At 42.0% G+C, this 144,179-nt stretch overlaps 4 protein-coding genes across 9 annotated transcripts; 2 read left to right on the plus strand and 2 right to left on the minus strand.

Annotated features, from left to right (window-relative positions):
- Nucleotides 1-63,866: 63,866 nt before the first annotated feature.
- LOC135648615 (amino-acid permease BAT1 homolog) lies at nucleotides 63,867-66,916 on the minus strand. The gene is made up of 8 exons (XM_065166455.1): nucleotides 66,591-66,916; nucleotides 66,248-66,508; nucleotides 65,746-65,764; nucleotides 65,457-65,676; nucleotides 65,203-65,384; nucleotides 64,778-65,067; nucleotides 64,569-64,698; nucleotides 63,867-64,492 (listed from the first exon to the last, which is right to left on the minus strand). Exons 1-8 carry the CDS (start codon nucleotides 66,731-66,733, stop codon nucleotides 64,145-64,147), a joined length of 1,593 nt encoding a protein of 530 aa, XP_065022527.1. The 5' UTR covers nucleotides 66,734-66,916; the 3' UTR covers nucleotides 63,867-64,144.
- A 12,501-nt stretch (nucleotides 66,917-79,417) lies between these two features.
- LOC135650018 (cyclin-H1-1-like) lies at nucleotides 79,418-87,166 on the plus strand. 3 transcript variants are annotated; one of them, XM_065169070.1, is made up of 15 exons: nucleotides 79,418-79,655; nucleotides 79,739-79,810; nucleotides 80,059-80,109; nucleotides 80,416-80,494; nucleotides 80,616-80,731; nucleotides 80,806-80,879; nucleotides 81,182-81,302; nucleotides 81,395-81,463; nucleotides 81,645-81,686; nucleotides 83,743-83,820; nucleotides 84,518-84,576; nucleotides 84,682-84,766; nucleotides 86,487-86,575; nucleotides 86,667-86,744; nucleotides 86,871-87,166. In XM_065169070.1, exons 2-14 carry the CDS (start codon nucleotides 79,751-79,753, stop codon nucleotides 86,740-86,742), a joined length of 999 nt encoding a protein of 332 aa, XP_065025142.1. In that variant the 5' UTR covers nucleotides 79,418-79,655; nucleotides 79,739-79,750; the 3' UTR covers nucleotides 86,743-86,744; nucleotides 86,871-87,166. The 3 variants fall into 3 exon arrangements, with proteins under 3 accessions (XP_065025142.1, XP_065025143.1, XP_065025144.1); XM_065169071.1 differs by having other exon boundaries at nucleotides 79,435-79,641; XM_065169072.1 differs by having other exon boundaries at nucleotides 79,516-79,655; nucleotides 79,725-79,810.
- A 2,218-nt stretch (nucleotides 87,167-89,384) lies between these two features.
- On the plus strand, nucleotides 89,385-94,149 carry LOC103998403 (heat shock 70 kDa protein 8). Of its 4 annotated transcripts, none has more exons than XM_018818236.2 (3): nucleotides 89,386-89,624; nucleotides 90,460-90,532; nucleotides 92,149-94,149. In XM_018818236.2, the coding sequence occupies exons 2-3, from the start codon at nucleotides 90,525-90,527 to the stop codon at nucleotides 93,914-93,916; spliced, it is 1,776 nt and encodes a 591-aa protein (XP_018673781.2). In that variant the 5' UTR covers nucleotides 89,386-89,624; nucleotides 90,460-90,524; the 3' UTR covers nucleotides 93,917-94,149. The 4 variants fall into 4 exon arrangements, with proteins under 4 accessions (XP_009418147.2, XP_018673781.2, XP_018673780.2 ...); XM_018818235.2 differs by having other exon boundaries at nucleotides 89,386-89,619; XM_009419872.3 differs by lacking the exon at nucleotides 90,460-90,532 and having other exon boundaries at nucleotides 89,385-89,619.
- Nucleotides 94,150-94,242: 93 nt separating this feature from the next.
- LOC135650182 (probable linoleate 9S-lipoxygenase 5) lies at nucleotides 94,243-97,969 on the minus strand. The gene is made up of 8 exons (XM_065169383.1): nucleotides 97,500-97,969; nucleotides 97,138-97,427; nucleotides 96,630-96,873; nucleotides 96,221-96,562; nucleotides 95,945-96,138; nucleotides 95,559-95,863; nucleotides 95,225-95,488; nucleotides 94,243-95,150 (listed from the first exon to the last, which is right to left on the minus strand). Exons 1-8 carry the CDS (start codon nucleotides 97,678-97,680, stop codon nucleotides 94,403-94,405), a joined length of 2,568 nt encoding a protein of 855 aa, XP_065025455.1. The 5' UTR covers nucleotides 97,681-97,969; the 3' UTR covers nucleotides 94,243-94,402.
- Between the last annotated feature and the right edge of the window lie 46,210 nt (nucleotides 97,970-144,179).

Consider the following 144,179-nt stretch of genomic DNA (forward strand, 5'->3'; position numbering starts at 1 on the left):
CGAGATGTCCATAAGCTTGCCAAAGAAGCTCATCGGAACTCGCCAAGTGTATCGTCGCAAGTCCAGGAGTTTGCCGGAACTCCGCAAGAGAATCACCGAGGGTTCATCGGATGATCGACGGAAGTTCGCCGGAAACTCGTCGGAAGAAGCGATTGACGCACCGGAGCAAGCTGCAGAAATTGTCTTAGAATTTATCGTAGTTAGCACAATGATTAAGTTGGAAATGGGAGGTGATCCCATTAGCTTAATCTTGGGGCAATTGGGCCCCTGAAAGACCCAATTTGGGCCGAATGGATCTACCCATTCGGACCTTGATTGCTGTGGGAGGTGCAACCGTCCAAGCCAGGAGGTAGCACCGCCTGGGCTAAGTCTCCCAGGGAGACTGGGCGGTGCAACCGCCCCAACCAGGAGGTGCAACCGCCTGGGCTCAGTCTCCAAGCGAGACTGGGCGGTGCAACCTCTCCTGACAGGAGGTAGCACCGCCTGAGCTCGGTCTTCGAGCTCTAGCAGGCGGTGCAACCGCCTGAGCTCGGTCTTCGAGCTCTGGCAGAGAGGTGCAACCGCCCCTGACAGAGGTGGCACCGCCCAGAGGCTCAGTCTTCGAGCTCTGCCAGGCGGTGCAACCGCTTCAGTCAGGAGGTGCAACCGCCTGATCCCGAAATTTCGGGAATTGACAGTTTTGAGCTCCAAATTTGAACTGGGTTGGGGCCTATAAATACCCCACCCATTCAACACTGAAAGGAAGAACTATCACTCGAAATCTTGACATCTTTCTGTGATTCTTAGAGCTCAAAATTGTTGTAAAGGCCAAAAGTTCTCCTCCCTCTATTCTTCAAGTTTTGAGTTGTAAAGAGAGGGGAGAAAATTTCTGTAAGGGTTGTCTCCTAAGCCCGTCAAAAGGAGTGAAACTGTAAAAGGGTGGTTGGCCTTCGTATATTGAAGGAAGGCCTCTAGTTGACGTCGGTGACCTCGTTGGTGGAGGAAGCTAAAAGTGGAGTAGGTCAAGATTGACCGAACCACTCTAAATCTCGGTTTGCATTTACTTTGAGCATATTATCTTTACTGCAAACCTCCTCTGAAGCTTACTGCCTTCTACGCTTTTACGATCGGGTTTCAAGCCTTTTACTTTCCGAATCAACGTTTAGACATAAATCTGCCTTTTTCGTACGATCATCATATTTCAGATTGCGTTTATGTTTTGAGCTTTACCATAACTACAAACTGCCTTCATACTCTTGCTTAAACTGCATCTTGCCTAATCAAGTGATTTACGAATCAGCATTTAGACGTAAATCAATTTCTTCGTACGAACGTCGGATTTCAGTTTGCGCCTATATTCTAGTTTTCATCATAGCTGCAAACTGCCTAGATTAACTTTAATATCATCTTTCTTAGAATCGGATTTTACATAGAAATCGTTTTTATCATTCGAACGCAGTTTCGTTTTAATCGCAGAAAGTTTACCGCTGCACTAATTCACCCCCCCTCTTAGTGCTCTCGATCCTAACATACTATTCTATCTTTTGACAAACCCTAGGAGGCCGATCCCCTCGAAACGATCAAGGAGGGCCGATCCCCTCGAAGTGATCAAGGAGGGTCGATCCCCTCGAAGCGATCAAGGAGGCCGATCCCCTCGAAGCGATCATCCCCTTTCTCTTCTTCTTTTTTACGATAAGACTTTAGGGTCTTATCATTTGGTATCAGAGCAACTCACGGATTGCTCAAAGGGGCCATAAGGATGGGGCAGTGAGAAGGTCAAGTGGTGGTCGAAGGTCGCTGGCCGGGGAAACAGCGACAATGGTGATGGTGGGGAAGAAGGGAAGCAAGACTGCGGCGGGCTGCGCCAAGGATCGTTGCTCTGATACCAAATGGTATCATAGGCTCTGATACCAAATGATAAGACCCTAAAGTCTTATCATAGGCTCTGATACCAAATGATAAGATCCTAAAGTCTTATTGTCGCTCTGATACCAAATGATAAGACCCTAAAGTCTTATCATAAAAAAAGAAGAGAAAGGGGAGAAATGGGGATGATAATGATCGCTTCGAGGGGATCGGCCCTCCTAGATAACTTCGAGGGGATCGGCCCTCCTTGATCACTTCGAGGGGATCGGCCTCCTAGGGTTGTCCAAAGATAGAATAATATTTTTCATAGATAATTGAAAAGAAGCAGTTACATCCCTATTTATAGAGTTCCACCCAGAGTTCATCAGGACTTGAACTCTAATAATAAATAAATATTAAAAAACCTCTACTTGACTCTAACTGAACCAAACCGACTCAATAGACAACTAGACCAAACAGACTCAATAAACATTATTCAAAAGCATAGAAAAAGGGTCCTAACAGTTCCTCCCTCTTCAAATCAGCCTTGTCCTCAAGGCTGAGCAACATCAATCTCGGGGAGCTTCTCTTTCAGAACTTCTCATAGGCTATCTGCAACACATCATAACCTATTGATCAAGTAAGTATGGTCTCCACTTTTTGATAGTGTAAGGAACAGGTCAGTCTTTCAATATAGTAATCGTTGCAAGAAACTCCTAGCCTTTGCTATCACAAGTTAAAATCCATTCATCAGTGATCTTTACTTCGAATATGTCACAGCCTTCAATGTGGTGGACTAATTGGGCTGTAACTTTCCTGTCCATAAAATTATTAGTGCTACTTGTATCAATCAAAATAGTCACAGGCTGATGCTTCAAAGTTCCTCCGATTTTCATAGTTTGTGGGTTAATATAGCTAGCCAATGCATGCACTGTATGTTTGATGACTTCAATATCTTCATTAGTTTCCACACCTTCATGATCGGAGTCTAACACTTCTGCTTTCGGTTCCTCTCTAATTGGCTGAATCATTAGATGTTGCCCTTGTTTACATTGGTGCTCCATACTCCACTTTTCATCATAGTGCAAACCCCTTGCTGATATTTCCTTGCTAATTTTTTTCTCATGTAGATTTACAAATGAGATCGCAGCTATCATAGTGCGGGGTTGATGAGCCTTAACTTCACACTGGATCTCTATAATAAGCCCTTCAATAAATGTATCCAGAAGTTGTCAGTCCGACCAATCTTTAACTTGATTTGATAATCTTTCAAACCTACTCTGATATTCTAACACTGTAGAAGTCTGACGAATTTGGGCGAGCTGGTAATCAACATTCTCATATTCGGATGGGCTAAAGCGAACAAGAAGCCCTCTTTTGAACTGTTCCCATGAAGGAACTCCGTGGAAAGTTTCATACCAATCATACCACTGGAGTGTATCTCCCTTGAGCTGGATTGAAGCCACTTCTACCTTGGATTCTTCTGGGGTTCTGTGAAAATGAAAAATTTTTTTTGCCTTTTTGATCCAACTGGTCAGATCCCTATCTTTCCATCTCGGAAATTCCACCTTCATGTGTAAGTAGTTTGTATCATAATCTTGGAGCCTTTTTCCTATATTTTCATATCTGTGCAACATAGAACTTGAGCTCCCACCTTGTTGAAATTTACTAAGGCTCCCTAGTAAGTCCTTTTTGAAATCATTAAGTACTTCTTGTAAACGGTTCTCAATTCTAATTTCCAATGCTTCTATTTGTGCTTTCACTGAGTTATCGGTGGCCATTTCGTAAGACTGCAAATCTTTAATCGCAACTCCTATTTTTGGTGTTGGTCAAGGGCATCAATCACTACTCTATTCGGTGTTGTTGTTGTGCCGCAGTTGGTGGCAACACTATGGGAATGAAGGGTTGCTGTGAGGATGCGGGGATGTAGCTGCGGTCGTCGCGTGGGAGGCAGCGATGCTTGTTGCGGTCGCTGCATAGAGGGATTGCTGTTTCTGAGGGCTTGGAGGCAGCGATGGTGGTGCGGCTGGGGCAGCACCGCCAAAGGCTCACCGCTGCAATGGCTGTGACGGCACAGATGGAAGGCAGCGTTGCTCTATTTCTATCACACTGCGGAAGGAGGCGTTGGTGAGAGGCAACGATACTTGTTGTAGTCGCTGCATGGAGGGATCACTGCTGCTAAGGGCTGGGAGGCAGTGATGGTGGTGTGGTTGGGGGCAGCGCCGGCAAGGACTCACCGTTGCGGTGGCTGTGATGGAGGAAGAGTTGCTGCCCTATATTTTTGTCACTGTGTAAGATGAGAGCACCGAGGCTAAAAGGCGACGGTTGTGACTGCTGTGACCCAAGGAAGCAATCGCCGAGCAGCCGGGTTGAAGCTGCGGTGATGGTGAGCGGCGTCGTCGTTGGCTGGGCAGCAGTGGCGACAGCGGTGGCAACCGGCGTTCGCAGCAGCAAGAGGATTACCTTGTTTCTCTATCACAAGGGGGCAGAGCAAGGGGGAGTGGCGGCGGTCGTTCTCACCCGAGCCAGGGGGAGCTACGGTTGGGAGGCGAGCAGCGGTCGCCGCATGGTGGCTGGCAGTGGTGGTGGGTCGGTTGGAAGGTGACGGCGCTCGAGGCGTGGCGGCGATCGACGAGAGGCTACGGTAACAGAGAAACTCTGTTTCTGCAACCGTTGCAACGAGGGGCTGCGGCAACCGACTAGGGTTGCGGTTGGACGCTGGCAGCATCATCTCCTAGCCGGGGAACAGCGTCGGCGGTGGTCGCCGGCCGGGAAGCAGGGCGATGGTAGGTGCTGGCCGGAGAGCAGCAGCGGCGGGTGGGCTGGCCGGAAGCAGGGGACGCAGGGGTGGCTATGGCTTCTTCTTCCTATTGTGTTTCTTCTTTTCTTTTTTCTTTTTTTTTTTTATTGAACGAGATGGGGCAGCGAGGATGTCGAGCGGTGGTCGAAGGTTGCTGGCCGGGGAAACAGCAACAACGGTGAAGAAAGAGTTGCCTTGTAGTGGTGGTAGGGAAGAAGAGAAGCAAGGCTGCAGCGGGCTGCGCCAAGCATCGTTGCTCTGATACCAAATGATAAGACCCTAAAGTCTTATCGTAGGCTCTGATACCAAATGATAAGACCCTAAAATCTTATCATAGGTTCTGATTCCAAATGATAAGACTCTAAAGTCTTATCGTCGCTTTGATACCAAATGATAAGACCCTAAAGTCTTATCGTAAAAAAAGAAGAAGAGAAAGGGGAGAAATGGGGATGATAATGATCGCTTCGAAGGGATCGGCCTCCTTGATCGCTTCGAGGGGATCGGCCCTCCTTGATCACTTCGAGGTGAGTTGGCCATCAACATTCTCATATTCGGATGGGCCAAAGCGAACAAGAAGTCCTCTTTTAAATTGCTCCTACGATGGAATTCCATGGCAAGATTCAGACCAATCATACCACTGGATTGCATCTCCATCGAGCTGGATTGAGGCCACTTCTACCTTGGATTCTTTTGGGGTTCTATGAAAACGAAAAAAATTTTCCGCCCTAGAGATCCAACTGGTCGGATCCCCATCTTCCCATCGTGCAAATTCTACCCTGATACATGGGTAGTGTATGTCACCATCCTGAGGCCCTTTTCCTATATCTCCCGATCTGTTCAGTGTAGAACTTGAGCTCCCATCTTGTTGAAACCCGCTAAAGTGCTCCAATAAGCTCTTTTTGAAATCATGAAGAGTTTCTTGTAGCCGATTTTCAATTCTGGATTCCAACGCTTCCATTTGTGCCTTCATTGAGTTATCGGTAGCCATTGCGTACGATTGCAAGTCGGTAATCCCCAGTTCTTGTTTCTGATGTCTGGTCAAGGGCATCTGCACAGTAGCTGGCAGTAGCAACGATGATGGCGACAGCTAGCAGCAGCAAGGGACCCCACGCGGCTATGGTGCGGCTGAAAACTAGGGCAGAGCAAGTGTGCTCTGTTTCGATTAGATGCAGAGCAAGGTGGAGCGGCAGCGGCTGGGAGGCGAGCGGCGGTCATCGCACGTGTTGGGAAATCTTGGGGGCGACATCACATGCGTAGCGGAAGAACAAGAAAACAAAATCCCCGATTCCCAAAGAGATGTTCGTCGTCGTGCGAAGATTGGTGCGCAAAATCTGCGAAACTTAAAAACTGCGTATAGAGTAGGTTGTGTTACCTAGGGAGATCGTATATCCATGTTTCCTTGCAGATCCTTAGGAGAGGGTGAAGGAGGTCAAGCGTCCTCCTCTCTAGCGGTGATCCACACAGTAGGGTTGCGACGACGCTCCTCAAAACTCCAGGCCTGCTCTGAGGTGGAGAGGAAGAGGAGAATAGGAAAGGCAAGCAAAGGCTCTATCCTATGAGGCTCTGAATCCCTCCTATTTATAGAGATCCCTGTCAAACCCTAATGGGTCCTCCCCTAGTGGGTATTGGATCTGCATCCAATAAGACAAGGGCTCCGTCGGACATCTCATATCTGAACCTCTACTCATCGCAATGCCTACCATATGTGTGTGACCCTCTAGGCCCAATATCAAGTTGGCCGTGAGTCATACCTGTCAGAACTCCTTCTAACTCAGTGAATTATTATCTCTGTAATAATTCACTTGACTCATCGACTACGGAAGTACTAGGCCACTACGCCGTAGTCCCCAGACGATACAGGGGAATCTAATCCATTGGACCTATTTGTCCTCAGTTACCGTGTACCTATAGACTCTCATCCATCTAATATCCCAGAGACCGTATATCGAGCATGGTATTGTCAGACCTATACGGTTTCTACTCGAGTCTCGCTCTAATTGGATTCTCCTAGAGAACTCTTTCTCTCTCAACCCGAATAACCCTGGCCAGGGATTTGTCTGAGCAAGAACACATGGGATATTCCTCTCATGACGCCGAGAGTGGATGATCCTCTATCGACACTCAATAGCCCTCGTAAGGTCGACTACCACTCCCAATGACCAGTGTACTAGATCTGGGACAGCCAAACCTATAAGTATAGTATCAAAGAGTGGAGCACTCATACAGGACATCCTTGGTGTCTCAAGTCTAAGGACCAGATACACCACTAGGACTACGGAATCGCTGTCTGACAATAAGGCATCATCAACCATCCAGCATTCCGTAAGCGGATCAATCAGTGAACTTATTATCCAATGAGCACCTGTACTGTATCCCTAGTATCCCTACACGAGCAGCTATGAGACCAGCTGCATCCATCATATGGACGGGTATACAGCACACCAGTCTATCCGGTTATCACGATGTCCCTCTCGAGTAACCTATGACCGGGATTATTTAGGATATGTGTTTAAAGGTGAATCGATCTCATTATCGTGATCTCATCACGATCCGATTCCCATTGCACAAATCCAAGGACATCACAATATATATATGCACATATGCAATAGTTATAAAGTGATATACGCCAAAATATAATAAGCAAAAAGATTCTATATCAAGTCACACGTGCCATCACTCACGTGATTGACTTGCTGGGCACCTATGACTAGCAATCTCCCACTTGACCTAATGCCAATCACCTATGTGTCTGATCCCCATCAAACCCCTGTGACGCTCAAAGATAATCTGAGACAATGGCTTTGTCAGTGGATCTGCAATGTTATCTTCGGGTGGAACTCTTTCCACTTCTACATCTCCTCGGGCTACGATCTCTCTGATATGGTGGAACCTCCTCAGAACATGCTTAGATTTCTGATGAGACCTAGGTTCCTTTGCTTGAGCAATCGCCCCGTTGTTGTCGCAATATAGGGAGATCGGCTCCTCGCTACCTGGCACGACTCCCAAATCTGTAATGAACTTCTTCAACCAGACTCCCTCCTTTGCTGCATCTGATGCAGTAATGTACTCCGCCTTTGTGGTCGAGTCAGCAGTGGTATTTTGCTTGGAACTCTTCCAGCACACTACTCCTCCATTCAAGGTCTACACATACCCTGAATTCGACTTGCTATCATCTACATCAGACTGAAAACTTGAGTCAGTGTAGCCTTCAACCTTAAGGCTATTACCTCCATATACTAGTAAAAGATCCTTAGTCCTTCTCAAGTACTTAAGGATACACTTTACTACTTTCCAATGCTCCAAGCCTGGATCCGCTTGATACCTGCTCGTGACACTCAGAGCATGCGCTATATCAGGCCTAGTACATAGCATGGCATACATGATAGACCCTATTGCTGAGGCATAAGGTATCATATTCATGTTTGCCCTTTCTTCTGGAGTCTTTGGGGACATACTCGTAGCAAGCGATATCCCATGTCTCATCGGTATGAGACCTCTCTTGGAATTTTCCATGCCAAACCTTTTGACAATGGTTTCTATGTACTTGGACTGGGACAAGCCAAGCATCCTCTTGGATCTATCTCTATAGATTCTAACCCCCAAGATATAGGATGCTTCCCCTAAGTCCTTCATGGAGAAGTGTCTAGATAACCAAGCCTTTACTGTGGATAGCATTCCTACGTCGTTCCCAATGATGAGGATGTCATCCACATATAACACCAAAAAGGTGATAGCGCTCCCACTTACCTTCCTATACACACAAGGCTCATCTTCGTTCTTAACGAAGTCATAAGATCTGATTGCCTCATCAAATCTTATGTTCCAACTTCGGGAAGCTTGCTTTAGTCCATAAATGGATCTAAGCAACCTACACACCTTATCTGGGTAGTTCTTAGACACGAATCCCTCAGGTTGCATCATATACACCTCCTCCTTGAGGTTCCCATTAAGGAATGCGGTTTTCACATCCATCTGCCAGATCTCATAATCATAGTGTGCTGCAATAGCCAATAGAATTTTGATGGATTTTAGCATTGCTACGGGTGAGAAGGTTTCGTCGTAGTCAACACCTTGCCTTTGACGATACCCCTTAGCCACTAGCCTTGCTTTATAGGTCTCTACCTTTCCATCTACTCTGATCTTTTTCTTAAAGATCCACTTACAACCGATGGGTACAATACCTTCGGGTGCATCAACTAGGTTCCAAACCTTATTGGAGTACATATAATCAATCTCAGAATTCATGACTTCTTGCCACTTCCCGGAGTCTATACTCATAATAGCCTCCTCGTAGGTCTGAGGATCAATATCCTCAACATCCTCTCCTATAATATGTCCCACATATCTCTCAGGAGGATAGGATACTCTATTAGACCTGCGTAAAGTTGAAACTTGTGTATTAGGTACCTGAACAGACTCGAGCTGTAGAGTGGTGCTTGAGCTTGGTTCTCCAACCTCACTCAACTCTATCATTCTCCAACTGTCTCCGCCAAAAATGTGTTCCTTCTCAAGGAACATTGCTCTCTTAGCTACAAAGACCTTTTGGTCCTCAAGATGATAGAAATAATACCCACAAGTTTCCTTGGGGTATCCCACAAATTTGCATCGCTCTGTCCTTGATTCTAACTTATCGGGGTTGTGTCTTTTAACATGGGCAGGGCAGCCCCAAATCTTAACAACCTTAAGATCAGGCTTCTTCCCTTTCCATATCTCATATGGTGTAGACACTACCGACTTAGTTGGAACTCTGTTCAGAAGGTAAGCTGCGGTTTCTAGGGCATATCCCCAGAATGAGATGAGTAGGTCAACGAAACTCATCATGGACCGTACCATATCTAATAACGTACGATTTCTCTTTTTAGAGACACCATTGAGCTGAGGTGTATAAGGAGGTGTCCATTGGGATAATATCCCATGGTCCTTGAGGAACTGAGTAAACTCTGTACTTAAGTACTCACCTCCTCGATCTGATCGAAGAGTTTTGATACTCTTTCCAGTCTGGTTCTCCACCTCATTCTTATACTTTCTGAATTTCTCAAAGGCCTCGGACTTGTACTTCATTAAGTACATATATCCATACCTTGAGAAATCATCAGTAAAGGTGATGAAGTAGGAGTAACCACCAATGGCATGAGTTGACATGGGTCCACATACATCACTATGTATGAGTTCCAACAGCTCAGTGGCTCTCTCTCCAGTTCCACTAAATAGAGAGTTGGTCAGTTTTTCACGAAGGCAAGGCTCGCAAGTTGCATATGACACATAGTCGAATGGATCTAGATATCCATCATTTAGCAACTTTTGAATCATTCCCTCATGGATATGACCTAGCCGACAATGCCATAGGTATGCACTGTTCACCTCATCTCGTTTCCTCTTAGACACTTACATTCATGATATGTGGAGTAGTGTCTTGTATAAACAAACCTTTATGCAATATTCCTCTCGTCAATCTCCCCTCGGCTTTGCTAGAATTTACAATAAATTGTAGATGTGATAAGCAATACTGGTATCCAATACCAATGCACTATCACAAAAATCTGACAATTGGAGATTGATCATGAATGTACCTGAAGCTTCTCCAAGCTTCTATTTCGCCCTCTCTGCAAGGTACTCTTTGCAGTTCCTCTTCCAGTGCCCATCTTTACCACAGTTGATGCACTGGCCTTTGTCCTTTACTGGGTCTTTCTTAGCAACCTTTGCTTTACCTGGTTTGCCCTTGCCCTTTCCCTTCTTAAGGGACCTTTCTGCTTTCCTTTTCTTTCTAGTCTCACCAGTGTAGAGAACTGGCTTCTCTTTCTTAATAGTACTCTTTGCCTCCCTCAACAAATTGAGGAGCTCTGGGAGAGTCACCTCAAGCTTGTTCATATTAAAATTCATTATGAACTGTGAAAAAGAATCTGGTAGGGACTGAAGCACAATGTCCACACACAAGTTATCCTCTAGGACCATTCCTAGACCTGTGAGTTTCTCTATCCACTCAATCATCTTTAGGACATGGTTTTGAACCGGTGTCCCCTCAGTCATCCTAGCGCTGAAGAGGCTCTTGGATATATCATATCGCTGAGTCCTTCCCTGTTCCTCAAACAATTTGCGAACATGTAGGAGAATGGATCTGGCATCCATCTTTTCATGTTGTCTCTGTAACTCAGGAGTCATAGAGCCCAACATATAGCACTGAGCAAGAGTGGAGTCATCAATGTACTTCACGTAGCGAGCGATCTTATCCTCGTTTGCCCCTTCTACGGGTGTAGGCATCACTGTATCAAGGACGTACACGATTTTCTCCGCTGTGAGAACAATTCTCAAGTTATGGAGTCAATCCGTATAATTTGGACCAGTGAGGCGGTTGACATCAAGTATGTCACGTAAAGGGATTTGAAAGCGGCATTTTCTGAAAATAAAGATACAGCAGAAATGAATAACATGCAGATTTTGCAAGAAATAAACTATCAAGATATGGACTTCTATCTTAATATGCTCCCACTATTTTACTAACGAGTCATGCGACACCCTCAGCACGTGAAACGGAAGTCTCCGGCAGACTTCTAGTGGGGATCAGGATCCAATCAGCATCTTAGTGTAACCTCGAGGGACTCGACCAATCACACTAAGCCTAAAAGGTAGGCAACTCTTGTCGATCACAACTCCTTGTGATTCCCATCCTGTTCGGCCTCCGAATCACCATAGCCTCGAGGGACTCGACCAACCATGATGCTCGGTTAAGTCAACACCTTCGTTACAAGATGAGTCTGATTTGATGATATACCCTCGAGGGACTCGACCAAGCATATCACGCCCTCAGGTCACCAGTGACATCTCAATGTCGTAAACAAGATAGCGAATCGTGATATAGGTGAGTCTCGAGGGACTCGACCAACTCAACCTACACCGGGAATCAGTTCCTACTTATAACGATGGAAGACCACGTGGGTCAATCTAATTGCCTCACGTTTACCGACTTAATATTATCGAGAGATGTTTCTATGATTTGGTCTCCTAATATGACATGTCACACATATACATATTTAATATATATCTACATCGTATGTAAATATATATACATATCTAGTATGTGTATAAGCAATCACACCAGATGATCATGGACCACAACCTAATATGATTAGGCCCGAGCCAGTAGGCCTAATCACTCACATCAAGATCTATGTGTGCAACGGTGCATCTCCATGCCCTGTGATCGTCCATCTCATCCTCGTCGGTTCCGTCGACATCTTGATGCATCTTCATGCATCACGATCGTCCGTCTCGTGGGTCCTGCTATCGCATCCACGCTCCCGCTACGCCTCCTCATGTGATTACAACTTAATCATAGGCACGCAGGCCCGACAATAAATGAGAAATATAATGGAGGCTCGGAGACCTCCATAATAATAATCACAAGTACACACATCACACGGTCCATGATCATCCGTCCACACATCATACATCATATGTATAAATAATCATCATCATGTAGGACTACTAGATAATAATAAAAATAATAAGCAACTAAACCTTTTAATTAATTAATATTTTCTGAAATCAGGGACATATAGGGAATTTCTGAATTTATAGGGGTATTTTCATAATTTGGACAAAAGATAGAAACTGAAATTTCTCAAATTCCGAGGGGCAAAATTGTCTTTTGCCTAGAAAACGGCAAGAAAAGCGCCGCTGCCCTGTGGTGCCTCAACCCGCGTTGCTGCCCCACGGTGCCTCTACCCGCGGGCTCAGCGGTCGGAGGCGCCTCTACCCGCGGGCTGCTAGCCCCGTCGGCCGCAAGCCTGCTGCAAGCAGACCGCCGGTCGGCTGCTGCAGGCACAACGCTTGTGCATGCGCCGGCGCTGTGCTGCCTGGCTGCGGTTGCGGTTGCCGCTGCAGGTGGCTGCAGGCATGCAGATCGAGGGCAGCAACTGTTGCTGCCCTTCCTCGCTTTTGCGTCAACGATTTTGATGTCAAAATTCTTCCTAAACACAACACATGCAGTTCAAAACCAATCATTCGCACGAACAACCTGGCTCCAATACCACTGTTGGGAAATCTTGGGGGCGACATCACATGCGTAGTGGAAGAAGAAGAAAACAAAATCTCCGATTCCCAAAGATATGTTCGTCGTCGTGCGAAGATTGGTGCACAAAATCCGCGAAACTTAAAAACTGCATATAGAGTAGATTGTGTTACCTAGGGAGATCATATATCCCTGTTTCCTTGCAGATCCATAGGAGAGGGTGAAGGAGGTCAAGCGTCCTCCTCTCTAGCGGTGATCCACACAGCAGGGTTGCAACGACGCTCCTCAAAATTCCAGGCCTGCTCTGAGGTGGAGAGGAAGAGGAGAATAGGAAAGGCAAGCAAAGGCTCTAGCCTATGAGGCTCGGAATCCCTCCTATTTATAGAGATCCCCTGTCAAACCCTAATGGGTCCTCCCCTAGTGGGTATTGGATCTACATCCAATAAGACAAGGGCTCCGTTGGACATCTCATATCTGAACCTCTACTCATCGTAATACCTACCATATGTGTGTGACCCTCTAGGCCCAATATCGAGCTGACCGTGAGTCAAACCTGTCAGAACTCCTTCTAACTCAGTGAATTATTATCTCTGTAATAATTCACTTGACTCATCGACTACGGAAGTACTAGGCCAATACGTCGTAGTCCACAGACGATACAGGGGAATCCAATCCATTGGACCTATCTGTCCTCAGTTACCGTGTACCTATAGTCCCTCATCCATCTAATATCCCAGAGATCGTATATCGAGCATGGTATTGTCAGACCCATACGGTTTCTACTCGAGTCTCGCTCTAATCGGATTCTCCCGGAGAACTCTTTCTCTCTCAACCCGAATGACCCTAGCCAGGGATTTGTCTGAGCAAGAACACATGGGATATTCCTCTCATGACGCCGAGAGTGGATGATCCTCTATCGACACTCAATAGCCCTCGTAAGGTCGACTACCACTCCCAATGACCAGCTGTACTAGATCTGGGACAGCCAAACCTATAAGTCTGGTATCAAAGAGTGGAGCACTCCTACAGGACATCCTTGGTGTCTCAAGTCTAAGGACCAGATACACCACTAGGACTACGAAATCGCTGTCTGACAATAAGGCATCATCAACCATCCAACATTCGGTAAGCGGATCAATCAGTGAACTTATTCTCCAATGAGCACCTGTACTGTATCCCTAGTGTCCCTATACGAGCAGCTATGAGACCAGCTACATCCATCATATGGACGGGTATACAGCACACCAGTCTATCCGGTTATCACGATGTCCCTCTCGAGTAACCTATGACCGGTATTATTTAGAATATGTGTTTAAAGGTGAATCGATCTCATTATTGTGATCTCATCACGATCCGATTCCCATTGCACAAATCCAAGGACATCACAATATATATATGCACATATGCAATAGTTATAAAGTGATATATGCCAAAATATAATAAGCAAAAAGATTCTATATCAAGTCACATGTGCCATCACTCACGTGATTGGCTTGCTGGGCACCTATGACTAGCAGCATGGTGGGTCACAGCGGTGATGGGTCGGTTGGGCGGCGACGACGCTTGAGGGGAAGAGGAGTGCTGGAGGAGGCGCGGCTAGTGGAGGCGCGACTTGAAACAAGGGCAGCAGTAGTGAGTTGCCCTATTTCGGTCGCCGTGAGGAGGGGGGCAACCGGCGGCTTCAGCTGCGACCCGATGGGGGCACGGTGGTAGAGAAGTTAGGGCAGCATCGCCGAGAGTATCAATGACGAAGGGGTGGTCCGTTGGTAGGGAGACGGCGCCAGTGATCCTTCTCACTCGAGCGAGATGGGAAAGCAAGGAGGAGAGGTCGCCAGCTGGGGGGGCAGCGGCAACATTGGTCGATCGATCGAGAAGCAGCACCGGTGGTGGAAAGGAGGCAGCAAGGGAGGGCGCGGCCTGCCGGAGAGCAGGGGCGGTGGTGGGGAAGAAGGGAAGCAGGGAATTCTCGGTGGTCGCCGGGTAACAACCCTTTTCTCCCTTTTTTTTGTTTTTTTTTTGTTTTTGTTATGTTGCAGCGAGAACGCCAAGGATCACCGCTCTGATACCAAATGATAAGACCCTAAAGTCTTATCGTAAAACAGAAGAAGAGAAAGGGGATGATCACTTCGAGGGGATCGGCCTCCTTGATTGCTTCGAGGGGATCGACCCTCCTTGATCGCTTCGAGGGGATCGGCCTCCTAGGGTTTGTCAAAAGACAGAATAATATTTTTCATAGATGATCGAAAAGAAGCAGTTACATCCCTATTTATAGAGTTCCGACTTTAGCTAAACTAAATAGACTTAATAAATACGCAGAAAATAAACTAAAGTCTTATCATTTGGTATCAGAGCGACGATAAGACTTTAGGGTCTTATCATTTGGTATCAGAGCCTACGATAAGACTTTAGGGTCTTATCATTTGGTATCAGAGTGACGATAAGACCTTTAGGGTCATATCATTTGGTATCAGAGCGACGATCCTTGGCGTTCTCGCTGTGTTGCCATAGCTATCATTCAAAAAAAAAAAAATATTTGTGAGAAAGGGTGAAGCCAGCAGCCTCGCACGCTGTTCCTTCTCAACCGAGAAGGAACGTTTGCTTCCCTGCGTCGACCACCATTGCATCTTCTCCACCACCGGCGCTGCTTTTCGGCCAGTGACCTTCGACCACCGCTCGACCTCCTCGCTGCCCCATCTCGTTCAAAAAAAAAAAAAAAAAAAAAAAAAAGAAAAGAAGAAACACAAGAGGAAGAAGAAGCCGCAGCCACCCCTACGTCCCCTGCTTCCGACCAGCCCACCCACCGCAGCTTCTCTCCGGCCAGCGCCCACCATCGCCCCGCTTCCCGGCTAGTGACCATCGCCGCAGCTATTCCCCAGCTAGGAGACGACGCTGCCAGCGTCCATCCCAGCTCTACTGCCACCGCCCGCCTCCCCTTGCGTCGCAGCGCAGCCGCTCGACCTCTCCTCCTCGGCGATCATTGGTGATGCTGCTCCCAGCCGCGCCACCATCGCTGCCTCTCCACCGCCGCCCGCCTCCCCTTGGGTCACAGCCGTAGCCGCCAATTGTCGCCCTCCTCGCGACGACCGAAACAAGGCAACTCATGGATTGCCCTTGTTCCCAGCTGCGTCACCACCACTTTTCCCAACCGCATTGCTGCCGCTCGATCACCTGGCCGGCGACCTCTTCTCCTCGCATCCCCATCTCGCTCGAGCGAGAAGGACTACTGGCACCACAGCCGAAGCCGCCGGTTGCCGCAGCCCCTCCTTGCAGCGGTTGCAGAAATAGAGTTTCCTCAGTTGTCGCAGCCCCTCGTCGATCGCAGCCACGCCTCGAGCGTCGTCACCTTCCAGCCGACCCACCACCACTGCCAGCCACCGTGCGGCGACCGCTGCTCGCCTCCCAACTGCTGCTCCCCCTGGCTCGGGTGAGAATGACCGCCGCCACTCCCCCTTGCTCTGCCCCCTTGTGACCGAGAAACAGGGCAATCCTCTTGCTGCTGCGAACGTCGGTTGCCACCACCGTCGCCGCTGTTGCCCAGCCAGCGACGACGTCGCTCGCCGCCCAGCCTGCCTCCTTCTCCACCGCCGCCGCTGCACTCCAGCCAGTAACGACTACTGCTGCCAGCCACCGCAGCCTTCACCTCAACCCCCTCAATCTGCACCGTTGCTGCAGCCCCCTTGCTATGCATCTTTGCCATTGCCGCCGGTTGCCACTGTAGCCTCAACCCCGGCCGCTTCAACGCCACCTCCCTCTTGTTTTGCCTCCGTTGCTATAGTTGTTGGTTGCCATCACTGCAGCCTCAACCCGGCTGCTCGGCTATTGCTTCCTTGGGTCACAGCAGTCACAACCGTTGCCTTTCAGCCTCGGCGCTCTCATCTCACATAGTGACAAAAACACAGGGCAGCAACTCTTCCTCCATCGCAGCCACCGCAGCGGCGAGTCCTTGCCAGCGCTGCCCCCAACCACACTACCATCGCTGCCTCCCAACCCTTAGCAGCAGCGATCCCTCCACGCAGCGACTACAACAAGCATCGTTGCCTCTCACTAGCGCCTCCTTCCGTAGTATGACAAAAACAGAGCAACGTTGCCTTCCATCCGCGCCGTCATAGCCATCGCAGCGGTGAGCCCTTGGCGGTGCTGCCCCAGCCGCACCACCATTGTTGCCTCCAAGCCCTCAGCAACAACGATCCCTCTACGCAGCGACCGCAAAAAGCATCGCTGCCTCCCACGCGGCAACCGCGGCTACATCCCCGCATCCTCGCAGCAACCCTTCATTCCCATAGTGTTGCTACCGACTAGTCACAACAGTAGCACCGAATAGGGCAATGATTGATGCCCTTGACCAACACCAAAAATAGGAGTTGAGATTACAAATTTGCAGTCTTACGAAATGGCCACCGATAACTCAGTGAAAGCACAAATGGAAGCATTGGAAATTAGAATTGAGAACCGGTTACAAGAAGTACTTAATGATTTTAAAAAGGACTTACTGAGGAGCCTTAGTAAATTTCAATAATGTGGGAGCTCAAGTTCTACATTGCACAGATTTGAAAATACTAGAAAAGGGCCCCAAGATTGTGACACAATCTACTCATACATGAAGGTGGATGGACAGCTCTCAAAAATTTGTCAGACTTCTACAGTGTTGGAATATCAGAGTAGGTTTGAAAGATTATCAAATCAAGCTAAAGCTTGGTCGGAACGACAACTTCTGGATACATTTATTTGAGGTCTTATTCCCGAGATCCAGTGTGAAGTTAAGGCTCGTCAACCTCGCACTATGATAGCTGCGATCTCATTTGCACATCTACATGAGAAAAAAATCGACAGGGAAAATCATGGAAACAGAAGTGACAATAACCATATGATCAGTAAGCCACCAGCCCTATCTATTCCCAACCAAAGCCTTGACACCCGAAGACTAACCCATGAATAACTTAAGGAAAGATCAACAAAGGGTTTGTATTATGATGAAAAATGGAGTATGGAGCATCGATGTAAACAAGGGCAACTTTTGATGATTGAACCAATTGGAGAGGAACCGAAAGCTAAGAATGTGGACTCCGATCATGAAGGTATAAATTCTAATGAAGAGGTTGGACCTACCAAACATACAATGCATGCATTAACCGATTACTCTAACCCGCAAACTATGGAAGTTTACGAAACTCTGGAACATCAGCCTATTATAGTTTTGATTGATACTAGTAGCACTAACAATTCTATGGATAGTGAGACTGTTGACCGATTAGCCCATCACATTGAAAACTATGACAGATTCGAAGTAAAGATCATTGATTGACGGATTTTCACTTGTGATAGCAAATGTTTAAAGATAAAATTGATTATACAGGGCCAGAAGTTTCATGCAATGATTACTACACTGAAAGATCGACCTATTGCTTACACTCTCAAAAAGTGGAGACCATACTTACTTGATCAATGGATTGTGATGCGTTGCAGATAGTCTATGGCTAAAGTGCTAAAAGAGAAGCTCCCTAAGATTGATGCTACTCAGCCTTGAGGACAAGGCTGATTTGACGAGGGAGGAACTGTTAGGACCCTTTTTCTAAGCTTTTGAATAATGTTTATTGAGTCTGTTTAGTCCAGTTGTTTATTGAGTTGGTTTGGTTCAGTTAGAGTCAAGTAGAGGTTTATTTAATATTTACTTATTATTAGAGTTTAAGTCCTGATGGACTCTGGGTGGAACTCTATAAATAGGGAAGTAACTGCTTCTTTTTAGTAATATATGAAAAATACTATTCTGTTTTTGGACAACCCTAAGAGGCCGATCCCCTCGAAGCGATCAAGGAGGCCGATCCCCTCGAAGCGATCATTATCATTCCCTTTCCTCCTCTTCTTCCACGATAAGACTTTAGGATCTTATCAATTAGTATCAGAGAGACGATAAGACTTTTAGGGTCTTATCATTTGGTATCAGAACCTACGATAAGACTTTAGGGTCTTATCATTTGGTATCAGAGCGACGATAAGACCTTTAGGGTCTTATCAATTGGTATCAGAGCAACGATAAGACTTTAAGGTCTTATCATTTGGTATCAGAGCAACGATCCTTGGCGTAGCCCGTCGCAGCCTTGATTACCTTCTTCCCCACCACCACTACAAGGCAACTCTTTCTTCACCGTTGTCGCTGTTTCCCCGGCCAGCGACCTTCGACCACCGCCGCCGCTGTTCCCCGACCAGGAGACGACGCTGCCAGCATCTATCCCAGCCCTACTACCGTCGCCCGCCTCCCCTTGTGTCGCATCGCAGTCGCTCGGCCTCTCCTCCTCGGCGATCGTTGGTGACGCTGCTCCCAGTCGCGCCACCACCGCTGCCTCTCCATCGCCGCCGCTCCCCCTTGCTGTTCATCTTTTGTAACCGAAACAGGGCAATCACGAGCAACTCACATTGTAGGCTCAGTTACCAAATGATAAGACCCTAAAGTCTTATCGTCGCTTTGATACCAATTGATAAGACCCTAAAGGTCTTATCGTCGCTCTGATACCAAATGATAAGACCCTAAAGTCTTATCATAGGCTCTGATACCAAATGATAAGACCCTAAAGGTCTTATCGTCACTCTGATACCAATTGATAAGATCCTAAAGTCTTATCGTGGAAGAAAGAGGAGAAAAGGGAATGATAATGATCGCTTCGAGAGGATCGGCCTCCTTGATCGCTTCGAGGCTCTGCCTCCCCTTGGGTATAAAAGGGTATTATACCACCACTCTACCCAGGGAAGCCATTTGACCCATTCCTTCGACTTGTCGCTAGTAAAGCATTAGAGGAAATTTTCTAGGCACCTGTTTACCACTTCAGTTTGGCCATCTGTTTGCGGATGATAAGCAGTGCTCATATTCAACTGAGTACCTTGTAAACGAAAAAGTTCTATCTATAAGGAGCTAGTAAATATCTTTTCTCTATCACTAACAATGGAACGGGGGCTCCCATGTAATTTAGCTATGTTTTCTACAAAATTACGAGCAACACTTGCAGTAGTATAAGGATGTCGTAAAGCACAGAAATGAGCATATTTTGTAAGTCTAACCATGACTACAAGTATAGTACTCTTTCTTTGAGATGATGGGAGACTATCAATGAAATCCATAGATATGTCGGTCCAAGTAGCATCAGGAATAGGGAGGGGTTGTAGTAAGCCTAGGGTGGCTACTGTCTCACTTTTATGACGTTGGCAAACATCACATTCAGTAACAAATTTCTTGATAAAATTTTTCATACCTTTCCAGTAAAAAAGTTGTCGAACTCGCTTATAAGTGCAGAGAAATCCCGAGTGACCAGCAACTTGTGATGAATGGAACTCCTTCAGAATTATTGCCTGGCGAGAAGAATGTGGGGCAACCACTATTTGGCCTTTATAGCGTAAGTCCACCAAATCCCAACTATAATTTAAGACAGAACCTAGGGCTTCTTCTAATCTTTTAATGATGTTTTGGATCTCAGGATTATTTGTCCATTCCCTTCTGATAACTTTCAAAGTCTCGCAAATAGGAATAGAAATGGCTACTAGTTCAGCTTGTTCTGGAAGGCGTGAGAGGGCATCTGCTACTAAATTCTCACTCCCCTTTTTATAAATGATCTCATAATCGAATCCCAGTAGCTTTGTGACCCATTTCTGTTGCTCTAGAGAAGAAATCTTTTGCTCTAGAAAATATTTGAGGCTTTTATGATCAGTGCATATTTGTAACCGTCGACCAATTAGGTAGGGTCTCCATTTTGTGACTGCATGTATTATAGCTAGCATCTCCTTGTTATAAATAGATAAACTCAAATGAGAAGGGGAAAGAGCCTTACTTGCATAAGCGATAAGCCAACCGTCCTGCATTAATACAGCCCCTATTGCAGCTCCAGAAGCATCAGATTCAATCATAAACATCTTATTAAAATCGGATAAAGCTAGCATGGATGTAGTAGTCATTGCAGTTTTCAAGAATTGAAATGCTTGAGTTGCCTCTTTGACCATCTGAATGCATTTTTCTTTAGAAGTGACATCAAGGGGGTACTAATTTTGCCATAATTCTTCACAAACTTTCGATAATAGCCTGTTAGTCCCAAGAACCCCCTTAAAGCTTTGATTGACTTTGGAATTGGCTAGTCTGTCATCACTTGGATTTTTGAAGGATCAACTGCAACACCCTTTTGAGATATGATATGGCCGAGGTACTCAACCTCAGGTTGCCCAAAACTGCACTTGGATTTCTTGACAAAAAGACCATGCTCACAAAAAATATTAAAGACAATTCATAAATGTAATAAATGACTTTCTAGAGAATGACTGTATATTAAAATATCATCAAAGAAAACCAAAATAAACTTATGGAGATGAGCCCGAAATATATCATTCATTAAATTCTGGAAGGTAGAGGGCGCATTGGTTAACCCAAAAGGCATTACTAGAAACTCATAATGGCCGTTATGTGTCCTGAAGGCAGTTTTCTGAACATCCCTTTCATGTACTCTGATTTGATGATAGCCCGATCGTATGTCCAATTTAGTGAAGACCTGAGCTCCTCCCAATTCATCCAACAGTTCATCCACTATTGGAATAGGATATTTATCTTTCACTGTAATGTTGTTAAGTGCTCGATAGTCGACACACATCTGCCATGAGCCATCCTTCTTTCTGACTAGTAAGACTGGGGAAGAATATGGGCTAACACTAGCTCGTATAACTTCTGTTTTGAGCATCTCTGTGACAATCCTTTCTATCTCTGCCTTTTGAAAATGTGGATATCTATAGGGTTGGACATTAGTTGGTGCCTTCTCGGGTAATAGTGGGATCCGATGATCATGACATCTAAGAGGTGGAAGTCCGTGTGGCTCTGCAAATATATCTACAAACTCTGTTAGCAATGATTCAATATTTCCAATGGGAATGTTCACTGTCATTTCCTTTTCAATGTTATGCAATTGCACCAAAAATCCGGTGTGTGTCTTCCGAAGGACCCGCTCCATCCGATGGCTAGTGATAGTTGTAACCTTACCTCCACGTCTTCCTTTGAGAGTCACCTGTCTTCCATTAATAAAGAACTTCATAGTCAGTTTAGAAAAATTCTAGGAGACATCACCTAGGGTTGATAGCCATTCAATTCCAAGCACCACTTCATAGTCTTCCAAGGGTAATAAAAATAAATCCACAAATAATTCTTGACCTTGCAAAATTAGTTTTATTTTTGAGCACTTGTTGTCACAAGTTAAAATCCGTCCATCAGCGACCTTGACTTCAAATTTGTCACAACATTCGATGTGGTAAGCTAATCGGGCTGCAACTTTTCTATCCATAAAATTATTAGTGCTACCCATATCAATCAAAACAGTGACAGATTGGTGTTTCAGAGTTCCCCCAATTTTCATAGTTTGTGGATTAGAGTAGCCAGCCAATGCATGCACTGTATGTGTGACGGCTTCAACATCATCATTAGTTTCCACTTCTTCATGATCGAAATCTGATACTTCTACTTCTGGTTCATCCTCGATCGGTTCAATCATCAAAAGTCTTCCTTGTTTGCATCGATGCTCCTTACTCCACTTTTCATCGCAATGCCAGCACAAACCCTTCGCTAACCTTTCTTTGAGTTCCTCTCGAGTTAGTCTGCTAGTGTTGTGGTTTCGACTAGGAGTAGATGAGGTAGGTTGCCTGCTAATCACCTGTTTATTGGCACCTCTATTTCGACGATATTCCACACTGATTTTTTCTTTATGTAGGCGTGCAAATGAAATCACAGCCATCATAGTGCGGGGTTGATGAGCCTTAACCTCGCATTGGATCTCAGGAATAAGCCCTTCAATAAATGTACCCAGAAGTTATCATTCTGACCAATCTCTAGCTTGGTTGGACAATCTTTCAAATCTACTCTGATACTCCAACATTGTAGAAGTCTGACAAATTTTAGCAAGTTGGCCATCAACATTCTCATATTCGGATGGGCCAAAGCGAACAAGAAGTCCTCTTTTAAATTGCTCCCACGACGGAATTCCATGGCAAGTTTCGTACCAATCATACCACTGGATTGCATCTCCATCGAGCTGGATTGAGGCCACTTCTACCTTGGATTCTTCTGGGGTTCTATGAAAACAAAAAAAAATTTCCGCCCTAGAGATCCAACTGGTCGGATCCCCATCTTCCCATCGTGGAAATTCTACCCTGATACATGGGTAGTGTGTGTCACCATCCTGGGGCCCTTTTCCTATATCTCCCGATCTGTTCAGCGTAGAACTTGAGCTCCCATCTTGTTGAAACTCGCTAAAATGCTCCAATAAGCTCTTTTTGAAATCATGAAGAGTTTCTTGTAGCCGATTTTCAATTCTGGTTTCCAACGCTTCCATTTGTGCCTTCACTGAGTTATTGGTAGCCATTGCGTACGATTGCAAGTCGGTAATCCCCAGTTCTTGTTTCTGATGTCTAGTCAAGGGCATCTGCATAGTAGCTGGTAGTAGCAGTGACGGTGGCGACAGCTGGTAGCAGCAAGGGACCCCACACGGCTGTGGCGCGACTGAAAACTAGGGCAGAGCAAGTGTGCTCTGTTTCGGTTAGATGCAGAGCAAGGTGGAGCAGCGACGGCTGGGAGGCGAGCAGCGGTCGTCGCACGATGGCCCACAACGGTGATGGGTCAGCTGGGGGGCGACAGCGCTCGAGGGGAAGAGGAGTGATGGAGGAGGCGCGGTTGGTGGAGGCGCAACTGGAAACAAGGGCAGCAACAATGAGTTGCCCTGTTTCGGTCGCCGTGAGGAGGGGGCCAACCTGTCACGAACGGTCGTCGCGCACCCGCAACAACTCCGTTCAACGAATCGTTCGTCGCTCACACCTGCATGTACAGCTACTTGACAACATGTTTTCTCTTAGTTTTGGGTCATTTTGCTTGTAAATATGTAAGTTCGGACAAGCTGCAGCGTTACAAAGCGATCGCTCACCGAACCGAGCAAAACAACCCCAAAACAGCCCAAAACAGCTCCGTTTTCGCGTGTCGCGGGAGGGTTACGGGGAACTGCCTCCGCTCACCAAAACATCAGCCATCTCAGACCCCAGGAATCCCCCGGGTGGCACAGGGCTGGATGGGGCTTCAGTTATATATCGGCCATTGAGATCTCTTTCGTAAGTTCGCACGTGACCTTTACGGGAACTTATCTTCGCGCCCAGGAACAGGTGAGCAGCTGTTTGTAGGCTTGCAGCTGTTCATTCATCCTTGAAAGCCTTGTTTTTCTCCCTCTCCCTCTTTTCTCTTGTGCACAGAGGGTGTTCGTTGAATTGCTTGTAAAGCTTCCCTTTTCGCGAGACTTCGGGACTTGTCCGTTGCTCGTTCTTTCGAACTAACTCTCTTTCTCTTTTATAGGTCCTTCGGGACCTGCGAGAGGTTACAAAGTGGGCTGATCCTTGTGGAGCAATATCGCAAGGGCGAAGCGCGACTTAGGCAACACAAGCTAAGTTCGCGTCTTTGGCCGCAAGGGTGCCTCACGCCTTAGGAAATTCCAGCTAAGGTCATGACATTGTGGTATCAGAGCAGGCAAGCTCTTCGATCGAACAGCCAACGAACTTTGCAACTTCGCCATGGCAAAGCATCGTGGCGAATCAAGCAAGACAGGGCAAGCCGGAACCTTGCCCCAAGCAGCCACAGGTGGGCTGCATGTGCACACTCGCTCTCATGCTATTGGAGCCGCTCAAGAGGAGCGCGGCAGCAAACAGGAAGAGCGAGAAGTTGGCTACTCTCCGCGAGCGGAGGAAGCGCAATCTGGTGCGCTAACTGGGAAAAAGAGTCATAAGGAGAGACTCACGATGGTGGAAACCCGCCTGGATGTTCTGGAAGCGAGCTGGAGCCAGGAGTGAAGCCTCCAGCGAGACCACCCTACCGCCTGCCCCCGCCAGAGTTGGCAGAACTCCGGAAGTAGTTAGGTGAACTGCTAAGCAATGGTCTCATCCGCAGCTCTAAAGTACCTTTCGGAGCTCCAGTTCTCTTCTAGAAGAAACAAGATGGGAGTCTACGATTATGCGTCGACTACTGAGCCCTAAACAAAGTAATAGTGAAGAACAAGTATCCCATCCCGCTCATTGCGGACTTGTTCGACCAATTGGGCAAAGCAAAGTATTTCTCAAAACTCGACCTTCGGTCGGGGTATTGGCAGGTGCGCATTGCTGAAGGCGACGAAGCAAAGACTACCTGTGTGACCAGGTACGGAGCGTTTGAGTTCTTGGTGATGCCTTTCGGCTTAACCAACGCTCTGGCCATATTCTGCACTCTAATGAACCAGCTATTCAAGGAGTATTTGGATAAGTTCGTGGTTGTCTACTTGGACGATATCGTTGTCTATAGCCAAACGCTCGATGAGCACGTCAAGCACCTTCGGACGATTTTCAAGGTTCTCAGGGAGAACACTTTATTCGTAAAAAGGGAGAAATGCTACTTTGCTCAAACTGAGATCCTATTCTTGGGACATCGAATCGGTGATGGCTCCATTCGGATGGATAAGTCGAAGGTGCAAGCAGTTGCGGAATGGCGAACTCCAAAGAAGGTGCCAGAGTTGAGATCCTTCCTTGGTTTCGTCAACTACTATCGACGCTTCATTGCGGGATATTCGAAGCGGGCAACCCCACTGACGGAGTTGCTGAAGAAGGAGCAGCCTTGGAAGTGGTCTGACAAATGTGAGATAGCATTCCAAGATTTGAAGGCTACTGTTCTAGAAGAGCCAGTGCTCAAATTTCCAAACTATGGAGAGCCCTTTGAAGTCCATACAGATGCTTCGAACTTCGCTATTGGGGGAGTACTCATGCAGGAAGGTCATCCGGTGGCCTACGAGAGCCGCAAACTCAATGAGACCGAGAGGCGATATCCAGTGCATGAGAAGGAGATGACAGCAGTGATCCACTGCCTACAAGTTTGGCAACACTACCTCCTCGGATCGCGATTTGTGCTGAGGATAGACAACATCGCCCTGAGCTATTTCCAAACTCAGAAGAAGTTCCCCCCAAAGCAGGCACGGTGGCAGGACTTCCTAGCTGAATTTGATATGGCAATGGAGTACAAGCCGGGGAAGGCGAATGTCGTGGCCGATGCGCTGAGTCGGAAAGTGGAATGCATGAATGCTGTACAACTGGAGGGCAGAGGCCAAGCAAGTCAGTTGCACTCCAACTTCCTTACCCGAATCAGGGATGGACTGTATAGTGATCCCCAGGCAGTTATCCTGATGCAGCTCATCAAAGAAGGTAAGGCACGACGATTTTGAGTCCAGGAGGGACTTGTTTACACAAAGGGGAATAGGGTTTATGTTCCCCGAGTGGACAATTTAAGGCGTGAACTCTTAAAAGAGTGTCACAATTCCCTTTGGGCTGGACACCCAGGCATTCACAGAACGTTGGCTCTCGTGGAGAGGGCCTTCTACTGGCCGAAGATGGGGATTGATGTGGAGGAATATGTTCGAACATGCCTTACTTGCCAACAAGACAAGGTGGAGCAGCGGAAGCCGGTGGGACTTTTGGAGCCGTTGCCCGTACCAGAAAGGCCATGGGAGAGCATTTCCTTAGACTTCATATCAAGCTTACCACCTGTAGGGGGACTCGGATCGATACTCGTGGTGGTCGATCGATTTTCAAAGTATGCAACTTTCATTGCTGCTCCCCTACACTGTTCAGCAGAAGAGGCGGCCAGACTGATGATGAAGGATGTAGTGAAGTATTGGGGAGTCCCGCACAATATCATTAGTGATCGAGACGCTCGGTTCTTGGGATGATTCTGGACCGAGTTATTCAAATTGTTGGGGTCAAAGTTATACTTCTCTACAAGCCTCCACCCCTAGACGGATGGCCAGACTGAAAGAATAAACTCACTCTTGGAGCAATATCTTCGGCACTACGTGAGTGCCAATCAGCGAGATTGGGTGAAGCTATTGGACATTGCCCAATTCTCCTATAACTTGCAGCGGAGCTCTGCATCCAACAAGAGCCCCTTCGAAATTATCATAGGACAACAACCATCGACTCCCCACACCATGGCAATTGGGTATACTGGGAGTAGTCCATCAACCTATCATTTCGCAAAAGAGTGACATCAAAATGCAGATATTGCGCGGGCTTACTTGGAGAAGGCGGCAAAGAGGATGAAGAAGTGGGCCGACTTAGGAAGGCGACCGCAAGAGTTCAAAGTTGGCGATTTGGTGTTGGTAAAGCTCCAACCAGCATCACTCCAATTCTTTAGGAACAGAGTCCACAAAGGATTGGTGCGCAAGTATGAAGGGTCCTTCCCAATTATCAGCAGGGTAGGCAACGTCTCTTACAAGTTGCAGCTGCCGGCATGGTTCAAAATTCACAACGTTCTTCACGCCAGCAACGTAAAAGCCTACCACTCGGATCCGCAAGATGCTTCCCGAAGTATTCCAACTCGGCTACCTCCCATCACAGCCTCCTACGAGAAGCGAGTGGAAACCATTCTGGCGGACCGCAAGATAAAGCTACCCAACGGAGCCGAGCAGACAGAGTACTTGGTGAAATGGCGAAAGCTTCCCCGAACTGAAGCCAGTTGGGAGCCTGAAGACGCCCTGCGACATGAAGAAGAAGTCATCAACAACTACCAACAAGCGTCGATGAGGGCGTCGACAGTTTAAGTGGGGGAGAATGTCACGAACGGTCGTCGCGCACCCGCAACAACTCCGTTCAACGAACCGTTCGTCGCTCACACCTGCATGTACAGCTGCTTGACAGCATGTTTTCTCTTGGTTTTGGGTCATTTTGCTTGTAAATATGTAAGTTCGGACAAGCTGCAGTGTTACAAAGCGATCGCTCACCGAACCGAGCAAAACAGCCCCAAAACAGCCCAAAGCTGCTCCATTTTCGCGTGTCGCGGGAGGGTTGCGGAGAACTGCCTCCGCTCACCAAAACATCAGCCATCTCAGACCCCAGGAACTCCCTGGGTGGCAAATGGCTGGATGGGGCTTCGGTTATATACCGGGCGTTGAGATCTCTTTCGCAAGTTCGCACGTGACCTTTACGGGAACTTGTCTTCGCGCCCGGGACCAGGTGAGCGGATGTTTGTGGGCTTGCAGCTGTTCGTTCATCCTTGAAAGCCTTGTTTTTCTCCCTCTCCCTCTTTTCTCTTGTGCACACAGGGTGTTCGTCGAATTGCTTGTAAAGCTTCCCTTTTCGCGAGACTTCGGGACTTGTCCGTTGCTCGTTCTTTCGAACTAACTCTCTTTCTCTTTTACAGGTCCTTCGGGACCTGCGAGAGGTTACAAAGTGGGCTGATCCTTGCGGAGCAATATCGCAAGGGCGAAGCATGACTTAGGCAACGCAAGCTAAGTTCGCGTCTTTGCCACAAGGGTAACTCGCGACTTAGGCAATGCAAGCTAAGTTCGCGTCTTTGGCCGCAAGGGTGCCTCACGCCTTAGGCAATTCCAGCTAAGGTCATGACAAACCGGCGACGAGGAGTCGCAAGGACCCTGAATGGGAGCAATGCGTTTGTTGAACGCTATGCGGGGTCAAGTGGGGGAGAACATAAAGACGAAGGTACAAAAAGCAGGAAGTAGTGAGCTGATGTATGTAGACATCAAGCTGAATGGCCAAACAACCCGTGCAATGGTGGACATGGGCGCTACCCACAACTTCATAGCCGATCGCGAAGCGCAACGATTTAGGTTGACCTTGGAGAGCCCAAGCTGAATGAAGGCAGTGAACTCAGAGGCCAGGCGAATCTCCGGGTTGGCGAAGGGAGTCCCTATCAAAATCGGGACTTGGAGCGGAAACACCAACATGATGGCCGTGCCACTGGACGACTTCCAAGAGATTCTTGGAATGGAGTTTATGCACGCGGCAAAGTTGGTGCCGATGCCATTCTTGAACTCCCTATGTATGATGGGAGGCGATGACCCCTGCGTGGTTCCCGTCTCTCGGAGAAGAACTAAGGAGCCCCAACACATTTCGGCATTACAATTGAAGAAAGGGGTGCGAAAAGGCGAGTTGACATTCATGGCTGCTATAAAGCTAGAGCCACTCAACGAGGAGGCCATTCAAGAACCTGCAGTAGTGGCGAACGTCCTAAAAGAGTTCAAAGACGTTATACCACCCGAGTTGCCGAAGACCCTTCCACCACGCAGAGGAGTGGATCACAGCATCGAGCTGGAGCCAGGAGTGAAGCCTCCAGCGAGACCACCCTACTGCATGCCCCCGCCAGAGTTGGCAGAACTCTGGAAGCAGTTAGGTGAACTGCTAAGCGGTGGTCTCATCCGCAGCTCTAAAGTACCTTTCGGAGCTCCAGTTCTCTTTCAGAAGAAACAAGATGGGAGTCTATGATTATGCGTCGACTACCGAGCCCTAAACAAAGTAATAGTGAAGAACAAGTATCCCATCCCGCTCATTGCGGACTTGTTCGACCAATTGGGCAAAGCAAAGTATTTCTCAAAACTCGACCTTCGGTCGGGGTATTAGCAGGTGCGCATTGCTAAAGGCGACGAAGCAAAGACTACCTGTGTGACCAGGTATGGAGCGTTTGAGTTCTTGGTGATGCCTTTCGGCTTAACCAACGCTCTGGCCATGTTCTGCACTCTAATGAACCAGCTATTCAAGGAGTATTTGGATAAGTTCGTGGTTGTCTACTTGGACGATATCGTTGTCTATAGCCAAATGCTCGATGAGCACGTCAAGCACCTTCGGACGATTTTCAAGGTTCTCAGGGAGAACACTTTATTCGTAAAAAGGGAGAAATGCTACTTTGCTCAAATTGAGATCCTATTCTTGGGACATCGAATCGGTGATGGCTCCATTCGGATGGATAAGTCGAAGGTGCAAGCAGTTGCGGAATGGCGAACTCCAAAGAAGGTGCCAGAGTTGAGATCCTTCCTTGGTTTCGTCAACTACTATCGACGCTTCATTGCGGGATATTCGAAGCGGGCAACCCCACTGACGGAGTTGCTGAAGAAGGAGCAGCCTTGGAAGTGGTCTGACAAATGTGAGATAGCATTCCAAGATTTGAAGGCTGCTGTTCTAGAAGAGCCAGTGCTCAAATTGCCAAACTATGGAGAGCCCTTTGAAGTCCATACAGATGCTTCGAACTTCGCTATTGGGGGAGTACTCATGCAGGAAGGTCATCCGGTGGCCTACGAGAGCCGCAAACTCAATGAGACCGAGAGGCGGTATCCAGTGCATGAGAAGGAGATGATAGCAGTGATCCACTGCCTACAAGTTTGGCGACACTACCTCCTCGGATCGCGATTTGTGCTGAGGATAGACAACATCGCCCTGAGCTATTTCCAAACTCAGAAGAAGTTCTCCCCAAAGCAAGCACGGTGGCAGGACTTCCTGGCTGAATTTGATATGGCAATGGAGTACAAGCCTGGGAAGGCGAATGTCGTGGCCGATGCGCTGAGTCGGAAAGTGGAATGCGTGAATGCTGCACAACTGGAGGGCAGAGGCCAAGCAAGTCAATTTCACTCCAACTTCCTTTCCTGAATCAGGGATGGACTGTATAGTGATCCCTAGGCAGTTATCCTGATGCAGCTCATCAAAGAAGGCAAGGCACAACGATTTTGGGTCCAGGAGGGACTTGTTTACACAAAGGGGAATAGGGTTTATGTTCCCTGAGTGGACAATTTAAGGCATGAACTCTTAAAAGAGTGTCACGATTCCCTTTGGGCTGGACACCCAGGCATTCACAGAACGTTGGCTCTCATGAAGAGGGCCTTCTACTGGCCGAAGATGGGGATTGATGTGGAGGAATATGTTCGAACATGCCTTACTTGCCAACAAGACAAGGTGGAGCAGCGGAAGCCGGTGGGACTTTTGGAGCCATTGCCCGTACCAGAAAGGCCATGGGAGAGCATTTCCTTAGACTTCATATCAAGCTTGCCACCTGTAGGGGGACTCGGATCGATACTCGTGGTGGTCGATCGATTTTCAAAGTATGCAACTTTCATTGCTGCTCCCCTACACTGTTTAGCAGAAGAGGCGGCCAGACTGATGATGAAGGATGTAGTGAAGTATTGGGGAGTCCCGCACAATATCATTAGTGATCTAGACGCTCGGTTCCTGGGACGATTCTGGACCGAGTTATTCAAATTGTTGGGGTCAAAGTTATACTTCTCTACAAGCCTCCACCCCCAAACGGATGGCCAGACTGAAAGAATAAACTCGCTCTTGGAGCAATATCTTCGGCACTACGTGAGTGCCAATCAGCGAGATTGGGTGAAGCTGTTGGACATTGCCCAATTCTCCTATAACTTGCAGCGGAGCTCTGCATCCAACAAGAGCCCCTTCGAAATTATCATAGGACAACAACCATCGACTCCCCACACCATGGCAATTGGGTATACTGGGAGTAGTCCATCAACCTATCATTTCGCAAAAGAGTGACATCAAAATGCAGATATTGCGCGGGCTTACTTGGAGAAGGCGGCAAAGAGGATGAAGAAGTGGGCCGACTTGGGAAGGCGACCGCAAGAGTTCAAAGTTGGTGATTTGGTGTTGGTAAAGCTCCAACCAGCATCACTCCAATTCTTTAGGAACAGAGTCTATAAAGGATTGGTGCGCAAGTATGAAGGGCCCTTCCCAATTATCAGCAAGGTAGGCAACGTCTCTTACAAGTTGCAGCTGCTGGCGTGGTTCAAAATTCACAACGTTCTTCACGCCAACAACCTAAAAGCCTACCACTTGGATCCGCAAGATTCTTCCCGAAGTGTTCCAACTCGGCTACCTCCCATCACAGCCTCCTACGAGAAGCGAGTGGAAACCATTCTGGCGGACCGCAAGATAAAGCTACCCAACGGAGCCGAGCAAACAGAGTACTTGGTGAAGTGGCGAAAGCTTCCCCGAACTGAAGCCAGTTGGGAGCCTGAAGATGCCCTGCGACATGAAGAAGAAGTCATCAATAACTACCAACAAGCGTCGACGAGGGCGTCGACAGTTTAAGTGGGGTAGAATGTCACGAACGGTCGTCGCGCACCCGCAACAACTCCGTTCAACGAACCGTTCGTCGCTCACACTTGCATGTACAGCTGCTTGACAGCATGTTTTCTCTTGGTTTTGGGTCATTTTGCTTGTAAATATGTAAGTTCGGACAAGCTGCAGTGTTACAAAGTGATCGCTCACCGAACCGAGCAAAACAGCCCCAAAACAGCCCAAAGCTGCTCCGTTTTCGCGTGCCGCGGGAGGGTTGCGGAGAACTGCCTCCGCTCACCAAAACATCAGCCATCTCAGACCTCAGGAACTCCCCGGGTGGCATAGGGCTGGATGGGGCTTCGGTTATATACCGGGCGTTGAGATCTCTTTCGCAAGTTCGCACGTGACCTTTACGGGAACTTGTCTTCGCGCCCGGGACCAGGTGAGTGGATGTTTGTGGGCTTGTAGTTGTTCGTTCATCCTTGAAAGCCTTGTTTTTCTCCCTCTCCCTCTTTTCTCTTGTGCACACAGGGTGTTCGTCGAATTGCTTGTAAAGCTTCCCTTTTCGCGAGACTTCGGGACTTGTCCGTTATTCGTTCTTTCGAACTAACTCTCTCTCTCTTTTACAGGTCCTTCGGGACCTGCGAGAGGTTACAAAGTGGGCTGATCCTTGCGGAGCAATATTGCAAGGGCGAAGCACGACTTAGGCAACGCAAGCTAAGTTCGCATCTTTGCCACAAGGGTAACTGTTGAATCTCAGATTTTGATGATATAATCAATTGGTGGGTTAATTGATCTAATCCATATTATTGAGTTAAGTGTGCAGGATTAACTACGATAACCAGAAAACATAAAGCAAGGATACCGGAGTCGAGCTCGATGGACGTTTAAGAGACCGAAGAATCATCGGAGATGCTGCCGGAACCATCCGAGAAGAAATCGGGCACGTGTCGGAAGTTCGCCGAAGAAATCGTCGGAGGCTCGCGGAGATCGCCAAGAAGGCTCGGCTACTCGTTAAAGTCATCACAAAGATTGGGAGCTTGCAGGGAGTCCGTCGGAAGAAGTTCGTCGGAAAGCTCGCCGGAACAAGACTCGACGTTCGCGGTTAAAAAACTTGCTTAGGATGTTTTTTTTGTGTTATGTAGTTCACCTGTAATTAGGATTAGGATTAAGAGATAATCCTATATCCTGGTTAGGGGCCAACTGGGCCCAGAGTCAGATTTGGTTTGGGCTAAAATTAAGCCAAACAAATGAATTGGAGAGCCAGGCGGTGGCACCGCCTAGCTGGGCGGTGACACCTCCTTGGCTGGGCGGTTGCACCGTCCAGCACCCGAGCGCTGGGCGGTGGCACCGCCTGGCTGGGCGGTGGAACCTCCAGCACCGGGAACCCTAAGAGAATTCAAATTTTGGAGCCCAAAATTTGAATCCTCTTGAGGCCTATAAATACCCCTCAAATCTCAGCTGAGGTTACAACTTTTGAGAAGCATTTTGATTGAGAGAAAAGTCTTAGAAAGTCTTAGCAAGTCTTGTTTTCAATTTGCTAGAGAGTTCTCCTCCTTCTTTCTTATTGAAAATTTGTAAGAGGTTGAGCTGCTTGTAAAAGGTTGTAAGAGGGGTGTTTACCCTTCCATTTCAAGAGACTTGCTAGTGGAAGGTGGGAGCCTCATCGAAGAGGGGCCTCGCAAGTGGAGTAAGTCATTTGATCGAACCACTCTAAAAATCGGCGTAATCTCTGGTTTGCTTTTTATTATTGTCATTTACATTACTGCAAATCTTCTTACTGCTTTAGTTCCTTATTACTCTTGCTGCGCAACTTTAAGAATACGCCTTCAAGTTAAATTTCTCAAGTTTCGTTCTTAACGTATGAAAGATTTTGTTAAAATCGAAGTTTTAATCCGCTGCACTAATTCACCCCCCCCCCCCCCCCCCCTCTTAGTGCCGCTCTGATCCTAACAAGTGGTATCAGAGCAAGGTTATCTCTCATATTTGGTTTAATACCCAAGAGAGATGGCTTACTCCAGCATGCAAGAGGGCCATTCTATTGCACGACCACCTTTGTTTAATGGGTCGGATTACACATATTGGAAGACTCGCATGAGAATCTTCCTCATTTCTATGGACTTTGAGCTTTGGTCTATTGTCGAGAATGGATTTCAAAAATCTTCTCTTCCGATGAGCGAATGGGATGAATCGGAGAAGAAGGTTTTTGCTTTAAATGCAAAGGCTATGAATGCCTTGTTTTGTGCACTAGACAAAAACGAATTTAATCGTGTTTCAATGTGTGATTCGGCTTTTGATATTTGGAGAACTCTTGAGGTCACTCATGAAGGCACTAGCCGAGTGAAAGAGTCCAAAATCAACATCCTTGTGCACTCTTACGAACTTTTCCGAATGAAACCAAGTGAGTCCATCGGAGACATGTACACCCGGTTTACGGATGTCATCAATGGACTCAAAGCTCTTGGTAAAGATTTTACTAACTTTGAACTAGTAACTAAAATCTTAAGATCCCTCCCTAAAAGTTGGGATCCAAAAGTTACGGCCATTCAAGAGGCCAAAGACCTTAAAGCATTCCCTCTTGAAGAACTCATTGGGTCTCTAATGACCTACGAAATGACATGTCAAGCTCATGACGAGCTCGAGAACTCCCTTCCAAAGAACAGGAAGGATATGGCACTCAAATCACAAGAAGACCACTTGAAAGGAACATCAAGTGATGAGGACAGTGACAATGACATTGCACTTTTGACTCAAAAATTTAAAAAATATTTAAGAAAGAACAGATTTAAAAATAATACAAAAAATAAATTTGAACAAAAGAAGGACCAAGTGATTTGCTATGAATGCAAAAAACCGGGACACTATAAGAACGATTGTCCTCAAGCCAAAAAGAGAACATCAAAGAAGAAGGCATTCAAGGCAACGTGGGATGATTCAAGCGCATCCGAAGAAGAGGAGTCCAACACCGAGCAAGTTGCTCATTACGTGCTAATGGCGTTAGGAGAAGAGGTATGTGATTTATTTAATGAAGATTTATCTTTTGAAGAACTATCTATCGCTTTTCATGAATTATTTGATGAATGTAGAACTGTTAGCAAGAAGTTAAGTATCTTAAAGAAAGAGCATGCTTTGCTACAAGATAAGTTTGATAGTCTTCAAACTCCTCCATGCTCTAAGTGTGAGCACTTAGAAGCAATAAAAAATGAAAATTTGCTTCTTAAGGAAACCTTAAACAAGTTTAAGGTTGGTAGCAAAGGATTAGATATGATCCTTGCACACAAGGGTCACATCGCAAATAGAAATGGAATTGGATTTGTAAAAGGATTACATCAAAATCCTACCACTTTCATAAAAGGACCTACATTACATGTTTCCTCTTATATGAAATGCAACTTTTGTTGCAAATCCGGACATATTGCCTACAAATGCTCATTTAGGAAAATTAGTTCACAAAAATTAATATGGGTTCCTAAAGGAACTATAAAGAATTCAATCATAAATAACAAAGTTAGTGGGTCAATTTTTGAGGCACCCAAAATCAAATGGGTACCTAAAAATCATCCTCTTTTGTAGACAAACCCACAAGCTAGGAGCAAGAGATGGTATCTCGATAGTGGATGCTCAAGACATATGACTAGAGATCCATCTCATTTCTCTATGCTCACTAGCAAAGAAGAAGGGTACGTTACCTTCGGAGACAACAACAAGGGCAAAATCATTGGCAAGGGAACTATTGGTAACAAATTTAATTTTTCCATTGATGATGTCTTACTAGTTGATGGATTGAAACATAATCTCTTGAGTATTAGTCAACTATGCGATAAAGGTTACATCGTTAGATTTGAATCAAATATGTGCATTATTGAAAAACCAAATCATAACATGACTATGATTGCTTTAAAACAAAATAATGTCTATACCATCAATCTTGATGAACTAAGTAATGAAATGTGCTTCTCCGCCGTAAATGATGATGCTTGGCTTTGGCATAGGAGATTAGGCCATGCAAGCATGAAAACAATATCTAAGATCTCATCTCAAGAATTAGTACGAGGAATTCCAAATATAAAGTTTATTAAGAATAAAGTATGCGATGCATGTCAACTAGGCAAACAAATAAAAACAAGCTTCAAACCAAAAAATCAAATTAGCACTACTAGACCATTACAATTGATCCATTTGGACTTATTTGGACCAATTGATACAACAAGTCTAGGTGGAAGCAAATATGCTTTTGTGATTGTGGATGACTACTCTAGATACACTTGGACCTATTTCTTAGCTCACAAAAGTGATTGCTTCAAGTGTTTCTCTAAATTTTGTAAACTCACTCAAAACGAAAAAGGCTTCATGATTTCATCAATTCGGAGTGATCACGGTGGTGAATTCCAAAACCATGACTTTCAAAATTTTTGCGAAAGTAATGGGTACAATCACAACTTCTCAACTCCAAGAAATCCTCAACAAAATGGAGTAGTTGAAAGGAAAAATAGAAACCTACAAGAAATGGCAAGAACTATGTTGAATGAACATAGTTTACCTAAGTACTTTTGGGCCGAAGCCGTAAATACGGCTTGCTACATCATGAATAGAGTCCTAATAAGACCATCCTTATCCAAAACTCCCTATGAATTATGGAATAACAAAAAACCAAACATCTCCTATTTTAAAGTTTTTGGTTGTAAATGCTTTATTTTAAATGAAAGGGATGCTTTAGAAAAATTTGATGCTAAATCCGATGAAGGCATCTTTCTTGGTTACTCTTCCGTTTCTAAAGCTTTTCGGGTTTTTAATAAAAGAACTTTAGTAATTGAAGAGTCTATTCATGTAGTTTTTAATAAAATTTCCGATTTAAAAAAAAATGATTTTGATGATGATCTTGGTTTTGATAATTTGAATTTAAATGAACCCTCTCCTCAAAATAGCCATTTGAATGCATCTTCTTCCGAAATTTCTTTACCAAAAGAATGGAAGTATGTAGATGCTCATCCAAAAGAGCAAATTATAGGAGATACATCAAAAGGGGTTCAAACTCGTTCTTCTTTCAAAAATTTCTGTGCTAACGCCGCTTTCCTTTCTCAAATTGAACCTAAATGCATTAACGAAGCCTTAAAAGATGATTTTTGGATCATTGCAATGCAAGAAGAATTGAACCAATTTGAGAGGAATGAGGTATGGAAGCTTGTTCCTAGACCAAGTGACCACTTAGTCATAGGTACTAAGTGGGTCTTTAGAAACAAGCAAGATGAAAATGGTATCGTGGTTAGAAACAAGGCTAGATTAGTGGCCAAAGGTTTCAACCAAGAAGAAGGTATCGATTACGAAGAAACCTTCGCTCCCGTGGCTCGATTAGAAGCCATAAGGATGCTCCTTGCCTATGCTAGTAGTAATAATTTTAAACTATTTCAAATGGATGTTAAAAGTGCTTTCTTGAATGGTTTTATTTCCGAAGAAGTATTTGTCGAACAACCTCCCGGATTTGAAAATTCTCTTCTTCCTAATCATGTATTCAAATTGACTAAAGCTCTCTATGGCTTAAAACAAGCTCCTAGAGCTTGGTATGAAAGGCTTAGTTCCTTTCTTATTTTAAATAATTTTACCAAAGGCAAGGTTGATACTACATTATTTATTAAACATTTTGAAAATAATTTTTTTATTGTGCATATTTATGTTGACAATATTGTGTTTGGCTCTTCGGATGAATCACTATGTGAATCATTTGCCAAATGTATGAGTCTTGAATTTGAAATGAGTTTAATGGGTGAATTAACTTTCTTTTTGGGATTACAAATCAAACAACTTAGTGATGGTATATTTCTTAACCAATCTAAATATACATTAGAATTGTTAAAACGATTTAACATGGATAATTCAAAAGCAATAAACACCCCTATGAGTACTGCGACTAAGTTAGATATGGATGAAAATGGTGAAAGTTTCGATCAAAAAACATATAGGGGAATGATAGGTAGTCTACTCTACCTCACTGCGACTAGACCGGATATTATGTTTAGTGTAGGACTTTGCGCTAGGTTTCAATCTAATCCTAAATTATCTCATCTTAAGAGTGTTAAAAGAATATTTAGGTATCTTAAAGGAACTCCAAATTTAGGATTGTGGTATCCAAAATCTGAAAAATTCGATCTAATAGCTTATGCAGATGCCGATTTTGGCGGATGCAGGATAGATAGAAAAAGTACATCCGGAACATGCCAATTTTTAGGACATGCACTTGTTTCTTGGACTTCCAAGAAACAAAATTCAGTTGCACTATCTACGGCGGAAGCCGAATACATTGCTGCAAGTGCATGTTGTGCACAAGTAATTTGGATAAAAAATACATTAGAAGACTATGGAATTCACCTTGAAAATATTCCCATAAAATGCGATAATACTAGTGCCATATGCCTTACTAAAAATCCAATTCAGCACTCTAGAACTAAGCACATCGACGTTAGGCATCATTTCATACGCAATCATGTTCTTAACAATGATGTTATTCTAGAATTCATTGACACAAAGCATCAATTAGCAGATATATTTACAAAAGCTTTGAATGAAGACCAATTTGAATTCATCCGAAGGGAATTAGGCATGCTAAACTGTCTCTAAAATGAACTTCACAAAAAGGACTCGTTCTTTTCCTTTCGTTTATGAATTTGAATTCTTCCTTCTTCTTCAATTCAAAATGATCCATTAAAGTATAAATTATGATCTTGAGGGAAGAAGCTAAACAAAAGGAAGGAAGAAAATTTTTTTTCTTTCCTCCGCGTGATGCCAGCAGTGGCACCGCCAAATCCGGCGGTTGCACCGACTGGCGCTCGGGCGCCAGGCGGTGACACCGACCGAGTCACCCTTTTAACCCGAGGGGTTAGGGCCGGCGGTGACACCGCCCCCAACCCGAAGAAAGACCTCTCCCATTCCCTCTAACTCTTAGAAACATTGGAGAAGGATTCTTGGTGGTCCAAGCTTTCCATCTCTCAACATAATCTCCACAAGGTAACACTTGAAATCCCTCTTTTCTTTTCTCTTTCTCTTGCTTATTTTTCACAATTTCATCACCATGATTGTCTAGAAAATGGCTCCTAAGAGATCAAAAGGAATAAGGATTGAAGGAGATTCATATAACCATGACCTTTTTAGATCAAAAGAGGTAGCCCTTAGCTTTCCAAAATTTGAAACACGATGTGTCCATAAGGGAAAATACGTTGATTTGGATGAACTAGAGGACTTAGAACCCATTAGGTGGTTTGCACACCTAGAAGCTCTACCTCTACTACAAATAGATGAATCAATCTATCCACGGTTAGTGAGATTGTTCTATGCCAACCTATATGAAGACAATGATAGCCTAAGCACTTACATTCTAGGAACACCCATTAGAATATTTGACAGCACCATTTGTGAGCTAATTGGCATAACTGAAAAAGATAGGGGATGCTATTTTAAAGGTAAATGGGACGTCAAAAAAATAGGAGCAACCTATGCCGAAGCCGTGAAAACAATTTTTGCAAATCCAAACCTTGACTTCCTACCCAAGAGCTGTGAACACTTACTGCCTTTCAACTCTAAAATTCTTCATCACATTATCACAAGCATCATATTCCCCAAACAATTTCATCTTGATGAAATAAGTCAACTAGAGATAGGAACCATGTATTGGATTATGACCGGTCAGCATAATTGTTTTGGGTACTTGATTCGCCAACACATGCAGGATATTATGACTAAAGATACTATATTGCCATATGAGAGGTTAATCACTAGAATTCTTCATGCCTATGACATTTGCATTCCACCCGATGAAGAATCTATTCAAAATGATCGATATAACATAATAAATAAAAACCTGCTGAAAAAACTTAGGTGCACTTTTAGCAATGGCATATGGGTCAGGCAGCCTAGAAGGACGGATCCAATTCCTCCACCAATAGAACAACCCGAAACACCAATTCTTATAGGAAATGAATCTCCTCCTCCTAGTCCCTTTGGCGAAGCACCTTCAGCTCCTGTTTCCTCCTCTGAAGATATCATTATGACGGAGCTATCTCAGATCAAATCACAGCAAGAACAAATTCAGAATCAACAAGTTGAAATTTTGAAGACACTATGACAGATGAATGAAAAAATAGATATCATGTATCAGCACTGTGGATTACCTCCTAAGGATTAAATTGATGTATCTTTTTATTCTGTTATGTTTGCTTTTAAAAACAAGTTCAAGTTTGTCATCGATTGAACGATAGCTGATCTTTCCTTTTAGATAACTACTGTCTTAATCTGCATAGATGATGATGTCTTTTGGATAAACTATTTCTGGCAAATTTGAATGATGAACTTTGATAAATGCTAAACCTTTTTCTATGATCATCAATTAGTTGGCTTGTCTCTTTTTGTTGATGACAAAGGGGGAGAAGTGATGACTTACACCAGAACGATAGCATGACTAATATGAATTACAAAAACTTGTGTGATATGAATGTCTTATATGACTTGCAAATCCTTGAAAATATCACAAGATTGATATCATGAAATTTATATTGAAAATCTTTATCTTCTGTGTGATATGAATGTCTTATATGACTTGCAAATCCTTGAAAATATCACAAGATTGATATCATGAAATTTATATTGAAAATCTTTATCTTCTGTCGTAGCAAAATTCGTCCCGTATCATTTAACTTATGATTTTCATCGAAGTTTCGTACTTACTATTGTTTAATGAGGATAACGATAAGTTCTACGATTAGAACTTATCAGGTTATGCTTGAATCCAATGGGATGGAATTCAAGTATTTTTTATCTTCTCATAATATGGCATATAGATAGGGGGAATTATGTTTAACTCCGTCATCAATTGATTGTCATCATCAAAAAGGGGGAGATTGTTGAATCTCGGATTTTGATGATATAATCAATTGGTGGGTTAATTGATCTAATCCATATTATTGAGTTAAGTGTGCAGGATTAACTACGATAACCAGAAAACATAAAGCAAGGATACCGGAGTCGAGCTCGATGGACGTTTAAGAGACCGAAGAATCATCGGAGATGCTGCCGGAACCATCCAAGAAGAAATCGGGAACGTGTCGGAAGTTCGCCGAAGAAATCGTCGGAGACTCACGGAGATCGCCAAGAAGGCTCGGCTACTCGTTAAAGTCATCACAAAGATTGGGAGCTTGTAGGGAGTCCGTCGGAAGAAGTTCGTCGGAAAGCTCACCGGAACAAGACTCGACGTTCGCGGTTAAAAAACTTGCTTAGGATGTTTTTTTTGTGTTATGTAGTTCACCTGTAATTAGGATTAGGATTAAGAGATAATCCTATATCCTGGTTAGGGGCCAACTGGGCCCAGAGTCAGATTTGGTTTGGGCTAAAATTAAGCCAAACAAATGAATTGGAGAGCCAGGCGGTGGCACCGCCTGGCTAGGCGGTGACACCTCCTTGGCTGGGCGGTTGCACCGTCCAGCACCCGAGCGCTGGGCGGTGGCACCGCCTGGCTAGGCGGTGACACCTCCTTGGCTGGGCGGTTGCACCGTCCAGCACCCGAGCGCTGGGCGGTGGCACCGCCTGGCTAGGCGGTGGAACCTCCAGCACCGAGAACCCTAAGAGAATTCAAATTTTGGAGCCCAAAATTTGAATCCTCTTGAGGTCTATAAATACCCCTCAAATCTCAGCTGAGGTTACAACTTTTGAGAAGCATTTTGATTGAGAGAAAAGTCTTAGAAAGTCTTAGCAAGTCTTGTTTTCAATTTGCTAGAGAGTTCTCCTCCTTCTTTCTTATTGAAAATTTGTAAGAGGTTGAGCTGCTTGTAAAAGGTTGTAAGAGGGGTGTTTACCCTTCCATTTCAAGAGACTTGCTAGTGGAAGGTGGGAGCCTCATCGAAGAGGGGCCTCGCAAGTGGAGTAGGTCATTTGACCGAACCACTCTAAAAATCGGCGTAATCTCTGGTTTGCTTTTTATTATTGTCATTTACATTACTGCAAATCTTCTTACTGCTTTAGTTCCTTATTACTCTTGCTGCACAACTTTAAGAATACGCCTTCAAGTTAAATTTCTCAAGTTTCGTTCTTAACGTACGAAAGATTTTGTTAAAATCGAAGTTTTAATCCGCTGCACTAATTCACCCCCCCCCCCCCCCCTCTTAGTGCCACTCCGATCCTAACAGTAACTCGCGACTTAGGCAACGCAAACTAAGTTCGCGTCTTTGGCCGCAAGGGTGCCTCACACCATAGGCAATTCCAACTAAGGTCGTGACAAATCGGTGACTACAGCTGCGACCCGGCGGGTTCATGGTGGTAGAGAAGTTAGGGCAGCGTCGTCGGGAGTATCAACGACGAAGGGGTGGTCCGTTGGCATGGAGACGGCGCCAGTGATCCTTCTCGCTCGAGCGAGATGGGAAAGCGAGGAGGAGAGGTCGTCGGCTGGGGGGGCAGCGGTGATGTTGGTCGATCGATCGGGAAGCAGCGACAGTGGTGGAAAGGAGGCAGCAAGGGAGGGCGCGGCCTGCCGGAGAGCAGGGACGGCAGTAGGGAAGAAGGGAAGCAAGGAATTCTCGGTGGTCGCCGGGTAACAACCCTTTTCTCCCTTTTTTTTGTTTTGTTTTTTTTTTATTTTTTGTTACATTGCAGCGAGAACGCCAAGGATCATCGCTCTGATACCAAATGATAAGACTTATCGTAAAATAGAAGAAGAGAAAGGGGATGATCACTTCGAGGGGATCGGCCTACTTGATCGCTTCGAAGGGATCGGCCCTCCTTGATCGCTTCGAGGGAATCGGCCTCCTAGGGTTTGTCAAAAGACAGAATAATATTTTTCATAGATGATCGAAAAGAAGCAGTTACATCCTTATTTATATAGTTCCGACTTTAGCTAAACTAAACAGACTTAATAAATACGTAGAAAATAAAAGAAAAAATAAAAGGATCCTAACAATATCAGAGCGACGTCATGATGGGAAAGCGAGAACGCCAAGGATCGCTAATGATAAGACCCTAAAGTCTTATCGTAAAAAAAAAAAAGAGAAAGGGGAGAAATAAGGATGATAATGATCGCTTCGAGGGGATTGGCCTCCTTGATCTCTTCGAGGGGATCGGCCCTCCTTGATCTCTTCGAGGGGATCGGCCCTCCTTGATCACTTCGAGGGGATCGGCTTCCTAGGGTTGTCCAAAGACAGAATAGTATTTTTCATAGATAACTGAAAAGAAGCAGTTACATCCCTATTTATAGAGTTCCACCCAAAGTTCATCAGGACTTGAACTCTAATAATAAATAAATATTAAATAAACCTCTACTTGACTCTAACTAAACCAAACCGACTCAATAAACAACTGGACCAAATAGACTCAATAAACATTATTCAAAAGCTTAGAAAAAGGGTCCTAACAGTTCCTCCCTCTTCAAATCAGCCTTGTCCTCAAGGCTGAGTAGCATCAATCTCGGGGAGCTTCTCTTTCAGAACTTCAGTCATAGGCTATCTGCAATGCATCACAACCCGTTGATCAAGTAAGTATGGTCTCTGCTTTTTGATAGTGTAAGCAACAGGTCAGTCTTTTAGTAGTGTAGTAATCATTGCAAGAAACTCCTGGCCTTTGCTATCACAAGTTCAAATCCGTTCATTAGTGATCTTTACTTTGAATATATCACAGCCTTCAATGTGATGGACTAATTGGGCTGTAACTTTCCTGTCCATAAAATTATTAGTGCTACCTATATCAATAAAAATAGTCACAGGTTGATGCTTCAAAGTTCCTCCAATTTTCATAGTTTGTGGGTTAATATAGCTAGCCAATGCATGCACTGTATGTGTGATGGCTTCAATATCTTCATCAGTTTCCACACCTTCATGATCGGAGTCTAACTCTTTGGCTTTCGGTTCCTCTCTAATTGGCTAAATCATTAGATGTTGCCCTTGTTTACATTGGTGCTCCATACTCCACTTTTCATTATAATGCAAACCCCTTGCTGATCTTTCCTTGCTAATTTTTTTCTCATGTAGATTTGCAAATGAGATTGCAGCTATCATAGTGCGGGGTTGACGAGCCTTAACTTCACACCGGATCTCTGGAATAAGCCCTTCAATAAATGTATCCAGAAGTTATCGGTCCGACCAATTTTTAACTTGATTTGATAATCTTTCAAACCTACTCTGATATTCTAACACTATAGAAGTCTGACGAATTTTGGCGAGCTAGTAATCAACATTCTCATATTCGGATGGGCCAAAGCGAACAAGAAGCCCTCTTTTGAACTGCTCCCATGAAGAAACTCCGTGGAAAGTTTCATACCAATCATACCACTGGAGTGTATCTCCCTCGAGCTGGATTGAGGCCACTTCTACCTTGGATTCTTCTGGGGTTCTGTGAAAATGGAAAAAATTTTCTGCCTTAGAGATCCAACTGGTCGGATCCCCATCTTTCCATCTCGGAAATTTCACCTTCATGTGTAAGTAGTTTGTGTCACAATCTTGGAGCCTTTTTCTTGTATTTTCATATCTGTGCAACGTAGAACTTGAGCTCCCACCTTGTTGAAATTTACTAAGGCTCCCCAGTAAGTCCTTTTTGAAATCATTAAGTACTTCTTGTAAACGGTTCTCAATTCTAATTTTCAATGCTTCTATTTTTGCTTTCACTGAGTTATCAGTGGCCATTTCGTAAGACTGGAAATCTTTAATCTCAACTCCTATTTTTGGTGTTGGTCAAGGGCATCAATCACTACCCTATTCGGTGCTGCTGTTGTGATGCAGTCGGTGGCAACACTATGGGAATGAAGGGTTGCTGCGAGGATGCAGGGATGTAGCTGCGGTCGCCGCGTGGGAGGCAGCGATGCTTGTTGCGGTCACTGCGTAGAGGGATCACTTTTGCTGAGGGCTTGGAGGCAGCGATGGTGGTGCGACTGGGGTAGCACCACCAAGGGCTCACCGCTGCGATGGCTGTAACAGCTCGGATGGAAGGCAGCGTTGCTCTGTTTCTGTCACATTGCGGAAGGAGGAGCTGGTGAGAGGCAACGATGCTTGCTGTAGTCGCTGCGTGGAGGAATCGCCGCTGCTAAGGGCTGGGAGGCAACGATGGTGATGTGGTTGGCGGTAGCGCCGGCAAGGACTCGCCACTGCAGTGGCTGCGATGGAGGAAGAGTTGCTGCCCTATGTTTTTGCCACTGTGTGAGATGAGAGCGTCGAGGCTAAAAGGCGACGGTTGTGACTGCTGTGACCCAAGGAAGCAATCGCCGAGCAGCCGGGTTGAAGCTGCGGTGATGGCAACGAACAACTGTAGCAGTGGAGGCAGAACAAGAGGGAGGTGGCGTTGAAGCGGCCGGGGTTGAGGCTGCAGTGGTGGCAACCGGCGACTGCGGCAAAGATGCAGAACAAGGGGGCTGCAGCAACGGTGCAGATCGAGGGGGTTGAGGTGAAGGCTGCGGTGACTGGCAGCAGCAGTCGTTGCTGGCCAGAGCGCAGCGGCGGCGGTGGAGAAGGAGGCAGCGAGGGTCGTGGCAGGCTGGGCGGCGAGCGGCGTCGTCGCTGGCTAGGCAGCAGTGGCGACGGTGGTGGCAACCGGCGTTCACAGCAGCAAGAGGATTGCCCTATTTCTCGGTCACAAGGGGGTAGAGCAAGGGGGAGTGGCGGCGGTCGTTCTCGCCCAAGCCAGGGGGAGCGGCGGCTGGGAGGCGAGCAGCGGTCGCTGCACGGTGGCTGGCAGTGGTGGTGGGTCGGCTGGAAGGTGACGGCGCTCGAGGCGTGGCGGCGTTCGACGATAGGCTGCGGCAATAGAGGAACTCTGTTTCTGCAATTGTTGCAACGAGGGGCTGCGGCAACCGGTTAGAGTTGCGGCTGAACGTTGGCGGCGTCGTCTCCTGGCCGGGGAACAGCGGCGGCGGTGGTCGTCGGCCGGGAAGCGAGGCGATGGTGGGCGCTGGCCAGAGAGCAGCAGCGGCGGGTGGGCTGGCCGGAAGCAAGGGACGCAGGGGTGGCTGCGGCTTCTTCTTCCTCTCGTGTTTCTTCTTTTCTTTTTTCTTTTTTTTTTTTTTGAACGAGATGGGGCAGCGAGGATGTCGAGCGGTGGTCGAAGTGTTAGGATCGAGAGCACTAAGAGGGGGGGAGTGAATTAGTGCAGCGGAAATCTTTCAGCGATTAAAAACGAAAGCTGCGTTCATTTGATAAAAACTATTTTGATGCAAAAGCCGATTCTAAGAATACTTATGATTAAGTGCAGTTTATGTCTAAACACAGTTTGCGTCTAAGCGCAGTTTACGCAGTTTGCGTCTAAATGCAGTTTGCGTCTAAATGCAGATTGCGTCTAAGCGCAGTTTGCATCTAAGCGCAGTTTGCGTCTAAGATCAGATTGCGTCTAAGCGCAGTGCAGTTTGCGTCTAAACGTAGTTTTACGTCTAAACACAGCTTTACGTCTAAATGTAGTTTTACGTTTAAAAGTAGTTTACGTCTAAAACACAGTTTTAAAGGGATTTGAACTTAGAAACTTCGTTCGTAAAAGCGCAGAAGACAGTTTTGCAGAATCAAAACGTAAACGTAAACTGTAATGTATGAAACACCGATTTACGTCTGAATGCAGATTCGGAAAGATCAGCACTTAGAAACTTGTTCGTAAAGGCGCAGAGAGCAGTAGCTATGTAGGAGGTTTGCAGTAATGATAAAGTGCTCAAAATAAACGCAAACCAGAGATTTAGAGTGGTTCGGTCAGTCTTGACCTACTCCACTTTTGGCTTCCTCCACCAACGAGGTCACCGACGTCAACTAGAGGCCTTCCTTCAATAGGCGAAGGCCAACTGCCCTTTTACAGATTCACTCCTTTTGATGGGCTCAGGAGACAACCCTTACAGGACCTTTCTCTCCTCTCTTTACAACTCAAGACTTGAAGAATAGAAAGAGGAGAACTTTAGGACTTTTCATAAATTTGAGCTCTTAGAATCACAGAAAAGATCAAGAATTCGGTGTAGGTCTGTATCTTTTCAGTGTTGAATGGGTGGGGTATTTATAGGCCCCAACCCAATTCAAATTTGGAGCTCAAAACGATCAAATCCCGGAATTCCGTGATCAGGCGGTTGCACCTCCTGACTGGAGAGGTTGCACCGCCTGGCAGAGCTCGAAGACTGAGCCCAGGCGGTTACACCTCTGTGTCAGGGGCGGTTGCACCTCCTGAGTCTGGCTCGGAGACTGAGCCCCAAGCGGTGCCACCTCTTGACTGAGGCGGTTGCACCTCTCTGCTAGAGCTCGAAGACTGAGCTCAGGCGGTGCCACCTCTCTATCAGGGAGGTTGCACCGCCCAGTCTAGCTCGAAGACTGAGCTCAGGCGGTGCCACCTCCTGGCTGGGGCGGTTGCACCGCCCAGTCTCGCTGGGAGGCTTAGCCCAGGCGGTGCCACCTCCTGGCCTAAGCGGTTGCACCTCTTTCACTATTTTAGCTCACTTGGTTTGGCTCCAAACTTGGCCCAAACCAGTCCGAACTTGGGCCTAATTGGCCCCTACTTGGGTTATAGGATTAACACCTAATCCTAACCCTAATTAACGTGCTAACTATGATTTTAAAGACATTTTCTAAGCTATTACAAAGTCCGCAAGTCAAGACTTCTTCTGGCGAGCTTCCGGCAAACTTCCGGCGGTCTTCCGATGAACTCTCGGAAACCATTCTGCGGACTCCCGGCAAGCTCCTAGACTTTACGATTTGATCTTAGCGAGTTCCAACGAGCTTCTTCGGCAAGCTCCGATCTTTCTCGGCGAGCTCTGCGAACTTCCATCGAACCTTCCGGCGAGCTTCCGAAAATCCTTCGGCAAGCTCCCAACTCATTCTCGGCTAGTTCCGGTAGCATTCCCGATGAACCTTCGGACTTCCGTCGAACTCTCGAACTTGCAACAAATCCTTCGCGCTTGACTCCGACACTTTGTTTTGCTTTATGTCTTCATCGTTATCATAGTTAATCCTGCACAATTAAAGCAAAACTTCGATCGAGACAATTAATCCTAAGCAATTAACCAAGTTGTCCGACATGTCATTGGTCCCTCGACGCTTCGTCTGATTCTTCGGTGCATCGTCCTCTCCTACGGCCTATTGCCCAATCGGCCAATTGACTCCGCAACTCCGATATCCTTGGCACAATAACCGCTCTTCTTGGCCCGATGCCCGAGTCCACTGCCCGAAGCCTTCTGTCGATACGTCGACCGATCCACCGGCCCGACGTCCAATCTTCTGACATGTTCCTCCGGCACAACATGATTTTCCTGCTTTAATTGTCTCATCCTGATCAAAGCATCCTGCGTCACTCAAAACGCAGATTAAATCATAAACTTATATCAAGTGGTTTCATCATCAAAATACGAGATTCAACAATCTCCCCCTTTTTAATGATGACAACCATTTGATGACGGAGTTAAACTTAACTCCCGGAGTTTAAACAAACTCCCCCTATCAATATGCCATATTGATAAAACCTTAAATTCAAACTGAATTCAAGTCATTGCAATATTCATCATGAATACTTGCAACACGTCATCATAAACTTATGCATAAACTTATGCATAACATCATACTTCTCCCCCTTTGTCATCAACAAAAAGGAGAAGTATCACAATCAAGTGTTTGTGATATAAGTTTAACTCATTGCATGAAAAACATAATATCTATTGTTATCATCATGCAAGTTTGCTATCATCATATGGTAAGATATCAACATGTAAAATTACGATTCAAGTTCTTGATATCTTAACATGATATGACATTCATAGCACCTATTCATATGAATGCTGCTTTTGATATCTCATCATAATATGGCATTCATGACACTTTTAGGATCAAGAAAATCCGAAAATGAAATTTGACACTTTTATACATTCGGACAGGGTTTTACTAGAGATATTCAATTACAATCATGAAGGTAAAACATGCTTATTATCATGGAAATTTTTGTATTCAAGCACATAATTTTCAACATGTAATCATGGCAAGTAATTGTGTAAAATCATTATGGCAATCAAGTGATTTGATCATTCAATCAAAAAAGTCCGAAAAATAATTTTAACAGGTTTAATCATTCGAACATATTTTTGCCATAGTTTTTTAAATATAATCATGAAGATAAGGCATGCTCATCATCATGGTAGTATGATAGCAAGTTTACCATATACAAGCTAGCAAAAAATTTCTACATTTTAAGGCCCGCAAGCTAGCAATTTTGAGATGTTCAAGAAAGCAACTCTTGCTTCTTGAAATATAAGTTTTGCTAGATGTACAAGTTAACTTTTTGCTTCTTGAGATAGGCAAGATAGCACTTTTGCAATTTTTGTTTGGCAAGCTTGTGATGTTCAAGATAACAAGCTCTTTCTTCTCTTTTGAGAAGTATCATTTTTGCTTTCTTTGCAAAGTGCAAGCTAGCAAAATGCCAAACTAGCAAGAGATAATGTTTTACATGAGGCAAGCAAACAATTTGGCAAGTGTTACATTTGCATCTTCTTTTTAGATGTGCAAGAAAATAAACAAGTTTTTGCATTTTCTTGACATTTCAAGCTAGCAATTATCGGTGATGTTCAAGATAGCAATTTCTTCTCTTTTGTAATTTTTGCATTTCTCTTGAATTGTGCTAACAATCTATCTCCCCCTTTGTCATTGTCAAAAAGAAGAGAAAAACCCTTTACATCAATTTCTAAATCATGACAAAAGTAAGTAATCATTCTTATTTGTGCATCATTATAGTTTCAATGCACAAATTCATTAACATTACATTTCATTTTTTCTTTTTCTTTTTTTTTGCATGATACGAATAATCAATCATCATCATGAGCATATCAAACATGATATTCAAGCATTCATGATATATCATTTCGGCAACATGATCATAGATATTCAAACGATGGTATCTAAATGTCAGAATTCATTACATCCTATTATGCATGATTATTAACTCCTCATTTGTACTTCATGCATTATTTCATTTCATCTCATAAGAAAAATCAAGAAGAGTTATTGGATGATGAGATAAATATTTTATGAATACACGGAATATCATAAGTGTTTCATGTATTCATATTATCACATGAAGCATATTATCATTTTTAAGATTCATAACATGAATAATGTTATTACTATTTCATCAAAATTAATTTCGAGATTCACACAATATCATGAAATCATTAATCTCGATAAGATGGGAAAAGCATTTTCTTTTTAAGTGATTCTTTTAACACATCATAAAAAACTCATTCATAATTCAAGTGATTTACAAGATATCATAAATGAATTTATCACTTGTATTTCATCAAAATCGAGAACTCTAGAGATAAAAAATGATTGAAGCATTTAATCAGATTGAAGCATGATTCATATTTAAGGTGTATCTTATGTCATAAATACGAATCAAGCATTTGTCAAATCTGAAATCATCCTCAAAATTACATTCAATAAATTCATATATGACAAACATAGATTTATTGAAAAATCAATAAGATAGAGGATTACATTTCAAGTGTTCATCAATTGTAGCATTTCATCACATGGTAAGATATCAATGCGTAAAATTACGATACAAGTTCTTGATATCTTAACGCATGATGCAAACATGGCATAATGCAAATTTGGCAATCATAGCATCAATTCATATAAGCATTGCAAATATGACAATCATATCAATTCATATATCTCTTGATGATGCAAGCATGGGATAATCATAGCATAGTATTTATAGCATCAATTCATATATTTCTCCCCTTTTTTAAGTGTTTCATCTTAAGTGATCGATTTCATGTTAGTATGCCTTTTCATTTATGTCAAATGAAAACATGCATCAACTTTTTTTTTAAAGCCACTGTTATTATCATGAAAATCGATAATCAAGAATCATCATACATAAAAAATATATACTCATTAATCATAACTTCAAATTAAGCATAATTTCATAAGGTATTTTTAATCACAATCATTTTGTTTATCATAAACATGCAATTTTCATGATTATTTTCAAAATTACTAGAATGATAAGCATGATTCCAAATTGTTTGTATTTTCATTATAAAATTATTAAACATGTGATTTTCAAGAAAATTAAATAAAAAATAAAAATGCTTTAAGCATCATGTAATTTTAAAGTAAATTAAAGGCATTTTGATTACCTCAGCGTCGAAAGGCGTAAAGGCGTAGTTTGCCACCTCGCCTTTGTTGATTTTCTCCTCGTCTTCGGAGGAGCTCGATTCATCCCAATTTTTGTTCTTCTTCTTACGTTCAAAGCAAGTAGTTCCGTTCTTTTTACTTTTTAATTTTTGTTTTATTTGTAGTTTAAGTTCACCATCACTTGAGCTTATGCTTGAGTGGTCTTCAAATGTTCTATGTCCCAAATCCTTCCTGTTCTTTGGAAGGTGGTTCTCAAGTTCTTCACGTGCATTGCACGTCATTTCATATGTGATCAATGAACCAATTAGTTCTTCAAGTGGAAATTGGTTCAAGTTTTTCGATTCTTGAATAGCAGTTACTTTTGAATCCCAAGTTTTAGAAAGTGAGCGCAAAACTTTGTTAACGAGTTCAAAATCCGAAAAGCTTTTACCAAGTGATTTTAAACCATTGACAACATCCGTAAAACGGGTGTACATGTCAACAACGGTTTCGCTTGGTTTCATATGAAAAAGCTCGAAATCATGCAGTAAAATATTAACTTTCGAGTCTTTGACTCTACTAGTTCCCTCGTGCGTGATTTCAAGAGTGCGCCAAATATCGAAAGCCGTTTCGCACAAAGAAACCCGATTGAACTCATTTTTGTCCAAAGCGCAAAATAAGGCATTCATAGCCTTTGCGTTTAAAGAAAAATACTTCTTCTCTAAATCCGACCATTCGTTCATCGGTTTAGAGGGAAGTTGAAAACCGTTTTCAACGATATTCCATAAATCCAGATTTAGAGAAATCAAGAAAACTCTCATTCGAGTTTTCCAATAAGTATAGTCCAATCCGTTAAAGAATGGTGGACGAAAGACCGAAAAGCCCTCTTGAAGAGCCATTTCTCTCGGGTGTAAATCCGAAATGAGAAATACCCCGCTCTGATACCAATTGTTAGGATCGAGAGCACTAAGAGGGGGGGGGGGGTGAATTAGTGCAGCGGAAATCTTTCAGCGATTAAAAACGAAAGTTGCGTTCATTTGATAAAAACTATTTTGATGCAAAAGTCGATTCTAAGAATACTTATGATTAAGTGCAGTTTATGTCTAAACACAGTTTGCGTCTAAGCGCAGTTTACGTAGTATGCGTCTAAATGCAGTTTGCGTCTAAATGCAGATTGCGTCTAAGCGCAGTTTGCGTCTAAGCGCAGTTTGCGTCTAAGATCAGATTGTATCTAAGCGCAGTGCAGTTTGCATCTAAACGCAGTTTTACGTCTAAACACAGTTTTACGTCTAAACGTAGTTTTATGTTTAAAAGTAGTTTACATCTAAAACATAGTTTTAAAGGGATCTGAACTTAGAAACTTCGTTCATAATAGCGCAGAAGATAGTTTTGCAGAATCAAAATGTAAACGTAAACTGTAATGTATGAAAACACCGATTTACGTCTGAATGCAGATTCGGAAAGATCAGCACTTAGAAACTTGTTCGTAAAGGCGCAGAGAGCAGTAGCTATGTAGGAGGTTTGCAGTAATGATAAAGTGCTCAAAATAAATACAAACCAGAGATTTAGAGTCGTTCGGTCAGTCTTGACCTACTCCACTTTTGGCTTCCTCCACCAACGAGGTCACCGACGTCAACTAGAGGCCTTCCTTCAATAGGCGAAGGCCAACTACCCTTTTACAGATTCACTCCTTTTGATGGGCTCAGGAGATAACCCTTACAGGACCTTTCTCTCCTCTCTTTACAACTCAAGACTTGAAGAACAGAAAGAGGAGAACTTTAGGACTTTTCACAAATTTGAGCTCTTAGAATCACAGAAAAGATCAAGAATTCGGTGTAGGTCTGTATCTTTTCAGTGTTGAATGGGTGGGGTATTTATAGGCCCCAACCCAATTCAAATTTGGAGCTCAAAACGATCAAATCCCGGAATTCCGGGATCAAGCGGTTACACCTCCTGACTGGAGAGGTTGCACCGCCTGGCAGAGCTCGAAGACTGAGCCCAGGCGGTCGCACCTCTGTGTCAGGGGCGGTTGCAACTCCTGAGTCTGGCTCGGAGACTGAGCCCCAAGCGGTGCCACCTCTTGACTAAGGCGGTTGCACCTCTCTGCCAGAGCTCGAAGACTGAGCTCAGGCGGTGCTCTCTATCAGGGAGGTTGCACCGCCCAGTCTAGCTCCAAGACTGAGCTCAGGCGGTGCCACCTCCTGGCTGGGGCGGTTGCACCGCCCAGTCTCGCTGGGAGGCTTAGCCCAGGCGGTGCCACCTCCTGGCCTAGGCGGTTGCACCTCTTTCACTATTTCAGCTCACTTGGTTTGGCTCCAAACTTGGCCCAAACCAGTCCGAACTTGGGCCTAATTGGCCCCTACTTGGGTTATAGGATTAACACCTAATCCTAACCCTAATTAACGTGCTAACTATGATTTTAAAGACATTTTCTAAGCTATTACAAAGTCCGCAAGTCAAGACTTCTTCTGGCGAGCTTCCGGCAAACTTCCGGCGGTCTTCCGATGAACTCTCGGAAACCATTCTGCGGACTCCCGGCAAGCTCCTAGACTTTACGATTTGATCTTAGCGAGTTCCAACGAGCTTCTTCGGCAAGCTCCGATCTTTCTCGGCGAGCTCTGCGAACTTCCATCGAACCTTCCGGCGAGCTTCCGAAAATCCTTCGGCAAGCTCCCAACTCATTCTCGGCTAGTTCCGGTAGCATTCCCGATGAACTTTCGGACTTCCGTCGAACTCTCGAATTTGCAACAAATCCTTCGCGCTTGACTCCGACACTTTGTTTCGCTTTATGTCTTCATCGTTATCATAGTTAATCCTGCACAATTAAAGCAAAACTTCAATCGAGACAATTAATCCTAAGCAATTAACCAAGTTGTCCGGCATGTCATTGGTCCCTCGACGCTTCGTCTGATTCTTCGGTGCATCGTCCTCTCCTGCGGCCTATTGCCCAATCGGCCAATTGACTCCGCAACTTCGATATCCTTGGCACAATAACCGCTCTTCTTGGCCCGATGCCCGAGTCCACTGCCCGAAGCCTTCTGTCGATACGTCGACCGATCCACCGACCCGACGTCCAATCTTCTGACATATTCCTCCGGCACAACATGATTTTCCTGCTTTAATTGTCTCATCCTGATCAAAGCATCCTGCGTCACTCAAAACGCAGATTAAATCATAAACATATATCAAGTGGTTTCATCATCAAAATACGAGATTCAACACGAAGGTCGCTGGCAGGGGAAACAGCGACAACGGTGAAGAAAGAGTTGCCTTGTAGTGGTGGTGGGGAAGAAGGGAAGTAAGGCTGCAGCGGGCTGCGCCAAGGATCGTTGCTCTGATACCAAAGATAAGACCCTAGGCTCTGATACCAAATGATATGACCTTAAAGTCTTATCATAGGCTCTGATACCAAATGATAAGACCCTAAAGTCTTATCGTCGCTCTGATACCAAATGATAAGACTTTAGGGTCTTATCATTTGGTATCAGAGCAGCGATCCTTGGCGTTCTCGCTGCAACGAAGCTATCAAAAAAAAAAAAAAAAAAAAAAGAAAGAGAGAAGAAGAAGCATCAACCGCAGCCACGCACCCCTGCTTCCCCTGCTTCCGGCCAGCCCACCCGCTGCCCGTAACTGCTCTCCGACCAGCAACCGACTCTGCCCCACTTCCGGCCAAAGTCCACCGACCGCCTCCCAGCCGCAACCCTATCTATGCCCCCCTTGGGTCACAGCCGCAGTCGCCAGTTGCCGCAGCCCCTCGTTGCAACGGTTGCAGAAACATAGTTCCTCTGTTGCCGTAGCCCCTTGTCGATCATAGCCGTGCCTCCACCAGCCGTGCCGCCTCGAGCACTCCTCTTCCCCTCTAGCGTCGTCGCCGCCTAGTTGACCCATCGCTGCTGCGGGCCACCGTGCGACGACCACCGCTCGCCTCCCAACCATCGCTCCCCCTTGCTCTGCATCTTTTGTAACCGAAACAGGGCAATCACGGGCAACTCACATCTGCTGCTTTGTTTCCAGCCACCGCCATCGCCATCGCCTTCCAGCCACTGCTCCTGCTCGCTTCCCAACCGCTGCTCCCCCTTGCTTTGCATCCGTGGGGACGGAAACAGGGCAGTTACCACCGTCGCAGTCGCGGGTCCCCTTATTGCCGCAGTCGCGGACCCCCTTGCTGTTGCGAACGCCGGTTGCCACCACCGTCGCCACTGCTACCCAGCCAGTGACGACGTCGCTCGCCGCCCAGCCTGCCACGACCCTCGCTGCCTCCTTCTCCACCACCGCCATTGCGCTCCGGCCAACAACGACTGTTGCTGCCAGCCACCGCAGCCTTCACCTCAACCCCCTCGATCTGCACCGTTGCTGCAGCCCCCTTGCTCTGCATCTTTGCCGCTGCCGCCGATTGCCACCACTGCAGCCTCAACCCCAACCGCTTCAACGCCACCTCCCTCTTATTCTGCCTCCGCTGCTGCAGTTGTTGGTTGCTATCACCGTAGCCTCAACCCGGCTGCTCGGCGATTGCTTCCTTGGGTCACAGCAGTCACAACCGTCGCCTTTCAGCCTCGGTGCTCTTATCTCACACAGTGACAAAAACATAGGGCAGCAACTCTTCCTCCATCGCAGCCACTACAGCGGCGAGTCCTTGCCAGCGCTGCCCCCAACCACACCACCATCGCTGCCTCCCAGCCCTCAACAGTAGCGATCCCTCCATGCAGCGACTGCAACAAGCATTGTTGCCTCTCACCAGTGCCTCCTTCCGCAGTGTGACAGAAACAGAGCAACGCTGCCTTCCTTCCGCACCGTCACAGCCATCGCAGTGGTGAGCCCTTGGCGGTGCTGCCCCAGCCGCACCACCATCACTGCCTCCAAGCCCTCAGCAACAGCGATCCCTCTACGCAGCAACCACAACAAGCATCGCTGCCTCCCACACGGCGACCGCAGCTACATCCCCGCATCCTCGCAGCAACCCTTCATTCCCATAGTGTTGCCACCGACTACGTCACAACAGCGGCACTGAATAGGGTAGTGATTGATGCCCTTGACCAACACCAAAAATAGGAGTTGAGATTACAGATTTGCAATCTTACGAAATGGCCACTGATAACTCAGTAAAAGCACAAATGGAAGCATTGGAAATTAGAATTGAGAACCGAATACAAGAAGTACTTAATGATTTCAAAAAGGACTTACTGGGGAGCCTTAGTAAATTTCAACGAGGTGGGAGCTCAAGTTCTACATTGCACATATATGGAAATACTAAAAAAGGGCTCCAAGATTGTGACACAATCTACTCGTACATGAAGGTGGATGGACAGCTCGCCAAAATTTGTGAGACTTCTACAATGTTGGAATATCAGAGTAGGTTTGAAAGATTGTCAAATCAAGCTAGAGATTGGTTGGAACGACAACTTCTGGATACATTTATTGAAGGGCTTATTCTAGAGATTCGGTGTGAAGTTAAGGCTCGTCAACCCCGCACTATGATAGCTGCGATCTCATTCGCACATCTACATGAGAAAAAAATCAACATGGAAACAGAAGTGACAACAACCAGATGATTAGTAAGCCACTAGCCCCATCTATTCTCAACCAAAGCCTTGACACCCGAAGACTAACCCAAGAAGAACTCAATGAAAGATCAGCAAAGGGTTTGTACTATGATGAAAAATGGAGTATGGAGCACCGATGTAAACAAAGGCAACTTCTGATGATTGAATCAATTGGAGAGGAGCCGAAAGCTAAGAATGTGGACTCCCATGAAGGTATAAATTCTAATGAAGACGTTGAACCTATCGTACATACAGTGCATGCATTGGATGGCGCTGTTTGACCATCGTGGACCCTAGCTATCTCTATCTTGCTTGACTCCCAACATATTTCTATACAACTCATCTATATAGATAATCTCACCAACAACATCATAAATTGTATATATATATATTTCTATTAATGTTTCCTTTAACTTCATTTGTTATACATTTATATACATGGTGGTCGAGCGGATTCCCTGGGCTTCCTAGCTATCTCTATCGTGCTTGACTCCCAACATATTTCTATACAACTCATCTATATAGATAACCTCACCAACAACATCATAAATTGTATATATATATTTCTATTAATGTTTCCTTTAACTTCATTTGTTATACATTTATCAGTCAATTCAATTTCAGTTATATCATCAATATCTTTATTTTTATATAAAAAAACATGAGTCATTCAAGTCAAATCTATATGACTCAACTAGCACTTAGTTGTTTGTATCCCTAGATGAGTGACATCTCTATCAATTATACATGTTGACCACTCATATCCGGTTGGACACTTCTCATTTGATTAAACATCGTCCCCACAAACATAAATATACATTAAAAAAACATAGAAAATGAGTGATAAAAGTACTTGCATAAAAATTTGCATTATGTTTTTGGAAGAAGAGATAAAAGATATCGTTACAATGTTTTTATAAAGTCTTTATAGTGTTTACATGTATATACAGAAAACACTATAAAATTAACATAAAAATAATATAAAAACTTCATTTCCCTAATTTTATCATTCATTCTAGTGCATACCATGTAAATAATTAGAGTCTTTATAATGTTTTCATTCATATATAGAAAACACTATAAAGTTAATATAAAAAGGCTTCATTTTTCTTATTTTTTTCATTCATTTTAATATAAATCATCTAAAGAATTGTAATAGGACATCACTTACATCATGTTTTCTATACTAATGATTAAGAGATATCATTATAGTATTTTTATAAAGTCTTTATAGTGTTTTCATTCGTAATCAGAGAACACTATAGAGTTAACATAAAAATACTATGAAATACTTGTAGTGTTTTCACTTGTTACAGTGTTTTTATAAAGTCTTTACATTGTTTTTATTCGTATTCTAAAATACTATTTTAAAGTTAACATTAAATCATTGTAAATGCTTTATTTCCATAATTTTTTCATTCATTTCGATATATATCATCTAAACAATTACAATCAGACATCATCCGTATCATGTTTTTCATATAAGTGATAAATAAGATATCTTAACAGTGTTTTTATGAAGTCCTTATAATGTTTTCATTGGTATTCGAAAATCATTGTAATTTTAACATAAAAACACTATAATAATATGATTTTCCTAATTCTTTCATTCATTCAAATTCATACTATCTAATCAAAAAAAAAAAAAAGAAGCCTTAACCCTAACAGTGTAAAAGTCTTAAATCGTCCCATTGGATCAAAACCAACTGATCCATCCAATTTAATTGGTCCACCCTATGGAAAAACATAAGATAACTTTTGAAGGAGTATTTTTAAAAATTTTAAAATAAGAGATAATTGATTGTGAAAAAGAAAAAGAGGTATCAATTAAAAAATATTACTCAAAAAATAAACATTTTCTAAGAAAATCAAATAAAATTTATATGAGACTTGTAACAGAAAGGATAATTTTTGGTGACGATGAAAGTGATTGTCTAATGAATGGCTCAATATACACTCACAGAAGTAAGATTGGAGTGAATTATGAGGTTTGAACCCATGTAATTATAGCAAAAGCTCTATGGTCAATCAATTGAAAAAGGATCGAAGCCAACTCCACATTAGTATGTTGGAGTTGAGGAAGGAACTCTTAATTGTAAAATAAACACAGAAAAAAGAGAGATGTCGGCCACGTTCATAGTTAGTTAGTCAGCACAAATATTATTGATTATTCCCTATGGACAACACAAACTAATATGATCAGAGGGATTGACAAGGTAAGAACAGCTGGATTAGTCCCTCATTGTGAAAGTTTTCTTGCTTACTGGATTTCACAAGAACAGCTGCTTAGGCTTAATCTCTTGTGAAAGTTTTGTTGAGCCCTTATCTCATCGCTTAGGCCTCCACCACAAAGAAGAATGAAATCGTAACGACAAAGAAAAGCACATTCCAATAAATAACATATGGTGTCTATTTATACATGATACTTTAGAGAGGATTTTCTTGATTGAGCAGCGAGATTTCCTCGTGCAGTTGAGGAAATCTCATCTGCTATGCAGTTTAAGAAATCTCTCTATTATCAAAGGAAATCTCTCTGTTATCATGCCCCAAAAATAGTTTGTGGGCTAGAGGCTTCGTGAGTGAGTTTGCTAGTTGATCAGTCGTATGGACATGAGAGACACAAAGTTGATGTCTGACAATTTGATCTCACACGAAGTGAAAGTTGATGGCAATGTGTTTCATGCGTGAGTGGAATACTAGTTTGACACATAAGTAGGTGGCTCCAATATTATCACAATATATTATAGGAGTAAGGGTAGAGCTGACTCTGAGTTTCTTGAGGAGATTTGTAAGCCAATTGAGTTTAACAGTAGCGATAGCAATGACACGATATTCAGCTTCAGTTGTAGACCGGGCGATTGTCTTTTACTTCTTAGAACTCCAACTGATTGGATTAGACCCAAGAAAGACAACATACCCTAACGTGGAGGTTCTATCATCAAAGTTTCCTATCCAATCAACATTAACAAAGGCATAAAGATGAAGTGGAGTGGTTTTGCAGAGAAAGAGACTATGATTGAGGGTCCTTTTAAGATATCGTAAAATTCATTTAACCGTAGACCAATGTATAGCAGAAGGCTGGTGCATGTATTGAGATAATTTATTTACTGCAAATGAGATATCTAGACAAGTGAGAGCCAAGTACTGTAAGGAGCCAAGTACTTGTCAGTATTGAGTTGAGTCTGTAGTAGGACTATCATCACATAATTTAAGTGATTCACTAGTAGAAAGAGGAGTAGCAACTTCTTTCACATCCTGCATATTTATCTTTGATAATAAGTCTTGAATATACTTTCTCTATAAGAGGAGGAGACCTAAGGATGTAAATGTTACTTCCATTCCCAAAAAGTAACTCAAGGGTCCTAAATCTTTGAGGGAGAATCGATCAGCCAATTACGTTAGAAATGTCTGAATCTCCAAGGGATCATTGCTTGTGACAATAATATCATCTACGTAAACTAGAAGATATATTGTATTTCCATATTGTTGTCGTAGGAATAAAGAGGTATCAGACTTGGAATTGATGAAGCCAGTTGATATCAGAAATAATCTAAGTTCAGTATACCAAGCTCTTAGAGCTTGATGGAGTCCATAAATAGCTTTTTGTAATTTGCAGATATGTCTCGGATACTGTGATGAACAAAGCCAAGGGGTTACTGTAAAAATGCATCTTCAGTTAGAGTCCCTTGTAAAAAGGCATTGTTAACGTCCAATTATCGTATGTGCCAGCCTTTGGAAATGGCCAAACTTAGAATGAGCTAAATTATTATAGGTTTAACTATAGGACTAAAAGTCTCTATGAAGTCAACTCCAGGTCGTTGATGAAACCCTTTGGCTACTAAACGTGCTTTATATCGAGCAACGGACCCATCGAGGTTCCACTTAATTCGGAAGACCTATTTACACCTGATGATGTTTTATGTAGGATGAAAAGGTACAAGAATTCATATGGAGTTATGGAGTAGAGCATCATATTCTTCACACATGGTTTTACGCCAATGTGGAGATTTTTGGGCTTGAGTAATTGTGGTAGGTTCACTGGTCTCAGGAGAGGATTTAGTGATAGCATGTAGGTCGAGAACTTGACATAGTTTAAAGATATCACTTTTTGAACATGATATCATTGGATGTCTAGGAACTGTAGGTTGTGTTATTGGTATATTGATGATGAGGAGGAGGAATGATTTGTTTGGAGCTCATAGGTTCAGAAGGCGTCTTGGTCAAACCTTTGTTGACAATCTTGTTATACGGATTGCCCCTCCTTGTAGATTTTTGATTGACTTGAGCTATGATGGATGGTCTTGGCTGTTTGTCCTCACACTTTAGATATATCTCAAAATCAAACAGCTTGTCGTAGAGTTCTTCGAATGACACTGATGAATCATGTGCCCGTATTGCTATTATCAATTCCTTGTACCTATCTCCTAGGTTGTTGAGGATATGGACAGTAACTTCTTCATCACTTCACTGAGGGAATGACCTATCAAGGCCAAGTTATTAATGATAATCTTTATGTTGTGTAGATAATCAACAACAATACTTCCCTCTTATTTTATCTTCATGAGACTGGATAGGAGACTAAGCATGCAAGTGCGGGAATGATTGGCTAGGGTGGTTTGCAACTTGCACTAAGCTTCGATAGTAGTGTCACATGAAGAAATGAGGGATCCAGTGACCGAAGCTTGAATTGCTTGAAGGATAAGACGATCCTGGCGTAACCATAGTTTGTGGTCCAAATTTGATATTGGACTATGTGCGTTTGGGATGTTGAGCATCGCCAATGGACAATGAAGAGAGCCATCAACATAGCATAGAAGATCATAGCCAAATAATATATTAGAGAATTTAGCACGCCAGGATGCATAGTTGCCACCTTTGGATAATTTGAAGGGAATGAGGGTTGCTGCATTTATGGAGATAAGGCATATATGTAGGAAAGTACTATGGTTCCTTACGGGAACAATAATTGGAGCATCAGAGGTAGATGATGAGGACATATGAAAGACATGTACCAATATGCGGGAGCAACTAGAAGTCCACAGCGATGACAATGATCAGGGAGGAAGAGGTGTTGGTGCAGATCAGTGTCACCTGAGGTGGGTTGTGTTGGGAAATCATGGGGGGCGACATCATATGCGTAGCGGAAGAATAAAAAAATAAAAATCCTCGATTCCCAAAAAGATGTTCGTCGTCGTGCGAAGATTGGTGCGCAAAAATCCGCAAAACACAAAACTGCGTATAGAGATTGTGTTACCTAGGGAGATCGTATATCCCTATTTCCTTGCAGATCCTTAGGAGAGAGTGAAGGAGGTCAAGCGTCCTCCTCTCTAGCGGTGATCCACACAGCAGGGTTGCGACGACGCTCCTCAAAACTTTAGGCCTACTCTGAGGTGGAGAGGGAGAGGAGAATAGGAAAGGCAAGCAAAGACTCTAGCCTATGAGGCTGTGAATCCCTCCTATTTATAGAGATTCCGTGTAAAACCCTAATGGGTCCTTCCCTAGTGGGTATTGGATCTGCATCCAATAAGACAAGGGCTCCGTCGGATATCTCATATCCGAACCTCTACTCATCGCAATGCCTACCATATGTGTGTGACCCTCTAGGCCCAATATCGAGCTGGCCGTGAGTCATACCTGTCAGAACTCCTTCTAACTCAGTGAATTATTATCTCTGTAATAATTCACTCGACTCATCGACTACGGACGTACTAGGCCACTACGCCGCAGTCCCCAGACGATACAGGGGAATCCAATCCATTGGACCTGTCTGTCCTCAGTTACCATGTACCTATAGTCCCTCATCCATCTAATATCCCAGAGACCGTATATCGAGCATGGTGCTGTCAGACCCATACGGTTTCTACTCGAGTCTCGCTCTAATCGGATTCTCCCGGAGAACTCTTTCTCTCTCAACCCGAATGACCCTGGCTAGGGATTTGTCTGAGCAAGAACACATAGGATATTCCTCTCATGACGCCGAGAGTGGATGATCCTCTATTGACACTCAATAGCTCTCGTAAGGTCGACTACCACTCCCAATGACCAGCTGTACTAGATCTGGGAACAGCCAAACCTATAAGTCTAGTATCAAAGAGTGGAGCACTCATACAGGACATCCTTGGTGTCTCAAGTCCAAGGACCAGATACACCACTAGGACTACGGAATCACTGTCTGACAATAAGGCATCATCAACCATCCAGCATTCCGTAAGTGGATCAATCAGTGAACTCATTCTCCAATGAGCACCTGTACTGTATCCCTAGTGTCTCTACACGAGCAGCTATGAGACCAGCTGCATCCATCATATGGACGGGTATACAGCACACCAGTCTATCCGGTTATCACGATGTCCCTCTCGAGTAACCTATGACCGGGATTATTTAGGATATGTGTTTAAAGGTGAATCGATCTCATTATCGTGATCTCATCACGATCTGATTCCCATTGCACAAATCCAAGGACATCACAATATATATATGCATTTATGCAATAGTTATAAAGTGATATACGCCAAAATATAATAAGCAAAAAGATTCTGTATCAAGTCACACGTGTCATCACTCACGTGATTGGCTTGCTGGGCACCTATGACTAGCAGGTTGTTGGCAAATGAGGTCTTCGTTGAAGGAGAAGACTTGCGTACTTTCTCATTGAGGATCATTGTTATCGTTTGCATAGCAGCGATGCAGTGATGTAGCAAGTGGCGTGGAAATGGTTCCGGATACTACTTGTCAAGGCGAAGAAGGTGGAGCAGGATGCAGTGGTGGAGCAGGATGTAGCGCCTACCCCTGGCAGTGATAGGAATCTGATCGCTGAGTGATCAGATCACTAATCAAAGGCAGGGAGGGAAGTGATGGTAGTCCTGCACCTAGACGAGGTCCTCTCCGGGACCAAGACTTGACTTGGCAGGAGCATGTCAGTAGGAAGATCAAAGCTCTGCCATAGGATATCACCGGAGGTAGTAAGGACAACGTTGCCGGAGTTAAGGACAGTGACGACGGAGGCATTGGTAGGGCCCGCACATCACACTTCGTTTCCACCCTCATCCTTGAGGGAGAGGCGCCCGTCGGGGGATGAGGAACATGCAAGACGGGAGGGAAAGGCGGCAGCAAGTTAGTCTGCAAATACTGGTGGGCTGTAAAGAAGAGGAGGAGAAGGGAGGGCTCGACACGTGACGTGACAGAGAGACTCCGAGGGTGAGTTCGACGTTGAGATCATCGGATTTACACAAGGAGTTCTCCACAGCACTAGCGGAGCCCACGAGCGAAACAAAAGGAAGTGGCGAGCCTGGTCCAGCGCGAGGAAGCCGAGCGGTCGCAACAGAGTAGATAGCGCAAGAGTTGAAGGTGGAAGGTGGGAGGTGAGCGAAACCTCGCTTGGGAATGTGGCTGCAGTGGCGATGGTCGTTCGTCGAAAGCAGGGGCGAAGCCTTGCTTTTCTTAGTGCTTTGATACCATGATAGAAAGAAAAATGAAATCATAAAGGCAAAGAAATACACATTCCAATTAGTTACATATGGTGTCTATTTATACATGCTGAAAGAGAGGATTTCTTTCTTATGAAATCTCTATGTTCTCAACCATCTCACGAGAATCAAGTGCATGAAGACTGCTTGAGCTTTGAACTTGATGATAACCATCTTATTCTGCAAATTAAGGTGACTAACATCACATCCTAAATTTGATGTGAGCATAAGCTGGTGACATGGAAATGCCAAAGTTTATTTGATCTATGTCACCTCTTCACCTAAAGTCACTGAGTTGATGCTTATATTTCCTGTTAAATTGTACAGTGAAAGATGTGATCCACCAGAGGGAGTCCTCTTTTACATGGCAAGTCAACAATTCAATTTGAAGCGTAACAACTCTGTTCTCCTCATGTTCTTCCTGCTGCATGTAACATGGCACAGCACAAAGTTGGTGTAATGTAATGGCTCATATTCCTGTAACAGTCACTGAGAACTACAACTTTTTACTGTGCTTTCTGTAACCAATGAGGAAGACGACGACGACTCAGTTCTCAAGTGTTGATGTTTGTGATGGGCCCCTTGAACCAGTGTCTTGCGCTCAGCAGCCATGATCCCACGGTGAGGATGAGCAGGCCGCCGACCGCCACCGGGGTGTAGTTGAGAGTGTCCTTCGTGATGGGGTACGCAACCGGCAAGGAGAAGAGGACCGTGATGGTCGCCACCCAAAGAACTGCAACCCAACCCACCATCACGCCATATCGACCGAGGCTGAAGGGCCCTGCAACGAAGGAGTTGCGTGCCAGCGTGATCCTGAAGAAGATTGGCATCGCGTACGCAACGTAAAGCCCGATGGTGGCGATCGACACCATCGCTTGGAACGCCACCAAGCTTCCCAGAGACTGCAACAACTAACGGAGTGAGGTTGAGATCCGCCATGAGCGAGGATTGCAGAGCACCAAGATGATAGACACATACCGTCAGTGCCATGCAGAAGGAGACCAAAGCAGAGAGCCAAACCGCGTTGATGGGGACCTCTTGTCGGTTCACTCGGTGCCAAAACGAGGACAGAGGCATCGCTCCATCTCGCGAGAAGGCGTAGGCCATCCTGAACTCAAGAAAGCAAGTGAACCAAAAGGAGTTGTTGATACAGAGCTCAGCGATCACTCGGAGAGGAAGATGTTTACCTGGAGTTGCTTGTCACTGAGCTCATGCCACAGAAAAATATGGCGACGGCCACAACTCCCAAGCAAATGATTCCCCCAACGCCCGTGCCATATCTGTTCTTGAAGGCCAGATAGAATACCTCAGCAATGGCATAACCTCCAGCATCATTGTCAATGCTCAAGAGGTCGGGAATGTTGGTGACTGCAAATGTGATTCCGAGCAGGTAAGCCCAGCCGACGACGATCGATATGCCGATAGAGCTAATGATTCCTTTCGGGCCGTTCTTGTCTGCAGATTTCGTTTCCTCTGTCTGAAAACAACAATCTGAGTAGTAGCTTGGAACATTTCCTCAAGAACAATGTTGAGATAAGCTCAATAGAACACAAACAATCATGGAAACCCAAAAACTACACACAGAGGTATCGGTTTAGACAAGGATTTGTACCATATGAGCAGATGCATCATATCCTGTCAATGTGTATTGGCTCATCAAAAGTCCTAAAACAAAGATGTAAAGTTTGCTGTGGATTCCAGCATCATTTTGGGTGTTGAAATGAGTGAAGACAAATCTGGCACTGGATCTTTCGGTAGCAACGGTAGGTATGAGGATCATAAGTACAAAAACACCTGAAGAAAGCCATTATATTAAGCATCTGCATGATGAATATGGAACAATGAAGACACTAAATGCATTCATACCTATTACGTTCCATGCAGCAGCTAACTGTCCAACGAATGATAACCAAGATATAGGAAGACTGTTTATTATGGCATGAACTAAGAGAATGCCCCCATGGAAACCAATGACTACATATTTGGAAGCGAAGTATCCTCCTCCATTGTTTCCACCAGTGCTGAGCAGGATAATTACTTGAAGCAATTGAGCTAATGAGAAGTCTACACTGGTTGTAACAGCCCACTGCAAGACAGTTTCTTTGACACCTCTGATGAACTTGAATAATATATCAACAAATCAAGAATTAATTACCTGGCCTACAATGTTGAACCTGCATGAAGTTAAATGAAAAATGTTAAAGCTTTAGCATAAGTTAATGTATAAACTGGAAGATCATCAAAATAGACTTGTGATTTCCTTGTTAATGATGACATGAGAGATGATCCAAACTCAGTTAATGCATTTTATGAGATTTTGTACTGCTAAGAATGAACAATGGTTGGCAATAGCAAGTAATTTGATGGATACGGATTGTCTTCTCTGTTAAGGTCATTCAGATTCAGAAGCATTATAGCCAGAAACTACAAAAGCCAAACTGAGATGATGGGATCACTGAACCAATCATCAGACAAAGGTGAAATCAATTGAGCAAAAGACTAATTGGATTGAAATATCAGAATCAGTATATTCCAGGTTCTTTTGCATGATTCCTATTGTTCCTTTTCATTAACATCCAGTACAGAACAAGCAAGAGATGAAACTAAGATGGAACAGTTCAACAAAGCTCGAGGAAGGAAGACGAGAAGAGCAGTACCAGCCGGTCATCCATGACGCGAAGGGCGCCCATTGCTTCCCTGAGAGCCTGGCGCTCCAGTAGTAGAGGCCGCCGGACGTGGGGTACGACGAGCAGATCTCCGCCATGGAGAGCCCCACGGACATGGTGAAGATCCCCGCCACGAACCAGCCGTAGGTCATGGTGACCGTCCCGCCGAACCGGAGGCCGGTGTTGTACAGTGTAGTGATGCCGGTGAGCACGGAGATGATGGAGAAGGAGAAGGCGAAGTTGGACAGCACTCTGCAAGGGAACAGGATGATGAACCAGGAACAACAAAGAAGGTAGGGTAAGCCAAGCCATGGCCGGAGTCGAGAAGGTTTACGAGAGATCACGCTTGAGTTCCTGCTTGTAGCCGAGCTGGTGCAGCCGGGCATGGCCGGAGTCGGCAGGAGTAGCGCTCCTGATGTCAATCCTGGCGGATCCATTACGCTCCCCCAACTCCTCCTCCTCCTCCTTCCGGGCCATCGCCCTCTCTTGGGAAGGAGATATGGCAATCACCCAAGCAACTCCTTGCAGGCTGGAATCACGACCTTCGATCCAAGGCAACAACCAACCAGTTGACTGCGTGAAGTCTTCTTGCGCTGCGATGTGTAAGAGCCAATATTCAATTCGAGGGATGGTGGAGATACGGGAATCTTGATCCTCGAAAGATGGGAATGGCTAGCGAAAAGGACATAAAAGTCGATGACTTATACCAACATGTGAATGGTTGTGAAGCCGCAATCTACACGCACCGATTTAAACAAAAGATGGAGGAGACTTGGAAACTGGGGCTCATCGAGACCAATTCGATTCCACCAATTCAATGGTCATCATGCCAACACAAAGGAATCCAAATCTTATACGACTCCTCCTCCTTAGGATCTTCTTAGTTATCACACATTCTTCTAAGTTATCTGGATAGGTAGGTGTCTTAGCTGGTCACTTTGGCATACCGTACTTGGAATTTACGGGTCCAAGTAGATTGCTTCCCAAGAAACACAAGTGTCTCTTTTGCTAGTAGATCGATTACATATACAGTTTGTGTGGATGACAACCGGTCCGAGCAAGTTGATGCCGGAATCAAATTAGTCCAATCTAATATAATTTGTTACTTTAAAAGAGCCCCTCCTTGCCAACTTGAAATATCGTCAATACTGTACATACAGGTTTTGCTTCAATTTTTTTTTATGTTATTAAAGAGTGGAGCATATTTTTAGAGAAGCAAACTTAGCTGCCAACTGGATAGTCGGCCAGCCAGCTAACTGTTGAAAAATATAACAAAGAAGGATGAAAACACTATAGAAACAAATAACAAATACATGATCAATAATAGTATAGAAAATATATTTAGGCTTAACAAGTATATAAAAATTTTCTTAAAAATAATATTTACATCATCTTCTCAATAAAAATCTTTAAAGAATATCTAATCTTTAAAGAAAAATGATGTTGTTCATAATTTACACTTAAATACTTATTTATAGATATTTTCACAAAAAATAATGTTTGAAAAATAACTAAAAAAGAAATCACTATTCAAATAACTCTTTTAAAAAGAAATTTTTTTAATTTAAATAATTTATAACAATCTCTCACTTGTTCAAATTTAAAAATTTTCTCTAAGTGATTAAATAGTATTTATGAATAAAGTAATATATCTTTCGATTTGAATATTACCTTAGTGTAAGTATTATAAAGTGAAGTCGAAATCCCAAATAGCATAAAAGCTTTGAATTTTTTATTCCTAATGAAAATATCGATGATACCACACACATAAATACAACATCCTTGTATTTCTCATAAATTCTCGGTTAACCCTAATATGGCCTTGGGCTAATTCAAGTTTATGAACTTTTACGAGAGAAACTCCAACACTCAATCGAAGCAGCACCACTTCTAAGTTCATATAGGTGAAGTTTTTATTGTATTTTTATCACCTTTTGAGATATTTATCCTGATTGAACTTTATTAAGAGTATAATTAACTTAACTCACATTCGATGACAACTAGCATTTTAACATCTTTAGATAGGACTAGTAAAATATTTCAAAGTATTAAGCAACTCTATATGTCAATGACTTATTCTTACCATTTGAACTCTTTATTACTCATTTTATAATATTGAGTAGGGTTGCTATCATTGGTGGATCTTTTATTCAAGAAGTTTTAGTCTCATCCATTTTGATGTTGATCTTACAACTTCTCTTGTAAGACATTTGGTGAACGGATCATCCAAATTCTCACTTGTTTTCATAAATGTGAGTGAAATAATCCGACTCTTGATTAATTTTTTCACATATGTTAGGATCAGGGTTGGCAATAGAGTGAATTAGTGCAGTAGTAAAATCACGTCTCGATTAAAACTTTCGTACGATAAAACTATTTTCGACGTAAAACCGTTTTTAGAAACTTAACTTAAATTGAAAGCATACGGAAGTATAGTTGATGTAAAGCAATGGAGGCAGCTTGCAATTAAGATAAATAGCAGAAAGTAAATGCAAACTGAGATTTAGAGTGGTTCAGTCAATCTTAACCTACATCCACTTTTGGCTTCCTCCTCCAACGAGGTCATCGAAGTCCATTAGAGGCCTTCCTTCAAAAGGCGAAGGTCAATCATCTTTTATACCCCTCTTCTCCTTTTACTGGGTTTAGGAGATAACCCTTATAAGTACTCACACTCCTCTCTTATAGAAATCTAATACTTAGAGTAGAGGAGGGAATTCTAAAAAGATTGCAATAGTGTTTCTTCACTTTTAGACTCTCTATGCATTTTAACCAGGGATGAGAGGGGTATTTATAGGCTTCAAGTTGATTCAAACTTAGAGCCTAAAAATATCTCATCCCGGGTTCCCCGGGCATGGGTGGTACCATTGCCTAGTGTCAGTCTGGCTGACACTACCCTGGGCGGTACCACCGCCCTAAGCATGGGCGGTGGTACTATTGCCTAGTGTCAGTCTGGCTGACACTGCCCTGGGCGGTACCAACGCCTAGATTTGGTGGTACCACTACTTGGGGGCTAGTGGTACCACCGCCTGGCACCCTTCCAAGGGCGGTACAATCGCCCAGACTAGCGGTACCACCACCTGACATAATCTCGAAGACTGTGCCACGACGGTGAGACTTCTTGGGGCATTGTTTGGGCTTCTTATTGGGCCCAACACAGTTCTTACATAGGCCTAGCTGGCCCGTAATTGGGTTAGCCCAATCTAAGCCCAATTACATGCTAACTACGATTCCTAAAACATATTCTAAGCTAAACAAAGTACGTAAGTCTATTCTTCCGGCGAACTTCCGATGATCTCTCGGTAATGTTTCGGTGGACTCCCGGCAAGCTCCTGGACTTCACGACGATCTTCTAAGTGAGTTCTAATGAGCTTCTCTGGCAAGTTCCGAGACTTCTCGGCTAGTTCCTCCAGAACTTCCGACGAATGTTCAGACTTCCAACGAACTCTCGAACTCCCAATGTAATCGCATCCTTGACTCCGGGACTTCATTTTACTTCATGCCTTGCTATCGTAGTTAATCCTGTATATGTAAAACAAACTTCAATTTAGATAATTAATACTAAGCATTAATCAAGTTGTCCGGCATGTCATTGGTCTCTCGACGCTTCGTCCGATTCTTCGGCATATCGTCCTCTCTTGCGGCCTATTGCCTAATCGGCCAATTGACTCCACAACTCCGATATCCTTGGCGCAATGTCTGCTCTTCTTGGCCCGATGCCCGAAGCCTTCTATCGATACGTCAACCGATCCACCGGTCCGATGTCCAATCTTTTGACATGTTCCTCCGGCACAATATGATTTTTCCTGCTTTAATTGTCTCATCCTGATCGAAGCATCCTGCATCACTCAAAACGTAAATTAAAATATAAATAATTATCAATTGGTTTCATCATCAAAATATGAGATTCAATAATCTCTCCCTTTTGTATGATGACAACCAATGGACAACGGAGTTAACCTTAACTCTCGAAGTATAACCAAACTCCTCCTATCAATATGCCGTATTGATAGAAACTCTTGGATTCAAAAATCCAAGCAATATGTCATGATTAAATCATGTATGACATCAACATACTTCTCCCCCTTTGTCATCAACAAAAAGGAGAAGTACAATTCTCATGTGTTTAGAAGTAGGAGTTCAAATCGTTGCATAATAAATATAATTTTCAATTTTATCATTATGCAAATTTTGCTATCATCATATATATGCAAGGCAGTAAGATAATAATTTCTACAACATACAAGCTAGCAAATTTTATAACATTTTAGAATATACAAGCTAGCAGTTTTGAGATGTTCAAGAAAGCAACTCTTGCTTCTTGAAATATGCAAGTTGTAAGCTAGCAAATTTTTGCTTCCTTTGTAATGTTTGAACTTGTAATTTTGCTTCCGTTGCAAAGTACAAGTTTAGCATATTTAGCACCTTGAGATAGGTAAGATAGCACATTTTTGCATTTTCTTGAGATTTCAAGCTAGCAATTATCGGTGCTGTTCAAGATAACAATTTCTTCTCTTTTGAGAAGTTTAATTTTTGCTTTCTTCTTGAATTGTGCAAGCTAATAATAGCTTCTCTTTAGATGTGTAAGAAAGTAAGCAAGTATTTGTATTTTCTTGACTTATGCAAGCTAGCTAATTTCTCTTTGAGATGACCCTTTACATCAATTCAAGATAGCACATTAGCATCAATTATGACAAAAGTAAGTATCAATCTTATTTGTGCATCAATATATTTTCAAATTAAAACATGTACATTTTCAAAACCATACATTTCATTTTTCATGCATGATATAAATAAATCAATTATCATTATGAGCCTATCATACATGATATTTAAGCATTCATGATACATCATTTTAGCAACATGATCATAGCTTTTTAAATGATGGTATCTAAATGTCAAAGTTCATTACATCCTATCATGCATGATCATTAACTTCTCATTTGTATTTCATACATAATTTCATTTCATCACATTAGGAATATCAAGAAAATTAATTAGGTGATGAGATAAATATTTTATAAATACACAGAATTGTATAAAAATCATATCATGAGTGTTTTATGTATTCATATCATCATATAAGGAATATCAAAAAGAATATTGGCGATGAGATGCATAAATAGTGAACATAAATTTTGAATATCAAGAGACATATTATGTTTCTTTTTTAATAACTCAAATAGTGAAAAGAAAGAATCATAATAGATAATCTTGATTTATAAAAAAATTTTCAAGTTATAATTCTCAAAAATCAAGATAAAAAACGTGGTTAGATGAAACTCATTCAAATCATCAAAATCACTTTCAAGATGATCAAATAGATTCATTAAAGTCAATAAGATAGAGAAAAAGAATTTTTAAGAAAAATACTTTTCCATTTTTAGTTATTTTAATTCATGTGATTGATTTTCTATTAGCATGCTCAAATATTTGTTCTTATGTTAAAACCATGCATCAACGTTTAGGATCAGAAAATGAATTTCGTCATGAAAACTATCAAGACCACTAAATTATAAAAATCATCATGTATAACCTTAACATCTCATGCATAAAATCGTCAATCATGTTATAAAAATATTTAATATTTTCATTATATTATTATGCATTACTTCAAATCAAACATGATTTTATTTAATCAAAATCGTGAAATAACAATGGAAATCAACATGATACACATTATTAATTTTTAAGGCGTAGTTTGCCACCTCGCCTTTGTTGATTTTCTCCTTGTCTTCGGAGGAGCTCGATTTATTCCAATTTGTGTTCTTCTTCTTGCATTCAAAGTAAATAGTTCAATTTTTTATGTTCTTTAATTTTTGTTTCATGTGTAATTTAAGTTCACCATCACTTGAGCTGATGCTCGAGTGGTCTTCAAATGTTCTATGTCTCAAATCCTTCCTGTTCTTTGGAAGGTAGTTCTCAAGTTCTTCACGTGCATTGTACGTCATTTCATAGGTCATCAATGACCCTATTAGTTCTTCGAGTGAAAAACGGTTCAAATCATTGGCCTCTTGTATTACCGTTATTTTAGAGTCCCAAGTTTTATTAAGAGAACGTAAAATCTTATTTACGAGTTTAAAATCCGAAAAACTTCTACCAAGCGCTTTTAGACTATTTACGACATCCGTAAAACGGGTGTACATGTTTCCAATAGTCTCTCTTGGTTTCATACAAAGCATCTCAAAATCATGCATAAAAAAATTTACTATAGAATCTTTTACACTACTTGTGTCTTTGTGTGTGATTTCGAGAATATGCCAAATATTGAAGGTTGTTTTGCACAAAGAAACCCGATTAAACTTCGTTTTATCTAAGGCGCAAAACAAGGCATTTATAGCCTTTGCATTTAGAGAAAACGTCTTCTTCTCCAAATCATTCCAATTGTTCATTGGAAGAGAAGATCTTTTAAAACCGGATTCAACAATATGCCATAAATTCAAATCCAACGAAAGTAAGAAAACTCTCATTCGAGTTTTCCAATAAGTGTAGTCCGTCCCATTGAAAAAGGACGAACGAATGAGAGATTGACCCTCTTGAAAGCTGAAATGAGCCATTTCTATTTGGGTGTTGAACCAAATTAGAAAACCGTGGCTCTAATACCAATTATTAGGATCAGGGTCGCACTAAGAGGGAGGGGGGGAGGGGGGGGGGGGGGGGGGGGGGGGGGGGGGTGAATTAGTGCGGTGATAAAATCATGTCTCGATTTAAAAACTTTCGTACAATAAAACCATTTTCGACGTAAAGCCATTTTTGAAAACTTAACTTAAATTGAAAGTATACGAAAGTGTAGTTGATGTAAAGCAATAGAGATAGTTTGTAGTTAAGATAAATAGCAAAAGGTAAATGCAAACCGAGATTTAGAGTGGTTCGGTCAATCTTGGCCTACATCTACTTTTGGCTTCCTACTCCAACAATGTCACCGACGTCCACTAGAGGCCTTCCTTTAATAGGCGAAGACCAATCACCTTTTACACCCCTCTTCTCCTTTTATCAAGTTTAGGAGATAACCCTTACAAGCACTCAGACTCCTCTCTTACAGAAATTTAATACTTAGAGTAGAAGAGGGAATTCTAAAGTGATTGCAATAGCATTTCTTTACTTTTAGACTCTCTGAGCTTGTGTATTTTAACTAGGGATGAGAGGGATATTTATAGGCTTCAAGTTGATTCAAACTTAGAGCCTAAAAACATCTCATCCCGGGTTCCCTGGGCATGGGCGGTACCACTGCCTACGTTGGGCGGTACCATCGCCCAGGTCTGGCGGTACCACCACCTGGGGTATAGTGCTAGGTGGTACCATCACCTAGACAGGCGGTACCACCACTTGGCACCCTGCTAGGGACGGTACAACTGCCCAGACTGGTGGTACCACTGCTTGACACAGTCTCGAAGATTATGCCACGGTGAGGCTTCTTGGGGCATTGTTTGGACTTCTTATTGGGCCCAACACAGTTCTTACATGGGCCTAGCTGGCCCATAATTGGGTTGGCTCAATCCAAGCCTAATTACATGCTAACTACGATTCCTAAAATATATTCTAAGCTAAACAAAGTCCGTAAGTCTATTCTTCCGGCGAGCTTCTAACGATCTCTCGGCAATGTTTTGGTGGACTCCCGGCAAGCTCCTGGACTTTACAACGATCTTCTTGGCAAGTTTCAATGAGCTTCTTTGGCAAGCTCCGAGACTTCTTGGCCGGTTCCTCCGGAACTTCCGATGAACGTCCGGACTTCCGACGAACTCTCAAACTCTCAACGTAATCGTGTCCTTGACTCCGGGACTTCATTTTGCTTCATGCCTTGCTATCGTAGTTAATCCTGTACATGTAAAACAAACTTCAATCTAAACAATTAATACTAAGCATTAATCAAGTTGTCCGGTATATCATTAGTCTCTCGACGCTTCGTCCGATTCTTCGGCACATCATCCTCTCTTGTGGCCTATTGCCCAATCGGCCAGTTGACTCCGCAACTCCGATATCCTTGGCGCAATGTCCACTCTTCTTGGCCCGATGCCCGAATCCACATCCCGAAGCCTTCTATAAATACGTCGACCGATCCACCGATCTGACATCCAATCTTCTGACATATTCCTCCGACACAACATAATTTTTCCTGCTTTAATTGTCTCATCTTGATCGAAGCATCCTACGCCACTCAAAATGTAGATTAAAATATAAATAATTATTAATTGGTTTATCATCAAAATATGAGATTCAACAACATAATCATGTTTAAGACTTATGTGTTTTGATTTTTCATTATATATTTCATTATACACATGAGCTAAAGTGGCTTGACTATCATAAAGTATAGAAATTGAATTCATACACTTAAACATCAATAAAATCTCTAATAAAAAGTCCCTCAATCATTCAGTCTCCTTTCTTGCTTTTGCTAGAACAACAAATTCAAATTTCATAGTTAAGTGAGTTATACACATTTCTTTCTTATTTTTTCAAGAAACAATGTCACTTCCCAAGGTGAACACCCAACTAGTAATGGATTTGTTATTTCCAAAACTCGATATCCAACTTACTTAGTATATTCTTCTAAAATAGTAAGAAATTTTAAGTATTATAGGCCATAATCTTTTGCCCATTTAAGGTACCCAAGAACTCTTTCAATAGTCTTCCAATGGTCTATATTTGGATTGCTAGTAAATCTACTCAATTACTAACTGCAAATGCTATATCAGGTTTTTGTGCACTGAGTTGCATATATAAGACTTCCTATACCACTTGAATATTCTAATTCAGCTACTGTTCTTCCAAAATTTTTAACTAATTTGATACTTGCCCCAAATAGGGTATTTGCTTCTTTGATTTTTAAATGACTGAATTTCTCAAGTACTTTCTCTATGTAATGAGTTTGACTCAAAACATATCCTCTATTATTTCTTTTTACCTTGATACTAGTGTGGTATCAACTTGCCAAGATCTTTAATCTTAAATGTTGAAGATAGAAACCTCTTTGTTTCTACAATACCTTTCATGTTGTTGCTCACTATTAGTATATCATCAACATAAAAGGCAAACTATCACTATATAGCTATCACAAGTTTTAAGATAAATATATATATCCACAACATTGTAAATAAATCCATTAGAAAGAATTGTTGCATCAAATTTCTCATGTCACTATTTTGGAGCCTGCTTTAAACCATATAATGACTTAATAAGTTTACACACTTTATATTCATTCCCGATAAAAAAAAGAACCTTCGAGTTGTCCCATATATACCTCCTCATCGAGGTCTCCATTTAAAAATATCATTTTGACATGTATTTAATGAACATAAAGATAAAAAATTAATTCTAAAGCAAAAATAATTCTAATAGATGTGATCTTAGCTATAGTAGCATATGTGTCAAAGTAATCTATTCCTTCCTTTTGTCGAAATCTTTTAGCAATTAACCTTGTTTTGAATGTTTGGAGAGTACCATCTATGATATTTCCTAGGAAATTTACATTTACAACTAATAAATTTAGAAGCAAAAGGTAAATCGATAAGTTCTCAAATGTAGTTTGACATAATATAATCCATCTCATCATTAATAGAATCTTTCCAGAAAACAGCATCACAAGAGGCCATAGCTTCTTTAAACATTTTAAGATCATCTTTCACTTATAAAATAAGAGGAATTGTTATTAAGACTCTCTCAATAGTTCCTTCTATAAGGTAAAAGAAAATAAATCAATATCATCTGATATTAATGTTTTTGCTTTCCATACACAAGTGCTTTTCCTTAATTCATGAGATTGCTCTTTAATCTCTTGTGAACTTGATTGATATCCAATCAAATGAATATTAGGTTACGCACCAACCTTTTGAGATGTCTCCATCGTTGATTCTTCACTAGTTGGAGGATAAACATTATTACTTGAAGTCAATAAGTATTCAAAGAACTCCACATCTCGAGATTCTATTATGATATTAGACTCCAAATTAATATGTTTATAAGCCTTGCTAGTTGAGGCATAGCCTACAAATGCATATTGATTCCTCTATGTTCTAGCTTTGTCCTTTGAGGATCATTATTCTTATAATATTTATGACACCCTCACACTTTAAAATAATCAATGTTAGGTTGTTTTCCTTTTCATAACTCATATGGAGAGATCTTATTCTTTTTAGAGGGAATTCTGTTTAAAATATAACATGCAACTAATAAAGTTTCTCCCCATAAATTATAAGAAAATTTAGCATGCAATAACACAGCATTAATCATCTCTAGATAACTTCTATTTTTTCTTCATTAATCATCTCTAGATAACTTCTGTTTTTTCTTTCTGCTAATCTATTTTGCTTAGGTATTCTAGGTGCTAAACATTCATAAATTATGTCATATTATTCACAAAACAAGTTAAATTCATTAGGAAAGTATTCTCCTCCTCTATCATTTCTTAAAACTTTAATTTTCTTTCCATTTTTAACTTCTACTTTATATGTCTTAAAAGCACTAAAAGCATCATTTTTATGTTTCAATAAGTAAACATATGTAAACCTAAACATATCATCTATAAAAGTAATGAAATATCTATTGCCTCCTCTTGTTAATATGTCATTTAATTCACAAATTAGTATACCTTTCAACACTTTTGAAGGGTTTCTTCATCATCTTTGATTTAATATAAATTTTACATGTATTAAGATCATTAAAATGATAATTTATTAAGTCATACTTAACTATTCTTTTAATGATGCTAGTTCTAGTTCCAATATGTGCTAATCTATCATGTCATAATGAATAAGAATTAACAATATAAACAAAAGTAACATCTTTATTAAATTTAGAATCATTGTCAAGATAATTTGACCATTCTCTCAACGGAATAGTCTTTTCCAATAAAAGTTCTATTACGGAATAGAATTAATTTTTCAGATTCAAATATAGATTTAATTCTAAGTTTGCTAAGGAGATTCTTACTCATTAAATTTCTATTCATATCTAGTACATGAAGAACATTAGTAAGAATGACTTTCTTTTCCAAAGTGAAAATGAATTTCATATTTCCCTTGCCAATCACCTTAGAACGAACTTCATTTCCCATTTGAATCTCTTGCCCATTTGTGATTTCTTTGTAAGTCTTGAAGAGTATCTTATCATAGCAAACATAGATGGTAGCACAAGTATCATACCATAAACTAAAAACCTTACCAAATATGGCATTCACTTCACTCACCATAGCGATTATATTATCATCTCTCTCAACCGAGTTGACTTTCGATTTTTAATTTTTTTTAAATCTATAGTCCCTAGCAAAATGACTAGGTTTTCCACAAACAAAATAACCTCTACTATTTGGCTTCTTGAATTTTCTTTGATCCCTTTTGGGGCCAAAATGATTCTTCTTGTTTTGCTTATTTTTGTTGGAATTCTTAGGTTTGTTTATAGCATTTGCTTTTATATTGCTAAAAGAGTTCTCACGCTTATCTCTCATTCTCAATTTCTCCTCGATTTGAAGATATTTTTAAATTTACTCTAAAGTGATACCCTTGTAGTAATGCAAAATCTTCTTCCTATACCCTTTCCAAGATGAAAATAACTTAGTTATTATAACCTCTATTTGAAAAGGTTCATGAAGTTTGCCTTCAATTGATTAACAATGACCTACAACTCATGCACTTGTGTCAAGATTTACTTGTCATCCACAAACTTATAATCAAAATATTTAAAAATTAAAAATTTCTTTGTTCCTTTCTTCTCGTGATACTTGAATTCCAAAGCATTCCAAAGTACTTTTGTAAATGGTTCCATTGTATAAAGATCATAAAGCCGGTTCGAAAGAGCATTGAGAATGTGTCCTCTACACATAACTTCATCTTTATTTCTCTTCTTTTGTTTAGTCTTGACTTCATCGGTGTCATTATCGGTCGGATAAGGAATTGGTTGAAGATTTAGATCAAGCACATAGAAGAACTTCAAAGTAGTCAACATGAACTTCATTTTATCTTGCTAATGGAAAAAATTCATTCCATCAAAATTATCTAAACGAATAAAATCTTGATTCAATAATTTGGTAATATTTATGGCCTCCACGATGAATTTGTATAAACTCACAAAATATCATTTTTAGATTGTTGATGAAAATACTATAAAAATAAATAACAAACGCAAGATGAAAAACACTATAGGAAATATATTTAGGCTTGAAACATATATAAACACTTTTCTAAAATTACATAATCTTCTCATTGCTAATATATATATATATATATATATATATATATATATATATATATATATATATATAATCTTCTCATTTTTAGATTGTTGTTGACGACAAACCTCGTACTCCTCTTGTTTCTCCTTAATTAGTTTTTTTTTTGGAAAAAAAATTAAGAAACATAAAGTGTTTTCTCTACTACGTAGCCACAGTCAGATTGAGAACTATCCTAAGAAGCAAGAAGGCTGAAGAAAATTCATGTTCATCCATGACTTACCCATTCTATACATTGACAATGCACCCATCAATCAAATTCCTTTTTTTTTTTCTTTTTTTGCCTAACTTTCATAACTATCGTTGATGATGTCCAAAATTATGAATCTTTACGAAATTTGAAGAGAAAGTTTGGTTCTAGTTTTTCATGTAAATGTAGTGCCATTCCTCATGAGGGTTAGCCAAGTCAAAAAAACACTTTCCCCTCGTATTACACTACTCTTTGGATGGATGAGCGAAGATAGATATCTAACAGAATTTGCTTGACATCTTTTTGAAACTATATATTTAATGTATAATTAAAAACACATGAGGGAGGATCAATCACGTGATAAAAAAAAATACTGTATTACCGAAACCGAATATGAGATATATCAGCTGTACAATAACATATAATATCTAGATAAATTAATAAAGTCATGAAAGGATAAAAAGAATAATCAGAACGTATAATTTATCTTAGTTTAATGAGTTTGAGATTATATCTATTTGATCAACTTTTTTGGGTCACAATTTAAAATTTTAAATCAAAATAAATTTATTCCAGCTACTTGACTGAAATGCCCCTATTATCTGGGGATCCGTTTAGCTCAAGTTCCCCTGTAGCCATTACCATGCCCTGTTTACTTCTACCCGGCAGCCCTTACCAAGCCCAACATAGGCTGTGCGTCCGGCCCGTTGTAATAGCTTAAAGACGGACGGGCCTCTGCGTGTCACCCGTGGAGCTGGCGCTACCAGAACAGCGCGATTTCCCCCATCCGATTCTGCCGTCGTCCGACGCCGAAGCCCTACTTCGCCGTCCGCCGTCCACCGTTAACCTCTGCCTCCACTGCCCTAGGAAGCGGAGGTAGAGCGGTGACGCTTGTCGAATACGCCCTCATCGATCCATGGCTTTTGTATCGTAGGGTTTAGAGAAGCTTGCGAGCAGAAGTCGATCCTCGTGTGGGTTTGTAATCAAAGGTTTCCCTTATAACCCGACCATCGATCCCCAACTTTCTTGATATGTTCCTCATCCAAGGTTTCATCTAGAGGGTCTTTTCCAGTTGGGAGCAGCAATGGCGGACTTCCAGACCTCTACCCATCGGTCGAGGTGGATCTTTTCACCTCAGGAATTGGTATATGCAGTCGTTCTGTTGTTTCTCCGTTTCATCAATGCCTAAGTGTGGTAGTTATCGGAGATTTCGAAAAAGTCACGATCTTTGGGATCAAAGTAGCTTCTTTCTCGGAAATTGTTCTTGACTAGAAACCTGTTCTTATGTTTGCTGGGCTTTGCGAGTCCATATGATTCTGATCCTTTTTATTTGATATTATCATAAAATTTTTTCCGTCGTAATAAATGCTTAATATTTTGCTCTTCTTACAGTTGGAGAAGCGTGAGGCTGCTAACCAAAGAGCCACTAAGTCGCTCGAACAGGTGTTTTCAGTAAAGCTGGCGCTTTTTTGCCCCTTCCTATTGGTGCACTAGTAATAGCTTTGTCAATCGTATATTTGCTACTCACGTGCCCCAATTAAACTGTATATTTGCTACTCAGGTGCCCCAATTAAACTTTATACAACTCCTAAGTAGCTGTTATGTTTAGAATCTTGCTTATTTTGGTGGACGTTATCATCATTCTTTTCCCTTCGCTGCTTAAAAGTTTTGCACTTCTTTATCTGCTTTGTGATAACCTTTTAAATATGCTTATCAATACTGGTCTAGATTACCTAATCTTTCATGTAGTTTGGAGTGACACGGTTGGAAGTTCATCTTGATGGGTCAGTCTCATATGCTGAACCTATACTTGACCAGAAAGATAATGGTAACATCTTGCAAATCTCTACTTTTGCTTTGGTATATGTCTCCTTTATCTACTTTTTCATTGTATGGCCATTAATGATGGATTTTTATAACATTGGCAATCTTGCGTCATATTCTCTCAGCTGAGCGCTCACTTCCCAAGCCTCTTAACTGTGAAGAGGAACAACATATGCGTATTTTCTATGAGCAAAAAATCCAAGAAGTTTGTCTAGCATTCAAATTTCCACACAAGATTCAGGTAAATTTATTTATTTATTTCTGTACTCATGGTAGAATAGCTGATCTCATGCAAATTGTGCTTTTACCATGCAGGCAACAGCAATTATGTACTTTAAAAGATTCTATTTGCAGTGGTCTGTAATGGAGCATCACCCAAAACATATAATGTAAGAATATAAGTTACAATGTTGGTTTGTTCATAGCTTATATAATTTTTCTGAATATAGCTACTTTTAAGGCTAGGTTGTTAATTTTGGACTGCTTCTGCACTTCGAGAAAAAAGAAAAAAAAGTATACTTCATGTTGGAACACTTTATACCTTAAGAATTCCAGTTGAGGTTTTGATACCTTTTTAAATAATCACTTCCTTAGGTTTATCTTCCTTGGTTGTTTAAGCTTTCATTAAGGTGAGTTCATAATGTGTTCTAAATGTATAATCAAGGTTTCTTTTTTCTTGTGCAAACAATAGGCTAACTTGCATATATGCTTCCTGCAAAGTAGAAGAAAATCATGTATCAGCTGAGGAACTTGGGAAAGGAATTCAACAGGATCATCAGATTATTCTCAATAATGAGATGGTTGTTTATCAGGTGCATATCTATTTCAAATTTATATTCCAGATACTTTATTATGTTTGTCTTGTTTCTTCATATTGCCTTTCTCTGATGTCGACCAATTTCAGAGTCTTGGTTTTGATTTAATTGTATATGCTCCGTATCGGTCAGTTGAAGGTTTCATTGAGGACATGCAGGTGAAATTTCCTGTTTCTGTTAATGCATTTACAGAACATGTTTTTGTGTGAAAAAGAGTTTCAGCTTGGGCATTTTAGATTGTTTGCCTTCTTGCTTGATTATGCTTTGATTTTAATGCAAAATTTTGCAGCACCTGCTATGATGATTATCAATGACTAACTCTTTGTCTTGATTGTGAAGGAGTTTTGTCATGCAAGGGATGAAGAGCAGGAGAAGTTCAAGGTACATCCTTTTGCTGTTAACTAATATCAAGCTTGGTACTATTAGTGCTGGGTTCTATTGCATGACATATGTCAAAAAAATTTATCATTTTCATCATTATTTTGTTTATAGACTAGTTTCATACCCATTGCTATGTGCTGAATTTCCAACACTGTATTGGAGAATAGATATGGTGCAACAATTTACAATTATAGACATCTATAAACAACATTATCAAGAAGGGTTTATACTATCAATTGCTGTTGGAGAATATCATGGAACCATTAGCCATCTCCTACTTGATTGTAGCTTCAAGTAACATAGCTCCATTCAAGGACTGTCTTACCGCCTGAAACAGTATGAAATGGCTGGTACATACTGGTCTGCATTTGGACCGATATGTGGCCCACTCCCGTTTCGGGCAGTTCAGTCCAACTCAAGGAAAAAATAAAAAAGAAAACCTAAAATAATGATGGGGCTCGTCCAACCCAACGTTTAAAAAAAAAACTAAAATAACAACTAGGGCTCGCACAAGCCCCTCTTCTTGCGACTCTACCATCGTTGTTGTTGTTGCCATTCAATGTCGTATCAGCCTTCTTTTCGTGACACTACAATCGCCATCGCTGTCATTCAATGTCACATGATTCTTCTTCTCATTGTTGTCATCGTCTCGTGATGCTACTGCCATCGCCATTGCCATGATTCTTCTATCTCTCCAGGTGTTCTTACACCTGTTCTCCTCTTCTTTCTTCTTTCACCTCCATCGCTTCCTTTTCTTCTTCCTCTTATTCCTTCTTCCTTCTCCTCTACTGCTTCTTTCTTCTTCTTCCTCTGCCACCATTTCCTCTTCTTCTTCCTCTTCCTCCACTGTCTCTCCTTCCTTCCTTTCTCCTTTCTTCCTCCACCCACCCTTCCTCTTCTCTTTTGTCTTTCTCTCCAAAATGCTGGTATGGACCAGTGTATTGACACATGGTACACCAGTATTGATCAGTATGTACTAGTCTGATAGATCACCGAAATAGGTTCAGTACCCGAAACAGTTATCTTTAGCTCCATTACAGAGACTGTAAAATACATTGTGATCTTAAATTTACACTGCATACCAGAAGAAGCAATGTCATTTTGGAACAGTATCAGGATCTTCTTCCAATGGTGCATTTGCAGATATCAGAGCAAGAAAATCTTTTGGCAGAAACAACTCTTCCATTATAGATACTGCAAGAAATGCAAAAACTTTTCAGTGATGGAAGTCTTTTTCTATGCTAAATGCTCATGACCTAGACCTGCTAAAGAATCTTCTTTCTAAAATAATGTCCTCTCAGCCTTTCCCTATTTATGACTCTCCCCGACTTGTTTGTACCCATAATTGCCCTTCCCTTAATTATAAAATCTTACACATTCTCTACATTTTTCTTAATGAGATAGTGCATTGGTCACAGCCCACTGCTATTTCTAGTATAAAAAAGCAGCATCACTGTATCATAATTGTACATGTTAACCCACTTATTGCATTAAATTAGTCATACATCTGAATCCTTTCCCCTGAAGACCTACCCAGAGTTTTACTGGTACTAAATTTGGACATATGCCACTTTGTATTTCCCTTTTCTTTTGGTTCAGTGAGACTAATGCCAAAGGTTTTCTAACAGAACTACAAGTCAGGTTCGAACAATAATTTAGCAAATTATGTGAAACTTTCAGTCCATTTTGGCTGTAGTTTTCAGTTAATTGTAAGAAAAGCTTAATTTGAGGATTTTGTTTGACTTTTTCAACTATCTGGTTCCTGTAAGGTGATTGTATAACAACAGAAGTATATTGTTAGTGTCAAGGAAAAATTATTGGTAAAAGGATGTAATAATGTTGCTTAAGCATATTTGTCTGCATGGATAGATGTGCGTGCAAGTCCAGTTTTTGTGAAGCTTGATTAAATTAGATTGTTAAAGCATACATTGTTAGTAGTTATCTTGTTTTGATAGTAAAAAATGTATCAATCATATAGCATCTGAGTGCTTGTAAGTAAGACTTGCATGCCTTTGCTTTTAAGATTTTCACTAATTCCCTCCAATTGCATTTCAAGAACTTCCTGCAAACTGCTAATGCAGAGGTAGACCGGATAATGCTGACTGATGCACCTCTTCTCTATCCTCCTGGGCAGGTGATATGCTTATTCCAACTCCAATTTCATGCAAGGTTATTATTTTTTTTCTTAATTTCAAGTGAAGCATCAATGGCTTCCTTTTTAAAAAAAGTTTTGCCAATCTTTGTTATAATGGCTTTTTTTTCGGAGTGTCATGTCAGAGGACATTATACCTAAGAAACTGGGCTATGAAACTCCACATTTCTAGCATCTGGCATGCTCCTTGTTATTCCTTTCTTGGCTATATGGACATGTTCCCAGACTGTTTTGTGCTGAACCTGATATGGTCCATGTGATTCTTGATTGGAGAGACATCATGCTAGTATGAAGGCTCCTATAGTTGAAATGCTTGACTCTGTGCTTAATCCTTTTGTGATTGAATTATGATTAATTAGATATTAATGAGATATTATTTCTATTGAGACATCCGATTAGTTAGTACATTATTATACAAGTGATAGGTTAGGTTTGAGACCACGTGTGAGCCTCAAGTATACCATTTAATATAATGAAATTTTTCATAAAAAAGGATTAATGAGATATTAAAATATTTTACTATCATAGTCTTCACAAATACCTGTTGGCCACGTGTAACCAAATATGTTGTAATTCTAAAATGTTTGATTCTCATTAATTTTAAATTGTAAGCATCTTTCCCCAAATCTACATTGATGTATTATGAGGTCTTCTAAAGAACCTTTTTGCTGCTTTTCAGTTGTCACTGGCTTCCTTGCATAGGGCAAATGAGGTGCACGGAGTCCTCGATTTTGAAAGGTACTTGAATATTTCTGTGAATTTTTCTCTTATTTTGGCAAGCGAGAATATTTTTTACTTTTGGTTCCAGGTTATGACATATGCCATGTTCAATTAATATTGCAGATATTTGAATATCCTACTATCTCGACAGCACTCTGCGTACTCTACTTCTCAGCTATTTGAATCTTTGAAGTCCATTGATACATTGGTAATTGTCATCAAAGTTGAGAAGTTTTATCATTCTTGGTGGTGTTTTGGTTGCCAAAGTACCAGTGGAAGTTAACTGCAATGCCATAGCAATTATACTTGGTTTTTGATGAATTACTTTTCTGCATGATTCTGGACCTGATTGTTTTGATGCATAATTTTGTGCAACTTATTCATTCTTCTTTCTAGGTTAAAATTTTATCAGATCTGCAGATACCAGTGCAAATTGAGTTATCAATATCTTGTCTTTAGCACTGGTTCTTAGGACACTGTCACTACTTAACATAATGGTTTTTCATGTCTAATTCCGAGCACATACAACTCTGTTCTGAAACAAGTTTGTATGAGAACTGCCTTCTGAGAAGCTGATTTAATTAATTTTCTGCTAATGTCCCTCAAAAGGTAAGGGGACATAAAGTTTACATATAAATGAGTGAGGCTGATAAATTTACAAAATTGTTAAAAGCGTGACTTATTTTTTATATGGTGCATGAATCTTTAAGATGATAGCTGACACAAAAGTCACTCAATCATGGGACCTTCAACAGTTCTACATATCTGATGCTTGCAGTTGTGGGTCTTCAATATACTAGTAGGTAGTATCATCGTTCACACAAGGACTGCCTGTAGTCTGATGGTGTTACAGCAAATGAAAAGCAAGGAGCAGATTGATTATACATTGTAGGAATAAATTTTGTGATCATGAGAAGAAACTTAGCACATAATTTGATATGTTCTTAGTATTTTGGGTATGTCTTTAAATATTAGCATCTATCGCTCTAGAAAATTGAGGTTTAAATAGATCTCATCTTTCTTGAGTAAGGATTAATTGGCTCATGTTTAAGAAGGAATTCCTTTAGGACTAAATACCAAAAGTCTCACTGATTTGTTCCTATAATTGAAGTTGTCATTCTTCTAGGATTGTGGATTTGGCATATGCTGTCGAAAGCTCAGGTTTAATTTATTAAATTCTTTAGAGTTCTTTCTCCATATTTTGATGGTAAGCGTCCACAATGTATATCTTAGTTATTCATAATATAGAATTTGAGTTTCCTTAATAGTAAAACTGTTGGCCTGTGTCCCTTACCAGTTTTGGTAGCTTCATGATACTGTCTCTTTTTGTTGGTTAGAATAGTTTGACTTCTAATTTTTTTTTTTCCCCATGACTTCATGTAAAGCCACCTGAGCTGTTGGTTTTTTATTCTATTACCTTAACAAAACAGTTGAATCAATTCTCTTAATCAACTTGTTTCAACCTCCCATTAGCAGCAGTTACTTTCCCTGGTGCATACTTGATCTCTGTAATTCATTTTCTAGTTCTTGTAGGATATACATAAAGAGGCCTTCATCATAGAATTTTAAAACTTAAAACATAGTATTTATTTTATTATCATCTCTCTCTTAGGAAACCAGTGTCAGCCTGGCGGTGGTAGGCTATTGAAACTCATCACTATTCAAATCCAGTGTCCTCACTGAAGCATGTCGAGACTTTCGTCTCCTTTGCTAGCATAGAAAATGACAGTAAATTGACCATACATGTTGGAGCTTTGTAAGATTGCCATCACCAAGGATAGGCTTAAAACATTCGGCCTTGCTAATAACATTGCTAAAATTATGGAAAGTTTTGCTATTGAGACCGAATGAATTCTCTCCTAGATTAGTGGAAATCTTGCTGTTGGCTCAGTGGGTTCTGTTTCTGATCTGTCAACAACTTCTTGCAGGTAGGTAAACTTAACATACCGACAGCGAAGGACATGAGGCACATTGATCGGAAACTGAAAAGCTGCTGGGATCCAAGCTCTCAAGACGAGTACGCCCTCTATTATGCCATCTACTGTGATGCTTCTCGTGGATTTTTCATTATCTTACTGTTCTTGTTCTTATATGGGCATATTCTGCAGAAACAAGAAGCGTGAGAAAAGATCGAAGCACAAATCAAAAAGAACAGCAAGCGAGATGCAAGGAGCACGTGCATAAATGTACATCCCATACAATTATCTAGAGTCAGAGTCCACAGGAAAACTTCATTATTTTGATCTTTCCTAATTCTTCTTCTTCTTCTTCTTCTTCTTTTACTCTTTTCTCAATTTTTTTGACGTTTGCAGGTAGCAAGTTCTGCACTGCAGTGGAGGATGTGCACAATATTGCATCCAACATCCTCAGTTATTATGAACCATGGTCCCTACCTCTGTTTGGTGCAATTTTTTGTGGGCCATTTTCGTATATCAATTGTGATTGATTATTGAGTCATTGTTTTGGTTCAAGTACTTGAGGTGTTGAGTCATTTTGTGGGCACGTATTTTATCGAGCCAGATGGAACCATTTTCTCTTACATCACATCTGTTTCTCAGGTTCATTCGACTTTGGCCAATTTGAGGGAAAAAAAACTTTTGGCCTTGTTTTGTGTGGCTCTCTTTTTTCCTTTCTGAAATTGACACCTTGCAAAGCTTGGAAGTAGCAGCATGTTGGCCATTATAATAAACTATAAAGGCTAAATATTTCTAACATTGGTTGACATTAGTATATTTGAGTTTCAAAAAATAAATCATAATATATTTACAATAAATTTTCATATCTTAGCATCGTAATGAGTTTTCGTGAGGGTGGTTTTTTTTTTTCTTTTTCTTTTTTCTATTACACAAGGCTTGATACGTATTTCGAAATCAGAGAACAATTAGCGGAGAAAAGGATTTTTTTGAAGGTTAGATGCATGAAGCTCGCTCGCTAAACATTTTATTCCATTCCAACAAACGGAGATGCATGTATGTATGGATGTGCAAATATCAATTCTTGGAGGATATTATTGCTAAAAAAATTGATTGCTAAATGTATGATTTGAACAATGTTAAGCCAATCATATGATATGCTTCCTTCCGCATCCAATATCGTTTATCATAAAATTTTGACCTTCAATTCCGTTTTTATCACTTGTAAAAACAAAAAAATTATATGGCATACTTCGATCGGAGGCAGCAATGCACTCTCAACTGCTATGACGATCGAGTACTCTCAGATCCTACGGCTTTGGCAGCCGTCGTCGTCGTCGAACACCAACACATGGTCCACCCACTCTGCGTCAACAAACTCCGACGATGCTTCCTTGTCGCTGAATTTGCGGCTTTGGCCATCGTTGAGCACCAACACATCGTCCACTGATTCCGTGCCAATAAACGCGGATGACGCTTTCTTGTCGGTAAAGATGGTCATGTCTGCAACCAGGACGAGCCGGCGACCGGCGAGAAACGTCACGGCGACAGCGGCGGCCTGAGCCGCGAAGGAGCAGATCTCCTGGGCCCAGAGCTCCACGTCGCCGGGGAGGTGGTGGGCGAGCACGTGGGTCACCTGCTGAGGGCCGAACACGGGGTGGACGAGGTGGGCGAGAGGCAGGACGATGTCGGCCGCGTCGAACGCCTGCACGAGCCCCGGGCCTCGGAAGGAGCCATCGATCTTGGAGATGCGGAGCTCGACGCGCGCGAGGGGATGCTGCGTTGCCGCTTCTTGGACTGCGAGAGGAGCAAAAACTTGGAGATGAACTGCGGTGTTGCCGTGCGAGCGCTGCATCTTCATGGCTTCCTTCGACTTCTTCCGCAACGGAGAGAGAGGAGGAGGACGAGGAAAGGATGAACGAGAGAAAGGGAGCGCAGGAGGAGAAGTCGAAGACTGAGAGAGAGAGAGAGAGAGACGAGGGAGGCGATGGGAGATGATATAGAAACGGAAGGGAAACAAACACCGGGCGAGTCGTAATCCAAGGAGGTCTAGGATTCGATTACGGTTGGGAGATAGAGTGGAATCTATCTAGTATCCTAATCCCAAACCGACTCGGATACTACTTCTTTTTCTATACTGACTCAGCTCAAGTTGACATCGGAATCTAATTTTGAGCCCATATATTTATGAGACAATCCATTAAAACAAAAAAGAAATCATTCGACGGACAGACAGTCCAATTTTCACAGTTCAAATACCCAAATAAACTTGTGTCGTTATTTCTGCATCAAAGTAATGGTAACTTTGGTGCAACCTCCTGCATGGATGGAACTGCCACATATGAGACATCAACAGATTAGTTATTTATTTATTTATTCCATTCCTCAATATGACGAGAACACCTTATCAATCTGACCCTTCAAATTAAAACAGATTAGCCACTATACTTGCTTCTACACAATCTTCTACCGGCATCTTCAAATTTTATTTATTGGATTGAATCAATGTCACGTGGAGGAGGAGGGCGAGTCTTCGTATTATATTTATTCTAAAACTAAATTGTATCATAATTATATCTTAAATAAATAGATCCGGTGATGTACCACCAGATTCTTTTCTTAAAAAATATTTTTATCTTAAGATTCTGAATTCGGATATTATTTTTACTATTTATCATTTTTTTTTATAAAAATGTATATATATATATATATATATATATATATATATATATATATATATATATATATATATATATATATTATGACTCGATAGAACACTTAAATAGAAAAAAAGATGAAAGGCGGGTGAACTTTTTTTTTCCTTCTCGCTGGATCCTGTAAGATCTGTTCTGGATTTTGGACGCCTTCTCTCGGATGAAGACAAGATTTTGTCGCCTCCGCTAGATTTTTGGTCGGACGACCATGTCGGGACATTACTCTTCTTTTAGATTTTGTAAGCCCACGAAGCTCTCCCTTCTGGAAGCGACTTATGCCGCTTTGGGTACCAGAACGATCCCAGGTGGCGCCCGCCGCTTGCCTCTCGCCCTCTCCAGAAGCTCCCCGCGCCTTATCTCTCTTCTCCTCCTCTTCTTTTCTTCCCCTTCCAAACTCCCAGGTTTGCCACCCTCGGCGGATCTCATCGGCCTAGGTGAAGTAAGAAGAAGCCTCCACTTCCGTTTCCTCTCTCTTGATTTCCTGTGAATGTCTGCTTTATGTTGTGTTCTTCACTGTGCTTGTTACTGTTGTTTCCCTCTGCAATCTCGAGGATGGGGGTCAGTGTACCACGTGGGGAACTCGTTTATTCTGGAATCGTAGTCATAACTTGATTTAATTGTCAGGATGAGTAGGCTTTCGATTTGTTTTGGTTTACTTTCATTTCTGGATTGGTCCGAATGTTTTCAGATTTTCTTGCATTAGATGGTATGGTGATTGGGATCCTCGTTTCATCTGTCGATCTTCTTGAATCCTGTTTTTAATGACGAGATGCAGCCTAGTTTACTGCTGCACATTTTCTTAAATAATCAGTGCCCTTTGGCCTTTGTTTCCCTCTTTTGATGTTGGGGTCTAATGCTCTTCTGGAGCTTTTGTCGTAGTGAATGAATCCTTTCACCGTTTCTGACCTTGTATCAGGGTTTTTATCTTCTAACCATGGTGAATTTAGTCATGGGGTTGTCTTTTGTGAATCTGACTTCTGATCATCATCAAAGTATGAAGCAGTTCATGTATGTAAAGTGTAAGAAGTTCTTTCTTGGAAAGGATGCAGTTCTGGGCACAAATTTGACATCATGTCTGTTCATCATCAAAATATGAAGTAGTTCATGTATGTAAGAAGTTCTTTCTTGGAAAGGATGCAGTTCTGGGCACAGATTTGACATCAAGTAGTCATCAGACATGTAGCTAATAGTTGGTTTGCCCATGCATCAAGCAATAAAGATACTTTCAGATAAGGGATGAATCTTAATTCTAATTGGCTTTTCTGTCGATCTAGGAACCCATCCCTTCAGGATGAGACAATTCTGAGTACTTCAATCCAGGTTCCTTGGAGCCGAGTAAATGGAACGGTTCGTAAAGCAATATCATTGATCCATGTTCCGTTTTTCGCTAGACTCATTTTTGAACTCTTTTCTATAACGAGAATAATGATTTCGGTCCTTTCACTGCAATGCTTCATATGGATGCTTTCTCCTATTTTGCCTTGATGTTCATATTGGATGGCTCTCGTTCTCTTAATAGAACACAATATTTGGATCACCAATTTTCATTTGGCTTATCAATTGCGTGAATGTTGAGCATGGGCTTGAGTACCTGATGACTTCTTAATCACATTATTTGAAATTGTGTGACTTCATATCTTTAAGCACTACGGAGAGCTAGAGTTGTTGTTCTTCTTTTCCTTTTCCCTATTGCTAGAATGGGTAACATGTTGCCATAAGATGTTCTTTATATTTTTGGTATTACAATGAATCTACATCATTCTAAGTTGGAGATAGAGATGCTCAAGTTAGATTAATCTCGGCTATAATTATCTCAGCCCTGAGATTAACATAACATTAGTTAGATCTTTGTAATCCTTTTAGCCCAGAACTGTGAGTTTGATCGATCTTCTGTGGACAAGATTTCTCCTTGCGATCATAAGCTAGTATGTGCTGTTGACATCCCTGCTTGAAGGCCACCACAACTTTACTATTTCGCTGGGCTTCTTTTCCTCTGTTGATTCTGAAAAGCTTCAAATGCTGAATCATGCCAACTGATGTTAATAAATTCAACTCATACGATAACCAAGAGATACCAATAGAGTAATCATTTTAATTTTTTTTTTCCTTAGTAATATTGTAACGTAATTGATAATACACTACTTTATTTAGGTATCGGTCCGTCTGTTGATTTGCACTGAACACAGCATCTCATTCTATTTTTGTTTATGAATCCATGCAAAGTTGAAATGTAAAAGGAAGCGAGAGAACTCAGACTGAGGCAACTACATGGGAAGCATCATAATAGGGCTATTGTTTGAGATTCTATGTTTTTCGCTAAACCTACATGAGGATGACATTCAATGTTGCATTTGTTTCGTCCTTTGCAATCTGAGGAAGAAAACGACCAATCAAATGTTTCTAAAATAAGGACATGATAACACGGAATGTAGTAGTCATTGATAGAGTTATATGGACACTAAGCATCCATTAATCGGTCCCAAGTTGCAGGGGCTCCTACATCACAAAGCCATAAAACAAAGCATATGTCCATAACCAACATTGATCAGCAGAAAAGTAAAGTAAATTAGAGACTTGATCATTCATTGTCAAAGAATTATGCAAGTGGATTGATCTTCTCAGAAAATGAGATTCGCATGGTAGAGATGTTTCTAGTTGGTATTAGCTTTCTCTGTTTTATGTCCTCAATTAATGACAACAAACATCAGAAAAAAGCTGAAGAATGAATTTTTTTCGAGAAACTATTGCTCTCCTTTGGATAATCAAATCAGTTAGTAAGTATGGATAATATGTTGATTAGTATATACAGTAGTTGGCCTTGGCATTTATCTATCGATTTAGATGGTGACGTGTAGTCCTTCAAGTTATCTTGGAAGTAGTCTAACATAATGTTTGTTGTTATGATTTGTTAAACATCAGTGCCTGGTTTGGAGGACTGATTTACTTGTGATCTCCTTATTCAGGATGGCTGAACAACCATACACGGTAGCTTCAGATAGTGAAACAACCGGAGACGACAAATCACAATCGGCATTTCATGATCTTGCAATTGGAATCGAAGTTGGGACCTCAAAATGTAGTATCGCAGTATGGAATGGTGCACAAGTGGAACTTCTTAGAAACACGAGAAAGCAAAAGTCTATGCGCTCATATGTCATGTTCAAGGATGATACGTCCTCTGGAGAAGCGTCCTCTGGAGGAGCAAGCAACAAAACAGCATATGAGGAAAAAGAAATATTGTCTGGAAGTGCAATTTTCAACATGAAGCGCCTAATTGGGAGAGCAGATACAGACCCAATTGTTCATGCTAGCAAGAACCTCCCTTTTGTTGTACAGACTTTGGGCATTGGCGTCAAACCATTCATCGCAGCTCTAGTTAACAATGTCTGGAGGTCTACCACACCCGAGGAAGTACTTGCCATATTCTTGGTGGAGTTAAAAACTATGGCAGAGGTCCAGCTCAAGCGCCTAATTAGAAATGTCGTTCTTACTATCCCCGTCTCTTTTAACCGGTTTCAGCAGATAAGGGTTGAGCGAGCCTGCGCAATGGCTGGATTACATGTGCTGAGGCTGATGCCGGAGCCAACCGCTGTGGCACTACTGTATGCACAACAACAACAACAACAACAGCAACAATCTTTGCATGGAGGTATGGGAAGTGGCTGTGAGAAAGTTGCTCTTATATTCAATATGGGTGCAGGCTACTGTGATGTTGCTACAACTGCGACTGCAGGAGGAGTTTCCCAAATCAAAGCAATGCAAGGCTGCACCCTGGGTGGAGAGGATATACTTAAGAATGTCTTGTATCACCTTCTGCCAAACTTTGACAGCCTTTACTCAAACCGTGATACGAACAAGATAAGGTCCATGGGACTGCTACGAATTGCGGCACAAGATGCTATCCACAGGCTCTCTACCCAATCTAGTGTTCAGATAAATGTGGACCTGGGTGATGGGACAAAGATGCAGAGAGTCCTGCATCAGTCGGAATTTGAGGAGGTAAACAGAAATGTGTTTGAGATTTGCGAGAAGCTTATAAAGCTGTGCCTGGCTGATTCCAAACTAGCTGCAGAAGACATAAATGATGTCATACTAGTAGGAGGATGCTCTAGAATTCCGAAGATTAGAAGTTTGGTATTGGGGTTGTGTAAGAAAGAGAAGGAATATGAAGGCATGGATGCACTCGAGGCTGCAGTTACCGGTGCAGCCCTTGAAGGAGCTGTTGCTTCTGGAATTACCGATCCTTCAGGAAGCTTGGATATGCTCACCATACAGGCCACTCCGCTAAGCCTAGGAATTCGAGTTCATGGTGGAGGATTTGTGCCAATCATACAGAGGAACACGGCGATACCGGTAAGAAAGAGCACGATCTTCACGACCACTCAGGATGGCCAGACCGAAGCCCTGATTGTTGTTTACGAAGGGGATGGGAAGATGGTGGAAGAGAACCATCTGATGGGCTACTTCAAAGTGACGGCGATTCCACTGGCGCCGAAAGGGACTGCTGAGATAAGTGTCTGCATGGATATCGATGCGGCGAACACGCTTCGAGTGTTTGCTGGTGCAATGATGCTGGGCACAGACCGTGCCAACTCACCTTTCTTCGAAGTGAGAATGCCTACATTGGATGATGCTCATGGTTGGTGCGCACAGGCTCTTGTGAAGACTCATGGCTCTGCTTTGGATTTGACTACCATCCCAAAAGAGTTGCAGCCGCAGAAAGTACAATAAACTGTATCAGCTCATGGGAGATCTCTGACGGGAATATATTTTCGTTTGTAGCAACGTTGTGATGATAGCTGTAAACTGGGAGACTCTATGATCCCTGTGTTCATCAATAAGTTGCAGATGCAGTGTGTGATCGTGTGCAAAAGGTGTTGTAGATTGCTGTTTGTGTCTTGATTGATGGATGTAGTATCGGTAGTTCAATTTGTTTATAGACTCGAAATGCCCTATTTTGTTTCCCTCCATGTGCAAAACTAAACTAACGCACACACAGGAAACCAGGAAGCCATTTGATCCCTGTTGCATGCGATGCTACTATTGAAGAGGACCAGTGGACACGCATATTCCATCTCTATGCTTCTAATAATTAGAGCGTATTTAGTACAGCACACAGAGAGAGAGAGAGAGAGAGAGTAGCCGGGTCGTCGTCCAGAGAGAGAGAGAGAGAGAGAGAGAGAGAGAGAGCGTAGCAGGGTTGACACGCTTCCCTCCTCAAATGGACACGCTATTTGGAATTCCCTTTCCGGTAAGCCCACGCTCGCTGGTGGGGAAGAGCAACGTATAAGGCACCTGCGCGGCACCATTCCGGTTCTTCAAGCTCTCGTCCCCGTTCCTCCCGATGATCTCGTCCTCGATGCGTTTCAGTGTCGACCCGAACCTGTTGAAGGCCACGAGCGCCCTCTGGTCCGTCGTCCACTCCGGCGTGTCCCGCTGACCGAGGTACACCTCGTCGGACGAGTGCATCGACAGGATCTCGATCAGTGACACCCCGAGAATGGTCTGCAGCTGGCTGGTGATGGTCATCAAGAACGCCTTGTCAGGGTGGGCCTTCAGCTCCTCGTACTCCGGCGTGCCTGGCGCCGGCATGAAGCGTCTGCTGATGGTGGGCCTGTTGGGGAGGTAGCCTGCGTAGGGGTACTGCCCGAAGTTGAGGGCGGCGTGGAGGGCCGAGGCCACCCATATGATGGTGGTGCATGCCTGGGTTAGCTCGGAGACCGTCTGCATCTGCGGCCACCAGGCCTCGTCCTTCTTGTCGCCGTGGCCGACCTCCCGGACCTCCTTCCACCATGCCTGCAGCTCGACGTCGGCTTGGAGCACGGCGTCGTTGGGGTAGTAAATGGCGCAGTACTCGGTGACCCACGTCTCGATCGTGCGCCATATCGCTAGGCCGTCGACGGCGTAAGGATAGTCCTTGATCAGTAGGCGGAGTTCATTGTTCGAATCCTTGACGGCGACTCCCCTGAAGCGAAATAGACTCTATCAAGCCTAGGCACGAGGAAGAAGAACAGGAAGATGTGTTTGACTTGCGATCACCTCTTGATGAGATCAGCCGGGAGGGCTTGTTCGACGAAATTCCAGTTCTTGTAGACCACGGCCGACATCTCCATCGCGTACTTCGCCGGGAAGACTGTGGCCTCAAGGATGCCACCGGCGTTGATGAGTATCTGCCGAGCCAGAGCGTTGATGTTCATGGTGTCGCGGTAATGGGGAGTGAGAAGCTTGTGGATGGGGTGGAGGACACTCAGGTGCCGATTCGTCGCGATGACGAAGGGCTCCATCGTCGCATGGGTGTTTAGCCTGAAAGCACAGGGATGAATCAGATCTACTTCCAGATCTTATCAGAGGAGACAGAGAACAGAGTGAGCACCAATGGCTGATAAGCTGGTGAACGCCGGAGTCATTGACGACGACATAGGCTTTGGCCAATTCCCAAATGGATCCCTCAACACCGGCTTCTTCTGGCATGTACACCTCGCTGACCGCACCATGCTGTTCTCCGTCGGGGTGCGGCAAGCTGAGCTCGATCGCCAGTGGCTTCAGAGTGGAGTCGTCTCTCAGGAATAAGACAGTTCTGGTAGCGTAGATCTTGCTCGCGGTGGAGTTTATGCGGTTCACGTACGGCATCAGAGCATCGTGGTGATCCAAGATGAACAGCCTGTTGCCACCCAACGCCTGAAAAGAGCGAAACCCGTAGAGAAGATGAGCTCGTTTCGCAGATGAGACCTGAATCCGCAAACGTCTCGTTACGTGTACCTGATCGACTGTCAGTCCTTCGAGGTTGTGCTCGATGTGGGCTGCTGTGATTCTGCTGTTCTGGTTGCCATACTTGCTGGGATCAAGCTTGCTAACTGGGGGGAACTCTTCCAGCCTTCTAATGATCACAGGGTTGACGCCAGCCAGCATCTCCCGAGCAAACTCCTCGTCCGTTCTCCAAGCGTACTTGTTGACTACAGAAACAGAGGATGGCTCGTTTGAAGGTTATGGACCGGAATGATCCGCTAAGCTCCTTGGGACTCGAGATTAATGTACCTTCGATGATTTGGGGGATTGGTAACTTCAGCAAACGCTGGTTGCCTTCGGTGCGGAAGAGCTCCCTGATCATCTCGAAAGGAATCCGGTCTCTGAGCTCATCAAGCAGGGGAACTTTCGCCACTGGTAGCCCACCCTCGTACAGCTTCAGAATATCTTCGAACGAGTCGAATTCGTTGGGGGTTTCATCGGCTATGGCTTCCAGAACTGGAACCACCGCCTGAACTAGAGCTTTGAGGGCGTAGGTGAGGAAGTCGGCCATCTTGAGGTGTCCGAACCGCTCGTCCCGAGGGACATAGATGTCGAGGCTGATCAGTGGCAGTCTGCTCTCGGAGTTGGGATCTGTTGCAGGAAAAGTAGAATCAGCGCTGAGTGTTACACTGAATTCTTGCATTCTTGGCAGAATTACCAGTCTTTGTGGGTGGCCGGCCGGTCCTGCCACGGCGGGGATACGGATACTCCGACGAGCCACCGAGCACCGGCCGAGCGAGAGCTGCGTCACTGTCGGGGTTGCCGAGATCGTTGTAGTACGCGTAGTCGTAGATGCGGTCCCATTCTTGAAGCTGCCCGGTGACATCCTCGCCTCTCAGGTTCAGGAGCTCGTCTTCTCTGTATGACTTCAGTGGGGCCGGCGTCTCCCCGGGGAGGTAAGCCTGCAACAGTGTCATGACATGGTTAAAGGGGAGTTCGAAGGTTGAAATGGTGGTGTTCTGCGCAACAATCGGTGGAAGATTGGTCAAGGTCATGTCACATCAATAACTAAGGTTGAGAGAGAGAGAGAGATCTTGTCATCTCACGTCATGACGTTGCATTAAATACCGGCAGGTCTCAACCACTCCCGCGGTGGTTTTTAGGCCGCCACAGAGACCTGCTCAACCCTGGACGAAAGCGAGCAAGGAAAGCTGTTGATTACTCACAGTATTGGCAAAGAAGACCCGGTCATACTTGTACTTGTCCGCGGAGTAGACCCAGGAGTTGCAGACGAAGTGAATCCGGCCCTTCCCAGGGAAGTCCTTCAAGGTGATGCTCTTGAGGTAGAACTGGGACGCGTGCCTGTTCTTGACGATGACTGCGCCAGGGACGCCGTTCTTCTCCTGCCAGTGGAACGTGACGTCGAAGGTGGACTCCCCGGCGGCGATGGACGGAAGCTTGCTGACGAAGCCGTCCAGGTAGGCTGGCTCTCCGACGATCCCCCTGTTGCCATGTTCTGACAAGAAGACCGATCAGGATGCAGCAGAAGCCATGAAAGTGGAGCGAGGAGCATGCTGGGAGCACGTACTTGAGTCGCCGACGGTGGCGCTGACGAGCTGGAGGGAGACGCGCTGGCCGAGGAGCTCCTGCACGCCGTCGAGGAGGGAGGCGGTGAAGTCGGTGAAGTCGAGGGTGTTCTTCCTCATCAACACCACCGTGCCCTTCACGGCCATGCCCTTGGAGCCGCCAAGGATGTTGCTTCGGATCATCGTTGTCTCTACCGTAATGGGAGGGGCTAAGGAAGCAGAAGGGAGGACTGAAAGAGGAGGAGAAGTCAATGGTGGGGAGGGTTAGGGATGGAGTAGGGGATGTATATAGCATGGAGGTGGAGCGTTCATCATCTTCTTGGCACTTTCCTCTCCCTCGGGGAGAATGTCTGTTTGATGGCCCTCTTTTGTTTTTGTTTTTTTTTTTTTCTTTCCCTCGTTATATCACGTGATGGTCTCCTTTTCATCTTTCTCTCTACTTTATGTTTCTTTGAGGTATGTAACCATTGGTAGTAGGCATGTTGACATGTATAATAAATAATACTATTCGGTTCGACAAATATGATCGTTTGTATGTAATTCCAAGTTGGACCCTCATGTTTCAGTCCAAATTGATAGGCGAGCCTAGTCAGCAGCACACGAGAAGTGATGATGCGTTCGACAAGACAAGCGTGGGCTCCATATTGGACGAAATCTTGTAGATATCCTTAAGTTATCTATAGAATATTAAGAAAAAAATTATTAATAATTCGATGGTGACACAGGTCTGATTGTCTTTCTCATCGAGTTGGATCGGACAAATCTTCATCTAACCCTTGTTTTTATACGAATGGCAAAAAAAAAAAAAAAGAGTTTGGAGTGTGAGTAGAATAGTGCTTTTCTTGTAAACATGCCGAAGGCATGCGATAGGGTTCATTTGTGACGTTCACAATAAAAGCTTGAGGGAGAAGAGATGATGTACAAGTCAACAAAATAAAACAAAATAGTGGTTTGAGAGCGAGCTTAAAAGGGGGAAAGAAGAAGGCGTTAAAAGGTATAATCTAAATTTAACCTCGAAACACTTTTACGTGACTCTTGAGTCTTTTTCCCTGTTAATTATTATTATAAGTTCATCACTTGAAGAAAAACAATCAATCTCAAGAATTAGGGTTTGCCTTAGATTTCATGGTGTTTTACTAGGCTAATAAGAAAGAATTCTTCTCCATTATATGATGGATTTGAAAGAATAGCTATGGATGTAGGTCTTCGTATCGGGGATTTGGATGATGATTCTAGAATATTTTATTAATATAAGGTACAATATATATATATATATGTATATATATATATATATATATATATATATATATATATACATACATATATATATATACATACATATATATATATACATACATATATATATATATATATATATAAAGCAATTTTTGTTCTATTGAAGAAGTAATTAAAAGATCAAAATTTATAAACTCTTGTAAAAATTAGAATTATTTTTCCAATTACTCCAACTACAAGTTCTAAACATAAACATTTGTCATGAAAAAAATATTCATGTATTTATTTAAAAGAGGTTACAGAATATCACATGATTAAGAGATAAAAGAATCATGTAACCGACATATATATATAGTATTTTTTATACTAATTTGATGAAAAAAAAAAATCACATATGTTTGTTAGCACTAAGCAGCTGGATTCAAACAAACACAATCGTACTTCATCGATTATCCTAATCGATCGATTGATTCACGCGCATGAAGGAGATAGAAGGCTGATGAAAGCAAAAGAAGACCAAGGAAATGAGGCAGAGAGAAGAGAAGAACGCGTCGGCGATGGGTTGAGTTGTCGTTGCAGCGACTCATTTACGCCGTAGCAAGCAGCATTCTTTCTACGGAGCTTCTTCGTATATTTTGGTGGCAGAAAGCTGCCACCGAAAACAAAGGTAGGAGATGGGGAAGTCAAAGTCACCAATGTGGTTGCGTGCAGCCATCATGGACGACTCCTTCCGTCCTTCACCGTGACGTGACAATTAGGCAGGCATGGTCCTCCTGATAAACCAAGTGACGATCCGAAGATTCCGTAGCATCCAACAAGAAGACAATTAATTAATTAATTGATTAATTAATTAGGCAAGCCTCGGGCGGAAGGCTTGAGGAGGATCCATCGATCGGTCCTGATGAAAGAAAGAAGTGACCATCAAAAGACTTCGTAGCATCCACTCTCTCTTAGAAGAATCAGGAAGGAGGATCCATCGATCGGTCCTGATGAAAGAAGAAGTGACCATCAGAAGATTTCGTAGCATCCAGTCTCTCGTAGAAGAATCAGGAAGAATGATTATCCACCACAAATTATTAACTAAATCGAACCCAAAGAATTCTTGTATTGTTCATATATGCATAAATCTTTGTCGAGTCCAATCAAAACTCGACCTGACAGGTCTATCTACCTACAATAATATCATAAAGCAAGACTTGTCGAGTAAACATAATTCTTAATAGAAAATATTTTTCAAATGATAGATTATTAGGAGAATTTTTTTCTCTATTCTACGTTATAAAAATAGTGAACTATTCAGGTACAAGATATATATATATATATATATATATATATATTCTCTATTAAATCAAATTCACGACAGAGATCAGATATATTCTATAAAGTCAAATTCACTATCAACATGAACATGAACACTAAGAAATTAAATTACTAATAATTTGAAGAGATTGCAACACTCTAGGGTGATTTATTCACACGTCAAGTAATGAATGTCATGTCAAATCTATCGTATCCGCACCCACGGCAATCTAATACGATACTTGTTGTGGATTGACAGACATGAATACTTTTCCATCCCAAAACACCTTTTAATAAAAGCCTTATCTCCTACTAATCTTTGGGATAGTTGGATCTTAGTAGAAGCAACCATGTCATTGTCCCTTTATTACTAGTCTCATGAATTCAAGGTCTACCCAAAAAGGCAAAAAAGAAAAAACAATGATTGAGATTAAAAATTGTTGTGGCCTTTTTCAATAAAAAATTGACATACATGCTTTGAAAGATGGATAAAGTTGGATTGAATGTGCTCCTACAACATCCACCAATTAAGAAGCCATAAAATCATATAGACTGTGGTCCATTAAAATTGAGTCCATGCAAAAACGACATCTTTTATAACTATATCATGTATAATCTTATGATATATTAATTATGATTTTGATAACATTATTATTTAATAAAATATAAGTACTTATATTATTTAATAAAATATAGGTACTTATATTATTTAATAAAATAAAATTCATATGTATGCTTTAGATCTGGAAAACGATGATGTAGCCATGTCTAATAATATATGTCTATTGTTTATGAAATATCAATATAGATAGGATAATTTTTACCTTAAAAATACTTTTAGCATTAGGTTTTTATCATATGGTAACTACATGATTGGTTTTTACTCACGGATATATATATATATATTACTTTAACAAAAATAAGTGATTGTCGTTTGACTCGGCACCGCTCGGTTTGGCGGTGGCACCGCCCGAGACACCCTTTAAAAACCAAAGGGTTAGGGTCGGCGGTGACACCGCCCCCAACCCGTGAAGGCCTCTCTCAAACTCTCCCAAAATCTTCCTAACTCTTATTCTAACCTCTAGAAGTCTTGGAGAGGGATTCTTCTTGGTCCAAACTCTCCATCCTCCAAGAAACAATCCATAAGGTAAAATCTTTCCTTCCTCTTCTTGTTTTACTTACTCATTACAATTTCATATTTTTTTCCTATCATCTTGTCTAGATAATGGCTCCTAAGAGATCAAAAGGGAAAATGATTGAAGGAGATTCATATGACCATGATCTTTTTAGATCCAAAGAAGAGACCCTTAGGTTTCCAAAATTTGAAATAAGATGTATCCATAAGGGTAAACACGTTGATCTTGATGAACTAGGAGACTTAGAACCCATTAGGTGGTTTGCTCATCTAGAGGCCCTATCTCTCCTATAAATAAATGAACCAATTTATCCTAGGTTAGTTAGGCTCTTTTATGCAAACCTATGGGTAGATAACGATAGCCTAAGTACTTACCTTTTAGGAATATAAATTAGGATTTCTGATAATACTATTTGTGAACTAATTGGAATCACTGAAAAAGATAGGGGCTGCTATTTTAAAAGTAAATGGGATGTTAATATAATCGGAGCAACTTACACTGAAGCTGTCGAAACTATTTTTGCAAACTCGGACCTCGGAATAATACCCAAGAGTTGCGAACACTTACTACCTTTTAACTCTAAGATTTTTCGTCATATCATAACAAGCATACTATTCCCTAAGCAATTTCATCTTGATGAAATGAGTCTAATAGAGATAAGCACCATGTATTGGATTATGATCGGTCAACATAATTATTTTGGATACTCAATACGGCAACACATGCAGGATATTACAGCTAAAGATACTATGTTGCCATATGGGGGGTTAATCACTAGATTTCTTCTTGCCTATGACATTTGCATCCCACCCGATGAAGAAACAATTCAAAGTGATAGATATAACATCATCAATAAAAATCTACTGAAAAGACTTAGGTGCACATTTAACAATGAAATATGGGTAAGGCAACCTAGAAGGACTGATCCTATTCCTCCACTAGTAGAACAACCAGAAACACCAATTCTTAGGGGAAATGAATCTCCTCCTCCTAGTCCCTTTGGCGCACCACCTTCAGCTCCTGTTTCATCCTCTAAAGGACTCATTATGGCAGAACTGTCTCAGATCAAATTCCAACAAGACCAACTCAAATCGCAGCAAGAACAAATTCAACTCCAGCAAATTGAAATTTTGAAAGAACTACGACAAATGAATCAAAAAAATAGATGTTATGTATCAGCACTATGGATTACCTCCTAAGGATTAATTGATGTATCTTTTTATTCTGATCTGTTTACTCTTAATATCAAGTTCGAAGCTTGCCATCTTTTGAACGAAAACTGAACCTTCTTCTTAGATGTATTTTTAAAATTCTGGATAAATATTTTTGGTAAATATTTTTGGTAAATTTGGATAAATATCATCTCCTTTTTGTTGATGACAAAGGGGGAGAAAAGTGATGACTTGTACCATTTTGATAGCATGACTTATATGAATTACAAAAGCTTGTGTGATATGAATGTCTTGTATGCCTTGCGAAATCTTTGAGAATATCGCAATATTGATTGATTGTGTGATATGAATATCTTATATGCCTTGCAAAATCTTTGAGAATATCGCAAGATTGATTGATCATATTGAAAGCATGCCTTACATCTATATCATGAAATTCATGTTGAAAATCTTTATCTCCTATCGTAGTAAAAATTGCCCTTATCATTCGACTTGAAAATGATTTTCATCGAAGTTTCGTATTTACTATTACTTAATTAGAATAACGATAAGTTCTACAGTTAGAACTTATCGGTTTATGCTTAAATTTAATGGGATGGAATTCAAGTGTTTTTATCTTCTCATAATATGGCATATAGATAGGGGGAGTTACGTTTAACTCCGTCATCAATTGATTGTCATCATAAAAAAGGGGGAGATTGTTGAATCTCGGATTTTGATGATAAAATCAATTGATGGGTTAATTGATCTAATCCATATTATTGAGTTGAGTGTGCAGGATTAACTATAATAACCAGAAAACATAAAGTAATAATACCAGAGTCAAGTTCGATGGACGTTTAAGAGTCCAAAGAATCGTCGGAGATGCTGCCGGAACCAACCGAGAAGAAATCGGGAACCTGTCAGAATTTTCGGAAGTTCACCGAAGAGATCGTTGGAGGTTCGCAGAGATCACCGAGAAGGCTCGGCTACTCGTTGAAGTCGTCACAAGATCAGGAGCTTGCTGGGAGTCCGTCGGAAGAAATCCGAGGGCATATCGGAAGTCCGCTATAAGTTCGTCGGAAAGCTCGCCGGAACAAGACTCGACGTTCACGGTTAAAAACTTGCTTGGGATGTTTTTAGTTATGTAGTTCACATGTAATTAGGATTAGGATTAAAAGATAATCCTATATCCTGGTTAGGGGCCAATTGGGCCCAAAATTAGACTTGGTTTGGGCTAAACTTAAAGCCCAACTTGTGAACCGAAGGGTTTGGGGGTGGCACCGTCAGACTGGGCGGTGGCACCGCCCAGCACCCGAGAGCCAAGCGGTGGCACCGCTTGGTTGGGCGGTGGCACCGCCCAGCACCCGAGAGCCAGGCGGTGACACCGCTTGGTTGGGCGATGGCACCGCCAGTACACTGTCAGTGTCAGGCACTAACAGGTGGTGGCACCGCCAGCATCGGGAACCAAAGAGAATTCAAATTTTGGAGCCCAAATTTGAATCCTCTTGAGGCCTATAAATACCCCTCAATTCTCAATTGAGATTACAACTTTTGCAGAAGCAATTGATTGAGAGAAAGGTCTTAGAAAAGTCTTAGCAAGTCTTGTTTTCAATTTGCTAGAGTGTTCATCTCCTTCTTTCTTGTTGAAAATTTGTAAGAGTGTGAACCGCTTGTAAAAAGTTGTAAGAGGGGTATTTACCCTTCCCCTTCAAGAGATTTGCTAGTGGAAGGTGGGAGCCTCATCGAAGAGGGCCTCGCAAGTGGATGTAGATCATTTGACCGAACCACTTTAAAATCGGTGTGATCTCTGGTTTGCATTTTATTATCGCTATTTACATTACTGCAAACCTTCTTACGTGCTTTATTTCCTCATTACCTTTGTTGCATACCTTTACGAACACACGTTCAAGTTAAGCTTTTCAAGTTCAGTTTTTATCGTATCGAAAGATTTTCCAAAACCGAAGTTTTAATCCGCTGCACTAATTCACCCCCCCCCTCTTAGTGCCGCTTTGATCCTAACAATTGGATCATATGGATGAAATTCAATAAGAGCTAATGAGAGATTATTTGGTGGAGACCCACTATTCTAAGTAGCATGGGTAGTTGGTGCTAGTCATAGGTGCCATACAAACCAATCACGTGAGTGATGACACGTGTGACATAATACGTATTCTTTTTGCTTATTATATTTTGGTATTTTATCACTTTATATTACTTGTTGCATATATGCATATATATTGTGATGCCTATGGATCAGTGTAATGTGAATCGGATCATGATGAGATCACGATAATGAGACCAATTCACCTTTAAACATATACCCTAAATAATCCTAGTCATAGGTTACTCGAAAGGGACATCGAGATAACCAGACAAACTAGTATACTATATACCCATCCATATGATGGAGGCAATTGGTCTCATAGCTACTAGTGTGGCGACACTAGGGCTATAGTACGGGTACTCATTGAAGAATGAGTTCACTAATTTATCCACTTATGGAATGCTGGATGGTTAATGATGCCTCATTGTCAGACAGTGATTCCGTTGTCCTAGTGGTGTGCCTAGTCCTTAGACTTGAGACACCAATGATGTCCTATATGAGTACTCTATACTTTGATACTGAACTTATAGGCCTGAAAGTTTCAAATCTAACACAATCGGTCATCGGGAGTGGCAGCTAATCTTATGAGGACTATTAAGTGTTAATAGAGGATCATCCACTCTTGGTGTCATAAGAGGAATATCTCATATATTCTCGCTCAAACAAATCCTTGGGTAGGGTCATTTAGATTGAGAGAGAAAGAGTTCTCTGGGAGAATCTTATTAGAGTGAGACTCGAGTAGAAACCGTATGAGTATGATAGCACCTTGCCCGGTATACGGTCTTTGGGATATTAGATGGATGAGGGACTATAGGTATACAATAACTGAGAATAAATAAGTCCAATAGACTGGATTCCCTTATATCACTTGGGGACTACGGCGTAGTGGCCTGGTACATCTGTAGTCGATGAGTCAAGTGAATTATTGTGGATATAATAATTCATTGAGTCAAAAGAAGTTCTGACAGGTATGACTCATGACCAGTTTGATATTGGGCCTAGAGGGTCACACATATATGGTAGGTATTGTGATGAGTAGAGGTTCGGATATGAGATATCCGCCGGAGCCCCTATCTTATTGGATGTCCAATAAGCCCCTAAATTATTAGATCATATGAATGAGATCCAATAAGAGCCAATGAGAGATTATTGGATAAAGATCCACTAATCTAAAAGACTTGGATAGTTGGATAGAGATCCAATACCCAATAAGGCAGGATCCATTAGGGTTAAGTTTATAGAGGACCTCTATAAATAGGAGGGAACCAATGGTTCATAGGCTAGAGCCTTTTTGGGTTGCCTCTCCTATTCTCCTCCCCTTCTCCTCCTCATATAGCAGGCTTGGAGTTTTGAGGAGCATCGTCGCAACCCTAATGTATGGATCACCGCTAGAGAGGAGGACGCTTGACCTCCTTCACCCTCTCCTAGAGATCTACAAGTATTTAGGAATATATGATCTCCCTAGGTAACACAACCTTTTATATACGTAATTTTAAGTTTTGTGATTTTTTCGCACTAATTTTTGTACAACGACGAACACATCTTTAGAAAATTGGGGATTTTGTTTTTAATGTTCTTCCGTTGCATATGTGATGTTGCCCCTAGAGTTCCCAACAGTTGTATCAGAGCCAGGTTGTTCGTGTGAAAGATTGGTTTTGCACTACATGTGTTGTGTTTTGGAAAAGCTTTTAACGTCAAAATTGTTGATGCAAAAGATGCAAAAGTGTTGGCCGAGAGCTCCTAAGGGAGGTCTCGGCCACATGCAGCAAGCCACCTGTGTATAGGAGCCGCTCATGGCGATCGTCCACCCACAAGCAGGCTGCCCGCAAGCAAGCCGCTTGTAGTGCAGGCAGCTTGCGCATGGGCATAGCGCCCGTGCGCAAGGGCAAGGACTACGGGCGCTGGGCCCGTGGGTGAGCCGTAGCGCTCGCACGAGGGCGATGTCACCCGCATGCGAGCAGCGAGGGGCGACCGCCACCTGTAGTGGCGCTCGGAAGGGGGCGTCGGCAAGTTGCGGGCACTACCCCCGCAAGGGTAGTGCTTGCGAGCGTTGCACCCGCGAGCAGAGTTGCCCGTGTGCGAGCCACTCACGGGCGGCTTACGATGCCCCCGCCCCCGCCGTCGGCATGGTGGCGGTGGCAACAACAAGCAACAGGAGAAGGAAGGATAGGGTTTTCTAGGCCAAAGATAATTTTACCCCTATGAATTTGAGAAATTTCAGTTATGTACTTTTGTTCAAATTATCAAAATATCCCTCAAAATTTAAAAAATATTAATTAATTAAAAAATTTAATTAATTAATTAATTAATTAATTAATTAATTAATTATTATTATTATTATTATTATTATTATTATTATTATTATTATTATTATTATTATTATTATCTAATAGTCTTATATGATGATGATATTTACATGTGATGTATGATATAAACGGATGATCATGGACCATATGATGTGTTTATACTAGTGATTATTATTATTAGGGCCTACGAGCCTCCATTTTATTTCTCATTTTTTGTCAAGCCTGTATGCCTATGATTAAGTTGTAATCACATGAGGAGGTACAATGGGAGCATAGAAGCGATAATGAGACCCACGAGACGGATGATCGCGATGCATGGAGATGCGTCGAGATTCCGATAGAATCGATGAGGACGAGATGAACGATCATAGGGCATGGGGATGCACCATTGCACACATAGATCATGATATGAGTGACTAAGTCTACTGGCTTGGGCTTGATCACATTAAGATGTGGTCTATGATCATCTAGTGTGATTGCTCATGTGATGTGTGATTGTTTGTACATCTACTGGATATATATTTATATATTTGCATTCGATATACATATATATTAAATATGTATGTGCGTGACATGTCAAATTAGAAGACCAAATAAAAAATCCTTTCTCTCGATAATATTAAGTCGGTAAACATAAGGTAATTAGATTGACCCACGTGGCCTTCCATCATTATAGGTAGGGACCGATTCTCGATGTAGGTTGAGTTGGTCGAGTCCCTTGAGGCTCACCTATATTGCGATTCACTTGTAACGACGAGGACATGGTATGCTTGGTTCAATCGGTATATCATCGAATCAAACTCATCTTGTAACGATGGTGTTGACTTAACCGAACATCATGGTTGGTCGAGTCCCTCGAGACCATGATGGTTCCGAGGCGAAATAGGACAGGAATCACAAGGAGTTATGATCAACAAGAGTTGCCTACCTTTTAGGCTTATTGTGATTGGTTGAGTTCCTCGAGGTTATACTAAGATGCTAATTAGATCTCGATCCCCATTAGAAGTCTGCCAGAGACTTCTGTTTCATGTGCTGTGGGTGTCGCATGACTCGCTAGAAAAATAATGGGAGTAGATTAAGATAGAAGTCCATATCTTGATTGTTTATTTTTTTTTATAAAATCTGCATGTTATTTTTTTCTACTGCATCTTTATTTTCAGAAAATGTCGCTTCAAAATCTCTTACGTGGTATACTTGATGTCAACCGCCTCATTGGTCCAAATTATACGGATTGGCTCTACAACTTGAGAATTATTCTCACTATGGAGAAAATTGCGTATGTCTTGACACAGTGATGCCTATGCTCGAGGAAGGGGCAAGCGAGGATGAAATGGCTCACTACGTGAAGTACATAGATGACTCCACTCTTGCTCAATGTTACATGTTGGGCTCTAAGACTCCTGAGTTACAAAGACATCATGAAAAGATGATGCCAGATCAATTCTCTTACATGTCCACAAACTGTTTGAGGAACAGGGAAGGACTCGGCGATATGAGATATCCAAGAGCCTCTTCCGCGCTAGGATGACTAAGGGGACACTGGTTCAGAACTATGTCTTAAAGATAAATGAGTGGACAGAGAAACTCACAGGTCTAGGAATGGTCCTAGAGGATAACCTATGTGTGGATCTTGTGCTTTAGTCCCTACCAAATTTCTTTTCATAGTTCATAATGAATTTTAATATGAACAAGCTTGAGGTGACTCTCCCTGAGCTCCTCAATATGTTGAGGGAGGCAGAGAGCACTATCTAGAAAGAAAAGCTAGTTCTCTATACTAGTAAGACAAGAAAAAAAAAGAAAGCAGAAAAGTCCCTTAAGAAGGGTAAGGGCAAGGGCAGACCGGGTAAAACAAAGGTTGCCAATTTAGACTCAGCAAAGGACAAAGGCCAGTGCTTCCAATATGGCGAAGATAGGCATTAGAAGAGAAAATGTAAAGAGTACCTTCTAGAGAGGGCGAAACGGAAGCTTAGAGAAGCTTTAGAGACATTCATGATCAATCTCCAATTGTCAGATTTTTTATAATAGTATATAGGTATTGGATACCAATAATGCTTATCACATCTATAATTTGTTATAGATTCTGGAAAATGTTGAATCTCGTATTTTGATGATGAAACCACTTGATATATGTTTATATTTTAATCTGTATTTTGAGTAAAGCAGGATGCTTTAATCAAGATGAGATAATTAAAGCAAAAAAATCATGTTGTGCCGAAGGAATATGTCAGAAGATTGGACGTCGGGCCGGTGGAGAAGGCTTCGGGCCGTGGACTCGGGCATCGGGCCAAGAATAGCGGGTATTGTGCCAAGGATATCGGAGTTGCGGAGTCAACTGGCCGATTGGGCAATAGGCTGCAGGAGAGGACGATGCGCCGAAGAATCGGATAAAGCGTCGAGGGACCAATGACATACCGGACAACTTGGTTAATTGCTTAGGATTAATTGTCTCGATCGAAGTTTTGTTTTACATGTGCAGGATTAACTATGATGGAAGTAAGACATGCAGCAGGAGTTGCGCCGGAGTAAGACTATGATCACGTTGGGAGTTCGAGAGTTCGACGGAAGTCCGGACGGTCATCGGAGGTTCTGCGGGAACAAATCCGAGAAGTCTAGGAGCTTGCCAAAGAAGCTTGTCGGAACTCACCAAGTGGATCAATCGCAAGTCTAGGAGTTTACCGAAAGTCTACCGGAGCATCGTCGAAGGTTCGTCGGATGTTCGCTGGAAGTTCACCGGAAGAAGCGATTGATGCACCGGAGCAAGTTGCAGTAAATGCCTTAAGAAATTCGTAGTTAGCGCGATGATTAAGTTAGAAATGGGAGGTGATCCCATTAACTTAATCTTGGGGCAATTGGGCCCTTGACAAACCCAAATTGGGCCGAATGGATCAGCCCATTCGGACCCAGATTACTTGGCTAGAGGTGGCACCGCTTGGGTCGGCGGTGGCATCGCCCAGGGCTCAATCTCCGAGCTCTGGCTAGGCGGTGCAACCACCTCTAACAGAGGTGCAACCGCCCCAGTCAGGCAATGGCACCGCTTGAGCTCGGTCTTCGAGCCCTAGTAGGAGGTGCAACCGCCCTTGACAGGAGGTGGCACCGCCCAGAGGCTCAGCCTTCGAGCTCTATCAGGCGGTGCAACCGCCCCAGTTAGGCGATGTAACCACCAAACCCCGGAATTCTGGGAATTGACAGTTTTGAGCTCGAAATTCAAACTGGTTTGGGGCCTATAAATACCCCACCCTTTCAGCAATGACAGAGTAACCAAAAACCACCAAAATCCTGATCTTACTCTGTGTTTTTGAGAGCTAAAAAAGTGTTGTATGAGTTAAAAGTTCTCATTCCTCTTTTCTTCCAAGTTTTGATCAGTCAAGAGAGGAAAGAAAATTCTGTAAGGGTTGTCTCCTAAGCTCGTCAAAAGGAGTGAAATTGTAAAAGGGTGGTTGGCCTTCACCTATTGAAGGAAGGTCTCTAGTGGACGTCGGTGACCTCAGCGGTGGAGGAAGCCAGAAGTGGATGTAGGTCAAGATTGACCGAACCACTCTAAATCTCGGTTTGTATTTACTTTGAGCATATTATCTTTACTACAAACCTCCTCAATAGCTTATTGCCTTCTGCGCTTTTACGATCGTGTTTCAAAGTTTAGTATTTTTCGAATCGACGTTTAGACGTAAATCAGTTTTATCGTACGAACATCATATTTCAGTTTACGCTTACATTCTAATTTTCATCACAACTGCAAACTGCCTTCATAGACTTGGTTTAACTGCATCTTGCTTGATCACAAGTTAAAGTGATTTATGAATCGGATTTTCTACCGAAATCGCTCTTATCGTACGAACACAGTTTTAATCGTCGAAAGTTTTTCACTGCACTAATTCACCCCCCCCCCTCTTAGTGCTCTTGATCCTAACAGCAAAGCCTAGGAGATTGGTGAGAGAAATATTGCATAATGATTTGTCTATACTAGACATTGCTCCACATATCATGAATGTAAGTATGTCCAAGAGGAAATGAGATGAGGTGAACAATGCATACCTATAGCATTGTAGGCTAGGTTGCTAGTCATATGTGCCCTGCAAGCTAATCACTTGAGTGATGGCATGTGTGACTTGATACGCAATCATTTTGATTATTATATTTTAACATTAATCACTTTATATTGACTATTGTATATATGCATGTATATATTGTGATATCCTTGGATCTATGCAATGGGAATAAGATCGTGATGAGATCACGATAATGAGATCGATTTGCCTTTATACACAAATCCTTAATAATCCTGGTCATAGGTTACTCGAGAGGGACATCGAGATAACCGGACAAACTAGTGTGCTGTATACTCATCCATATGATGGATACAACTGGTCTCATAGCTGCACATGTGGGGACACTAGGGATACAATACAGGTACTCATTGGAGAATGAGTTTACTGATTGATCCACTTACGAAATGTTGGATGGTTGATGATGCCTTATTGTCAGATAGCGATTATGTAGTCCCAGTGGTGTATCTGGTCCTTAGACTTGAGATACCAAGGATGTTTGTATGAGTGCTCCATAATTTGATACCAGACTTATAGGTTTGGATGTCCCAAATCTAGCATAGCCGGTCATCGGGAGTGGCAGTCAACCTTACGAGGGCTATTGAGTGTCGATAGAAGATCATCCACTCTCAGTGTCATGAGAGGAATGTTGCATTTGTTCTTGCTCAGACAAATCCCTAGCCAGGGTCATTCGGATTGAGAGAATAAGAGTTCTTAAGGAGAATCCGATTAGAGCGAGACTCGAGTAGAAACCATATGGGTCTGACAACACTATGCCTGGTATATGGTCTCTGGGATATTAGATGGATGAGGGACTATATGTATATGGTAACTAAAGATAGACAGGTCCAATGGATTGGATTCCTCTGTATCGTCTAAGGATTGCGGCGTAGTGGCCTAGTACGTATGTAGTCGATGAGTCGAGTGAATTATTATGGAGATAATAATTGACTAAGCTGGAAGGAGTTCTGATAGGTATGACTCACGGCCAGCTCAATATTAGGCCTAGAGGGTTACACACATATGGTAGGCATTGCGATGAGTAGATGTTTGAATATGAGATATCCATTGGAGCCCCTATCTTATTGGATATCCAATAAGCCCTTGAATTATTGGATCCTATGGATGAGATCCAATAAGAGCTCATGAGAGATTATTGGATAGAGATCCACTAATCTAAGAGGCTTGGGTAGTTGGATGGAGATCTAATACCCAATAGAGGAGGATCCATTAGGGTTAAGTTGATAAGAGACCTCTATAAATAGGAGGGATTCAGTGATTCATAGGCTAGAGCTTTTGCTTGCCTCTCCTATTCTCCTCCCCCTCTCCACCTTAGAGCAGGCCTGAAGTTTTGAAGAGCGTCATCGCAGCCCTACTGTGTAGATCACTACTAGAGAGGAGGGCGCTTGACCTCCTTCACCCTCTCCCAGAGATCTGTAGGGATTCAGGGATATACGATCTCCTTAGGTAACACAATCTACTCTATATGCAGTTTTAAGTTTTGCAGATTTTGTGCACCAATCTTCACATGATGACGAACATCTTTATGGGAAATTAGGGATTTTATTTTCTGTTCTTTCGCTGCGCATGTGATGTCGCCCCCAAGATTTCCCAACAGTGGTATCAGAGCTAGGTTATTCGTGCAAAAGATTGGTTTTGAACTATGTGTGTTGTGTTTTTGTAATTCTTTTGACATCAAAATCGTTGATGCAAAAGTGAGAAAGGGCAACAACTATTGTTGCCCTCTACATGCGTGTAGCCGCAACAACGACGACCGTAGGCAAGCAGGCATGTGCTTGCAACAGTCAGTCGATGGCCTGCTTGCAGCAGGCTTGAGGCCAACAGGGAGGGGATTGGCAGCCCGCGGGTGCCCCACCCGCGGGTGTAGCCTGCGAGCATAGTGCCCGTAGGGGCGGCACTGCCTACAGGCATGGCGCTTGTGGGCACTACACCCGCTGGCACAGTGCCCGTTGGGGCAGCACCACCAATAGTAGCATGCACCCGCAGGGGTGCTCACCTGTGGGCATAATGCTCGCGGGGGGTAAGGCCACCTGTAGGGGCGCCAAACCATGGGGGCGCCGCTCGCAGGTGAGCCGCCTACAAGTAGGGACGACGCCCCTGCCCCCCGCCGCAAAGGGCCGCCACCGGTAGGGTGGTGATGGCCACAGCAGCAGGGGAGAGGGAGGAGGGCAATTAGGGTTTTTGAGTAAAAGATAGTTTTGCCCTCAGAATTTAAGAAATTTCAGTTCTAACCTTTCTATAAATTACAAATATACACCTTAGAATTTAGAAAATTTCTTACATGTCCCTAATTTCAAAAAATATTAATTAATTAAAAGATTTAATTGATTATTATTTTTTATTATCTAGTAGTCCTACATGATGATGATGATTTATACATGTGATGTATAATGTGTGGACGGATGATCATGGACCGTGTAACGTGTGTACTTGTGATTATTATTATTGGGGCTTACGAGCCTCAATTATTTTTTTCGTTTATTGTCGGGCCTGTATACCTATGAATAAGTTATAATCACACGAGGAGGTGCAGCGGGAGCATGGATGTGATAGCGGGACCCACGAGACAGACGATTGCGATGCATGAAGATGTGTCAAGATGCTGATGGAATCGACAAGTATGAGATGGACGATCACAGTGCATGGAGATGCACCACTGCACACATAGATCTTGATGTGACTGATTAGACCCACTGGCTCGGGCCTGATCATATTAGGCTGTGGTCCATGATCATTTGGTGTGATTGCTCATGTGATGTGTGATTACTTATACACCTACTAGATATGTATATATATTTGCTTGCGATGTAGATATATATTAAATATGTATATGTGTGATATGTCATATTAGGAGACCAAATCATAGAAACCCCTCTCTCGATAATATTAAGTCGGTAAACGTGAGGCAATTAGATTGACCCACGTGGCCTTCCATCATTATAGGTAGGGATCGATTCCCGATATAGGTTGAGTTGGTTGAGTCCCTCGAGGCTCACTTATATCGCGATTCGTTATCTTACCTACGATATAGAGATGTCATCGGTGACCGAGGACATGGTATGCTTGGTCGAGTCCCTCGAGGGTACATCATCGAATCAGACTAATCTTGTAACGATGGTGTTGACTTAACCGAATATCATGGTTGGTCGAGTCCCTCAAGACCATGGTGATTCAGAAGCCGAACAGGACGAAAATCACAAAGAGTTGTGATCAGCAAGAGTTGCCTACCTTTTGGGCATAGTGTGATTGGTCGAGTCCGTCGAGGTTATACTAAGATGTTGATTGGATCTTGATCCCCACTAGAAGTCTGCCGGAGATTTTTGTTTCAAGTACTAAGGGTGTCACGTGACTTGCTAGTAAAATAGTGGGAGCATATTAAGATAGAAGTTCATATTTTAATTATTTATTTTTTTATAAAATCTACATGTTATTTATTTCTGCTACATCTTTATTTTTAAAAAATGTCGCTTTCAAATCCCTTACATAGCATACTTGATGTCAACCGCCTCACTAGTCAAAATTATATGGATTGGATCCACAACTTGAGAATTGTTTTCAGATAGAGAAAATCGCGTATGTCCTTGATATAGTGATGCCTACGCCCAAGGAAGTGCCAAGCGAGGATGAGATCGCTCGCTACGTAAAGTACATTGATGACTCCACTCTTGCTCAATGTTACATGTTGGGCTCAATGACTCCTGAGTTATAGAGACAACATAAAAAGATGGATGCCAGATCCATTCTCTTGCATGTCTACAAACTATTTGAGGAACAAGGAATAACTCAACGATATAAGATATCCAAGAGCCTATTCCGTACTAGGATGACTGAGGGGACATCGGTTCAGAACCATGTCCTAAAGATGATTGAGTGGATAGAAAAACTCACAGGTCTAGGAATGGTCTTAGAGGATAACCTGTGTGTAGATCTTGTGCATATCATGAATATAAGTGTGTCCAAGAGGAAATAAGATAAGGTGAACAGTACATACCTATGACATTATAGGCTAGGTCATATCCATGAGAGAAGGATCCAAAAGTTGCTAAAGGATGGATATCTAGATCCATTCAACTATGAGTCATATACAACTTATGAGCCTTACCTTTATGGAAAACTAACCAACTCTCCATTTAGTGGAATTGGAGAAAGAGCCACTGAACTGTTGGAACTCATATATAGTGATGTATATGGACCCATGTCAACTCGTGCCATTGGTGGTTACTCCTACTTCATTACCTTTACTGATGATTTCTCGAGGTATGGATATATGTACTTAATAAAGTACAAGTCTGAGACCATTGAGAAATTCAGAAAGTATAAGAATGAAGTGGAGAATTTGATTGGAAAGAGTATCAAGACTCTTTGATCAGATCGAGGAGGTGAGTACTTAAGTATAGAGTTTACTCAGTTCCTCAAGGACCATGGGATATTATCCCAATGGACACCTTCTTATACACCTAAACTCAATGGTGTATCTGAAAGGAGGAATCGTACACTGTTAGACATGGTATGGTCCATGATCAATTTCGCTGACCTACCCATCTCATTCTGGGAATATGCCGAAGAGACCACAGCTTATCTTTTAAACAAAGTTCCAACTAAGTCAGTAGTGTCTACACCATATGAGATATAGAAAGGGAAGAAGCCCGATCTTAAGGTTGTTAAGATTTGGGGCTGCCCTGCCTACATTAAAAGACACAACTTCGATAAGTTGGAATTAAGGACGAAGCGGTGTAAGTTCGTGGAATACCCAAAGTAAATTTTTGGGCATTATTTCTATTATCTTGAGGACCAAAAGATCTTTGTAGCCAAGAGAGCGGTGTTCCTTGAGAAGGAACATATTCTTGGCGGAGAACGTGAGAGCATGATAGAGTTGAGCAAGGTTGGAGAACCTAGCTGAAGCACCACTTTACAGCCTGAGCCTATTCTAGTACATAATACACAAGTTTCAACTTTACGTAGGTCCAGTAGAGTATCCCATTCTCTTGAGAGATATGTGGGACATATTAGAGGAGAGGATGTTGAGAATATTGATTTTCAGACCTATGAGGAGGCTATTATGAGTATAGACTCTAGAAAGTGGTAAGAAGCTATGAATTCTGAGATGGATTTCATGTACTCCAATAAGGTTGGGAATCTAGTTGATGTGCCCGAGGGTATTATACCCATAAGTTGCAAGTAGATCTTTAAGAAAAAGATCAGAGTAGATGGAAATGTAGAGACCTATAAAGCAAGGCTAGTGGCTAAGGGGTATCTATTGAATCTCGGATTTTGATGATGACATCAATTATCATTTGTTATCTAATCCATATGTTGAGATAAGTGTGCAGGATTAACTACGATGAAAGTAAGACATGCAGCAGGAGTTGCGCCGGAGTCAAGACTATGATCACGTTGGGAGTTCGAGAGCTCGACGAAAGTCCGGACGGTCGTCGGAGGTTTTGCGGGAACAAATCCGAGAAGTCCAGGAGCTTGCCAAAAGAAGCTCATCGGAACTCGCCAAGTGGATCGTCGCAAGTCCAGGAGTTTGTCGGAAGTCCGTCGGAGCATCGCCGGAGGTTCGTCGGATGTTCGCCGGAAGTTCGCCGGAAGCTCGCCGGAAGAAGCGATTGACGCACTAGAAGCAAGCTGTAGTAAATGTCTTAAGAAATTCGTAGTTAACACAATGATTAAGTTAGAAATGGGAGGTGATCCCATTAACTTAATCTTGGGGCAATTGGGCCCTTGATAGACCCAAATTGGGCCGAATGGATCAACCCATTCGGACCCAGATTTCTTGGCCAAAGGTGGCACCGCTTGGGTCGGCGGTGGCACTGCCCAGGGCTCAGTCTCCGAGCTCTGGCTGGGCGGTGCAACCGCCTCTAATAGAGGTGCAACCTCCTGAGCTCGATCTTTGAGCTCTAGTAGGAGGTGCAACCGCCCTTTATAGGAGGTGGCACCGCCCAGAGGCTTAGTCTTCGAGCTCTGCTAAGCGGTACAACCGCCCCAGTCAGGCGGTGTAACCGCCAGACCCCGGAATTCCGGGAGATGACAGTTTTGAGCTCGAAATTCAAATTGGGTTGGGGCCTATAAATACCCCTCCCTTTCAGCAATGAAAGTGTAACCCAAAGGCACCGTAAGCTTGATCTTACTTTGTGATTTTAGAGCTCAAAAGTGTTGTAAAGTCTAGAAGTTCTCCTCCCTCTTTTCTTCCAAGTTTTGATCTTTCAAGAGAGGAGAGAAAAGTTTGTAAGGGTTGTCTCCTAAGCCCGTCAAAAGGAGTGAAACTGTAAAAGGGTGGTTGGCCTTCGCCTATTGAACGAAGGCCTCTAGTGGACGTTGGTGAGCTCATCGGTGGAGGTAGCCAGAAGTGGATGTAGGTCAAGATTGACTGAACCACTCTAAAATCGCGGTGCTCTCTGGTTTGCATTTACTTTAAGCATATTATCTTTACTGCAAACCTCCTCAATAGCTTACTACCTTCTACGCTTTTACGATCGTGTTTCAAAGTTCAGTATTTTTCGAATCGGTGTTTAGACGTAAATCAGTTTTATCGTACGAACATCATATTTCAGTTTGCGCTTACATTCTGATTTCCATCATAACTGCAAACTGCCTTTATAGATTCGTTTTAACTGCATCTTGCTTGATGACAAGTTAAAGTGATTTACGAATCGGGCTTTCTATCGAAATTGCTTTTATCATACGAACGCAGTTTTAATCGTTGAAAGTTTTCCGCTGCACTAATTCACCCCCCACCACCCCCCCCCCCTCCCCCCCTCTCCTCTTAGTGCTCCTGATCCTAACAATTGGTATCAGGGCCCGGTATTTCTCATTTTGGATTTACACCCGAGCGAAATGGCTCTTCATGGTTTTCAAGAGGGCTTATCGGTTGTTCGTCCACCGTTGTTTAACGGATTGGACTACACTTACTGGAAAACTTAAATGAGAGTTTTCTTGATTTCTATGAATTTGGATTTATGGAATATTGTTAAAAATGGTTTTCAACTTCCCACTAAACTGATGAACGAATGGTCGGATTTGGAGAAGAAGTATTTTTCTTTAAACGCAAAGGCTATGAATGCCTTATTTTGCGCTTTGGGCAAAAATGAGTTCAATCGGATTTCTATATGCGAAACGACTTTCGATATTTGGCGAACACTTGAAATCACGCACGAGGGAACTAGTAGAGTCAAAGACTCGAAAGTTAACATTTTATTGCATGATTTTGAGTTTTTTTGAATGCAACCAAGCGAGACTATAGGCGACATGTACACCCGTTTCACGGATGTCATCAATAATCTAAGAGTTCTTAGTAAATCTTTTTCGAATTTTGATCTCGTAAGCAAGATCTTAAGATCCCTTTAAAAAGGATGGGATCGTAAAATAATGGCAATACAAGAAACAAAAGATTTAAATATTTTTTCACTTGAAGAACTTATCGGTTCATTCATGACATATGTAATGGTGCACAATGCACATGATGAACATGATGAACAAAACAACCTTCCAAAGAACAGGAAAGATTTTGGACATAGAACATTTGAAGACCACTCGAGCATAAGCTCAAGTGATAGTGAACTTAAACTACAAATGAAACAAAAATTAAAAAGCAAAAAGAATGGAACTACTTACTTTGAACGCAAGAAGAGAACAGCAAAAAAGAAGGCGCTCAAAGTAACGTAGGATGACTTGAGCACGTCCGAAGAAGAGGAGTCCAACACCGAGCAAGTTGCTCATATTACGCCTTAATGGCCATCGGAGAGGAGGTAATAAATTTAATTGATGCAGATTTATCATTTGATGAGTTATTAAATGCCTTCCATGACTTATTTGATGAATGCAAGATTATTAGTAGAAAATATAAATTGCTAAAAAAGGAGCATGATAGTCTTACTTATAATTTCGATAAGTTAAAAATTAAATATCATGATAGTTTAGGTTCTTGTATAAAATGCCATGATCTAGAAACTATCCAAAAGGAAAACTTGCTACTTAAGGACACCTTGAAGAAATTCGAGGTTGGTAGCAAGTCTTTGAACATGATCCTTACAAACAAGGGTCCCGTTCCTAAAAGAAGTGGAATCGGATTTGTAAGAAATCCTCACCAAAATCCAACCACCTTCATAAAAGACCTCATCCTACATGTTTGACACCAAAGCAAATGCAACTTTTGTTGCAAACATGGACACAAAACACATCATTGTCCATTCAAGAAAATTAGTCCGAACAAATTAATTTGGGTTCCTAAAGAACCATGATAAACTCTATGCAACATGACAAACAATGTAGATCAGTTTTTGAGGCACCCAAAAGTAAATGGGTACCTAAGAATTATCCTGTCTCGTAGAGACGTAAAATAATATTCTGCTCGGAGCATGAAATAATATTCTGCTCTTTGGATACTCGATATTCATAACTCGAGATCCAAAAAGAACATGTGATGCTCCCTAGCCTAAATAACAAAAAGAGGATTAGAAAATTAAAATTACAAGAGTAATGCAGATACAATCCTATCTGATCCCTCAGAATTGGAAACCCATGATTCTCCCTTCACATATCTTTTGGATTTTCAAACCCATCAAATTGACTTGTTCGAATCCAACTATATCATGAACTTACGTCTTGTAAGCAAAGTTTGTTATAGACTTGCAAAGCTTACCAACTTGGACAATCTGTCATAAACATGCGTACGACATTTGAAGTAGAGTATGCGTGTCACTAGATCTATCTTAATCGTGCAAAATTTCTCATCTTAAAATAAAAATTCTTATATAATTACGTAAGTAAAGTTGACTGCTTCAAATACAAATTCTTCTCAAGTTAAAAACATTCAAATCAGATCATATAGCAGTCAAAACGAGTGCTCACCGCCTGCAGGCGATAGCACCGCTCCAGCTAGAGGTAGCACCTCCAGCTATAACTTATTGCAAGCGGTTGCACCGCCCCAGCTAGCGGTGCAACCGCTCGCAATCCTACCCCCTTTTAAACCAAGCTAGGGCCGGTGGTGGAACCGACCCCAACTCACTCCCTTCCCCTCTTTACTTTTCCAAAGCTTCTCCACCTCCATTTCTCCCCTCTTAGCATCCCAAATACTCCTCATTTCGAAGCAAAAGATCAACAATCTCTCATTCTCTTGAAGATCTCAATTAAGGGGTTTGCAAACCTAGATCTACTCCCTATTTTATAAATTAGTGAACCCATCTATCCAAGACTTGTTAGACTGTTTTACAACAATTTACAAGTAGATGAAGAAGAAAGAATGTCTACCTATCTCTTAGGACAACACATCTCCATTACGGATAAATTCATTTGTGACATGATAGGCATTCCCGTAAAAAATAGAGGACTTTATTTTAGAGGATCGTGGGACAATGAAACAGTTGGGACAACATATGTTGAAGCCTTAAGAACAGTTTTCGGTAATCCTAACCTAGTGATAGTTCCTAAAAGCTATGAACATCTACTATCACTAAACACTAAAGTACTTCATCATATCCTAACTAGCATCATTCTCCCTAAACAATACCATCATGATGAAGTAAGTCAAATGGAATTAGGAACCATGTATTGGATCATGAAAGGACATAACATCTGTTTTGGATACCTTATACAACAAAATATGATAGAACTATCTAAGAGAGACATGATGCTTCCATATGGTGGTATAATCACTAGAATACTTAAAGCCTATGATATTCCAATATCACCCGATGAAGAAGTGATGAAAGTGGATAGGTTTAGCATAATAAACAAAAATCTACTTCACCGATTGAGATGTGTTTATAGAAATGGTAATTGGGTTAGAATGCCTAGAAGAATCGATCCCCCTTAATTTGAACCAGAACCCGAAACACCAATCTTTAGGGGTACTCAATCTCCTCCGATTTATCCCTTTGAGGAAACACATCCATTTGGGCAAGCTCCTGCATCATCTATCGAAGACATTGGAATTTGGATAGATCGATTTGAATAAAGATAAGATCGGCTTGAACTTCGACAAGATCAAATCCTATCTGAACTGCAGCAAATTCATCGACAATTTGACTCTTTATTTAGGCACTTTAGTTTTTCACCTCCTGAATAAGCTTGTATATGTGGACACAATAACCTCTTGTTGTAACAATTATGTTGTAAACTCTTTATATTACTCACCTTGATCACAATGCCTTGATGACTACTAATCTTTGATATGGTTATTTGATGTATTAATTGGTGAGAATATGCAGGGTTACGTTGCTCAATCTCGTTACTCATTGTCGGATTTCATATTGAAATTAAATGTTTCTATAATGCCAACTTTGAAAACCATGTGTCTTGGTTTCCATGATAAATGTGAAAGTAATATAGCCATGAAATTGATGTATCATTTCCATGATGTTAATGTGACATAATATTACCATGATGTTGATGTATTGCCATGATGTTGATGTATCCGAATGCATAAACTTGTTAAAATTATTCGGACTTTATTGATTGAATGATCAAATCACTTAATTGCCATTACATGCCTAAAATAACATGTTAGAAATTAATACAAAAATTTTCATAACAATGAGCATGTCTTCATGATTGTATAGTCTTGTCCGATTGCATGAAAGTGTTAAATTAAATTTTCAGTTCTAATCGGATTTCATGAATACATTATTCTCTTTCGGACCTTGATTCATATCATTTAGCAAATGCATATCTTTTAGACTTATCATGTGAAAAATATTTCCTTTGAAAAAATAAATATGATGATTCCTTCTTATAAAAGGAAGATATTTTTTTATAAGGATTTGATTCACATAAATATCCTGATCCTTGTAAAGCATGCCTTGATATCCTATCGATTTGAACTATACAAATGGCTTTCCTTCTTCAAGCAAAAAAGATAATAACAAATAAAAAGGAAGAAGTTTTCACTCTATGTAAATAATCTTCATGTCATGTTTTTCTTGAGATGTTTGTATCCTATCACTTTATGTAGATAAATGACATGAACCTACTTATGGCATCGCACGTATATTTAAAAGTTGTTTATATTGTTCTTCTTTTTGTTGATGACAAAGGGGGAGAAATATATGAATTGATGCTATAAATGTCATATTATATTGAAAAAAGCAGATATATGAATTGATGCTATGATTGCTAAAATACTTGAAATGTGTGCATTAATGATAACTATATGCCATATTTGCATCATGTTAAGATATCAAGAACTTGCATCGTAGTCCTACGTGTTGATATCTTACCATGTAATGAAATGCTATAATTGCTTAAAGACTTGAAATGTGTGTATCATGTTAAAATATCAAGAACTTGCATCGTAGTCCTACGTGTTGATATCTTACCATGTGATGAAATACTATGATTGCTAAAAGACTTGAAATATGTGCATCATGTTAAGATATCAAGAACTTGCATCGTAGTCCTACGTGTTGATATCTTACCATGTGATGAAATGTTATGATTACTAAAAGACTTGAAATGTGTGCATCATGTTAAGATATCAAAATCTTACTTCGAAATTTTACATGTTGATATATTACCATATGATGAATTGCTATCATTACCATAATTCACATTTGAAATTTGAAAATGGATGTCGAGTCTTGACATCATACATCATTTTCAGAGAGATACATCATGATGGGAATCATAATGGGAATATTGATAAGGTTAAATGATTTAAACTTATCAATATGTCTCTTGAATTCAAAGGCTTTGAATTCAAGAATGACTTATCTCAAGTATGACACATAGATAGGGGGAGTTAAGGTTAACTCCGTTATCAATCGATTGTCATCATCAAAAAGGGGGAGATTGTTGAATCACGGATTTTGATGATGACGTCAATTGTCATTTGTTATCTAATCCATATGTTGAGATAAGTGTGCAGGATTAACTACGATGAAAGTAAGACATGCAGCAGGAGTTGTGCCAGAGTCAAGACTATAATCACGTTGGGAGTTCGAGAGCTCGACGGAAGTCCGGACGGTCGTCGGAGGTTTTGTGGGAACAAATCCGAGAAGTCCAGGAGCTTGCCAAAAGAAGCTCGTCAGAACTTGCCAAGTGGATTGTCACAAGTCCAGGAGTTTGCCGGAAGTCCGTCGGAGCATCGCTGGAAGTTCGTCGGAAGTTCGTCGGAAGTTCGCCGGAAGCTCGCCGGAAGAAGCGATTGACGCACCGGAAGCAAGCTATAGTAAATGTCTTAAGAAATTCATAGTTAGCACAATGATTAAGTTAGAAATGGGAGGTGATCCCATTAACTTAATCTTGGGGCAATTGGGCCCTTGACAGACCCAAATTGGGCCGAATGGATCAACCCATTCGGACCCAGATTTCTTGGCCAGAGGTGGCACCGCTGGGTCGGCAGTGGCACCGCCCAGGGCTCAGTCTCCAAGCTCTGGCTGGGCAGTGCAACCGCCTCTGACAGAGGTGCAATCGCCTAAGCTCAGTCTCCGAGCTCTGGTTAGGCGGTGCAACCGCCCCAATCAGGCGGTGGCACCGCTTGAGCTCGGTCTCCGAGCTCTGGCAGGAGGTGCAACCGCCACTGACAGGAGGTGGCACCACCCAGAGGCTCAGTCTTCGAGCTCTGCCAGGCAGTGCAACCGCCCCAGTCAGGCGGTGCAACCGCCAGACCTCGAAATTCCGGGAGATGATAGTTTTGAGCTCGAAATTCAAATTAGGTTGGGGCCTATAAATACCCCACCCTTTTAGCAATGAAAGTGTAACCCAAAGGCACCGAAAGCTTGATCTTACTCTGTGATTTTAGAGCTCAAAAGTGTTGTAAAGCCTAGAAGTTCTCCTCCCTCTTTTCTTCCAAGTTTTGATCTTTCAAGAGAGGAGAGAAAAGTTTGTAAGGGTTGTCTCCTAAGCCCGTCAAAAGGAGTGAAACTATAAAAGGGTGGTTGGTCTTCGCCTATTGAAAGAAGGCCTCTAGTGGACGTCGGTGACCTCGTCGATGGAGGAAGCCAGAAGTGGATTTCGGTCAAGATTGACCGAACCACTCTAAAATCACGGTGCTATCTGGTTTACATTTACTTTGAGCATATTATCTTTACTGCAAACCTCATCAATAGCTTACTGCCTTCTGCGCTTTTACGATCGTGTTTCAAAGTTCAGTATTTTCCGAATCGGTGTTTAGACGTAAATCTGTTTTATCGTATGAACATCATATTTCTGTTTGCGCTTACATTCTGATTTCCATCATAACTGCAAACTGCCTTTATAGATTCATTTTAACTGCATCTTGCTTGATCACAAGTTAAAGTGATTTACGAATCGGGCTTTCTATCGAAATCACTTTTATCGTACGAACGCAGTTTTAATCGTTGAAAGTTTTCCGCTACACTAATTCACCCCCCCCTCTTAGTGCTCCTGATCCTAACAGTATCGTCAAAGGTAAGGTGTTGACTATGATGAAACCTTCTCACCCGTAGCTATGCTAAAATCCATCCAAATTTTTTTTGGCTATTGTAGCACACTATGATTATGAGATCTGATAGATGGACGTGAAAATAGCATTCCTTAATTGGAACCTCTAGGAGGAGTTGTATATGATACAACTCGAGGGATTCGTGTCTAAGGACTACCTAGATAAGGTGTGCAAGTTGCTTAGATCAATTTATGGACTAAAGCAAGCTTCCCAAAGTTGGAACATAAGATTTGATGAGGCAATTAGATCTTATGACTTCATTAAAAACGAAGATAAGCCTTGTATATACAGAAAGGTAAGTGGTAGCACTATCACCTTCTTAGTGTTAAATGTGGATGACATTCTAATCATTGGGAATGATGTAGGAATGCTATCCACAGTAAAGGCTTGGTTATCTATGCACTTCTCCATGAAGGACTTAGGGGAAGCATCCTGTATCTTGGGGATTCAAATTTATAGAGGTAGATCAAAGAGGATGCTTTGTTTGTCCAAGTCCAAGTACATAGATACCATTGTCAAAAAGTTTGGCATGAAAAAATTCAAGAGTGTTCTCATACCGATGAGACATGGGATATCGTTTTCTAGGAGTATGTCCTCAAAGACTCTTAAATAAAGGGCGAACATGGATAGAATACCCTATGCCTCAGCGATAGGGTCTATTATGTATATCATGCTATGTACTAGGCCTGATATAGTGCATGCTCTAAGTGTCATGAGCAAGTATCAAGCGGATCTAAGCTTGGAGTACTGAAAAGTAGTAAAGTGTATCCTTAAGTACTTGAGAAGGACTGAGGATCTTTTACTAGTATATGGAGGTAGTAGCCTTTGGATTGAAGGCCACACAGACTCGAGTTTTCAGTCCGATGTCGATGATAGCAAGTCGAAATCAGGTTATGTGTACTCCTTGAATTGAGGAGCAGTGTGCTGGAAAAGTTTCAAGTAAGATATTCTTGCTGACTCGATCGTAGAGGCGGAGTACAATGTTGCAATAGAGGTAGGAAAGAAGGGAGTCTGGATGAAGAAGTTTATCACAGATCTGGGAGTTGTGCAAGCAGTAAGGAGTCGATTCCCTAATATTGTGATAGCTACCGGGTGATTACTCAAATAAGGGAACTCGGGTCTCATCAGAAGTGTTTTGGGGAGGTTCCAACTTATTAGAGAGATCATGACCCGAGGAGATGTAGTAGTGGAAAGAGTTCCATTCGAAGATAACATTACAAATCCACTAACAAAGTCATTGTCTCAGATTGTCTTTGAGCATTATAGGGGTCTGATGGGGATTAGACACATAGGTGATTAGCTTTAGGTCAAGTGTGAGATTGCTAGTCATATGTGCCCTACAAGCCAATCACGTCAGTGATGGCACATGTGACTTGACACATGGTCTTTTTGCTTATTTATTTTGGCATTTATCACTTTATATTGACTATTGAATATATGCATGTATATATTGTGATGTCCTTGGATCTATGCAATGGGAATCAGATCGTGATGAGATCATAATAATGAGATAGATTCACCTTTAAATACAGATTCTTAATAATCCCAATCATAGGTTACTCGAGAGGGACATCGAGATAATCGGACAGACTTGTGTACTGTATACCCATCCATATGATGGATGTAGCTGGTCTCATAGCTGCTCGTGTGGAGACACTAGGGATACAATATAGGTGCTCATTGGAGAATGAGTTCACTGATTGATCCGCTTACGAAATGCTAGATGGTTGATGATGCCTTATTGTCAGATAAAGATTCTGTGGTCCTAGTGGTGTATTTGATCCTTAGACTTGAGACACCAAGGATGTCCTGTATGAGTGCTCCACTCTTTAATACCAGACTTATAGGTTTGGATGTTCCAGATCTAGCACAACTGGTCATCGGGAGTGGTAGTCAACCTTACGTGGCCTATTGGGTGTCGATAGAGGATCATCCACTCTCGGTGTCATGAGAGGAATGTCCCATGGAATGTCCCATGTGTTTTTGCTTTGACAAATCTCTTACTAGGGTCATTCGGATTGAGAGAGAAAGAGTTCTCCTGGAGAATCCGATTAGAGCGAGACTCGAGTAGAAACCATATAGGTTTGTGTTAGGACTCTAGCTAGGAGAGTCCTAATTGAGAGGGACATTCATGTAAAACCTACTTAAGTCGACCCCTATTAAAGAGGTGAAGAGGCTGGCTAGGGTTAGGAGGTTGTTTCTTAGAGAAGAATAAGGAGTTGTAAAGGAATAGGAGTCTTGAGTAGGAGTCCTATTAGGAGTTGGTTAGAAGTAGGAGTCTTGAGTAGGAGTCCTATTAGGAGTTGGTTAGAAGTAGGAGTCTTGAGTAGGAGTCCTATTAGGAGTTAGGGTTTAGAAGCCCTATAAATAGTCATGTATTCCTCCTCTTTTCATAAGCAATAGATGAATCTTTTCTGCAGCCTTTGAGTAGCAACTTGGAGGGAGGAACCCCTATAAAGTTCTAAGGAGGCCGATCCCCTAAAGAGATCAACCCCAAGTTTAGAATCTGCAAGGGTTCTATCACCTGGTATCAGAGCAGCGTTCTTGGCATCTCGCTGCCCTTCCACATCCATCCATCAACCCTCCACAACCGCCCAAAGCAATTCCCACAATTGCTTAAGAGATCGTTGCTAAATTCCGTCGTCATCTCCACCACCATGGACCATCCTTTGATCTCCCCGTGAATTGCAACAGGTTCTGGTTTTCTACCTTACTGCTGCTGAAATTTAATTATCCTTATTTTAAAATCCCAAAAAAATTATTCCTATATTGCTGCATAAACTTTTCGTCATAAAGTTTTCATCTCTACGATGAAAGATACATTGCAGAATTCCAACCGTATAGCACCGTCTGTTTGATCTTGCTACTATGTTTTTTCTATCCAAATCTCTACGAAATTTTTATGACATCTTTGACATTTCCTAACAGCATATTTCCTTTAGTTTTGTCAAAAAATTCTCAATATAAACCATTGATATTTTATGTCTAATATGCTATACTTGAAAATCTGCACTATAAAATTTTAGCCGTATAGCACTGTTTGTTTGATCTTGATACTATGTTGTTTCTATCCAAATCTCTATGAAATTTTTATGATAGCTTTGACACTTCCAAACAGTAGAATTCCCTTTAGTTTCATCAAAAAATTCTCAATATAAACTACTGATCTTTTACGTCCAATCTGCTATACTTAAAAATCTATGCTGCAGAAAATTTCAGCCGCATATTGTTGCCTTAACCCATCTATTTGCAATCTTTTTTGAATGAAATTTCTTATACACTTCATAGATCATCTTGGCTTCCATATATGATTGATCTATTAAGAAATTCATCTCTAAAAATGATTTTGTGTTGCTGCAAATTTTCGTCATAACCCGCTAAAATTTCTTGACGAGAATTCTGCAATCGCAACTTGCACCAATTTCCTTACTGTTATACTACCAAAATTTTCTTGATTAAATTAGATATCCTTGCTATCATATAAACTGTGATTTTGCTATCAATTCCCTCCTCAATTCTCTCAAGTTTTTGGTGGAAATTACGTCGAGAAACCGTTGTTTCTTCGACGACAATTCTACTCTTACAAGACAGCACATACTTGCTGCAACTTCCACTTATTTCTATCAAACCTTTGCTACCATCTACCACAGATCCAAAACTTTCATCTACAGCCCTAAAACTCCACCAAACCACACCCTCAAACTGCACCCAAAATAGCCACAAAACAAGCCTAAACCGTAGCCTACATCTACCGATCTACCAACCCTTTAGACCATCACCTCTCTCAACCAATATATGCCTTTAACCCGACAACAAAAGAGAGATCTTAACATCACAGATTTGATGGCATATACTATGGCATCTAAGGAGGTAATCAATGCTAAATTCGAAGCCTTCAAGGCGCGAATGGAGGATAAGATTCAGATGCTCTTTACCGAACTCAGATTGGGCCGACCACTAAGCCCGAAGAAATCACATCAAGGAGAGAGTTTTGCCCAATCGCACCAAGCCCAAAGATATGACTTCCAAGAGATGGGAAGCTCTTTAACTAACCCCAACTATCCATGCATGAGAGTGGACTTCCCTAGATGGGAAGAAGGAGACCCAATTGGTTGGATCTCGCGCGCGGAGCGATATTTTCGGTACCATAAAACCGCGGATACATCTATGGTGAAAATTGCAGCTATACATCTTGAAGGGGATCCTATACAGTGGTTTGATTGGTTTGAACATACTTATGGAGTCCTTTCATGGTGACAATTCAAATAAGGACTGCTGATCCGCTTCAAACCAACCAATTACGAGAATATTGACGGACAACTAGCAAAGATCCGACAAACCTCTACCATTCAGGAGTACCAAACCAGGTTTGAAAGGTTATCTAACCAAACTCATGATTGGTCTCAAAAATAGCTATTGAGGACCTTCATTGAGGGCTTGAAGCTGGAGATCCGAGGAGAAGTTAAAGCGCGACAACCATATACGCTTATGGCAGCCATCTCTTTCGCACGACATCAAGAGAAGCAATTGAACCATGAAGCTCAGAGGACTAGGGTTGCTCCTCAACCAGTAATATTGAAGCCCTCAACCCCCCCACTATTGACCAAGTCCCTACACCAGAGAGGTTAACAAGAGAAGAGCTTCGGGAGCGATATGCGAAGGGGTTATGTTGGCTTTGTGACGAGCCGTGGAGCCGTGAGCATCGCTGTAGTAAAGGGAGATTTATTATGATTAAACCAATAAAAGAAGAGGTCATTGAACATCCAGAAGTGGTCATTGAACATCCAGAAGAGAGCCTTGAACATGAAGAAGAAGATGCAAAAGAAGAGCCACAACCGACCGAAGTTACAGTACATGCACCAGCCGGCTACTCAAACCCGCAAACGATGAAAGTTGGAGGCCTTCTCAAACAACAACCGATCACTGTTCTCATCGACACGGGCAGTACTAATAACTTTCTAAACAGTAAGGTTACTATCCAGATGGCCTTACCTATCGAGAATTGCAACAGGTATGACGTTAAGGTCACCGATGGATGGATTTTGAAGTATGATCGTAGGCGTCCGCAAGTGAAACTGTTGCTGATCATGAGGCCTTACCAAGAGATAATTGCATATTTCTTCCTTCTACCTCTTGATGATCATGAGGCCATGCTCATAATTAAATGGTTGACTACATTAGGTGATATTTCTTGGAATATTATGCAACTAATTATGAAATTTTATAGTAAGGAGAAACTGGTGATACTGAATGGGAAACGTGCGGGCGACGTAACGACGATTTGCACACAACAAATGGAGAAGGTTTTGCATAAAGAATGCAGCAGATTTTTGGTACAACTTGAGCAGCAAACTAAGGGAGAGCCAATACAATTTGAAGATCCAAACCTACTTCCTTTGCTTGTTGAATTTTCAGATATATTTGATGAACCGTACAACCTACCTCTTACCCGTCGGCATGATCATTATATAATGAATCTTTCAGGCAAACCTCCAGCAAATACTCGGCCATATCAATATCGATATCTCCAGAAGGATGAAATAGAAAGGATTGTAAAAGTGATGCTCGAAACAGGAGTTATTCGGCCAAGTTGCAACCTTTATTCTTCACCGGTGCTACTTGTACGCAAGAAGGACGGAAATGGCGAATATGCGTCGATTACCGAGCTCTCAATGGCATAACCATTAAGGACAAATACCTTATTCCAATAGCAGATGAATTGCTAGATGAAAGGGAGCACAAATCTTTACGAAGCTGGACCTTTGATCCGGGTATCATCAAATATGAGTGTGCGAAGAAGACATACCGAAAACCACCTTTTGAACACACAACAACCACTACGAACTTTTGCTTTCTTCAATAGAAGGTGGAATATCTTGGGCATATCATATTAGAGGAAGGTATGATAGTGGACCCCTTCAAAATTGAAGCAATGCAAAATTGGCCTACCCCGAGGAACATAAAATTGCTACATGGCTTTCTGGGTTTAACAGGCTACTACTGCAAGTTCGTGAAAAACTATGGAGAGATCAGTGCACCACTTACTTCTTTACTGAAAAAAGATGTCTTCCAATGGTCGGACAGAGCCTCCACTGCCTTCGACAATCTTAAGGCAGTCATGACGACGACGCTGGTGCTAACACTACCGGATTTCAACAGACCCTTCATTATTGAGGCCGACGCATTTGGAGTCAGAATTGGAGCCATTCTCATGCAAGATGGTTGACCACTCGCATACACTAGCTAGGCATTATCTCCCTCCCATCAAAACAAGTCAACATATGATAAGGAGATGCTCGCCATTGTGCGCACAGCAACGAGGTGGAGACCCTACTTGATTAGTCGACGATTTCAAATTAAAACCGACCATAAAAGCCTCAAGTACTTTTTGGAGCAAAAGATATCATCCCCTGAGCAACAAAATAGGATAACAAAACTTCTTGGATTTGATTATGAAATAACTTACAAAAAGGAGAAATAGAATGTTCTTGTAGATGCACTTTCGCAACTACCCGAGCAAGCTGAAGTTTTAGCCATTTCACTTCCGACCAGCGACTTCCTTGAGGATATTAAGATGGAATGACAGGAAGATTCAGAGACTAGTAAGATTACAAAAAAATTGGAGGAAGCACCAAGCTCCGTAGCTCATTACAATTTGGACTCAAAAGAATTAGATTATAAGGGACGCATTGTGTTTATGATAAATTCTACTTGCATCTTTACGAGTAGATTTTGGACAAAGTTATTCTATATGCAGGGTACTAAATTGAAAAGGAGTACGGCATATCACCCATAAATTAACGGCCAGACAAAAGTTGTAAATAGGTGCTTGGAGACAGCCCAAAGCCACCCACCAAATATGACTATCCAAGGAGAACTCCAGACCCAGCCAAGTGCCATTATTGATCGACGGATCGTGACTCGACGACGACGACCCACTACTAAAGTGCTAATATAGTGGGTGAACCTACTAACGGAAGATGCCACTTGGGAGAACTATGACGACTTAAAGATCAAATTCCCAAAATTCATGAATCGTCAGCCTTGAGGACAAAGCTGATTTGAAGAGGGCGGGTCTGTTAGGACTCTAGCTAGAAGAGTCCTAATTGAGAGGGACATTTATGTAAAACCTACCTAAGCCGACCCCTATTAAAGAGGTATTGAGGCCGGCTAGGGTTAGGAGGTTGTTTCTTAGAGAAGAATAAGGAGTTATAAAGGAATAGGAGTCTTGAGTAGGAGTCTTATTAGGAGTTGGTTAGAAGTAGGAGTCTTGAGTAGGAGTCCTATTAGGAGTTATAGTTTAGAAGCCCTATAAATAGTCATGTATTCCTTCTCTTTTCATAAGCAATAGATGAATCTTTTCTGCAGCCTTTGAGTAGCAACTTGGAGGGATGAACCCCTATAGAGTTCTAAGGAGGCCGATCCCCTAACGAGATCAACCCCAAGTTTAGAATCTGCAAGGGTTCTATCAGTTTGACAGCACCATGCCCGGTATACAGTCTTTGAGATATTAGATAGATGAGGGACTATAGGTACATGGTAATTGAGGACAGATAGGTCTAATGGATTGGATTCTCCTGTATCATCTAGGAATTGCGGCTTAGTAGCCTAGTACGTCCGCAATCGATGAGTCGAGTGAATTATTATAGAGATAATAATTCACTAAACCAGAAGAAGTTCTAACAGGTATGACTCATGGCCAGCTTGATATTGGGCTTAGAGGGTCACACACATATGATAGGCATTGCGATGAGTAGAAGTTCAGATATGAGATATCTGCCGAAGCCCCTATTTTATTGGATATCCAATAAGCCCATGAATTATTCGATCATATAGATGAGATCTAATAAGAGCCCATGAGATATTATTGGATAGAGATATACTAATTTAAGAAGCTTGGGTAGTTGGATGGAGATCCAATACCCAATAGGGGAGGATCCATTTGGGTTAAGTTGACAAGGGACCTCTATAAATAAGAGGGATTTAATGGTTCATAGGCTTGAGCTTTTGCTTGCCTATACTATTCTTCTCTCTCTCTCCACCGCAAAGCAGGCTTGGAGTTTTGAGGAGAGTAATCACAGCCCTACCGTAGGATCACCACTAGAGAGGATGTCGCTTGACCTTCTTCACTCTCTCCTAGAGATCTGAAGGGATTTAGGGATATGCGATTTTCCTAGGTAACACAATCTACTCTATACACAGTTTTAAGTTTCGCAGATTTTGCACACCAATTTTCTCACGATGACAATCATCTTTAGGGGAAATTGGAGATTTTGTTTTATGTTCTTCCGTTGCACATATGATGTCACCTCCAAGATTTTCCAACATAGGTCACATCCATGAGGGAAGGATCCAAAAGTTGCTAAAGAATGAACATCTAGATCTATTTGACTATGAGTCATTTGCAATTTGTGAGCCTTGCCTTTAAGGAAAACTAACGCTCCTTTTAGTGAAACTAGAGAGAGAGCCACTGAGCTATTGGAACTCATACATAGTGATGTATGTGGACCCATTTCAACTAATGCTATAGGTGGTTACTCCTACTTTATTACTTTTACTGATTATTTCCCATGGTATGGGCATGTGTACTTGATGAAATATAAGTCCAAGGCCTTTAAGAAATTCAGAGAGTATAAAAATGAAGTGGAGAACCAAATTGGAAAGAGTATCAAGACTCTTCGATCAGATCAAAGAGGTGTGTACTTGAGTATAGAGTTCACGTAGTTCCTCAAGAACCATGAGATTCTATCCTAATGGACAACTCCTTATATACCTTAGCTCAATTATGTATTTGAAAGGAGAAATCGTATACTATTAGATATGGTGCGGTCCATGATGAGTTTCGCTGACCTACCCATCTCATTCTGGGACTACGCCCTAGAGACCACAGCTTATATTCTTAAAAGAGTTCCAAATAAGTCAGTAGTATTAATACCATATGAGATATGAAAAGGAAAAAAACTCGATCTTAAGATTGTTAGGATTTGGGGCTACCCTGCCCACATTCAAAGACACAACCCTGATAAGTTGGAATCGAGGATGGAGCGGTACAAGTTTGTAGGATACCCCAAGGAAACTTTTGGGCATTATCTCTATCATCCCAAGGACCAAAAAGTCATTGTAGCCAAGAGAATGGTGTTCCTTAAGAAGGAACACATTCTTGACGAAAACAGTGGGAGCGTGATAGAGTTGAGCGAGGTTGGAGAACCTAGCTCAAGCACCACTCCACAACCTGAGTATCCCATCCTCCTAAGAGATATGTAGGATTTATTAGAGGAGAAGATGTTGATGATATTGATCTTCAAACCAACGAGGAGGCTATTACGAGTATAGACTCCAAGAAGCGGCCAGAAGTCATGAATTCTGAGATGAATTCCATGTACTCCAATAAAGTTTAGAACCTAGTTGATGCACCTTAGTTAATGTCAGGCTATTACGAGTATTGTACCCATCGGTTGCAAGTGAACCTATAAAGCAAGGCTAGTGGCTAAGGGATATCATCAAAGGTAAGGTGTTGACTATGACGAAACCTTCTCACTCGTAGCTATGATAAAATCCATCTAAATTCAATTGACTATTGCAGCACATTATGATTATGAGATTTAACAGATGGATGTGAAAACCGTATTTCTCAATGACAATCTCAAGGAGGAGGTGTATATGATACAACATGAGGGATTCGTGTCAAAGGACTGCCTAAATAAGGTGTGTAGGTTGCTTAGGTCTATTTGTGGACTAAAGTAAGCTTCCCGAAGTTGGAATATAAGATTTGTTGAGGCAATAAGATCTTATGATTTTGTTAAGAATGAAGATGAGCTTTGTGTATACAAGAAGGTAAGTGGGAGCACTATCACATTCTTAGTGTTATATGTGGATGACATCCCAATCATTAGGAATAATATAGGAATTCTATCCATAGTATAGACTAGATTATCTAGACACTTCTCCATGAAGGACTTAGGGAAAGCATCCTATATCTTAGGGATTCGAATCTATATAGACACCATTGTCAAAAGGTTTGGCATGAAAAATTTTAAAGAGATCTCATACCGATAAGACATGGGATATCGCTTTCTAGGAGTATATTCCCAAAGACTCCTGAAGAAAGGCCAAACATGGATAAGATACCCTATACCTTAGTGATAGGGTCTATCATATATACCATGATATATACTAGGCTTGATATAGTGCATGCTCTGAGTGTCACGAGTAGGTATCAGACAGATCTTGGCTTGGAGCATTGGAAAGCAGTAAAGTGTATCCTTAAGTACTTGAGAAAGACTAAGGATCTTTTACTGGTATATGGAGGTAGTAGCCTCAGGGTTAAAGGCTACACAAACTCGAGTTTTTAGTTCGATGTTGATGATAGCAAGTCAAATTCGAGGTATGTGTAAACCCTGAAAGGAGCAGCAGTATGTTGGAAGAGTTCCAAGCATGATACAACTGCTGACTAGACCACAGAGGTGAAGTACGTTGCTGTAGTAGAGGCAGCAAAGGAGGGAGTCTAGATGAAGAAGTTCATAATCGATCTAGGAGTCATGCCGGGCAACAAGGAGCTGATTCCCTTATATTACGATAATAACAGGGTGATTGCTCAAGTGAAGGAACCCAGGTCTTATCAGAAGTGTTCTGAGGAGGTTTCAGCTTATCAGAAAGATCATGACCTGAGGAGATATAGTAGTGGAAAGAGTTTCATCTGACGATAACATCGTAGATCCATTGACAAAGTCGTTTTCTCAGATTGTCTTTGAGCATCATAAGGGTCTGACGAGGATTAGACATATAGGTGATTGACTTTAGGTCAAGTGGGAGATTGCTAGTCATAAGTGCCTTGCAAGCCAATTACGTGAGTGATGGTACGTGTGACTTGACACACAATCATTTTGCTTATTATTATTACTTGACATTTTATCACTTTATATTTCATGTTGTTGAATATATTGTGATATCCATGGATCTATGCAATGAGAATCAGATAGTGATAAAATCACGATAATGAGACCGATTCACCTTTAAACACAGATCCTAAATAATCCTGGTCATAGGTTACTCGAGAGGGATATCGAGATAGCCGGATAGGTTAGTGTGCTATATACTCATCCATATGATGGATGTAGCTGGTCTCATTGCTGCTTGTGTGGGGACACTAGGGATACAATACAAGTGCTCATTGGAGAATAAGTTCGCTGATTGATCCGCTTACGGAATGCTGGATGGTTGATGATGCCTTATTGTCAAATAGCGATTCCGTAGTCCTAGTAGTGTATTTGGTCCTTAGACTTGAGACACCAAGGATGTCCTATATGAGTACTCCATATTTTGATACCAAAATTATAGGTCTGGAGGTTCCAGATCTAGCACAGTTGCTCATTGGGAGTGGTAGCCAACCTTACGAGGACTATTGAGTATCGATAGAGGATCGTCCACTCTCGGTATAATGAGAGAAATATACCATGTGTTCTTACTCAGACAAATCCCTAGTCATGGTCATTTGGATTGAGAGAGAAAGAGTTCTCTAGGAGAATCCGATTAGAGCGAGACTCGAGCAGAAACCGTATGAGTCTGATAGCACCATACCCGGTATACGATCTTTGAGATATTAGATGGATGAGAGACTATCAGTATACGGTAACTAAGGACAAACAGGTCCAATTGATTAGATTCCCCTATATCGTTTGGGGACTACGACATAGTGGCTTGATACGTCCGTAGTCGATGAGTCGAGTTAATTATTATGGAGATAATATTGAGCCAAAAGGAGTTCTAATAGGTATAACTCACAACCAACTCGATATTGGGCCTAGAGGGTCACACATATATGGTAGGCATTGTGATGAGTAGAGATTCAGATATGAGATATCCGCTGGAGCCCCTATCTTATTGGATATCCAATAAGCCCCTGAATTATTAGATCTTATGGATGAGATCAAATAAGAGCCAATAAGAGATTATTGGATAGAGATCCACTAATCTAAGAGGCTTGGGTAGTTGGATGGAGATCTGGTACCCAATAGGGTAGGATCCATTAGGGTTAAGTTGATAGGGGACCTCTATAAATAGGAGGGAACCAATGGTTCATAGGCTAGAGCCTTTTTGGGTTACCTCTCCTATTCTCCTCCCATTCTCCTCTTCAAATAGTAGGCTTGGAGTTTTGAGAAGTATTATTGCAACCCTGTTGTGTGGATCACCGCTAGAAAGGAGGACGCTTGACCTCCTTCATCCTCTCTTAGAGATATGTAAGGATTCAGGGATATATGATCTCCCTTGGAAGCACAATCTTTCATATATACAGTTTTAAATTTCATGATTTTTTCATACCAATCTTCGCACGATGACTAACACATCTTTGGGAAATTGGAGATTTTGTTTTTAAGTTTCTTCTGCTACGTATGTGATGTCACCCCTAGATTTTCCAACACTTAGGGGAAGCATCATATATCTTGGGGATTCAGATCTACAGAGATAGATCCAATAGGATGCTTGGCTTATCTCAGTCCAAGTACATAGGCACTATTATCAAAAGGTTTGGTATGAAAAGTTCCAAGAGAGGTCCCATACCGATGAGACATAGAATATCTCTTTCTCGGAGTAAGTCCCCAAAGACTCCTATAGAAAGGACGAACATGAATAGAATACCCTGTACCTTAGTGATAGGGTCTATCATATATGCTATGCTATGTACCAGGCCTGATATAGCATATGCTTTGAGTGTCACGAGCAAGTATCAGTTAGATCCAAGCTTGGAGCACTAGAAAATAGTAAAGTATATCCTTAAGTACTTGAGAAGGACTAAGGATTTTTTACTAGTATATAGAGGTAGTAGCCTCAGGGTTGAAGGCTATATAGGCTCGAGTTTCCAGTCTGATGTCGATGACAATAAGTCAAATTTGGGATATGTGTATACCCCGAATGGAGGAGCAGTATGATGAAAGAGTACTAAGCAAGATACTATTACTGACTTAACCATAGAGGCGGAGTACATTACTATAGCAGAGGTAGCAAAGGATGAAGTTTGGAAAAAGAAGTTCATCACAGATCTAGGAGTTGTGCCGAGCAACAAGGAGCCAATGCAAGTGTTCATTGGATAATAAGTTCACTAACTGATCCACTCACGAAATGTTGGATAGTTGATGATGCCTTATTGTCGGACAATAATTTTATAGTCCCAATGGTGTATCTAGTCCTTAGACTTGAGACATCAAGGATGTCTTGTATGAGTACTCCATTCTTTGATACCAGACTTATAGGCTTGAAAGTTTTAGATCTAACACAATCGATCATCGGAAGTGGTAGTTAACCATAAGAGGGCTATTGTATATCAATAGAGGATCATCCACTCTTTGTATCATGAGAGGAATATCCCATATGTTCTCGCTCAGACAAATCCCTATCCAGGGTCATTCAGATTGAGAGAGAAAGAGTTCTCTAGGAGACTCTGATTATAGTGAGACTCGAGTAAAAACTATATGAGTCTTACAACACTATGCCCGATATATGATCTTTGGGGTATTAGATAGATGAGGGACTATAGATACATAGTAACTAAGGAGAAACATGTCTAATGGATTTGATTCTCTTGTATCATCTAGGGACTATAGAATAGTGGCCTAGTACAACTATAGTCGATGAGTCGAGTGAATTTTTATAGAGATAATAATTCACTGAGCTAGAAGGAGTTCTGATAGGTATGACTCATGGCCAGCTTGATATTGGGCCTAGAGGGTCATACATATATGGTAGGTGTTATGACGAGTAGAGGTTCAGATATGAGATATCCGTTAGAGCACCTATCTTATTGAATATCTAATAAGCCTCTGAATTCTTGGATCCTATGGATGAGATCTAATAATAGCCAATGAGAGATTATTAAGTAGAGACCCACTAATCTAAGTAGCATGGGTAGTTAGATGGAGATTCGGTGCCCAATATTACATGATCCATTAGGGTAAGTTGATAGAGGGCCTTTATAAATAGGTGGGAACTAAATATGTTGAATCTCATATTTTGATGATGAAATCAATTGATAGTGTTCATAAACTGATCTACGTTTTGAGTGATGTAGGAAGCTTCAATCAAGAAAGATAATTAAAGTAGGAAGAAACATGTTGGGACGGAGTGAAACATGTTAGAAGATTAGACGTCAAGCCGAAGGATCGATCGACGTATCGACAAAAGGATTCGAGCCATAGGTTAAGGCTGCTAGTCATAGGTGCCCAGCAAGCCAATCACGTGAGTGATGGCACGTGTGACTTGATACAGAATCTTTTTGCTTATTATATTTTAGCGTATATCACTTTATAACTATTGCATAAATGCATATATATATTGTGATGTCCTTGGATTTGTGCAATGGGAATCGGATCATGATGAGATCACGATAATGAGATCGATTCACCTTTAAACACATATCCTAAATAATCCCGGTCATAGGTTACTCGGGATGGACATCGTGATAACCGGACAGACTGGTGTGCTATATACCCGTCCATATGATGGATGCAGCTGGTCTCATAGCTGCTCGTGTAGGGACACTAGGGATACAGTACAGGTGCTCATTGGAGAATGAGTTCACTGATTGATCCGCTTACGGAATGCTGGATGGTTGATGATGCCTTATTGTTAGACAGCGATTCCGTAGTCCTAGTGGTGTATCTGGTCCTTAGACTTGAGACACCAAGGATGTCCTGTATGAGTGCTTCACTCTTTGATACCAGACTTATAGGTTTGGCTGTCCTAGATCTAGTACAGTTGGTCATTGGGAGTGGTAGTCGACCTTACGAGGGCTATTGAGTGTCGACAGAGGATCATCCACTCTCGGCGTCATGAGAGGAATATCTCATGTGTTCTTGCTCAGACAAATCCCTAGCCAGGGTCATTCGGGTTGAGAGAGAAAGAGTTCTCCGGGAGAATCCGATTAGAGCGAGACTCGAGTAGAAACCGTATGGGTCTGACAACACCATGCTCGATATACGGTCTCTGGGATATTAGATGGATGAGGGATTATAGGTACACGGTAACTAAGGACAGACAGGTCCAATGGATTGGATTCCCCTGTATCGTCTGGGGACTACGGCGTAGTGGCCTAGTACGTCCGTAGTCGATGAGTCGAGTGAATTATTACAGAGATAATAATTCACTAAGTTAGAAGGAGTTCTGACAGGTATGACTCACGGCCAGCTCGATATTGGGCCTAGAGGGTCACACACATATGGTAGGCATTGCGATGAGTAGAGGTTCGGATATGAGATATCCGACGGAGCCCTTGTCTTATTGGATGCAGATCCAATACCCACTAGGGAAGGACCCATTAGGGTTTGACACGAGATCTCTATAAATAGGAGGGATTCACAGCCTCATAGGCTAGAGTCTTTGCTTGCCTTTCCTATTCTCCTCTCCCTCTCCACCTCAGAGTAGGCTTGGAGATTTGAGGAGCGTCGTCGCAACCCTGCTATGTGGATCATCGCTAGAGAGGAGGACGCTTGACCTCCTTCACCCTCTCCTAAGGATCTGCAAGGAAACAGGGATATACGATCTCCCTAGGTAACACAATCTCTATACGCAGTTTTGTGTTTTGCGGATTTTTTGCGCACCAATCTTCGCACGACGACGAACATCTTTTTTGGAATCGGGGATTTTTGTTTTCTTGTTCTTCCGCTGCGCATATGATGTCACCCCCCAATGATTTCCCAACAAAGGCATCGGGCTAAGAAGAGCATAAATTGCACCAAGAAAATCAAAGTTATAGAGGTCAACTGGCTAATTGGGCAATAGACTGCAAGAGAGGACGATGCGCCAAAAAATCAAACGAAGCGTCGATGAACCAATGACATGCCAGACAACATTTGATTCAAGCTTTGTAATAATTATCTAGATCGAAGTAGACTTTAAGTGTGTAGGATTAACTATGATAGCGATGTTAGAACCCTTGCATATTCTAAACTTGAGGTTGATCTCTTTAGGGGATCGGCCTCCTTGGAACTCTATAGGGGTTCCTCCCTCCAAGTTGCTGCTTAAAGGCTGCAGAAAGATTCATCTATTACTTATGAAAAGAGGAGGAATACATGGCTATTTATAGGGCTTATAAACCCTAACTTCTAATAGGACTCCTACTTCTAACCAACTCCTAATTAGACTCCTACTCAAGACTCCTATTCCTTTACAACTCCTAATTCTTCTCTAAGAAACAACCTTCTAACCCTAGTCGGCCTCTTCACCTCTTTAATAGGGGTCGACTTAGGTAGGTTTTACATAAATATCCCTCTCAATTAGGACTCTCCTAGCTAGAGTCCTAACAGACCCGCCCTCTTCAAATCAGCCTTGTCCTCGAGGCTAACGATTCATGAATTATGAGAATTTGATCTTGAAGTCGTCATAGTTCTCCCAAGTGGCATCTTCTGTTGGTATGTTCGCCCACTGTATTAGCACTTTAGTAGTGGGTCATCATTGTCGAGTCAAAATCTGTCAATCAATAATGACGCTTGGTTGGGTCTGGAGTTCTCCTTGGGTAGTCATATTTGATGGGTGGCTTTAGGCTGTCTCCAAGCACTTATTTACAACTTTCGTCTAGTTATCGATTTGTGGGTGATATGTCGTACTCCTTTTCAATTTAGTACCCTACATATGGAATAATTTTGTTCATAATCTGCTCGTGAAGATGCAAGTAGAATTTGTCACAAGCACAATGCGTCCCTTATAGTGTAATTCTTTTGAGTCCCAATAGTAATGAGCCACGGAGCTTGAGGCTTCCTCTAATTTTTTTATGATCTTACTTCAAATCTTCCTGCCATTCCATCTTAATAATCCTCAAGGAAGTCGCTGGTCGGAAGTGAAATGACCGAAAATTCAACTTGCTCGGGTAGCTGCAAAAGCACATATGCAACAACATTCTCTTTCCACTTTTTGTAAGTTATTTCATAATCAAATCCAAGAAGTTTTGTTACCCATTTTTGCTGCTCAAGGGATGATATCTTTTGCTCCAAAAAGTACTTAAGGCTTTTATGGTCGGTTTTAATTTGAAATCATCGACCGATCAAGTAGGGTCTCCACCTCGTTGCTACGTGCACACAATGGCGAGCATCTCCTTATCATATATTGACATATTTTGATGGGAGAGAGACAATGCCTTGTTAGTGTATATGAGTGGTCGACCATCTTGCATGAGAATGACTCTAATTCCGACTCCAGATGCATCGGCCTCAATAATGAAGGGTTGGCTGAAATCTGGTAGTACTAGCACCGGCGTCGTCGTCATGGCTACCTTAAGTTTGTCAAAGGCAGCGAAGGCTTTGTCCGACCATTGGAAGACATCTTTTTTTAGTAAGGAAGTAAGTGGTGCACTGATCTTTCTATAGTTTTTCACGAACTTGTGGTAGTAGCCTATTAAACCCAGAAATCCATGTAGCAATTTTATATTCTTCGGGGTCGGCCAGTTCTGCATTGCTTCTATTTTGGAGGGGTCCACTATCACACCTTCCTCTGATATGATATGCCCAAGATATTCTATCTTTTGTTGAAGAAAGCAAAAATTCATAGTGACCGTTGTGTGTTCGAAAGGCAGTTTTCGATATGCCTTTTTCACATACTCGTATTTGATGATGCTTGGATCAAAGGTCCAGCTTTATGAAGATTTATGCTCCCTTTCATCTATCAATTCATCTACTACTGGAATAGGGTATTTATCATGCTAGTCATAGGTGCCTAGCAAGCCAATCACGTGAGTGATGACACGTGTGACTTGATACAGAATCTTTTTGCTTATTATATTTTGGCGTATATCACTTTATAACTATTGCATATATGCATATATATATTGTGATGTCCTTGGACTTATGCAATAGGAATCGGATCGTGATGAGATCACGATAATGAGATCGATTCATCTTTAAACACATATCCTAAATAATCCCGGTCATAGGTTACTCAAGAGGGACATCGTGATAACCGGACAGACTGGTGTGCTGTATACCCGTCCATATGATGGATGTAGCTGGTCTCATAGCTGCTCGTGTAGGGACACTAGGGATACAGTACAAGTGCTCATTGGAGAATGAGTTCACTGATTGATCCGCTTACGGAATGCTGGATGGTTGATGATGCCTTATTGTTAGACAGCGATTTCGTAGCCCTAGTGGTATATCTGGTCCTTAGACTTGAGATACCAAGGATGTCCTGTTTGAGTGCTCCACTCTTTGATACCAGACTTATAGGTTTGGCTATCCCAGATCTAGTACAGCTGGTCATTGGGAGTGGTAGTCGACCTTACGAGGGCTATTGAGTGTCGATAGAGGATCATCCACTCTCGGCGTCATGAGAGGAATATCTCATGTGTTCTTGCTAAGAAAAATCCCTAGCCAGGGTCATTCGGGTTGAGAGAGAAAGAGTTCTCCGAGTAAATCCATTAGAGCGAGACTCGAGTAAAAACCGTATAGGTCTGACAGCACCATGCTCGATATACGGTCTCAGGGATATTAGATAGATGAGGGACTATAGGTACACGGTAACTGAGGACAAACAGGTCTAATGGATTGGATTCCCCTGTATCGTCTAGGGACTACGGCGTAGTGGCTTAGTATGATTGGTCGAGTCCTTTAAGGTTACACTAAGACGTTGATTGGATCCTGATCCCTACTAGAAGTTTGCTGGAGACTTCCGTTTCATATGCTGAGGTTGTCGCATGACTCGTTAGTAAAATAGTGAGAGCATATTAAGATAGAAGTCCATATCTTGATAGTTTATTTCTTGCAAAATCTGCATGTTATTCATTTCTACTGCATCTTTATTTTTAGAAAATGTCGCTTTCAAATCCCTTACGTGGCATGCTTGATGTCAACTGCCTCACTGGTCCAAATTATACGGATTGGCTCCGTAACTTGAGAATTATTCTCACGATGGAGAAAATCATGTATGTCCTTGATACTGTAATGCCTATGCCCAAAGAAGGGGCAAGCGAGGATGAGATCGCTCGCTACGTGAAGTACATTGATGACTCCACTCTTGCTCAGTGCCATATGTTGGGCTCTATGACTCCTGAGTTATAGAGACAACATGAAAAGATGGATGCCAGATCCATTCTCCTACATGTCCGTAAATTGTTTGAGGAACAGGGAAAGACTCAGCGATATGAGATATCCAAGAGCCTCTTCCGCGCTAGGATGACTAAGGGGATACCGGTTTAGAACTATGTCCTAAAGATGAATGAGTGGATAGAGAAACTCACAGGTCTAGGAATGGTCCTAGAGGATAACTTGTGTGTGGACATTGTGCTTCAGTCCCTACCAGATTCCTTTTCATAGTTCATAATGAATTTTAATATGAACAAGCTTGAGGTGACTCTCCTAGAGCTCCTCAATATGTTGAGGGAGGTAGAGAGTACTATTAAGAAAGAGAAGCCAGTTCTCTATACTGGTGAGACCAGAAAGAAAAGGAAAGCAAAAAGGTCCCTTAAGAAGGGAAAGGGCAAGGGCAGACTAGGTAAAGCAAAGGTTGCTAAGAAAAACCCAGCAAAGGACAAAGGCCAATGCTTCCATTGTGGTAAAGATAGGCACTGGAAGAGGAACTGCAAAGAGTACCTTGCAGAGAGGGCGAAATAGAAGCTTGGAGAAGCTTCAGGTACATTCATGATCAATCTCTAATTGTCAGATTTTTATGATAGTACATTGGTATTGGATACCAGTATTGCTTATCATATCTACAATTTATTATAAATTCTAGCAAAGCCGAGGGGAGATTGGTGAGAGGAATATTGCATAAAGGTTTGTTTATGTTAGACACTACTCCACATATCATGAATGTAAGTGTGTCCAAGAGGAAACGAGATGAGATGAACAGTGCATACATGTGGCATTGTAGGCTAGGTCACATCCATGAAAGAAGGATTCAAAAGTTGCTAAATGATGGATATCTAGATCCATTCGACTATATGTCATATGCAACTTGTGAGCCTTGCCTTCGTGGAAAAATGACCAACTCTCCATTTAGTGGA

The sequence above is a fragment of the Musa acuminata genome, chromosome BXJ3-9 (genome assembly GCF_036884655.1).
Source record: "Musa acuminata AAA Group cultivar baxijiao chromosome BXJ3-9, Cavendish_Baxijiao_AAA, whole genome shotgun sequence".
NCBI classification, from domain to species: domain Eukaryota; kingdom Viridiplantae; phylum Streptophyta; class Magnoliopsida; order Zingiberales; family Musaceae; genus Musa; species Musa acuminata.

Excerpts from the sequence above, each read along its gene's own strand:
- LOC135648615 (XM_065166455.1), bottom strand. The coding sequence starts at position 66,733 with ATGGCCCGGAAGGAGGAGGAGGAGGAGTTGGGGGAGCGTAATGGATCC. Across the intron at positions 66,509-66,590 it reads GAACTCAAGCGTGATCTCTC|AGTGCTGTCCAACTTCGCCT; the intron begins GTAAACCTTCTC and ends GTTCCCTTGCAG. Across the intron at positions 64,699-64,777 it reads TCAGTGACAAGCAACTCCAG|GATGGCCTACGCCTTCTCGC; the intron begins GTAAACATCTTC and ends TCTTGAGTTCAG.
- LOC135650018 (XM_065169070.1), top strand. The coding sequence starts at position 79,751 with ATGGCGGACTTCCAGACCTCTACCCATCGGTCGAGGTGGATCTTTTCA. Across the intron at positions 81,464-81,644 it reads GTTTCATTGAGGACATGCAG|GAGTTTTGTCATGCAAGGGA; the intron begins GTGAAATTTCCT and ends TTGATTGTGAAG. Across the intron at positions 83,821-84,517 it reads TTCTCTATCCTCCTGGGCAG|TTGTCACTGGCTTCCTTGCA; the intron begins GTGATATGCTTA and ends GCTGCTTTTCAG.
- LOC135650182 (XM_065169383.1), bottom strand. The coding sequence starts at position 97,680 with ATGATCCGAAGCAACATCCTTGGCGGCTCCAAGGGCATGGCCGTGAAG. Across the intron at positions 95,864-95,944 it reads AAGGACTGACAGTCGATCAG|GCGTTGGGTGGCAACAGGCT; the intron begins GTACACGTAACG and ends CGCTCTTTTCAG. Across the intron at positions 95,151-95,224 it reads CCGGCTGATCTCATCAAGAG|GGGAGTCGCCGTCAAGGATT; the intron begins GTGATCGCAAGT and ends ATTTCGCTTCAG.